The sequence below is a fragment of the Xenopus laevis genome, chromosome 2S, assembly GCF_017654675.1.
Source record: "Xenopus laevis strain J_2021 chromosome 2S, Xenopus_laevis_v10.1, whole genome shotgun sequence".
In the NCBI taxonomy this organism is placed as follows: domain Eukaryota; kingdom Metazoa; phylum Chordata; class Amphibia; order Anura; family Pipidae; genus Xenopus; species Xenopus laevis.
In genome coordinates this window covers 106,463,432-106,594,178 of record NC_054374.1, presented here as the reverse complement: position 1 = coordinate 106,594,178, position 130,747 = coordinate 106,463,432, and the positions used below count along the sequence as shown (strand labels likewise).

At 37.1% G+C, this 130,747-nt stretch overlaps 4 protein-coding genes across 5 annotated transcripts; 3 read left to right on the top strand and 1 right to left on the bottom strand.

Annotated features, from left to right (window-relative positions):
- Positions 1-18,876: 18,876 nt before the first annotated feature.
- Positions 18,877-64,548, top strand: tfdp1.S (transcription factor Dp-1 S homeolog; the record flags this gene model as incomplete). Its single annotated transcript, NM_001094113.1, is given in 11 exon segments — positions 18,877-18,953; positions 23,271-23,337; positions 25,618-25,724; positions 32,940-33,061; positions 33,470-33,635; positions 34,053-34,199; positions 34,826-34,894; positions 41,120-41,271; positions 42,386-42,552; positions 43,523-43,604; positions 63,939-64,548. Coding segments are annotated over 11 exon segments (1,239 nt in total). The 3' UTR covers positions 64,087-64,548.
- Positions 64,549-69,309: 4,761 nt separating this feature from the next.
- On the bottom strand, positions 69,310-80,454 carry atp4b.S (ATPase H+/K+ transporting subunit beta S homeolog). 2 transcript variants are annotated; one of them, NM_001086300.1, is given in 8 exon segments: positions 69,310-69,621; positions 72,001-72,197; positions 72,292-72,387; positions 73,099-73,155; positions 75,809-76,002; positions 76,284-76,397; positions 79,382-79,510; positions 80,291-80,454. In NM_001086300.1, coding segments are annotated over 7 exon segments (888 nt in total). In that variant the 5' UTR covers positions 80,403-80,454; the 3' UTR covers positions 69,310-69,621; positions 72,001-72,011.
- A 4,292-nt stretch (positions 80,455-84,746) lies between these two features.
- Positions 84,747-101,230, top strand: grk1.S (G protein-coupled receptor kinase 1 S homeolog). The gene is made up of 7 exons (XM_018249831.2): positions 84,747-85,790; positions 90,165-90,292; positions 91,673-91,830; positions 93,358-93,441; positions 94,954-95,078; positions 99,202-99,403; positions 100,333-101,230. Exons 1-7 carry the CDS (start codon positions 85,092-85,094, stop codon positions 100,608-100,610), a joined length of 1,674 nt encoding a protein of 557 aa, XP_018105320.1. The 5' UTR covers positions 84,747-85,091; the 3' UTR covers positions 100,611-101,230.
- A 14,612-nt stretch (positions 101,231-115,842) lies between these two features.
- On the top strand, positions 115,843-124,252 carry LOC121400356 (cytokine receptor-like factor 2). The gene is made up of 6 exons (XM_041583270.1): positions 115,843-115,941; positions 116,972-117,129; positions 118,609-118,798; positions 118,893-118,998; positions 121,735-121,819; positions 123,343-124,252. Exons 1-6 carry the CDS (start codon positions 115,884-115,886, stop codon positions 123,619-123,621), a joined length of 876 nt encoding a protein of 291 aa, XP_041439204.1. The 5' UTR covers positions 115,843-115,883; the 3' UTR covers positions 123,622-124,252.
- The last annotated feature ends 6,495 nt before the right edge of the window (positions 124,253-130,747 follow it).

Below are 130,747 nucleotides of genomic sequence, written 5' to 3'. Positions count from 1 at the left end.
AATACACGGCTGATTAGTTGTTAATTCAGATTCTCATTCATGGCAGCTCAGATTCCAATGCAATTAGCATTTAATAATCAGCCCGGTAGCATCACTGTGTATGACATGTAAAACTGCTTTAGGATCTGCTTATGACACTATGTTAAGCTTCTCACCTGCCCAGAGAACACAACACTGAGCATGTGCGTGCCACTGACAGTTCTAACAAAATCCAAAATGATTCTCTGTATCTAGAGAATAGAATAGCAAGGATGGAGAAACCAAGCGCCGCAGAATGGATGGTCGCCAAGTTGCCTTTTTTTGAAGAGGACCGGAAGTGGAGTTTCTGTAAGTTATTTCTTAATAAAGACTTTGCTATTTTAAATTTTTATTTGTCTTGCTGGTGTTTTTTTTTCCGATCTATACTAACAAATTTTTTAATTTTTTTTTTTTTGATGTTACTGTTCCTTTAACTGTTGTAACAAAGTTAGGTTTATGAATTTTTTATATAGAGGTACACGTGCAATGCTGCTTCTGTTGTAGTTGGCCACCAGCCAATACTGGAGACTTGACTACCAGACTATACTGTAGCACAGTACCCACAGCCTAGAGTCCTGCTGCAAGGGTCAGGTACCAATGGGTAACCTGCAAGTTGTGGGTAGGACTTTTGGATGCGTGTATAGGTGAGAGTTAACAGGTCTTATCTATATCAAGTTTTACTCATTTACACCTGTTTTTGCCCCCTTCCTCTGCTCGTGATACTTCCAGTTACTCTTCCAGTTCCTCTTTAATGGTGGTCAGTGGGTCACAGATCAGGTTGCGGATAAGGCAGTTGCTGGTCCTGGTTTCAAAAATTGGATCTGTGCAGGACTTTACCACAGCCTCCCCATGGCAAAGTAACACCAGCTGTACTGCATTGTCTCCCACCCCTTCCAGCCCACAGAAACATGATGAACCCAATTTGAAGTGGCACAATGAAGACAACAGTCAACTCTTACTGTCACAGTGACCCACCTCCACTGGGCCAAACTGGTGTGGTGACTGCAGTCCTATCTGTGAAACGCAGCCAAAACAGTGTATCCAATGAGTTTATAGCAGTATTGAATCTTGACTGGGAAATCACATATGACAAGTTGGACCTATCCCATAGGAATTGTGCTTGCTGACTTTTACTATAGCTGCAAGCCTGCATATAAGTATTATCCGTGAGATTTATCTGACCTGATTATATCAAAATTACAGAGGAAAATCACATTCCTTAGTCCATGCATAAAAAGACTAAACCTAAATTTATTTACATAGTTAAATCAGGTTTAAAAAAGACAAAGGCCATCAAGTTCAACCCCTCCAAATGAAACCCAGCATCCATACACACACCCCTCCATATCCTCACATAAATTATATATATATTTATATATATATATATATATATATATATATATATATGTCTCCAAAGATGACGGCACTCCATAATCAGCCAAACAGGACAACTAGGTAGATAATTCAAAGGTTTTCAAAGGCATTGAATTATCTACCTAGTTGTCCTGTTTGGCTGATTATGGAGTGCCGTCATCATTGGAGACATTTATAGAAAATTTTGCAGACTGGCACCCAGCATTCGGATCACACTTTTGGTTGTGCGCTCCTAATTCATCCGGATTATATATATATATATATATATATATATATATATATATATATATATATATATATATATATATATATATATATATATATATATATATATATATATAAAACCAAAGGAATGGTGCACTCCGTAGACAAAATTAATACCTGGGTGCCAGCATGGGAAATAAGCAGTGAAAAAGGATTGCGGCACTCACAGGGTTTTAGTGAAAAAACAAAAAATGTTTTATTATTAAGCCTCAACGTTTCGATCCCCCACAGGGATCTTCGTCAGGAGAAAAAACAAACAAACATCCCTAACTAAAACCCTGTGAGTGCCGCAATCCTTTTTCACTCCTTTTTCACTATATATATATATATATATATATATATATATATATATATATATATATCTATATATATATATCTATATCTATATATATATATCTATATATATATCTATATATATATATATCTATATATATATATATATATCTATATATATATATCTATATCCATATCTATATCCATATCTATATCTATACTAACTGTAGAATTTAGTATCACAATAGCCTTTAATATAATGTCTGTCCAAGAAATCATCCAAACAAGGCATTTGGAGGCGCACTCAGAAGTCGCTGGTTCAATGGTAGGGTAGATATGCACAATTGTGTAGGTTAAAATCCACGTTTATTAATGCAGTTTAAAAGCATATAGCAATTCAAAAATGGATGAATAAGACAGGGGAGTGCATGTCTCTGTGTTTCGTGACTATACTGGTGACTTCATCAGAACAGTTACAATTCAGAACTGCTCCTGGATCGCTGAGCTGCCAGACTGAGACACCAGATACACGAACATTAAAATTTAAATCTACATTTTAGAAAAATATAAATAAAACATTGAAAGCAATTGAAACAACCTGAAAACAATGAACTGAAAAAAGTGTTTGGAAGGTGAATAACCCCTTTAAGTAATGGATGCAAACTAATATAAACAGTATTTTAAAGTCATTAATTGCTGTATAGTATCAGTGGCTAGTTGTTAAACAAGTTGGTGTAATGAACTTTAATATGGAAAGTCTTCCAGGCATTTGGTTGCTGTCCTGATTTCAAAGTTATTTTTTTTTTTAACTGCGATTGGTTACATTCCTCCGAGTGGAAGAGAATGATGTTAAAAGAAATACGTCTCAACGACAAGTAGAGGATGATTTGGGTCTTAGTATGTTAATCGACAAGCAAAATAACCAATATATTCTGACAAAACCAAGATATTCTACCATCCCCGTGCAGACCACCACTTTATAAAGGTAAGTGTGTGTGTGTGTGCTGCATCTTTACACAAAGTAAATTTTCAAGCTCTCTAATCTCCTATTTATTGTTCTGCTGAAAATACTGAGGCTGAGACTGTTGCCATCAGTCTAAAGCTGACTATACACTTAGGGTGGTGGCACACGTGAAGATTCAGGGGAGATTTATTGCCCAGCGTCAAATCTCCCCAAATGCCTTCCGGACATTAAAGATGGCATACGTTTCTGAAGTTGCCGCACGAGGAAACTTTGGGAGACTTCGGAAATCCAAAGCGGTTTGTATGCCATCCCGCCAGCGATTGGTATTCATGCTGGGGGGAAGGCTTTTCGTGGAGATTGGTTGCCTGAAGAAGAGATTTGTCGCTGGGCACCTAACCTCCCCCGAATCTTCACGTGTGCCACCACCCTTAAAGATCCTTCCCTGGTATGCCCACATTGAGCTGGGTGATAGGCTAAGTCAATCAGATCACAGTGAAAGTAATTCAGGCCAACAAGACAAGGGTGTCAGGCCTGCCGCTAGACCCCATATATGGGCCAATAAGCTGCTGATTTATTGGGCTAAGTATGGGCCTTATATGAGCCAATAATAAGGACCTAGCTTTTTATGGCCCGTCCATCAATATTAACCCATATTTTTTTACTACTAACATTTTATGCATAAATATTCTTTACCTAATTTTTTTCAAATATGCATCCATTTTCATACACTTGTTTTAATCTAAGTTGGTACCGAAGTACTTCCAGATTCACCATCAGAAACAGAACAGAGGATCGATCCATTGCTTCTAGAAACATGGACCCAAATCACTCCGGAACAGCTTGCAAAGGTGGTGCATACTTACCCCAAAAGATTTTACCAAAGGATGGCTCTACAAAATCATAGTATATATCTAGCCCCGTGTCAGATTTCAAAATTAGATATAAAAAATATGTTTGCCCTTTTGAGAGATGGATTTAATAGTGCTGGAGCATATTAAGTGATGCATTTTGAAAAAAACAAGTCAATATAGGAATGCAGCTTTGTTGAATATCCTATAATATAATATAATATATATTATTATAATATCCATATAATTGTTGATTCTACTTATGCAGGTGACATTGACTACAGTAGTATGTTACTTTGCATTCTAGTCATGCAGAATGTCCATCTTAGCTTATTCATTGCTGTTATGCCAATGCTAATTCAAGCCAGTGGGAGCCCTTATTCGAGGTAATAATTTTGAAATGTTTTTTCCAAAATGAAATATATTGTATTTTATGATAGTTTTGGATATTCAGTTAAATTTCAGCAATTTATCTGTATTAAGCTCGGACAATTAGTAGACTGGAGACAGGCCCAGCAGCATTCCTTCCATCACTGAACACCTGACTGCCATGCTTGGTAGAGCATGTTACTGTATGCCTTTCTATAATGTTAGCAATGGAATCTCCGCAAACTTCCATTCCACAGTCATTCTCACCTATCAGAGCCATGTTGCCCTAGTCCAGTACAGCCTGATTCCAGTCAACTTATCAGTTTTTGTGGTGTGAGCATTAACTTGCAGATCAGTTCCAAGTGACATTCCTGTGAAGTTTGGAATAACATCTTATTTGGCTCAGTCAGTAAACCCTTGTGAGGGGCAAAAGAGCTACATTTTTATGTATGTATACATACCTTTATTTATAAGGCACTACAAAGACATACAGCACTATTGTGCTGATATTACAACATACACAAGTACTAACCAGGAAGACAAGTATTATAATATACAGTATACAATTATGAATACCCATAGATAAAGTGCAGTGTATTATGAGACACGGTAGGTAGGAGGTCGTTGCTCTGAAAGAGCTTACAGTTTGTCAATGATCCCCAACCAGTAGCTCGTGAGCAACATATTGCTTAACCAACCACTTGGATGTTGCTCCCAGTGGCCTCAAAGCAGATGCTTCTTTTTGAATCCTAGGCTTGGAGACAACTGAAGTGCACATAGAAAGATTCATCAGTAAAGTGAATTCTTGAATTAAACCTAGCGATCTGGGAAAGGAAGGGGTGAAAACTTATATACAGAGTTCTTGAAAAGATGTTACCTTCTCCTTTCTGCATTTGTTAAAATTTAATGTTTGTCCAAATGTTATTCCCTTGAATTACTAGACATTCGTTAAAATTGTTAACGGTAACTTTTAAACTTCTGTGACATCACGGTATTTCATATAGAAGATTATCCTGAAAGGGTTTTGATATTTTGTTGACTATTCCATTTATTAAAACACACAAATGTCTCCAAAAATGCGGTAGCATTAAACAAAAAAGTCTGAGTTTTTCTTTAAAACGTTTGTCAGTGGTTTAACTGGCCACATTGTGCAGAACTGTGGGCACATTGTAAAAATCTTAGTGAATATTTTTGCATGTAGAGAACTAAAGTTATTTCCATAGATCAGTTTGTAGCAAATATGCAGAGCTTTGCATAATTCAAAGCTTGTGCTGAATAAATTACAGTGAACAGTTTTGTTTTTGTCTCCCATAGCACTGCTGCTCAGTGCTGCCACTATCATGAATTCCTTCGTCATTTTGTTCATGTCTTTTTGTCCCCCGCATAAAATATGGAACAAATGAATACAAAAACGGAAGTAAACCACAATAGTTTTCTAACAAAAGCTTAATCTGCCATCTTCAGTTGTAGTTACTAACAACTGCTTAGAAATAGTTTTGGGTATTTTTAAGGGAAATATACCCTATTGACATGAGCTTATTCAGCTGGGTTTATATAAAAATGTTGCATCCATACTATTAACTTCCAAAAATAAATAAATTTATTCATTTTTTCATTTTATATAGCTTTACCTGATTCCACAGATAGAAAGTACATCATTATAGTCTGTGTACTTGCTGGGACCGGGTTCCCACCGCACTTAGGCTCATAGTGTAACGCAGCTCCTCTCTCCCTTTGTCCCAGTGTGAAGTGATACGTAGACTATCGTGGTTTCTTTTCAATCTGTGGTATCAGGTATTTTTTATAGGAAAAAAAAAAATAATAATAATAATAATTCATATTTATTTTGGTAGTTCAGAAAAGATCATAAAATGAGGTCTGTCTTATTTGCCTTTAATTGATTTACATATCCATTGTGACAGAACCTAGCATTATATCTGCATAGTGCTTTAACGTATATGTATTCTTCCATTTTACCAGCATTGCGTAAACTTTGCAGAAATGAAAGGCATTAAATATATTGATTTTAGCCATGTATTTCCATTTAAATAACAATGAGACCCATATGTAGTGCGCATATACCAACATGACAAGCAATATTTTGCTAACTGTGTTTTTCCCAACAGATTAGTTACTGGATGTGTCAATGGAATTGGGGTGCTTCTTAGCTGGAGCTCTCATCTCTTCTCAAGGGCATATAATAACTGAAAAAATTATGTCCTGCATTGAACCTATTTGTGATTTTCTAGCTATAATTTTCTTTGCATCTATAAGTAATAAACAATACATATACAAAGAATCTGTATGATTAGATAAGAGGGTTAAGGGTAAGGGCACACTGGGTGATTCAGGGAGATTTAGTCGACTGGCGACTAATCGCCACGATTTTGCGGCAACCAATCTCCCCGAACGCAATTCATTTTCCGAAGTCGCCCAGCTTTTTTTTTGATAGCTTTTCTCGGCCGTGTATGACCACCTTTATTTGTATTCACTGGTACATTTTTAGCCAAATCCATAACTTGTGAACATTCATTTATTCAGATTATGCTTTCTTCAGAGCACATCCTCTTCTAATATCCTTGACTATGGCATTGAAGCAGAGGCTTTAAACCACAATGAAACATACCCTCTTAGTATTTCTATCTCACCCTTCTATTTAAGCAACAATTACCATTGACGTTGGTGGCGTGGCTGAAAAAATGCTAAGAGTTGCATCCCTTTGTCGACCGTAAATGCAACTGTCAGCATTTCTGAGGACCAACTGTCTGTTGTTGCTTTTAAACTATTACAGGTGATTTGGTCTTGAATCCAATGAGAGTGATTCCTTCTGTGTATATCTTCTGTATACTGAGCTATAAGTAAAATAATTTTTTGTATGTATATACATTTTTGGTATTGTTAAATGAAGAACAAAACTTAGAACACCTAACTAGTAATAGTACCCCTTTATGTAATGCTCTAAAGGACGCAATATAGACATTGTTTGAAAGAAGACCGAAATCTGAAAGTTTTCTCTTGCACAAATATTGCTAATTATGCTGCTGCTGTTTAACCCATACGGTTTTCCATTATATTCAGATGGATTAAAAGACATTTCTGGACTTGTGTGAAAACGTTGTTAAAAACCTTCACACCATTGAAAAAAAGGAGCTGTTAAAAAAAGAGGACCAAAGCTGGCTAAAACTTTCCTGAGGTAATGCTCTGCATATGATTTCTTATTCAGGACTCATTGCACTAGACTCATCTTTGCTGTAAATTTATTTGCACATAATATGGTATCACCCAATTTGTCCTGTGCCAGATGTCAGCAGCACACTGTAGATTTGAAGAAGTGTGAAGTTTATTGGATCAAAAACATTCAAAACAGGGCAACGTTTCGGGCCACCTGAGCCCTTTATCAAGGCTTGATCAAGGGCCCAGGTGGCCTGAAACGTTGCCCTGTTTTGAATGTTTTTGATACAATAAACTTCACACTTCTTCAAATCTACAGTGTGCTACTGACATCTGTCTTCATTGGATTGTCTGACCCTGGAAACAGGTGTGGGTCCTTCAGCATAGCACTCGATACCGCAAAAGGTATTTATTCAGGGGTTTAAGCTCTCTACCTTTGATATTGCAGATGTATAATTAGTGGACATGAAGAACTCTGCTGCTAAGCTTGTTTTAAGAAAAGCAGTTACGAGACCAACAATAAAACTGATATTCGGCTATTTTTGAGATTTTAGAAATGTGTTTTGTTTTTACACTACTGTTTTCTTTACACAAGGGGTGTTGATCTTTAAAATTATTTCCATATGGTAGCAAAGTCACTTTATTTGCAATTATTTTTTTTTTCAGCTTTGGTTAAAGGAAAACTATAGCCCCAAAATGAATATTTAAGCAACAGAGAGTTTATATCAAATTAAGTGGCATATTAAAAAATGTTGCCAAACTGGTTTATATATTTAAGTAAAAATTGCCCTTTTACATCTCTTGCCTTGAATCACCATTTTGTGATGGTCTGCGAGATGCCTCAGAAATCACCTGACCAGAAATACTACAACTGTAACAAGAAGAAGTGTGGAAGCAAAAGACACAACTCTGTTAATGGGCTTATGTGACCTAACATGTATGGTTTGTTTGTGTGCACCGTGAATCCTACGATCCCAGGGGGCAGCCCTTATTTTTTAAAATGGCAATTTTCTATTTATGATTACCCAATGGCACATACTATTAAAAAGTATATCATTATAAAAAATGGTTTATTTACTTGAAGCAGGGTTTTACATATGAGCTGTTTTATTCAATATATTTTTATAGAGACCTACATTGTTTGGGGTTGTTTGGGGGTTATATGTTTCCTCTAAATGATTTAAAGGATTGAATTTGTATTTGTTCTGTAGTTTCCATTAAAGTGATACTGACACTAAAAAATGATTATTCAAAATATTAATGTATATCACAAGTTACCAATAGCTCATGTTTTTCACTGATAGGGCTTCTTTTGTAAGTAATTGTTATTTGAAGTATGACCGTTTTGCCAACCTGACTGTCCCTTCTCAACTTGTCAGTTAGTTTCTAATGCTAACAGATTACTGAAGCTCAAATATGGCAGCCCCTCATAGGGAACATGGGGGATCAGGTGGGTAATGTAAAAGAATCTGCAAATAATTTTATGGCAAAATTATAAATATCATGCATAGACAATGTTATGATAGATGTAATAAATGTTTAATTTCTGGTGTCCGTATCTCTTTAAGACAGTTTGACATTTAAGCTACTAAATGGTTGCTAGAGTTTAAATTACGTAATGCAAGGTACAAAGTTTCCTACAGTTATTAGGAACTATGCCAGCCAATCAGCATTCAATGTCTATTTCTAAATCAATAGAAATATAACATCGATAATGTGCATCTATCCTCATACACAAACCACACCATCCCTCTAACCTAGCAACCAGATATTAAGCAAGTAAGTGATTTACCGTAATCTGTTGTGCGCTTAACAACAATGTCCCCCTGTGCATTTCAATGTGCTTTTAAGGGATCTTTTGGATGCTAAAGTTGATATGATGTAATAGAAAATCTGGTAAACGTAATCTATGCTTAAATTATATTATTCTTAATATATGTGAAGCAAATGTATTTTGATGGTTCGTAAAATTTAACTTTCTTCAAATCAGGGAATCTGTAAAACACATATTGGAAAATCAATGATGTAGTAAAATATGTAAAACTTTTAAAATAAAGGCTTTTATATAAAAAAAAAAAACAAGTTTAACTATTTATTAGTACAGATGGTAATGACCTACTACTGATCTGATGGTATGCTATTCCTGATTACTGTGCTGTGCTTGTGTGATCATGTAATAATGGCATTTAAGGAGCCTGAAGTTCGTTGCATGACTGCTTTTTAGTGAAATAAAGATATGGGAGTAATATAATAAAAGGAACAAAGTGTTCACCAGATGTCGCACCTTTTAACCAGTTAGTAGGTAGCACACTGACGAGGCATTTAAAAATACAATACAGACCAGACTTCTTTCTGGAGACTGAAATGATTATTGTACATTTTTTCCTGTAATTTCATATTTTACCAACTGGGTCAAGTAAATATCCTTTGTTTTCAAGAATGTCAGAGTGCACTCCTGTTTACCTTACAGGTTAAGGTCTCAATCACATTCACACACAAGAAAATCAGGTTTTTTCTAATACAGAACCAATTAACCTGTCTGTACGCCTTTGGAGTGTGGGAGGAAACCTGATTATATGGAGGGGATCATGAGGGGAAATGGATTTCACAACAACAGCCTGGTGTGGAGAACCAAGTCTAGTATTCTGATCATTCTAAGACTATTATATATTGTATATACTTTTTGTTTCATAAAGAGAATGTTTAACTCTTCAAATTAGGAAGAATCAGAGCAGGAACAAGTGCTTTTGAAGATGTGATCTTACTGGCAGAAAGCAAGTTGTTCGACACATGTTCTTCCAGGCTTTTCAGCATTCAGCAGTCAAAACTGCAATTACAAAAAGTCATATGTTGTAAATTTCATCTGTGGGTTTTGTTTGTGCAAACCCTTTCTATTCTGCTGTTGTGGCCTTATAGTTATTGTGTCCTGCATATTGTACAGTCCAAACTGGCCATGGTTTGGTTATTTAAGGCTAATGACCCCCCTGCATCTGTCCGCGAAGAAAATGACATCCGTGTCCCATTAGTCTGAAGTAATGTGCCTTAAAGAGTACCTGGGTTCAATGGTAACAATCCATATAACTCGAAAGCGATTTCCCCATATATTGTAGCTAATCTGATAGAAAAAAATCTGATCGAAGAACACCTTGGCTTTCACTTGGGATCATTTTTAAACACTTGGAAAACTTGTACATGGGCAATAACACATGGCAACCAATAAGATAGTTGCTTTCACTTTTTTACATGCAGCTGTCTTTTAAAATGTTGAACAATGATTGGTTCCTATAAGTTACTGGAAAGATAGAAATTTGCCACCATTTCCCACAGTGTCTTCATGTGGCAAGTGGCACACAAGCTGATCTCCTGTTTGCCTGTGGCATGAAGATGCTTAATTTAGAGTTTCCATGCCAACTTCCATCCCATAAATGCCCTGATGGGCTGATGCTGTACCTGTCAGTGTACACACAACAGAAATGCCGTTGAAGAAAAGGCTGACATGATCCTGTCTGTCTATGACATGAAAATGCTTAGTTTGAAGATTCCATGCTTATATCATCCCCATGAATGCCCTGATGGGCGGTATACAGAAGAGGTGAGAGCCTCGTATTTTTAAATTATCTTTTCTAGTTCTTCTCATAGTCGTATACTTTAAGCAAAATGTAATGTGATTTCTCAAGCTGAGACCCATGGGCTACAGTTTGAATCTCTAGTGAGCTATTACTTCTGGCCACTTTTTTTCTTGCTACAATCTAAACCATGCTTATTGTCAGAGAAGCATTGCCATTACCAATGCTGGAGTCCATTTCTAGATGATGTGAAAGAGGTGACTCAAAGTTTAAATGTGATGTTTACAGATGAGAAAAAAAAATCTTATAAATATATTAGAATATCCAAAAAAAAATGTTATATTTATTTTAGGTGTTGTTCAAAGGAGTCACTGAGACATTTAAACTTTGCAGACAGATGTAATTTCTATGCAGGGGATTGTTTCCACATATTTGTGAATTAAACCAGCAATTCCAGTTTCAAGACCACAATAGATTGTACATAGGATTAACCATCCACACACAGCTGCCATTCCATTTCTTTACACCAATTAACTGCACTATCCCTTTCCTTCTTTGTATTTATGTATGAGAAAAAAGAAATCATCACAGTATTGGAACCTATGAAGAATTTTATGTATAAAAAGTAAACCTGTAGAACAGTTCATATTCATTTATAAATTATAACTCAACGGACTCCTGTTTGTGAGAAACTATAAATCTCTCTTCCCCATCACTCGTTGATATTCCTAGTACTCTAGCTAGGAATGTGGCCAATGAATGCACCCTGCAAATGCCCTGAACACTAAGGGTGATGGCACACGGGTCCTGTCAGACTGTTGCCCAGAGTCTGATGCGCTCTTTTTTTTTTTTTTGGACCAATTGCCCTAAAGGTAGAACTCTCGATTTTACCTGTGATACCTTCAGTTCCGACGCAATGAGACTAATCGCAGGCGTCACGTCAAATGCACTAAATCAAATGTAAGTAATACAAATGTCGCACGTAGAAGCTGATTGCATCTGTCATGACATGACTGTCGGATGTGAACGATGCATGTTGCGTCTTCATCCGGCAGTCCTGTCGTATACAAACAGCTTCTACATGCAACATTAGATTCGGCGCATCTGACATGACTCCTGCGATTAGTTTCATCACGTCGGTGGAGTTCTACCTTTAAACACCTCCAAACCACAATCCGTTAACATTGCTGCTTGTAAAACATATGCATTTTCTAACTACACAGAGTTGCTTTGAAAACAACCTGTGTGATTAAGCAATGAATGTTTTACCCAACTAATTATCTAAAATGAGCCATTTGGACTCATTTTTAGTGGGAGTACAGGGACTGGTTTAGCAAGTTAACACTAAATGGCTACAGCCCACTTGTCCTGTGTTTTAAGCATTTTTAAAGTAAATACAGACATAAAAATAACTGTTATTAAAATAACTGTCATACTTCTTATTTGATAACTAATGTATGATGGGATTTATAAGCAGGATAAATTGAAAATAGCATTCATTTCATACAAAATTACAAACCTATGGTATTCAGATGTGATATTGCTATTGTGTTCTAGAGACATTTTAGCTGCATTAGAGCATTCATGCATGTGGACTTGAGACTTATATTCAGGATAATAGTTTTTAAAAAAACAAAAAAAATGACAACATGAAATTGACTCCTGTTTTTTCACTGACTGAATGACCTCACTAACTGAACTCCACACTGCTATTATTTGGAATAAGATGTTATTTTGAACAAGCCTCAATTAACGATTCAGTTACACAGAATCAGCAGCATGTCATGACTGTTGGGTCTGTTCGTTTTCTATAACTCTACACCTACTAGTAAATTATTTGCCATGCAGAAATATAATTTCTACCAAAAACAGGGACTGATCAGGTTAGTGATGTTAGACTGCTATTATTCTGAACACAACTGTAGGTGCAGCAGCTCAGAACCACAAACTCTGCTACATGAACACAGATCCCATTGAAGCTTGTTGTGATTATTCATCGCTGCTAATAAGTTTTCCTTAAATATAAATGAATTGATTAAAATCATCACAAGTAAACCTGAAAAGAACGTCCCCTTTGTACCTCCTCTCTTTCAATAAGCAAATACAGGCCTCGATCTAACTTGGAATGTTACAATGTATATTTTTAGGTGTGGACAGATGCATGTGTGCCCAACTTAGACCAAAAACAACCAAAGTAGAGGAACACATTTTTCCATCTGAAAGGAGTTGTTAACTTTCCAACACTTTCTTCAGTTCAGTTGTGTTTAGCAGTAGTGATGGGAGAATCTCGGTAACCGTTTCACCAAAAATTCCCGAAACGGCAAAAAACCGGCAAACGTATTAAAGACATTTTTTTTTTTACTTTACTTACTTTGCAACAATTTTTTTTCAGCCATTGACATCTATGGGCATCTTTTTTGCAGCGAAATTTCGCTCATCACTATTCACCAGATATAAAGACTTTGTACCTAGACAGAGAACTGGCTAAAAGACAGACTACAAAGAGTGGTGGTAAATGGAACATTTTCTAATTGGACCAGTGTTGTTAGTGGAGTCCCGCAGGGCTCTGTACTTTGTCCTTTGCTTTTCAACTTGTTTATTAAAGGGGGGAAAAAGACAGTAGAAAAGATTTGACGAGCACTCCATTCACCCGTTCGATTAAAAGAAGTAAATGTTTATTTCAGCATATTAAAAACATCCATTCCCTGACGCGTTTCGTATCATCCAATACGTAGTCATAGGTGTTTATTAAAGGGGAACGCACACAAAAACATTATTTAAGCTTTTTGAAAAGTAAACATAATTTCAAGCAACTTTGCAATATACATAATTTAAAAAATATGCAGACTTTTCATGATTTGTAATGATTTCTGACAGTTACCTAAGCCTAGCCCCCTGCTCCCCTGCTGAACTTTCTGACTACTTTGCTCAACTGGCTGACTACTGTAACTTTGTCTTTAGACTCCATCCTCCACACCCCACAATTCCAAGCAAAGGAACATCACAGTGCATTTTGGTTTATGTAGTTCCTCCAAGTAGTTGTTACAATTTGTAACATCAGTGCTTTAGTCCCTCCTTCCCTGTCAGGATTTGAAATGATGCAGAAAGAGAAGAACCGTTAAAGGAAAACTATACCCCCCCAACAATGTAGGTGCTATAAAAATATATTGCATAAAACAGCTCATATGTGAAACCCTGCTTCATGTACATAAACCATTTTCATAATAATAATATACTTTTTTAGACACAAACAAACAAACCAACATGTTAGGTCACATGAGCCAATTAGACAGTTCTGTATTTTGCTTCAACACTTCTCCCTGTTACAGTTAGAGTTGTAGTATTTCTGGTCAGATGATTTCTAGGCAGCACGCAGACCATCATGAAATGGTGTCTCAAGGCAAGAGATGTAAGAGCAACATTTACTTAAATATATATACCAGTTTGATATAAACTATCCGTTGCTTAAGTATAGGGTATAGTTTTCCATTAAACTTTAGCCTTCACTTTTGGAAAAACTGTAAAAAAAAAAAAGGAAAGCAATTCCATTGTTGTTTTCAGTATGTTCACCAACTGTTTTCTGGTGAACAATCTGAAAACAACTGAACTGTAAAAATGTTTGGAAGGAGAACAACCCCTTTAAGAATGTGTTTCACTTTGAGTGAATACATGTACACTCCTTTTGGGCTAAATACAGAATGAAAGTCTGCAAAGACTTTCCATAACTTGACATCTGTGTTGCTCAAAGTTTTCAAAAAAAAAAAAAATTTTATGTACGGGTTGTAACAAAGTTAACATAAAAACTGAAAAGTGGTAGGTACTTTCCATCAAACTAAAGTCATAACGGAAAACGGGCAGGTGGCAGGACCGGTGATGTCAGGGGTGGGGCCCGTGACTTTGTGGATTGGACTGAAGATGTCGCGATCAGCAATTGGTTTGCCATGTCATTATTTTCAATTGTTTTCTTATTTGGATTCGGACAGTAAGATTTCACCCAGACAGCCCTTCCAAATACCGGGCTGTCGGGGTCAAATCCGGACAGGTGGCAACCCTACATAAACACCATAAAAAGCTATAAATGCTGTTTTCACTCACTTCCTTGTCAAATTCAGACCAACTTATAAGCAGAACTGCAACTTTTTCGGTTTGATCTTTTTTTCCTCCAAAAACCTGAAAAAGTTGTGGGGAAAAAAGTGCAACTTTTTCTGGTGTTTAATATGTGATTTACATAGTTCAGTATGATTTGTGGAAATAGTTATATGACGAATTGCTCAGCTAATGAAAATACTAGCATAGATTAAAGGAGAAGGAAAGGCTTTGTACACTTGGGGGTGCCAAATGTTAGGCACACCTAAGTGAATATATTGACTTACCTGAAACCCCAGGCCGATGCTCCTATCAGCAGAACCGGCCTGGTGAGCACCACGGATCGATTATCCTCGTCTTCTTCTTTCCTTCGCGCAGCTGCGCATGCGCAGTAGAACTAAAAGCCGAACTTTAACTAAAACTATTTCATTCAACTGCGCATGCGTTTGCCCCGGGAAATTTGAAGAAAGAAGACGCCGGAAGAGGATCGCTCATCGGTATAACCCCGGACCGGTGCCATTTTCTGCTGATAGGAGCACTGGCCCAGAGTTTCAGATAAGTCAATATATTCACTTGGGTGTGCCTAACATTTGGCAACCCGAAGGGGGTTATTTATCAAGGTTTGAATTTATCTCAGTATTTCTAATATCATACTTTGAGCAACTCCGAATTCCCAAATGGGCCTTATTTATGAAGAAAAAAGCCAGAAAAAATAGGTCAGGCAAACTTTGGAGCTTTCCCAAAAACTACGCTTTTTTCATTGTTTTTTGCACCGAAACCCTGAAATCATCGGATATTGGTACGGACATCAGCACAGACACTGGGACCTTTCCCATTGACTTATACAGGACCTCGAGAGCTTTTAGATTCTGAGTTTTTAGACCACCGGACTTAAATAAATCTCGAAAAATTCATAGTTTTTTTGCTCCGAAAACTACAAATTATTCTATGTTAGAATATTCGGAACTTGATAAATAACCCCCCCCCAAGTGTACGAAGCCTTTCCTTCCCCTTAAAAGGTGTATATACAAGCTCTATATTGTGTTATGAATAGATTAAAAGTGTTTATATTCTGATTTAATTTGTTTTTGGTTAAACCAAAGCATTGAGGTAAATGACTTCTGAGGAAATAATTGTGAGCTGAGGTGGCAGAAGGCATGACAACCAACCAACCAAAACGAAAGAAGTGTCTTTTTTTTCCCTCCTTCTTTTATTGGCTCGCTAACAGAAGTAGGAGGTGCGAGCAGAAAAAAAACAAATTCGACTTACTCGTCACTCCCACGAGGCGGCTACGTAATGCGTCCGTGCGGTTCCATGTAGTCTTGACGCCAGTCTCGCGCGAGCAGACATGCGGCGGTGGGATTTTCTATAAGATAGAAGGCTAGGCGCCTGCAGTTAACAGCTTATTATTCGGGAGGTGTAAGTAGCGATCCGGGTCTGCGGGTTGTGTTAGGAAACCAAGGAGTATTGGGTAGTATGTGTTTAGTTGGATGATCAGGCCCCCTGCTGTCAGTGAGCTGCACACTTCGGAAGGGAGGGCGGGAGCTAGGGTTCAGTTTGAACTTCCCCCCAGACTATCCAATCCCCATCGGCTTTACCGGGACTTAAACTTCTGTGCCAAAACGAGAATACAGAAAACAGTGTAGGGAGAGAAACTGCACATTGCCTTCTTCCCACCTGCCTTGTTCCGAACTGTGCAGCTCACTGACAGCAGGGAGCCCTATAATTCCAGTAAGTGCTCCCATTAACACCCAAAACCCCACCGGGCCCGGGTCGACTGTGTCTCCTGATGGCGTCTCTGGCTGGGGATGACAAGCTGGGTCTGTTGTATCAATGGGAGCGGCATTAATGTCTCTCAGGGCCTATATTGTGTGAGGGCGCCCTTGTTTCTTGATATCCTGTTGTCATTTAGCCCTCCTCTTCCGTGCATGCTAATCTAGGCTTAAATTGCGGAGGGATCCGCCGCCTGCACAGTGTCCTATCTGTGTGGCCTTCTCATTTTCTTCCAAACCTGCTGACATATGGCGGAATAACACATTTGCCTTGAGCTTTTAAGGGCTTCCCCCTCCTCTTGTGTCCTTGGCTGTGCTGCATATGTGCCTTGTGTTCTTCCATTAGTCTTAATTCTCCCACCCTCTCCTGTCTGCCCATGTCATTTAACTATTGTTATAATGGGGCAGTGGGATGAGGGTAAGGTGGCTAGTGACCTGATGTGCCCCCCACTGCTACATGAATAGTCAACAAGAAACAAGGGATACATAGTGTACAAGCTTGTCCCATTCTTTCCATGGCTAACAAATATATTCCTGACTGAGGACAGGCCAATCTTGTTTGTTGCAATGGGATTTAAATCTAGGGGTATAAAAAGGAAACCACACCCTAAGCCCTTGAGAGGGCCCCCAGTGCCTAGTTGCGATATGTGCGTTAAAAAGGTAATTTGCTTCATGTTTTGGGTTTTTCCTATGGTTCCCAGTAAGTCTTTGAATGTAGTGTCATTTTAAACAGTTCTGGTTATCCCTGGTATGCAAGTGTACCCCAGATTTCAACATATTACAATTTATAGGTAGGACTATGCCCTGTTTATTAATGTCTTGACTTTTCAATTTGCAGTGCTAATATTGGGACATAGATCTAGTTTTCAATGTGGTTCCCCCAGTTGCAATTGAACCGAGCCCAAGCATCAAACTAAAGCCAGCGAATAACTTCGAGAGAGCTGCTGCAAAGACATTGTTTTTGGCCAAACATTTGACTACAGCTTGATTTGGGATTTGCCTGAGTTTTAATTCCTTATTATAATAGTATGCACAAAATACAGGCATAGATTTGTATCCGTAATTGAAACATTGGGAGTTCACATGAATGTGAACTCACAATGTGCTAAGATCTTTTACATGAAGTAAAAATAGAAAATAAACCTTATTCTAGATTTTTAATACTTTATTTTGTAGTATTTTATATAATACAATAACTTGCAAACAGTTTCCGACCCATTTGTTGTATTGGTTACAAATAGTAACGTTAAAATAGACATGACAGAACAAAATAGTGTACAATAACAGTCTTGGCATACAATAAAGGTATGGACCACTATACCTACACAATGTAGTCCATGGGCATACAATAAAGATATGCCGGACCACTATACCTACACAATGTAGTCCATGGGCATACAATAAAGTTATGCCGGACCACTGTACCTACACAATGTAGTCCAACAGGTATTGGGTTGCGTATAAGGTAGGGCATTCTTAATTGCTTAGGGGGTTGCATCATCATTAAGAGGGTAAATAACTAACAAAATGGACTGTATTTTCTCAAATTTAGCCTGGCAGCCCCTAGCTTTGTATATATGTCTGATAGAGGAGATTTATTCACTAGATGCCCAGTATGCAACTGAAGCCACTGTAGGTCCCATCCAGTTTCTAACATAGTACAAGAGGTTCCTGACGAGATCTGGGTTTTATTCAGTGAAAATAAATCTTCCACCAAGCTCAGTAAACATACTTGTAAAGAGTGGGGAACACTAGAATATCCTCCATGTATTGGACTAATAACTTACAGTAAGCTTCCAATAGTAGACATTCCCTTGCCAAGTGAAGGAAGGAGGCATTCTGATTTTGGCATTTAGGGCAGTTGACTGCTGGACAACCACCCACCCGTTGTAAGTTTAAAGGGGTTATATAGATCTTTTGAAGGAACTTAAAGTGACTCCTTCTATAATTTGCTGATCTTAAAACATTAAACATGTAATAAGACACCCAAGTTTGCCCAGGAGCAGTAACCCATAGCAACCAATCAGAGGGAAGCATTTACTGGTCACCTGTCTAAAAGCAAACATCTTATTGTTTACTGCTCCTGCGCAAACTTAGTGCCTTATTACATATGGCGGTATGTCTATTTGTGATTGATACATCCCAAATTACTGTTTAATTTTTTATTTTAGGTCGTATTTGTCTTGTGCATTTGGTGACTTGAAAACTGTCATCCTGATATCTAGCATCCGGTAACATGGCAAAAGATGTAAGTCATTCCAAAGATATTTTTCACCAAGTTTTTGTTTTCTTCAGTAATTTAACAATCTTATTTGTTTATCTCTGCTTCTCTCTGACATAACTTTTAAACTTCGTTCTCTAAGGCTTCCAACGTGGCTTCCTTTCCTTCAGCTGACTTTGCCTGCATATCCATTCGCACCTGGCCTATGTTTTTGCCCTATCATTTATGTAGGAATTTTTGAGTTTGCTGCACAACTTGGTGGTGTAGTGTAGCTACTCACAGTTCTCCCTTTGTGGGAAGCAGCAGTTTACTGTCAGGTCTACTGAGCAATTTAGTGCATGGCCCCAACATGGTTCCAGTTAAGCCTGCTCTAATGAATTGTATGCAAGTGTAAAGTACAGTTCTGATGCAATGAAGCCCTTTTATTACCATCTGTTTAATGAGCCTGTAACCACAAATTTAGTGAGTTGCAGGTTAACAAACACTGTTAACACAGGTATTGGTTATTTTCACATAAACTTGATAAGGAAAACTTGTGCTGCAACATGTGAGCAACTTGCCAAAGAGCGTGCTTATTTTCATGGATGTTTGAAAACTGTATACATGTTGCGGTACTTACTTTCTGTAATGCTAAAATTCTGGGGAAAACTGCATTGTGGGTTTAACCAACTGTGTTCTCCTTAAAATCTTTAAGTGACAGAATATTTTCTTATGTCTATTACTAGCACTTTATTCAAAGCAGCACAAAATGGTTAATTTATATGCATTTTTTCTTATTTTAATTTTAAATACTTGTTTTTGAAATTACAGAAATTCTTCACCAACAATTAGGCCCCAGAAAATAGTGTTGTACTAAATAGTGCAGATGGTAACTGTCTGTTAACAATTGGTTAATGTAAAGATGAACTACCCCTTTAAGTATGATGTAGACTGTTATATTTTGAGCATTGATTTTTAGGGGTGGCGTGGCTGTTTGATTTATTGAGTTTTTTCTTAACCAGGCAAAGTTTTGAATTAGACTGAAAGATGAGTGAGTGGGCTTGAATAGACAAATAAGTAATTAAAAGTAGCTATATCAATAAAATTGTAACCTCACAGAGGAATAGGTCAGGGGTTGCTAACCCTCGTTTGAAAACTGAAAAGCAGCAGAAGAAGGCTTATCGTTTTAAAACTATAGAAAATTAAGACCAATTGAATCCTTGTTTAGAATTGGCCATTATATTGTATAGCAAAAGTTTATTCAAAGGTGAACAACCCCTAGAATGTTTTTTTTTTTTTTTTGTATATATTTCCTCTACAAATGCATAGAAACATTTCTTGATTTTGGCCGAATCCTCCAAAAAGCCATTGTCTGGTTACTATAAATTGAGTCTGTGGACATCGGAATTGTTTAACTGGTAACTAAATCTGGCCATGTATTGAACAATCCCTTGTTTGTGGATATAGCCCATCCTGGGGTGGATGATATCAGGCTCATCTGATTTTTTGGCCAAGCAATCGGATCATAACATAAACGGGATACAGGTTATAAGTCACTAGGAGATGCCAAAATTTGTCACCTCCCAATGATCAAAATCACTTACCTGCTACCCTGGCCATTGCTTCTGTTGGCAGAAAATTAAACGGGCCTGGACTATTTCTGTAGAAGCTTTGCGGCATATCTTCTTTCTCTTCTGTCTTCTTTTCTTCTGATGTGGTAAAATGCATGCTCAGTAGAGTGAAAAAGTTGACTTTTGTGTTCTGCTTTCACTTTACTGTGCATGCTCCTGCCTGTACCCCAAATGGCAACTAGAACTTCTTCTGAAATACCCCTGGCTGATGTAATTTTTAACAAACAGAAGCGGAGCCCCAGGTATCAGGTAAGGGATTATAATAACTGGGGGTGCACCCATCAGTGTGTTAATTCAATTCAAATTCATTAGAGTAAAAAAATTCACATAAATTCAAAACTCGACCTTTGATGAAACTGCCCATTATAGTTCTGTTCAGGAGATTTTTTACATCAGTCTTGCAGGTCTAAGATGATAAATATGACCTTTCTTGTCATTGCCTTCAAAGAAGTCTGAAGAACTTGCTATGCCTATTTGCTAAATATAGATCAGTCCTTTTGTTATCCAGAATGCTCGGGACCTGGGGTTTTCCAGATAAAGGATCTTTCAGGAATTTGCTTCCAATAAGGATTAATTATATCTTAGTTTGGATCAAGTACAAGTTACTATTTTATTATTACAGAAAAAAAGGAAATCAACTACCATTTTATTTGTGTATCTATATTGGCCATGACAAAAATGACATTTTGTCTGAAAACATTCATCTGCATCTTTTACATTTTTTTTAAAAAAAACATATCTGCTTCTGTAATGGAAATATATTAAGACATTGAATGTAAAGTAAAATATATATTCTCAACTCTTTAACTTCTTTTTACCTGTTCCATTGTCACATATTATACTGAAAAACATTTGCTCCAGACCTATTTACTATTCTTATAAATAGGAAACAGTGCAGATCACCTGGTTCCCAATAATAGCACTTTAAATACATACTAACATTACTAAGTGAATGTGTGGCCTATCCATTTCTATGATTACCTGACACAGATCAGTTAATTGAACAGCCCACTCAACTTTGAATTGGTCAATCTACGATTGCACTAGTTTTTCAAGGGCCGCACATTTGCAGACAATTTCGATTAGGGATGCAAGAAATCCAAGATTAAGTTCGGGAGTCGGCCAGGATTCGGCCTTTTTCAGCAGGATTCGGCTGAATCCTTCTGCCTGGCTGAACCGAATCCTAATTTGCATATGCAAATTAGGAGCAGGGAGGGAAATCGCATGACTTTGTCACAAAACAAGGAAATAAAAAATGTTTTCCCCTTCCCGGTTCGGTATTCGGCCGAATCTTTCGTAAAGGATTCGGGGGTTCCATCGAATCCAAAATAGTGGATTTGGTGCATCCCTAATTTAGATCAGTTAGAAATCCATTACAGTACATGGAAGATAATTTGGCTAGTAAAAATGTTTTTCCTTTCCTTGTGCTCCTGTACACACCCATAAGCTAAGGTTCATCCCACTTGATTTTTGCAACAATGTTTTTTTAGCGGAGAAACGCACAATATACTCTGTGTCTTTCATTACTTGTGGCATTTAATTCCCAAAAGTGTGCTCAGGTTTTTTTCAGCAAGAAAAATTGAAGGGGAAGGGACAGGGGGTTTATTTTCTGAATAAACGGTGGAGCTGGGTAATCGGCTGGCTCTCTGATGGAAACATATTTCATGTGACAAATTTAACCATTGCTTTTTGTCTGCATTCTTATTTGTATTTTTTTTACACAATGGGTGACTGAAAAATTGTATGAGATACTATTGGATAATCTTCTGCATGGATGATTTGTTAGGCAGGAAGTTCCTCATTGTTTAATTGTGTATTCATGTAATTGATTCTGTTTACTCTGCAACCAATGGATGTATACTTTTTCAGATGATAGTTATTGCTAATTTCATTCAAGGAATCTTTTGACAGTTTGCAAACTCTTAAATCTTATTGCTGAACTCCACTGGAGATTGAGATATTTTCTTTGTCTGACTCCAGATCATGTTATGCATGCAGCAGCATGATAGCTTGTGGGATGCTACAAAATCATTCTCCATGCTGTAATGCAAAGTCTTATCTGTTTTTTTTAATGTCTACATTCGATAATTGATGCTAGAATTCATCCAAATACTAGGTGTTCTTCCTAACCAATGCCAGGCTTTTAATCTGGACAATTGAATGCAGGAATGTTATGTTAAAAAATTTATGCAATATCAGAGGATTTTGTTTTTGCCCAAATCCAAAACTGTACATCTTTAGTTTTGATGTGTGTTAAGGCTATTTGGGATAATGTGGCTTCTACTATGAGCAACATGTGTAACACTAGGAAGGCTTGCAAATATCTCTGTCACAGTCACTTGTCAAGGCTTCTTTTAGACCTTAACATTGCAAGAAATATATTTGAGCTATCTTAGATTTACATTCTCTAAAGCAGTTATATAATGAAAGACTGTTTGAGTTACTGCTTCTGGGCCAGTCAGCAGGAATCCTTTACTGCTCGCCTCTTATTGGGTTGCTATTGGGTTACTGCTCCTGGGCTTAACAGCCTTATTACATATGTGGGTAAGTATGTCTGACAATCCTGTTCTTAGCAACTTGTCAGTTGGTTTTGTGAGGTTACATAATTTCATGTTTTGTGGTTCGTTTTAAAATGTGTATTTTACACTGCTCACATTTCCTATTCATCTGAACTTTTTCTTTATTGCCTATTGTTAACCAGGCATTTCATTACCCTTTGGCTTTATTTTAACAGGCTGGTCTTATAGAAGCAAATGGAGAACTCAAGGTTTTTGTAGATCAGAATCTTAGCCCTGGGAAAGGTAAGAGGATTTTTGGTTCGCAGCTTGCTACTGGGAATTGACTGAATTTTAGTAACAGTAACAGTAGTAACATTGCAATTATCTTGTACACCAACCTACACATTGTACTTTTGTAAAAATAGAACATATTGTACTATTTATCAGTTGCTTAAAAGGGGCTTCCATGTGCTCAGCATCCTGTGTAGCAAAATTATTTGCATTGATATGCACCATAAACCCGCACTGGATCCTCACCCTGGGAGCAGTAGTACAAGTAGACTTCACTAAATAGGGAATTGTTGCATACTGCTGTGGAAAGGTTGGTAACTGTGCATAGTTATATGTGAACTGAACATAAAGATCTTTTAATCTTTGGTAAATCAAACTGAAAACATGTTTTTTAAGGGTACCTAACGTAAAAAATGAAAAAACTAAAATTTTCCTAGAGCTTTCAATCAATCTCTGGGCTCAAACTGTCTCTCCTATGGGAAGGCAAAAGCTCCGTTACGTTAAAGGTATCTTCTGAGCGGAAATATATCTTCCAGGATGCTCGAGGTTTAGCCATGCTATATGAGACAGTGTTATTTTTAAATAGATAAGTGATTGTCTTTGCCTAATTTACTTCTCTGTGCAGTGCATGTTATGCAGCTTGACTTGGATATTTGATGGGGTATCTTTGGAGGCCCTGAAATGCACTGTGAGCTGGCACTTGGCCAATTGAATGACATTGTGTGTGTTGAATGCATTATGCATTTTGGGCAAAAATATACAAAAAGGTTAGTTGAGTCCATGATTAACAAAGAATGCAATATGCAGCTATGGTAATAAATATAATTTCTGTTGTCCCTTTTGTTTATTTTTTTTCTTAACTTGGGTAAAAGTCTATTGTGTTAATCCCAAAAATATAAATTTTTAAAATCATTTTTAACTATCTACGTAGTTTAGTCTAGTTCTTAGTTGGTTGATAAACAGACTAAACAAGTAGTGAAAGGAACCTATACTCCTAACTTGAAGAAAGATTAAAGCAACTCCATGTTTGGTTCTTGGTGAGGTAGAGAATTTAACTTTTTGCCCCATTTAGCTCAAGAAAAACATGTTTTTGTGGATTAAAAAAATATGAAAAAAATATTTCACAAGCCTTATTTATTGAATTAATGCCAAACAAAGGGCGTACTAGAGTCCTGCATCAGGTCTGGTACACGAGGAATACCCACAAAGCATGTTCCAGGCAGAAAATCCCCGATTCCATGGGGGCAGTCCATGGGTAACCTGACTGGGTACCCAGCTAAGGTGCAGGACTCATCCCCTCCCCTGTGGTGTAGGCAGTTTTCTGTCCCTGTCTTGCAGAATCTGCCTCGGTGTGACATCACTTTCAATTTCTGGGGGTTCGCAGTAAGTTAATTCCATAGGTTGGGTAGCGGTTCTGGGTAGGGGTTATGTTGAATGGCAGGTCCGGGTTAGGCATGGATCCTTCCGATTAGACCCGTGTATAGGGTATACTACCACTGCAAAATTGTAGTGATTTAGGATGCTTTGCCTTGGACTATGTTCCCCCCCTCCCACCCATCAAGATCACTATGTAACTCGTGTATCCACCCCCCCCCCCCCACAGGCAATAGGATAGTAAAATTGTAAAACAAGAATTTGCCACTAGGTGTCACACTAATAACAGACCTCTATAGATATGGTCATTGGGACTGTGATCAGCATGTTGCTATTTCAAAGTGACTGCATTCATAAGGAAAAAATGTTATATAAAAATAGTTTGGAAATACTTACTGTGGTCTTATATTTAATAAGTGTAAAATTATATTTCAAATACATGTAATAATAGGACTATGCAATGCTTGGTTTTAGCAGACCAAGGTATTTTTGAAGATTTAAAAGAATTCTGTCTCTTTACAAACGCATCAGTTAACAGCGCTCCTAAAGCAGAATCTTACATGGGGATTAGTCTTTTAAAAGAACAAAGTTTCTTTTTTCTTATTTTTTTGTTTCATTTTTAATTTTGAACTTGTTTTTAGTTTCCCCTCAGACATGTAACTGCTAAAGTTCAGTCACTTTACTGCTGCACTGCAAGTGGGAGTGATATTACCAGCTAGGTAATGCTGGTCCCGAGTCTTATTCAAATCTTGCTGGTCCAGATTGCTGCTGATAGTGCTGTGGGTTCTGTTCGTCTCGTTATAATGGAAAAGTGAATTAGGGACCACTGCATTCTTAAATATTCTGATTTGCTTTCATGGATCAATGTTTTATGAGTTAAATGTGTTGATGGTAGAATTTTAATTTTTTTATTTCTAGGTGTAGTGTCATTATTGACTGTCCATCCATCATCAATCAGTTCCCTTGGAAAACAGCTGCTGCCGAAAACGTTTGGACAGTCCACAGTAAACATTTCCCAGCAAGTGGTAAGCAGATAGTCACGTGTTTGCACTAATCTGTGGAATTCTGGGACTTTTGTTCAGTTAAAAAGAAAGTGTGTGTGTATATTCATGTATATAAAATATTTTATAAATGGCAACTCAAAGCTCATTATTTTTGTGACTTAGTGATCATGGTTTCTCCCACTTTCTTCTGTAACAGACTGCTTTTCACGTTACACAAATCATAACTCCGTGTGCACTGAAGGCAATGCAGCAGCTCACTTAGTGACCTTGCTTTCATTGAAGAAAGGAGGAGTTTGAGGTGTATTGGTGTGCCATGTGACTGTTACATCTGATAAAGTACCTTTATAAAATTGCAGTTGAGGAAGGAAGCTTTAGGAGACATCTGCTGGGAATCAACAATTTGACTGATCCTAATGGTAACCACCCCTAGTATAGAAGTGATATATTTTTTTTAACACTATCACATGAAGTGGTACATTGGCAGGGATAAAGGTATATGTTATCTAAGCCGGCTGAAGATCTGCTGAAAGAGCTCTGGATGCAAGGAGTTTTTCATCAAATTCAAGCTCTCCGACTGAAAACACTTGTACATACACAAAGACATTAAAGAACTAACACACTATTTTTGTATACTAGAAGATTATGTTCTTATCTGGAAAACCTAAGATGGTTTATTTTCAGATTTATATTCAGAAAACTTCTATCCACATAACAATCTAAGAAAGCATACTGTGGAAACTTTGCCGAAGTTTCTGTGGTCTAACCCTTGTAGTATATTGAAATCTCACACAAGTTACATAGTTACATAGTTAACTATGTAACTTGTGTGAGATTTCAACAAGTGCAACACATACATGCTTTTTGTGATTTGAGCAGCTGTTGAGAAGCTCGGCTTAGGGGTCATTGCAAATCATCAAGCAGAAAATGAGGGTTGCCTGCCATTACATTCTGATACAAATTGTATTGGTTTGTGAGCTGCCATGTACCAATATTAGTTACTAATGTGATATAATATAGTGAATAAAGTACCCCTTTTGTAAATTATGAGGATATAAGTTACCAAGGAGGTATATGGCTATATAGAAACATGAGGCCGAACAGGTCATGGAACTCCAAGGTGACTTCTAATATCCTTATAATTTACAAAAGCGGGTACTTTTGATCACAAACAAAAATAAAGCTCACTTGTAATTAATGTTCACTCAATTGTATTACCTACCCAATTTCAGGCTGTGTAGAGGTACAGTATATAAACCAGAATAGGGATACTAAAAACAAGAAAAAGCAGTAAAACCCCACACTGCCTTACTGAAATTAATTGAGCTCTAATTATATAAGTGCTTAGTGATATTATAATCATATGATTAGTTCTCAATCAATTTAGCACCAACATACAATTAATGGTATTTCAATCGATTGTGTTATATACAAATTATTATGATTAAAGTGCTTAAGTGCTATAAATTCAATAAAATGTATCTACACACAAATGATGAATAATCTAAACGTTCATGGTTCTTATATGGTTTAAATAAGGTGCTAGTGCTGTAGTTATAATTTTAAAGTGAGTTCATGGTATCAAACTGGCTGCGTTGTTCTAAGCCCTGGGACACCACACGTGGGAGAAAGGCAGAACACTGAGGACTGGTCTCGATACTATGTTTAACTGTCTTGTAAGGAGAGCTAACTTTTGCTATAAAACCAACAAATCCTCAGTGCCTTCTGGATAAAAGAGAATAGAAAGTATGAATTCTGTGATAGTAGCGCTCCAATTCCAAATTCCAATTCCAAATTTCTCTGGATCCAAGATTCAATTTAAGTTTAAAAAAAGGTAAGATTTCAATAATCCTTTTTTTTTTTTAAAAAAGTGTAAAGGATCGCCGACGCACGTTTCGGATACGCTTTATCAAGGCAAAGACCTTTTGATAATAATTGACTCATTAGCACTGTAACAATGTGGCATAAGCTACCGTTTAACAGACCCAGAGAGTACAGGTTTCTTTTTTTGTTACTAAAGTCCTAACCAGAAAACAATTGCTTTCATTCTATTATCATAGAAATTCTACTTCATTTACCAAAGAAGTTTTTATGATGATTCTTGCAAAATAACCGCTTCAGAGATTGCTAGTCGGGGAATAGCCCTTGCTATCCATTGCATATGGGTAATATAGATTTAATTGAAAGGCTTTAATAACGGCAACCTGCAAATATATACTTACATTTTACCATACATACATACAGTATATATTAAAAAGGAAATAGTAGTTTTACATAACAGCTATCTTAGACGTCTTGAATGTTTTGTCAAGCTGGTTTTAGTTTTTAACATTGAACGAGGTCACCTGGGCTTAAAGAAGATAATAAAAAAAAAAAAAAATCCTCTCAGAATCTAATAGGGTGATGGTAAGTATGTTTATCCAGTTAAGGAGGAGAACAAAAGGGTAGCTTAAAATAACCTGTGCTATTATCTTCTCTGGACCTGCACCATACTTCTAACCTTGGGTCTGTGTTTCTGTATGTGCTCTGAAGTTAAATGGCAAGAAATTTATTAAAGTGGTGGTCCAACTTCCTGTTAACTTTAAGTATGTTATGGAATGGCCAGTTCTTAGCAACTTTTCAACTTGTCTTTGTTATTTATTTTCTATAGTTTTTAAATTATTTGCCTCCTTTTTCTAACTTTCCAGCTTTCAAATGAGGGTCACTGACCCCTTTAAAAAACAATGCTTTGTAAGGCTACAAATGTATTGTTGCGATTTTTTTATTACTCATCTTTCTATTGAGTTCCTCTCCAATTCATATCCCAGTCTCTTATTCAAAGCAATGCATGGTTGCTAGGGTAGTTTGGACCCTACCAACCAGATTGCTGTAATTGCAAACTGGAGAGCTGTTGAATAAAAAACTAAATAACTCCAAAATCACAAGGTTATGTAAAGGGGTGGTTTAATAATGTTAGAATAAAACATTTTGCCACGATTTGATTTTTTTTTTTTTTTTTTTTTTTGCACAAAAACTAACAAATTCAAATGAGTTTCAAAAACTCGAATGTTTGGTATTTGTTAAACACAGAAAACTGGAATGTAAAAATTCGGCATTTTAAAGATTGTGAGTTCATGTAGAAGTCAATGGGAGCTGTCCTAGGCAAAATTCTATTTTACTTTTTTTTCCCAATATTTTTCATGGGTTTTTTTTTTTTTTTTTGAGCTTGTAAAATTTTTATATTCTGATTTTTTTTAATAAATAAACGTGAGTTTTTTTTTTTTCTTAAATTCGAGTTTAGTCTAAGTAAAAAAATAAATAAATAAAACCCCACTAATCTTAATTTTGATACATAAGCCCTATTTAGCTTTGTATTTAGTCAAGGGGTGACTGGTGATCTAATATTGAGTGATTTAATTACTGCAATAATTTTCAAGTACATTCAGTGTGACAGCCAGTGTAGAGGGTTGTAGAGAAGGCAGCTCTTTTACATGGGAAGCAGTGTTCATAATGGACTTTACGGAGATCAGTATAGATGGAGAATCCACAGAGCAGTGTATTCTGTATTTGATACATTTACTACTTGTTTGTGTCCTGTGAGGGAGGGCAAGAGGGTTTTGTGGCCACTTGGGAGACATTGTTTTTTTTAAAAAGCAGAATGTAGTGTCCATTTTTTTTTTAGTAATATTCAACATTTTTCTACAGATCTTTTTTTAGGCGTCTGTCTGTATCACTTTGAAGTTTGATCGCCTTCCAAACAAATATTCAGTTGTCAGATTGTTCACCAGAAATAGTTTTTAAAGTTTAATGTTCCTGTCTCTGCTGTTTCAGTCTGGCAGCTCAGTGATCCAGGTGCTGACTCGGTTTCAAACTCTGTTTGAACAATTTGCTATATTAGTTGATACAGTTCTCAATTAATTTGCTATCACATATAATTGCCGCACTGTCTTATGACACTTAGGGGCAGATTTACATAGGGTTGAATATCAAGGGTTAATTAACCAGTAGGTTTTAGGTGGCGAAGTAGGGGGTCGAAGTTTTTTTTTTTTAAAGAGACAGTACTTCGATTATCGAATGGTTGAATATTCGAACGATTTTTAGTTCGAATCATTCGATTTGAAGTCATGGTCGAAGTAGCCAAAAAAAACATTCGAAATTCAAAGTTTTTTTTTATTCAATTCCTTCACTCGAGCAAAGGAAATGGGGCCGTTATTGTTACCACATTGATGTCACTGTTCAGAACAGTAAAATAAGGTCTTGCAATTTATTTAATTTCTGCAGAATTAATATTTTATAAAAGGTTTAAAAATGTGTTTTTCTAATGCATATATATCTATTTGAACTGAGGGACAATTATTTTTTTTTTTTCTTCCTTTTGGTTGCTTGGGCTTTAGCTGCTTTTTGCATGTCAGAAACTACTGAGGAAACCGGTCACAAAGCACCACAGTGCAGTAAAGTGGTTGCAGTAACCTGAAAATACCATGTAATGGTTAACTGCAAGCTGGAGAGATGTTTACCTTAAGATGCAGGTTGCACTACTTGAAAGCTGACGACCTGAATAAGTGTTCATGTACTCCTTATGATTGCATTTACTTACAAATATTTTTTTAGGATGGTGTCCAATCGACGGAAAACATCCTACAAGTCCGATGCAGTTGCAAGAATCAATATAAGGGGACTGATGCTAAAATGTGATGTGTGATCTACATGGATAATGGCTGTTAGTAGGCAATGCTGAGGCTTCATAAGATAAAATCTGATGGTGTCTGACATTCTTTTTTATCATTGAAATACTTTGGATGTACAGTGGTGTGAAAAACTATTTGCCCCCTTCCTGATTTCTTATTCTTTTGCATGTTTGTCACACTTAAATGTTTCTTCTCATCAAAAACCGTTAACTATTAGTCAAAGATAACATAATTGAACACAAAATGCAGTTTTTAAATGAAGGTTTACGTTATTAAGGGAGAAAAAAAACTCCAAATCTACATGGGCCTGTGTGAAAAAGTGATTGCCCCCCTTGTTAAAAATAACTTAACTGTGGTTTATCACACCTGAGTTCAATTTCAAAGGTTATAAAGCCATTTCTAAAGCTTAGGGACTCCAGCGAACCACAGTGAGAGCCATTATCCACAAATGGCAAAAACATGGAACAGTGGTGAACCTTCCCAGGAGTGGCCGGCCGACCAAAATTACCCCAAGAGCGCAGAGACAACTCATCCGAGAGGCCACAAAGGACCCCAGGACAACATCTAAAGAACTTCAGGCCTCACTTGCCTCAATTAAGGTCAGTGTTCACGACTCCACCATAAGAAAGAGACTGGGCAAAAATGGCCTGCATGGCAGATTTCCAAGGCGCAAACCACTTTTAAGCAAAAAGAACATTAAGGCTCGTCTCAATTTTGCTAAAAAACATCTCAATGATTGCCAAGACTTTTGGGAAAATACCTTGTGGACCGACGAGACAAAAGTTGAACTTTTTGGAAGGTGCGCGTCCCGTTACATCTGGCGTAAAAGTAACACAGCATTTCAGAAAAAGAACATCATACCAACAGTAAAATATGGTGGTGGTAGTGTGATGGTCTGGGGTTGTTTTGCTGCTTCAGGACCTGGAAGACTTGCTGTGATAGATGGAACCATGAATTCTACTGTCTACCAAAAAATCGTGAAGGAGAATGTCCGGCCATCTGTTCGTCAACTCAAGCTGAAGCGATCTTGGGTGCTGCAGCAGGACAATGACCCAAAACACACCAGCAAATCCACCTCTGAATGGCTGAAGAAAAACAAAATGAAGACTTTGGAGTGGCCTAGTCAAAGTCCTGACCTGAATCCTATTGAGATGTTGTGGCATGACCTTAAAAAGGCGGTTCATGCTAGAAAACCCTCAAATAAAGCTGAATTACAACAATTCTGCAAAGTTGAGTGGGCCAAAATTCCTCCAGAGCGCTGTAAAAGACTCGTTGCAAGTTATCGCAAACGCTTGATTGCAGTTATTGCTGCTAAGGGTGGCCCAACCAGTTATTAGGTTCAGGGGGCAATTACTTTTTCACACAGGTTTGGATTTCTTTTCTCCCTAAATAATAAAAACCCTCATTTAAAAACTGCATTTTGTGTTTACTTGTGTTATCTTTGACTAATAGTTAAATGTGTTTGATGATCAGAAACATTTTGTGTGACAAACATGCAAAAGAATAAGAAATCAGGAAGGGGGCAAATAGTTTTTCACACCACTGTAGATGGGTGAACAAAACACACCAACTGACTTTATCTGATCGAACTTAACGTTACAGCTATGGGGATCAGATTTTGTAGGATCCTACAGAATCTCATGATGTTGCATGGCTAGTTTTTTTTTTGGTCAGATATAATCTAACCCACCAAATTTGATCAAAATCTCCCATGTAGTTTAGCTCTAAGATTTGGTGAGACTGTCGATGGACTGTCGAATGTTCTGAATTACTGAAAGGCCATCTTTCATAGACTCAGTTTTATCCACATTTTAAAAAGTTATTATCTGTAATAATTAAACAGTGCTGTGTTCATGAACAGATTTAGGCGTGCTCATGCACAGGGATGGGCGAATTTGACCCGTTTCGTTTCGCCAAAAATTCGCCGCCGGCGAAATGTCGCAGACGCCCATTAAAGTCTATGGGCGTCAAAAACATTTTGTCGCGCGTCTTTTTTTTGTCGCACGTCTCCATACAAGTCTATGGGTGTCATTTTTTCGGCGAAACGAGGCGAAAAAATTCGCCCATCCCTACTCATGCACAGTAGAGTAATGTTTCCAGACATGACTAGGAACACCTGGAAACAATTAAAATTGAGTGGGTAACCTGCATATTGGTTACTTTATTTTTAATCTATATCTTTTACTTTTGTAATAGGATACCTTAACGGGTGTAATATTGTTCTAGAAACCCATAGCAACAGTCAGCAGGTCGTATTTAATAATCTGTTTGAAAGCTAACCTCAAACTCATAGGTTACAAGAACTGGAGTAAATTTAGCAACTCCCTTGAAATCTCAACTACTTAATGTGTAATTAAAATGTTCTTTTCAGCTTGGAGCAGTAAATGGGGCTCTATGGATCAACATAACTGTATCCATTTAGGCCAATGCCACATTGTTGGCCCTATGTGAAGTAACATATAATCTGTTTTGCACATTTCAACTGACCGTTTATTATGCTTCCATAACTATTGGTAGTTTTTCTGGCTACAACACTTGAATTTGTCTAAAATTGCATGTAATTTAATTGCAGGTTCTTGGAACCCCACAAAGACAATCTGCACCAAATACTATCCTTATAGGAAGTCCTCATACACCTAATACACATTTTGTATCGCAGAACCAAGCTACAGACTCTTCACCGTGGTCTGCTGGGTAAGAGAAAATATTTCATGTAATGCTTTGAATAAATATCAGACATCAGTAGGTAGCTCAAATGTTTATAATGTATGTTTTGTGCATATCCTATGCCTGTCAATTCTTAATGGATATTGCACTTTTTTTTCTTTTTTTTTCTTTTTTTATTACACTGGCTCTTGGAGAACCTATTAAGCAGAATTGTGCTTATTAAAGGTGCTGACATTGATTAATGGTACCTGTTTTTATAAGAAAACTCAGGGACTATTCCCTGCTACTAAAGTTCCATTTATGGTTATAGTTACTTGTTTAGCTACAAATTACATTGTCACATGCTATTTTGAGAGTAATAACTTATTGGGTCATCCCAGAATATCAATTGTGGCTTAGCCTTTTCGGACAAATTAAGGTTTTTGTTTTTTGAAGGAAGAGGAATAAGAAAGGTGAAAAGAATGGCAAAGGCTTACGTCATTTCTCCATGAAGGTTTGTGAGAAGGTGCAGAAGAAAGGCACAACGTCCTACAATGAAGTGGCTGATGAACTGGTTGCAGAATTTAGTTCAGCAGATAATCATATATCGCCAAATGAATCTGTAAGTATAGGAATAGTAAACAATTTATTTTTTCTTTTCTGCATTTGCTTGTGTTTTTAAGATTTTTCAAAAGTGGATAATTTTAAAGAAAATTACATCACTAAGCATCAATTATAATTGAAAACATTACGAAGCACCATTTATAAGGATTACTTTACAAGCTATTCATGTTTCTTGTGTATTGTACATTTAGGGGCAGATTTATTAAGGATCGAATAGTAAATTTGAATTTTGTGTCAAATTCACACATTCAAAATTTTAATCCTCCAATTTGACCTTTGATAAAACTGCCCATTACTCTTATTTGTAAACATTTGAAGTAAAGCTTGTTCAACTTTAAATATTGTGTATTCTTTTCAATAAAAGGTTTTTTTTTTTTAACCATAAAATCCTTTCCCCCCCCCCCCCTACTTTTAGCAAGCATATGATCAGAAGAATATTAGACGACGAGTCTATGATGCCTTAAATGTGCTTATGGCTATGAATATTATTTCTAAAGAGAAAAAAGAAATAAAGTGGATTGGTTTACCTACAAACTCTGCTCAGGAATGTCAAAATTTGGAGGTAAGCATGTTGCTAATTGAAGGTAGTGACATTTCTAAATATTTTCAAGGTTATTGATGGTGTTTAAGATACATTTTTTGCAAATATATTTTATCTTCCGTCACATATTTTTTCATCTGAGCTGCCTTCTGTTTAATTCTTTGTACTATTATCTCTGTGAGGGATATATGTTAAACCATACAATTGATTTCCCTAATTTTCGGTTTCATGTAACATGGAGAAAAAAATAAAAAAAAACAACTTGTGCCTTATATGTTGCTTCTATGTTGGTTTTGTCATCTGGAGAATTTGATTGGGGGGGTATATCACATCACTTGGAAACCATACCCCTTATTTTCAGTAGTTATCTTCTGTACTTGTGGTAAGGCAATTGCCTTTTGGAAAATGTTTCCTAGCCATTATTACCTGACACGCAAGTCCAGACTCTTTCCATTAAAGCGGTTGGAGATCAGGTGTTTTATCGTCTGCTAGAAATCACTCTTGCAGCAAAATGCCTGACCTGAGACCATCTTGTCATTGCAAGTTATAGTTTATGGTGAAGCATGATTTACCCGCACTTCAAGAACATATGTGATGTTTTTTGCTTTGCTCTCCACTGCTTAAATATTATGTAAATATGTATGTAGGTTGAAAGACAAAGAAGACTTGAACGAATAAAGCAAAAGCAGTCTCAGCTACAAGAACTTATACTACAGGTAAATAATAAAAAAAGTCTGAAAAATATATAAAATTACCTATTGTCATGTAGTATTCATGTCCCAACAATACAGATTCCTTTTAACATTTTCTAGGAGGTGTCTCACCTTTTGTCTGAAGCTAAAACTGTTCGATGCCAAGTACTTTTTACTACCATGTTCCATATTTTTCATTTTATTTTGGATAATTTCTAACCTCACTACGCTTTATGTAGGATCAACTTGGCTTTTTACTGAAAAACTCAGGCATACCCTACAAGGTGTGATTCCATGATGTTCCAATAAGGCTTGGCATTGCTTTTTAAATATTGTTCAGCATCTCTACAGTAGTAATAATCCATGCCTTTAAAGTTGTAACAGGAGTCTTGGATTTTGTTAGAAGTGTCTGTGACACTTCTCGCTTATCATCAAGCAGAAAATTAGGCTGGCTTGTTTATAAGCTGATGATAGAGGCCTGATTATTCTACTATTATACTGTTGCTAATTGCATTGTTTTCAGCACTGCCATGTACCTAAATCTCAATTATTTATTAATCTGCCTTCTATTGTGACATTTATATTCTATATATGCAGTATATTGTGACTCCATCTCTAAGCTCAGGTAACTGACAGCAGCATGAGCATGTTCAGTGAATTTGCAGAAAGAAAGAGGGCTAGCTGCATGGGCATCTTTAGCGGCACAGATCTTAACTGCTAATAAGTTAGTTACCTTGGGCTGGTATAGAAGCCCTAAACATAATGTGCACTATTTCTTTAGGGTTTAATTCTCCTTTAAACTGTAAATGGTTTCCTGTAATGCATAAGTTTCCTGGCTGGCCGCTCATATTGCCAAACTGCTTTTTTGGGTATTCTGCCAAAAATGAGTAGCATTAACAGATCATGATCAACAGTATCTAGTCAATATAAGGCTAATGCAACTGTAATTATGCAACTGTAATGTACTGAGTATTCTTGAAAATATTGCTTTAGACTTATGCCCACTAGATACTATATATTTTGACCTAGAGGAATGAAAACCATTATAGACCGATAGCAAATTAATTCAAAATCTGTAAATATGTATTTCACTCTATGCAAAATGCAAAACCCCATTGATGGTTTTTATCACTTTTCTGAATGTTTCTTTAGAGCCTGTATTTTACAGCACTTTATCTGCCATGTCAAAAAATAATGCATAAAACAAGCAGACAAGAAATACAAATAAAAGCAAATGAAAAAAAATTGGCCCGTGAATCTAATGAAACGTGGGTTTTTACCCAGGCTCTCACAGTAAACAGACGAAAAAAAACAACAAAAAAACGTTTTGGGCAGTGTGGCTTTATAGTCTACTAAACCGACACATGCGAGCAGAGCTCCCATCTCCAAGCTATAAATCTAGAATTATGTATAGCCTGTAATTTTTTTATTTTTTTTTGTATAATGGGTAGAAATGGGAAGAGGAGGCATCACCATTCACCACTGACTCACTCCCAAACAGCAAGGACTCCCTCAGTATCATGATTTTTCGGTAAACCAAGAGCTATAAGGCCCCTCCCAATGAGGCAAAATGGTTGCTTCACCCAAATGCAGCCCTAGCCCTTCAGACTCCCGACAGCTCCTCTGCTACCAGCACCCTACCACCTAAAGCGGACCTACAAGAAATGTCCACAACAATTCAGCAAACCCAGAAAGATAAAATAACCAAAATTAAGGAATTATTTTACGGAATAGCCATAGAACTCTGTGAAAATAGAAGCACAAGCCATCACTATAACTCCTAGTCTATCAACAAAGTTATCTCATGCAATGAAGAACATCCAAAATATATCACTTACTATATGGAAGACCTTGATAACCAAGGTCGCACAACAGTATATACGCATCCGGGGCCCTGGTGGAGAAAAACGCAAGATATTTGTGGGGGGGGGGCAAACGTGCCCAATGACTCCTTATTGATATCTGTACCTGCTTCTCGCAAGTGGACAGAGAGCAGAGGGAGCTGTGTGGCTTACCTGGGCCACACTGGGCTTGGGAACGAGCAATCCTTTCATAGGCTAATTACAAATAAAAACCCTGCTCCAGCTTATATAAGGAACTCGCCATCCCCAGCCCAGCGTGATTGACAAGCTGTAGAAGATCGTTTTGCTGTGTTGTTCAGGTTAGTATTGCTGGGATAAGTGTGGCTTTGGGGAAATTTTGGCTTTCTAGAATTTCATGGCACAGCTGCTTAGTGATTCTGACACGTTCCTGGATTTTTATTGGAATGTCTTCTGTTCTGCCCATTGTCACTATACACACTCTTCCCACTACTGCACTGTACTACTCCAATACAATTCTTCCTCTTTTGCATCCGTGTCTTAACTCTTACACTACAAACACCCTACTCTTTACCCTCTGACCAAATAATGACTCAATCATTACACAATAATCATTGCTACTTTTGTCCAGAGAGGACCAGGAAGAAGCAATCACACGCCTAAACTTAATATTAAAGGATTCAGGAAGATATACAGTAATAAACCATAACTGACCATAGTCAGAGGCACTGCTATCCTCATCTCAGACTCTGTTAACTGGTTCTACTTAGACAACATTTCTGACAAATTAACCACCTCAAAGCTACAAAAGGCATGATCACACAAAATCTATACCGTTGCATCTGTGTACCTCTCCAGCACAGGACAACTGTGGATTATTAAACATCCTCCACCTTGGGTTTCAAATATGGCACCAGAATCATAGGCAGAGATCTGAGCCTAGCTCTGGTACTAGCAATAGAGAGAACACGCATCACTCACACACCTCCCATCAGGTAAAAATATAATTTGCCCACACAAGATCATAGACGGATCAAGAACACTTAATCCTAAAGCTACTTCCCCAATGATCAGACTTCACTTTCTCATCCATTATTTCCTGACCACAAAGGATTCACCTGCCGCTCTTCACAAAAGCTAAAAGCGAGATCATTAACCTGGTCAGATCACATCCCATTTCTATGTTTACTAGAAAAGAAGGAAAAAAACACAATACCTTACACACCCAATGAAGTGTTTGGCAATGATATTATTAGACGACCCCATCAGATGAGACACTCCAACAAATTACATCCTTCAGTATACTATAAATACTACGATCATGACAAAAAATGCATGCGTCTTTGAGTCCTTGAGACGTAAGCAGAGAAGAAATTACATAGCCATAGTTTCGGACCCTCGAGATGTGGTAACTAGCTCAGATTTAATTACAGTTGCCTTCCAAGACTAATGTCAAAACCTATGCAACCTCAAAGCCCGGGCCAGGCTGGGAATCACAGAAATGCACTGATAACTTAATTTTTGTTGGCTCTGATAAAGTAGTTTAAGATCTCCGAAGAATGTCAACCCAGGTATTACTCATGGCTTCACATGCTCATTCTACAAATATTTTGCCACTTCTCTGATATCCTATTGTACATAAGCACTTTATAAGATACAGGTTGAAGATAACCTACCTCAGGATGCTACAATGGCACATATCACTCTCCTACATAAGAAAGGAAAGGACCCACTACACAAAACTTTACCAAAGTCCTAGCACACTACCTCAAACCATTTATAGTGCAAAATATCCATACAGACCATGTTGGCTTTGTATCAGAAAGAGATGCTTAAGTAGACCAAAAAGTACTGTTGTCAACAGATGCCAAAAAGAGTTAGTGTACTGGAACCTAAAGTTCCACAGCCTTTATTTGATAAAAATCTGCCCAAAATTAATTCAATATGTCCAGAGGCTATACACCAACCCACAAGCTTGTCCTGGGGTCAACAGCACTCCCTCAGCCCCATTTGAGATCAGGAATGGCACCAGACAGGACTGCCTGCTCTCACCACTTTATTTATATTTACCCTGGAACTGTTCTTCCAAAATATCAGAAACAACCCAGATGTATCAGGAACTATGATGCAGAATTATCAACACACAGTGGCATATGCCGACTATATACTTTTTTTTTTTTTTTTTTTTTTTTTTTGCAACAAATCAAGATAAAATCATACTCAACATTTCATTATTGGGAGGCTCAATTTTCCCAGAAAGACATTCATTCCCCTTTACACTGGAAAGGCAATAATTCACATATCTGGGAATTACACACTTGAGAGGTTCAAAAAGACCTACAAAATTAGGACAAACCAGGATTTTCATGGTTTGGTATAGCCAATATAATAAAAATGGATCTCTCTTATGTTTACTGTACCCATTCCAGACTCTTGTGTATAGTATTCTTGCGACATTTTTCCATAACTTAGCAGTCAATACTATTAGTGTTTGTGTGGGGCAACAAACAAGCATGGCAAAAGTATCCCACTTAGCCCTAAGCCACCTCCTGATTTTGGGTTACCAGATCTCGACGCATACTAAGTGGTGTCAGTGCTTCAAAAAATGCTGAACATTTCTGTCCAGTGTCCTCCCCAGGGGTAGGGGAGAAGAAGTGGTTTGGGAAAAAACAAAAACGTTCTTCTTTCCTCCGCTCCAGCCAACACAAAAGTGCTCTTATGGAACCTGATAGGATTGTGCATATCGGCAAATAGTGTGCTGTCCTACCAGCTTCTGTAATTATTCCATTCAGTTTAGTTCTGTGCAGGCCAGGGGGGAGAAGTGTGGCCAAGACTATTGGCAGGTGGTGTGCATGGCAAAAACCACTAGGGAAGAATATTGTCTTCGTCTTTAAACTTAAACTGTGGGTTCCCATTGGGCAGCCTACTAATTCTGCTACAATTGCTCGTATGGCTGCCAACCACAATCCCCTGCTACAATTGCTCATATGGCTGCCAACCACATTCTCCCACACAAGATTGAAATGGTCCCAGTTACCTCAAGATTCATTAAAACGTGAGACACAAACAAAATCAGAAAACACCTGACTAACCCTCACACCCCAAAGTAAAGGATCTTGCTTGTCCTACATAACCCAGAATTCCTACCAGCTTATTAACTTTAGAAATTGGACTACCTTAGAATCCATTATGGCCCATTGCCTCATAAAGGGCAGAAAACGTAAAACAACATGACATTTTTTCACCAGAAATAACCTCATCCATGGATAAAGTGCAGATGTTAAAATTCAGCACTTTCTACAATCGATGGAAGTAACAGACTCGAACGCCCACCCCCAAAGTAAATATACTTTGGAGCCCTTTTCAGGATTTCAGTTTGGGCTTTGAAGGTCATGTGGGGTTCCAGACAACAAGTTAGACTCACTTTAAGGTCGACTACAGGTCTGTCTATGTTCTATAAGCCACAAGATGAATATAAGCTTAACATTTTCTTGTATGTGACCAACCTACAATATGTATATTGAAGGGTCACCATTTCATTTTTCTGTTTTCTTGGGTTAAGTTTTGGATGTAAATCTGAATATTTTTTTTTTGCAGGATACATGGTTATTACTGTCTCAACTTGCAGTATAAGGCTAAGGGCACATGTAGTGATTTTCTCCACCATAGTGAACACTGGTAGGAACAGCATCTGCCTGTTGGTGTGCACACAAGGCAGGTTTCAGCCCAAAAAATGCACAGACAGGTAGATATCCTTAGTCAGTTCTCACTACCACAGTGCGGTCTGGTGTGGATAGTTTTGGCTATTCTCGTGTCTATTATTTTTTATAATCCCATTTATAGGCGTCATAATGGTATTCCATCAGTCGATGTTAATAACATTAAGTCATTGGTTGTATGCCCTGCCAAGTATACAGTAATTGTAAATAGCACACTCTGTAGCAGGGAACACTTTGTCTGTTGTATTATAGCCTATAGAGAAATACTCTGCCAGCGTAGGTAATCTATGCTACAGCACAGAGTTCTTTGGTACATTTTGAAGGTAAAGCGGCCCTTTACATACTACAGCATAAGATTGTGTTGAGTTCCAGTATTTGTTATTAAACCGGACGACCAGTAAATGTTTAATGCTTCAAGTGTGTGCAACTCTGAGTAGTACTTAATCTGTTTACATACAGTGTTATTGCCACATTTATAAAGCCCCAACATATGCCAGCACTGTTCAATAAATTGGTGTATACATTGAACTTTAAACACAAAACAACCAACTAATGCAAGAGGTGAAGTGGACCCTGAATAATCAAACTTTAAAACTATTGACAAAATTTAGACTTTATCATGGTCTAGTGAGCTTTATATAAATTTAGTTTCACACATTGAAAATGTTGCTTGCATTTCTTTTCAAACAGCACTTTTCTTTCCATTTCAGCAAATTGCCTTCAAAAACCTAGTTCAGAGAAATCGTCTTACAGAACAAAAAGCAAACAGACCACCCCCACCAAATTCAGTCATACATTTACCCTTCATCATTGTGAACACCAGCAAGAAGACAGTGATTGACTGTAGCATTTCTAATGACAAGTAGGTTAAAGGCTGTCCTATCACAATATTTTGTTGGTTCAGGCCATGGCTTCATGATTAAATTCTTTGCATTGATTAGATGACTTTGCACAGTCTGTTTTGCATGTGTTTTTACCCCCTTGCCCGCAAGGTCACTTTCTTCAGCAATGTTTAACAAGAAAGTAAAGTGGTTTGTCTTTTTTCAAGGCACAAATTTGGTCATGAATGTGCTTTTAAATGTCAAAAAACTCAAACTTGTGTTGTACATTTTCTAAATGGGCTGTTTGCTTTGTTTTATTTTCTTCTGAAGTTTTAGTATTGTTCATAGTATTTGATCATTTGTAAAAGTTGTCATAAACCGTTTCAAGGCTCAATTTGCATCGCAAGCTAGCAGTTTTGATCACACTATTACAAGTTGGAAAAAAATGCAACCTATGAAAGGTTGTTACTGGTAGCTGTGCTGGTGTTTGTAAATGTCACTAAATCAGCACCACAATATTTTAGTTCATCTATATCTTTAGCAATATACAGTTGGTAGTCGGTGCAAACATTCTAATAGTTGATAAACACGATTACAACATAGACTACTGCTTCTCCCCTTTGAAATTTTGCATATTATGTAATTGTGTATACATTTTTAAAAAGTTCAGGATTATTTAAAGGTTACATGTAGACACTAACTACAGTTGATCTTTAGTATTTAAATTGGCCTTCCATTCTACCTCTGTAGCATAAAAAATAAAACACTGTATGATAGGTGGGGGTCACTGATGGCAGGTTCATTCTTATTTTATTTAAAATTATTTAATAAGTGGGACCCTTGGCATCAATCTTCAAACTGGAGGGCAGCAAAATAAACTTAATCACAAATTTAAAAAAACAAGTTGTTCTTCCATGCAAAAGTGTGCTGTTACCCTTTAGGTGTTCTGTAAGTGTGATAATAGTGTTGTAAATAATTCTATTGGAAATAACAGTTTTTGGAAATGATCTGTTGAAATTCAACAGTTAAATTGTATTATGATGCTTCTAAAAAATCATATTTAAACATGCCTGTGTGATGTTACATCTGCACATTCAGTGTTGGTTTTATTTGTATACTCAGCTGGTCCTGAAAGGCACTTTCTGTCTGTTCTAGGTTCGAATACCTATTTAATTTTGACAACACATTTGAAATACATGATGATATAGAAGTACTGAAGCGAATGGGAATGGCTTGTGGTCTAGAATCAGGAAACTGTTCAGCTGAGGATCTTAAGACTGCGAAAAGCTTGGTGCCAAAAGCTCTAGAACCATATGTGACAGGTCAGTGGCTTGCAGGGATAATTTTTAAATTTATATATATCGGGCAGAACTCGATGTATATGAAAAACTACATTCCAGTTCTTTTTTGTTTTAACTTCTGTGGGCATATGAGTAATTGATCTTCACTCAAGCACAATTTAAAGAGAACGGTCATGTTATCAAACAAAAAGTAACGTTTTCATTTGCCATCATTAGTTTAACAAAAAAACTTATATCTGATACAAGTGGGCCTGCTACTATCCAAATAATCGGTAAGGGATAGATGGTGCAAATCCTCTTTACTTGTTATCCTTTAAACCCCATCAGCTATGGATAGTTAGGTCTTTATAGCAAGCGTGCTTGTAGTACTATGCATAATTGCTCATTTTGAATATTTTTTTTAAAAATGGAGTTTGGAGCTTTATTACATACATAAACCCAAAGTATAAATGAAAACTGCCTCTGAATCAGGAACTGTTTTCCAACCTCAAGTAGCTGGACATTTAAATCAACTACTCCCTAACCTTGTTGAAGTTATGGCTTGAAGTCTTGAGGGCTTAAAAGAACTCTAGCTAAATAGAGTTCAAGCCACAGAATCCATCACTTCAACATGAAACAAGGAGTGGAATGGAATTCCTAAATGCTTCATCTATCACCCATAGAGTAGCGGATTGACTTACCCAAGGTTTTCTTGCATTTTGTGGTCACACATTCATAGCCCCATATAATTTCAAATTGTTTATACATATATACGGGGTATTTTTTTTTTTTTCCCATCTAATATTTAGCTGGATTCGTCTTGTAGCCTTATTTTCTGTTGGGATATTCCATAGAAGACAACAGCAACACAATGGTGTCTATGAAAATACAGTTGGTAAATAAATGCAGCTGTTATTTCATTAATATTCGGTGCTGCCATGATTTACAATTGTTTATATGTGGTATGTCAATTAATAAGTGGATAATTTTTTTTTTTTTTTTGACTTCACAGAAATGGCTCAGGGATCAATTAGCAGTGTGTATATCTCATTTTCATCAGGTTCAGTGTCTAATGGCAGAAGGTTTTCATCAAGGTAAGGACTTTCCTGTGCATACTGTTTAAAGGGGATCTAAATGCCAAAAGTGACTTGCTGAGCACTATTGCATAATCTTGTAGTTTGAGATATTTGGTGCTCAAACCAGGCCCAACATTTGTTTTTAAAAGATAGTGTCTGTGATTCTAGGGTTAACAAACTATGCAGGCAGTGCATTGTCAGTGCTAATGACACTGACCTGCTGATACCCTTAGCTAGTACATCTGTCCCTTAACTTACAGTTCACCTCTCTTAGCACAGCACATATTTTTTTCACAGATGCACCCATGGCACTTATGCAATAACCCTAGTAAGACAAGCTTGAGATTTTTTTGCAGAATTTTGCTATTTGTCATTCTAGACATTGGTTTTACTAACTTTGTAAATACAGAGGAACTTTACAAGTATCATATTTGCTCTGCGGGATTCTTTCTGCCTTTTGTCATTCCAGCATTCTGTAGTAAGCATATGCTTATCTCATGCCATTCGAAAAATGTGTAATTGCAAAGCAGTAGTGCAGTGATTGTGTGAATATAGGTGTGACAGAGTTATGTCACTTAAATAAATTTTTCTTTTTTTTGTTGTTGAGATATGTGTGGAGGACAGTACTTTCTTTCTTCTCTGTCTTTTCTACCTCTGCTGGCCAGCGCAAACTCTCTTTCTTAATCTGTCTTTCATTACTTCTTGTGTCTGTCCTACACCATTCTCAGCCTTGAAACATATTTTTTCTCCTGTGTTCAACATGGCAACAACAGGGTTAAAAAAGCCATGTGAAAGCAGTCTGTTTTGCAGCTCTATAAAGTTACAACACTTAAACATTAGTTTTTCCTCTTAGAAAGGCAACTTGCCACTAAAATATACCCTTTATATATGAGTTTAAACTTTAACATTTAAAGTTTAAAATACTTACCTGAGTTTCCCAAGTTGATCAGTCTGCACAGGGTTTGGTGAAACACATGGGTGTAGCCTGATTGTTGTCAGCTGTGCACAGACATTTCACAGCTTGGAATTCAAACTTCGTTTAACTGTGAGTTTCTTTTTACCTTTTTTATGTTGTAATCTATGAAGGCTAATATGTAAATGTATATGTGGAAATTGCAATTATTGTTAAAATTTAACATTTGTTTAATGTGACATGTATGATGTCACAGAACCACAAAGCATTCTGGGAGACTTGGGTATAAAAGGCCGCTCCCAGTCAGCAAGAGTCTCTCTGTCTGATGTTGGCTCTCTTCAAGGAAAGACCTAGAGAAACTGCTCTGCTGTTCTGATGCCATGCTGAAATTGAGCTGTGTAATACTTTTCTTGCTGCTTTAAAGAAATAAAGCTACCTTTTTCATTGCCAAGCAAGCTTCAGCAACCTCTGTTAAAGGGCCCACACCACACTTGGTGTCAGAAGTGGGATGCCATTTCATTGCTGAAACTAAGCATGAACAGAGATTAATGCTGAAGTATGTTGAGAAGGCGTGCTCCTAAAGCTGGTGCAAAGAAAATAACCAGAGTACAATCGCCTGGCAGTATAGCTATTCGAAGGCAAGAACAGCTAGAAATAAAGAGAGGTCTTTCAAAGAAAAGAGCTATGACTTCTGAGATTGATCGTCAGGAAGAGGTTGCAATTGCATCATCTGAACCTGTTCCACTGATGGAAGAAACATCTGCAACAGGTTATGCCCAACCTTTATTCCCAGATGTAAAGCCTAAAGTCACTCCAACTATCCACCCACAGACTGAGACTTTGCCTACTCAACCTCCAGAGGATCTCGTAAATTCCTTTTATCCAAAGATAGCTGTCCCAAGGCTTTCTTTTCCATAAAAAATTCCTTTATTTAAATTAGCATTAAAAATTCAAGTACAAACAGACCCCACCAGGCCCACCTTACGCGTTTCGCACCCTCCGGCGCTTAGTCATAGGTGTATCTGTAGACAGCATAGCCTCTGCGGGATTTATACCCTGTCGGTCCCTCCCATTTTCCTTAAAACCAATCAAATTCTTTGAGGGATTAACCCTATTTTGTTAATTGCTTTTCAAACATGCCTATATGGGGTATTTGCATTCCTTTCCATATGTCACTGTTTATAAATTCAATTGTTATTTATGTATAATAATTTATATCACAACAAAACAGTGTAATAACCAAAAATCAATTGCACTCACTTCTTTTGCATTTGTTATTCATAAACGATCAATAGCTCCCATCTTAAACCCCTGAACAATGTTAACCCTTTCACGTATAGCAGGTGACGTCAAATTCATGATTAAGTCCTAAGGGCAAACGTGTGCCCAGATGGAATATCCAAAATACTTCTCTTCTCTCTAAAAGGCTCAACTGATCTCCTCCTCTTTCTCCCAATCTAACTCTCTCTATCCCCTGAATACTGAAAAATTCCTGGCCTCTCTTTTTAAAGTTACTAGGTGATAGCATATCTTTCAGAGTGTGGGCTCGCTTAGGAATCACATTAATCCCTGGATTCAACACTCTGAAAAAGTGCTCATCTCCATAGAGGATAGGCAAAAAATTTTTAACAATCCTAGATATTTCAAAAAATTGTTTACTATATCTGGTAGTAAGTACTACTTTATCTGACCAGTTAGGGTTCTTGTTCTGTTTCGTTTTAGTCCTTAACAAGTCCTCTCTAACACTCCCTTTTGCCCTCCGTAAAGCTTTCTGTATAGTTTTATGTTTGTAACCTCTCTCCACAAATCTCCGCTGCATGTCCTGTGCCTGGTTCCCAAAGTCCTTACTTGTGGAGCAGTTTCTTCGAAGCCTCAGAAACTGTCCCACCGGTATTCCTTCTATTAGTTTTTTTGGGTGACAGGAAGAGGCGTGCAAAAGAGTGTTGCCACTACAAGGTTTACCAAAAATACTCGTGTTTATTGCCTGATCCTCTGCTGTTAACATCACATCTAAAAATTCTATTTGATTTGGGCTAATTGACTAGTAAAACCCAGGTTTAAGTCATTTCTATTGATATCCTTCACAAAATTGCCGAATTCTTCCTCAGTCCCTTGCCATATACACAGAAGATCGTCTATATAGCGCATGTACATGTACAACTTTAGATGTTCCTTCTGTTTCACAGTAATATGGGTTTCCTCCCACCACCCCTTATATAGATTGGCAAATGAGGGAGCGAATTTCGCTCCCATCGCTGTCCCTCTCTTTTGTAGGTAGAAACTCGCGTCAAAGGTAAAATAATTATGTTTCAAAAGGAACCCAACAGCCTCTAACAGAAACTGTATAAGTTCATCTGAATAATCACTGTATTAAAGTGATACCGGATCGCTTGAATGCCTTTATCGTGTGGTATCGAGGAATATAAGGAAACTACATCCAGTGTTCCCCATGCATTATTCTCTGCCCAACCGGTATCTCTTAAACGTTGCAATACATGTGTAGTATCCCTGGTATAACTCTCAAGTCGAACTACCATTGGTTGAAGATACGCATCCACCCACTCTGAGAGATGTTCATTTAGGGAGCCAATACCAGAAATTATTGGTCTCCCCAAAGGTGGTCTCTCCTTCTTATGTACCTTAGGGAGGTGATAGAAAGTGGGAATAGTTATTGATTGTGGGACCAAATAATCCCGCAATACCATATCAATTACTTTCCTTTCTACACCCTTTTGTACAAGTCCTTCCAATATTGCCTGAAAATGTCGTCGGATTACCTTTTAGTCTGACATATGCATCCTGATCACTGAGTTGCCTAAGTGCCTCCGCTTTATACACTATAGTATCCTGTATTACCACCATGCCTCCTTTATCTGCATTTTTGATAATTATGTTTTAGAGAGGAGAGAAGTATTTTGGATATTCCATCTGGGCACACGTTTGCCCTTAGGACTTAATCATGAATTTGACGTCACCTGCTATACGTGAAAGGGTTAACATTGTTCAGGGGTTTAAGATGGGGTTATCTAGATTAAAGAGGGAGCTATTGACGGTTTATGAATAACAAATGCAAAAGAAGTGAGTGCAATTGATTTTTGGTTATTACACTGTTTTGTTGTGATATAAATTATTATACATAAATAACAATTGAATTTATAAACAGTGACATATGGAAAGGAATGCAAATACCCCATATAGGCATGTATGAAAAGCAATTAACAAAATAGGGTTAATCCCTCAAAGAATTTGATTGGTTTTAAGGAAAATGGGAGGGACCGACAGGGTACAAAATCCCGCAGAGGCTATGCTGTCTACAGATACACCTATGACTAAGCGCCGGAGGGTGCGAAACGCGTAAGGTGGGCCTGGTGGGGTCTGTTTGTACTTGAATTTTTAATGCTAATTTAAATAAAGGAATTTTTTATGGAAAAGAAAGCCTTGGGACAGCTATCTTTGGATAAAAGGAATTTACTATATGTTTATCTCCTGTGAACTGGGGCGAGTCCCTTGGGCTTAACTAAGTTTAAATCAGAGGTGGACTCCCAATTTTTGTATACACTCCAGAGGATCTCGCTAGCCTTCTAAAATGGATGGTCTTGCAGCAGCTAGACGCAGAGTCCAAAAGAAGGGAAGCTGAGGAGAAACTTAAAAAGGAGGAACAGCAGCGCTTTGCTGAAGAGAGACATCTCAGAGCTGAGCAAGAGAGAAGGTGGGAGGAGTACTTGAGAAGGCACCAGGCTGAGATAACTATGTTCCAGAAACAGCATGCCCAGCAAATCGCAGAAATTCTAAAGATAATGAGCAAGTCCCAAGCCGAGCCTACAGAAGAGCTAGTGGTGAAGGGTCTCAAAATTCCCAAGCTTACTGCAGATGATGATATTGAGGCATATTTCCCAAGTCACCCATGGCAGACAATTCACCAACATGGGTTAATCCCGCCTATCAGGTCACTGGACAGGAAAGTGTTAACGATCGGTTTAAATACCTTGCTCCTCCCAGCAATACTCGTCTTTTTTCCTGTCCAGGTCACGACAGGCTGCTACAAGCTGTTACAGGCTGTTACAGATTGCTAAAGGCTGCTAAAAGCTTACCATACCAGAGTGGGTCTCTCTCTCTCTCTCTCCCCTCTGATGCCTCCAAGTGCACCCTATATGGGTTGTGGTGAGAAGAACCCGTTGGGCAGGGTTGTGTGCTGGAGCTGCTGTAGGAATTCCCTCCTAGGGTGGAGAGGAGGATGAAGCAGTCCAGAGGATCGGCCGTTTCATGTGGATTTGAGGCTGTGTAAATTGTTTGTTCCATGTGGAGAGCACACGCGCCAATACTGACGCGGACGCGCGTCGAGTGCGGACGCGGAAGCGCGTGGAAGACGCGCGCCTGAATTGACGAACGGAGTGACGTGCGCCGGAAGTGACGCACGCGGAAGACGCGCGCCAAAAGGAGACGCGCATCCGGAAGTGGACGCGCGCCGGGATTGGCGCACGCGAAGGACGCGCGATCGGTCTGACGCGCGGGAAAACGGCGTCAGGAAGTGACGCAATAAGAAGACGCTGGCAGTATGTGCAAGGCTGGCGTTTTGGCTGGATATGATAGTACACTTCGCTGGAAGTTGGGGAGCGTTTGTTCACTCTGCTACAGATTGTTACTATGGATCAGCCTGGCTCTGGAAAAGGGTCTCAGCCCAAAGGTCCTAGGTAAGCTGGCTGTGGTTATATGGATGTTATGAGAGAGAACGATAATTAGTGGCTGATGGTTGTCTTTTCCATTTCAGCCTACATGTGTCAACTGAATTGCAGAAAGGGGAGCCTACTCTTTCAAGGAAAGCGGCTTCAGCTACGGACCCAGTAGCGTCTGCAGACCCTTAGCCTTCAGGAACCCCACAATTGGATGCTCTGGTCTCCATCATCAAGCAAGCTGTGGTACAAGGCATGCAAGAGGCTTCTGCTTCTACCTCTGGGGTACAGAGGAAAGCTAAGAGGGTCAGAGATTTGCCATATGAGTCTCTATCGGATGTGTCAGATGAGGAATTGTATTCTCCTGGGGAGGCACATTCTGAACTCTCAGAGGAAGGAGAAGTGTTTTCTGAGGAAGAAATTACATTTGACCCTACAGCGATAGAGAATCTGGTAAAGGCAGTAAGGAAGACGCTGTGTCTTTCGGAAGAGCTACCTAAGTCTAGTTCAGCAGATAAGTTCTTCCCATCGGTCAGGAAAAGACAGGTGACTTTCCCGGTACATGATTCAATTAAGGAAATCATCAGCTCTGAGTGGAAGAGAACAGAGAAAAAGTTTGTTGTCCAGGGGAAGTTTGCAAAAAAGTATCCGGTTGAGGAGTCTTTCTCTAAGTTGTGGGACAATCCGCCTAAAGTCGATGCTGCAGTGGTAAGGTTGGCAAGAAAGACGACGCTGCCAGTGGATGATGCAGCAGCTTTCCGTGATCCAATGGAGAAACGTATCGAAACGAATATCAAGAAGACGTTTATAGCGGCAGGAGCAACTTGTAGACCGGCAGTAGCTATGACCTCCACATCAAGAGCTATGAAGGTGTGGTTAAATAACCTGGAAGATGCCATTTCGTCTAATGTCAAAAGATCAGGGTTACGTGAAATGTTGTCCGAATTGAAGCTAGCGGTGGATTTCATGACAGATACCTCTCTAGATCTGGTACATCTAGCTTCAAGAACTATGGCACTTTCGGTGTCCTCAAGAAGGGCTTTGTGGCTGAAGCCGTGGCTGGCGGATTCAGCCTCTAAGGTGAACTTATGTCAGTTGCCATTTGAGGGGGAGATGCTCTTCGGTGAGAAACTCGATTCCATCATTAAGAAGGCTTCCGGGGGCAAGAGTGTATTTTTGCCGCAGGAAAAGAGATTCAGACGTGAAGGGGGTAGGCCTAGTTCCCCCATTAACAGGTCCTTTCGAGGTTCAAGACAGCCTAGATATGGAAGGACTGCCGGAAGACAGACTAATTGGAAGCCCACAAGGGGGGAAAGTAGGCCTCCCAATAGGAGAAGTTCTACTTTCAGCTCAAGCCATACAGAGAAGAAGCAATGAGATCAGGCCGGCTCAGACCAGCAGAGTGGGGGCACGTCTAACTTCCTTTTATGCGGTCTGGGCCTCAAAAATCAGAGACCAATGGGTCCTGAGGGTGATTCAGGAAGGATATCGGTTGGAATTCCACAGTTTGCCGTCTCGCAATGTGTTCAAGATGTCTTCAGTTCCGCAGATACCAGGTTCGGACCAAGTGTTACAGGAGTATGTAGATCAACTCCTGAACTCGGGGGCAGTGGAATGGGTTCCGAAGTCCCAACAGGGCTTAGGTTTCTATTCGAAGTTCTTTCTAGTCCGGAAAGCCTCGGGGGCATTCAGACCGGTACTGGATTTACGCCCTCTGAATCAATTTGTCAACTGCAGGCGCTTCAAAATGGAGTCACTGACGTCCATCTTACAAGCAGTTCCGCCACAGTCATGGCTAATAAATCTGGACTTGAAGGACGCATATTTCCATGTACCAGTGCACAAGACACATCGGAAGTATCTTCGGTTTGCCTTCAGAGGTCAACATGTCCAGTTTACCTGCCTTCCCTTTGGCCTCTCAACGTCCCCAAGAACATTCACGAAGGTCCTGGTCACGGTCGTGGCTTTTCTAAGAGTAGAAGGTGTGCCTATATTTCATTACCTAGACGACATTCTGTTGGTGGCTTCATCAAGAGAAGAAGCTCTGAAATTCAGGGACAGAACAATCCTGGTACTCCAACAGTTCGGTTGGATAATAAATTGGGAGAAGAGCAACCTACTTCCATCACAAAGGATGGTCTTCTTGGGTGCACGTGAAAAGAAAAGTAGGTAGCACCTTCCGTTGATTGAGATTAGTAACATACAGTGGTGTGCAGGGTCATAAGATATATATAGCTAAACAAAAAGAAAAAAGAACGACCCATAGTGTTGCACCAACCCACTTTTTTGATCTGAGGTCCCAAAAGATATAAATAAAACTTAACTTTTATTAATTAACCACATAAAATTGATATGAAACAAAAGAGTGTATAATAAATATTAAAAACGAGGTTAGGTACATGAGCTGAATCGACACTGAGTCAGCAGCTCAGGAACGGTAACTGTAGACTGAGAAAGTCTAGTGAATTAGTGTTATCAATCACACTTATTATCTTCCTATATTCTCACATACAGCAGGGTACTGGTTAACCATTGTATAAGCGGCCCTGGCGGACCGAATGAAAGTATGGGTCACTATATGTCCTATATGGATATTTAGGCCAGAATGTGGCAACACACGCTTATATCCTAAGCTATTTGTGCGTTAATATATGGCCACATATATTTAGCCATATGACGGCGCAAGTGGGGTTAATGCGGACAATTATTGGAGACCTCAAAATTAAGTGCCTTCTTGGGTCCCGCTCCCCTCTCCTTAAAGTTAGAGCAAGAGCGCCGTATATATAAGCAGCCGACTGATGCGACACTGTTGTCAGTGCCGAAAGGAGAATCAATCAGACGGTGCTGTTCACGCTGCCCCTGTTCCTCCCACACCTCCCCTTCTTAGCGTTGAACAGAGGAACTTGAAACAGTGTATCCGACTAGCGACAGTGTATCCTGCTAGCGGAATACATTGGGCTAGATTCTAAAGGACGCGGTTTCCCAAACCTCCCTTCCACCCTTCCGCCCTTTCACCAGTACCCATTCATTCCCGTTTGACCTAACGATTTTAAAATAAATTAAGAAGCGCCTGACGCGCGTTTCGCTCGCCAACCTGCGAGCTTTATCAAAGGCAATTTTTGGCGCTCAGAAAGGTGCAGGTTTAAATAGAGAGGTAAACGCCTCTCAGGATTTGAACTGTCCAATCATGGAATTAAGGGCGGAGCAATGTTTCATGCAGTGTAACAGCCCTATGTTCATTCAGAACAGTATACTGAGTAAGCAAAATTATTTTGCAACAAAGTAAGACACAAAATTCTAATGACAACAAAGTATCAAACTGAGGAATTTCACTATTAGATCTGCCATATTTGAAATAATGGCTATTGTTGTATTGTGTAAAGTAACCTATTAAATAGCATAAACCCATAAATTTATTAAATAATATGAAATTAAGGATATAATAGTCACAAATTAAGTTAAATAAAAATATTCATGATGATACTCTCGTTGAGACCATGCGGGCTTAAAGTATTCATTAGGAAAATTAATTCGCTTTCTTTGGACAGGAGTGACGTTTCCAAGTCACCACCCCTAATCCCCAAATTAATATTAAATAGACCAGCGGCATGCAGTCCTTTGCTTGAGCTATTGTGATTTTCCATAAAATGCCTACTTACTGGAGGGAGTTTTTTATTCGCCTTTATCCAGTCTAGAGCATTATCTATACTTGATACATGCTCAAGAATTCTCTTCTTGAAGGCACGATTGGTCTTTCCAATGTACATTTTGTTGCATGGGCAAGTTAACATGTATATTACGTTGGTCGTGTTACAGGAAAAATAATGTGTGACCTTATGTGATTTGCCAAATCTGTCCACGACTGACGATTTGTTGCGTATATACTTGCACGCTTTGCAATTCCCACATGGAAATGAGCCTGATCTTATGGGTTTAGTCTTCTGTCTTGAAAAATGACTTTTCACTAAGCGATCTCGTAAGTTGGGAGCTCTGCGGCTACATAGTTGTGGGCGAGAGCTTATCAATGTGGCTAAAATAGGGTCAGTAAGTAATATATGCCAATGTTTACTCAAAACAGAATTGATGTGTGGCCACTGTCTGCAATATGTACTGATAAATCTTGTCGGTTGTTCCGACCCATTGCCAGTGTCCTTTATTTTGTTCAATAGATTGTTTCTTGGTGTCTTAATCGCCCTATGATAGGCTTTCTGAATAATCGTATGGGAGTAACCCCTTGCCTTGAGCCTCTCTGTAAGTTCATTTGCTCGAAGTTTAAAGGTGGCCAAATCTGAACAATTCCGGCGTAATCTGAGAAATTCACCAACCGGAATTCCCCTTTTCGTTGAAATAGGGTGATGACTCTGAAAATGAAGTATGGAGTTGGTAGCGGTAGATTTTCTGTATAAATCTGTGGATATTGTACCATCACTATTCAGAATTAATGTGACATCTAGAAAGTCCAGCTTATGATCACTGATTATGTGTGTTAATCTAATGTTTAGATCATTATTATTCAATTCCAGCAGGAATTCATCTAGACATTCTCGGCTACCGGTCCATAGAAAAACCAGGTCATCAATATAGCGAAACCAGGTAGCTATATGTTTGGTAAATTTGGACAACAAATCACCAAACACCCAGGAGGCTTCCCACCAACCCATGAATAGGTTAGCATAGGTGGGCGCGAATGCAGCTCCCATAGCCACCCCTCTCATCTGCAAATAGAACTTATCATTAAATACAAAAAAATTATGATTTAGACAGAACTGGGTTAATTCGGTTACAAAATCAATATACTGGCCATCCCAGTTACTTTCCGTCTCCATGAAGAATCGAACAGCCTGTAAGCCATGTTTGTGAGAAATTGACGAATATAAGGATTCTACATCGCAGCCAACCAGAAAGGTTCCTTCCTCAGTTTTAATATCTTGCAATTTTGAAAGCAGATCCCCTGTATCCCGAATATATGACGGGAGATTAGTTACAAAGTTCCTTAATTTAGTATCTATGTATTGGCTAGCTCTTTCACATAAGTTGCCATTACCTGATACAATCGGACGTCCAGGTGGTTTTGTTATGTTTTTATGTACCTTTGGTAACATATAAAAAGTCGGGGTGGTAGAGGAAGTGTTTAGTAAAGCTTTATGTTCACTTTTAGTGATAAGTCCTGTTTGAAAGCCATCCTCAATCAGAGTGTTGTATGTTGTTCTAAATCTCTCAGTGGGATCGCAATGTAGTCTATGGTAGCAGGAATAATCGTTGAGTTGTTTAAGGGCTTCTGTCATATACATTATACGTGGCCAGATCACAACATTGCCACCCTTATCAGAGGGTTTAATAACAACATCTTCCCATTCCGAGATTTGTTGAATAGCCAATCGTTCATCTTTTGTGAGATTATCCTGGCCAAGCCTAGGTAAAGTGAGAAAATCACTCATAACTAACTCACAGAATACATTGACTGCTGAACTTGTGTGTCTAGGTGGCATAAAGCGACTTTTCGGTTTCATAATGCCCATTGGTGTAATCTGTTCTGTCATTAGATCATTGAGATCCGAGATGGCCTGATCAAATAGATCTTGATCACATAAATGTGATTCCCCCAGATCATGTGGATTTAATGGATTTGGTGTCCGTAATAGGGGATTGATTGTGGATTGTGCAGCTACATCCCACATCTTTGTTAAAATGTTTTTTTAAAAGGAGTTTCCTACAAAAGAGGAAAAGATCTTTATACAGGGAGAAGGGGCTAATGTCAAAACTGGGTGAGAAGGACAGTCCTTTAGTTAGTACTTGATTTTGAGTATCGGTAAGGACATGATCACTCAAATTGATTACTGTTAATTTCTCTGTGTCCTTTTCTTTCGGTATTGTCCCCTCTCCCAGTAATTCTGACGTGGATATGCCCATCTGTCCCGATTTCTTAACTCCCTTACCCCCTCTCCTAACCCTCTTCTTTCTTCTGTCCCTAAAAAAGAGAAGAAGGGCCGGGGGCATCTGAACCCCTATTACTACCATTGTGCTGTGAGGAGTCATCCTCAGATTTCTCTGACAGAGAGAGATCACTTTGTGAAGTCTGTCTTCTACTTGTGACTTTGCGTCCCCATTGAAAGATAGTGCCAACTGAGTAATCATTCATATCTCGAACAAATTTCTGTCTTTTTTTATCTATTGTATCCTGCACCATTCTATCAATTTCAGTGTTAACTCTAGACATGCGTAGAGTAAATTGTTCATTTTGGGTAAACTCAGACATTTGTTTTTCAATCTCATTTATTTTGTTTGTTAGGTTCTTGACTGTTTGGTTCTCATATTCACATGCTAGGGTCAGGAGTTGCATGGAACATTTATGTAAAGTATCTTCCCATCTTTTCCTAAAGCTATCATCATGTACCTCGAAGGTGGGAAGAATTTTAATGCGAAGGCCTCGTGGTATGATGTTATTCTCAATGTATTTATTATAGGTGGAAACAGTCCACCAAGACTTAGAGAGTTTGATTTGTTGTTGTTGATAGCTCCTAAGGATGGCCCTCCAATTGCTTTCCTCTGTCGGGTTACCCCTCTCTGTGTTCGTAGTGACTGAGAACACATCGGTAAGTTGTGTTGACCACTTGTCAAAGCGAGATTGTAAGCTCGGTATTGCGGTAGCCATAACTAATTACAGTCAAAATTTTACATAAATATGAACCTAACAGATACAACAACGTGTGCTGTTCCTAGAAATCCCCCAAAAAGTAGGAAAAGGTCAAACACGTGAAAAGAAAAGTAGGTAGCACCTTCCGTTGATTGAGATTAGTAACATACAGTGGTGTGCAGGGTCATAAGATATATATAGCTAAACAAAAAGAAAAAAGAACGACCCATAGTGTTGCACCAACCCACTTTTTTGATCTGAGGTCCCAAAAGATATAAATAAAACTTAACTTTTATTAATTAACCACATAAAATTGATATGAAACAAAAGAGTGTATAATAAATATTAAAAACGAGGTTAGGTACATGAGCTGAATCGACACTGAGTCAGCAGCTCAGGAACGGTAACTGTAGACTGAGAAAGTCTAGTGAATTAGTGTTATCAATCACACTTATTATCTTCCTATATAAGATAATAAGTGTGATTGATAACACTAATTCACTAGACTTTCTCAGTCTACAGTTACCGTTCCTGAGCTGCTGACTCAGTGTCGATTCAGCTCATGTACCTAACCTCGTTTTTAATATTTATTATACACTCTTTTGTTTCATATCAATTTTATGTGGTTAATTAATAAAAGTTAAGTTTTATTTATATCTTTTGGGACCTCAGATCAAAAAAGTGGGTTGGTGCAACACTATGGGTCGTTCTTTTTTCTTTTTGTTTAGCTTCTTGGGTGCACACCTGGATATGCAGGAAGGAATAGTTTCACTTCCTCAAGAAAAGATACAGCATATATTGAGACAAATAAGACAGTTCAAGGAACAACAAAGAGTCTCAGTAAGGTCATGCATGTCGGTCCTAGGTCTCATGGCATCTACGATCCAGATGGTGAAGTGGCACATGAGGCCTCTCCAACAATTCTTCCTGAGGGAAAATGCTTCAAGACAGTTGAAACTAAATTCACGGATTGTAGTTTCAGAGAACGCCAAAGACAGTTTAAGTTGGTGGCTGGTTGTAGGAAACTTGTCTCAGGGGATGGTCCTTGCAAACCCCCCGTATATGGTGATCACGACAGACGCTTCAGAGAGAGGCTGGGGTGCAGTACTGGAAGGCCGCAGTGTTCAAGGTCATTGGAACCTGCAGGGTGTCTCCTCAAACATTCTGGAGCTACGGGCCGTGAAAGAGGCGTTGCGGGCCTTTTCAGGAAAAATTTTACATGCCTGGGTAAAGATTCAGTCAGACAATGTTACAACGGTGTCTTATGTGCAGAAGCAAGGCGGCACCAGAAGCGCCCGACTGCTAAAAGAACTAGCCCCAATAATGACGTGGGCAGAGGAAAATCTAGAAGGGCTGACAGCCTTACATATTCCAGGCAGTCAGAATACGGAGGCAGACTTTCTCAGTCGCAACACCTTGCAACCAGGAGAATGGAGTTTATGTCTGCTAACCTTTCAAGGCGTAGTACAAAGGTTCGGAAGGCCAGAAATCGATCTTATGGCCACAGACAAAAATCACAAGTGCAGCAGGTTCTTTTCCAGGGCACCATGTCCTCTGGCAGAAGCAGTGGATGCACTCCTCCAGGATTGGAGCAGGATATTTGGTTATGTCTTTCCGCCCTTTCCAATGATTTGGAGGGTGTTGAAAAAGGTGGATGCCGAAAAAGCCTTAGTCATAGCCATAATTCCGTATTGGCCGAGACGCCCTTGGTTTCCGCTCCTGCAGAGTTTGGCAGTAGAGCCACCTCTGAGACTGCCTCTTCAGCCGGATTTGTTATCCCAGGGCCCAGTGGTCTACGAGGGAGTGGATTCCCTGTCACTGACGGCATGGAAATTGAAAGGCAGAGGCTAGCAGAATATGGTTTCCAGGACGATCTGGTGAATTTCTTGTTGAAGGCTCTGAGGGCTTCTACCTCGGCTCAATATTACAGGGTCTGGAAGTGCTTCGCAGAATTTGCAGTACAACACAAGTTGGACCCAAAAGATCCTACTGTCCAACAGGTGGTTCAGTTCCTGTTTGTGGGTTTCCAGAGGAAACTTAGCACAAGCACTCTGCAAGGTCAAGTTTCCGCATTATCTGCGTTGTGTGGCCATTCCTGGGTGGAGGAGCCTCTGGTTAACCGGTTCTTCAACGCAATGAGAAGAGTGTGCCCTTTCAAGAAATCCAGAGTTCCACCTTGGGACCTTACGATCGTCTTACGAGCCTTAATGTCTTCACCTTTTGAGCCTTTGCGGGAGGCCTCGGACTGGCATGCGACGTTGAAAGTCCTGTTCCTGGTCGCTATTACCTCAGCTTGCAGGGTTGGAGAGATTTCTGCTTTGTCAGCAAAAGAGCCAGACACAGTTGTCTATCCGGACAAAGTGATTATGAGACCATCTTTCGAGTTTCTTCCAAAAGTAATCTCCCAATTTCATGCCGATTTGGAGGTTACACTACCTTCCTTCTGCCCTTCTCCAAAGTCTGACAAGGAGCGAGAATGGCATACTTTGGACCTGGTGAGGGCCGTTTCACATTATCTGACGCGAACGAAGGATTGGCGAAAATCTGACAGGTTATTCCTGATTCCGAGGGGCCCTAGAAAGGGTTTGGCGCCAGCTAAGTCTACGATTGGCCGCTGGATTGTCTCCTGCATTGCTCTAGCTTATCGGTTGACAGGCAATGAGATTCCTAAGGACCTAAGGGCTCATTCTACAAGAGCCATGGCTACTTCCTGGGCGGCGGAAGCCAAGGCCCCGCCAGACCTCATCTGTAAGGCTGCTAGGTGGACGTCTTCCTGTACCTTCATTCGTCATTATAGACTGAATGTGATGTTGTCTCAAGATGCAAAGTTTGGAAGAAAGATTTTGCAATCTGTTGTTCATTCTAAATAAAAGTTTTTTTGTTGATCAATAGTGGTCCCTCCCTTCGTAAAGCTTGGGGAAATCCCATGTTGGTGAATTGTCTGCCATGGGTGACTTGGGAAATATAGAAATTTTTTCATACTCACCGTAATTTCTATTTCCAAGTCACTTTCATGGCAGCATTCACCAACTTCCCTCCCTTCTTCTGGAGCTTGTTACTAGACGAGTATTGCTGGGAGGAGCAAGGTATTTAAACCGATCGTTAACACTTTCCTGTCCAGTGACCTGATAGGCGGGATTAACCCATGTTGGTGAATGCTGCCATGGAAGTGACTTGGAAATAGAAATTACGGTGAGTATGAAAACATTTCTATATTTCACCATGTTTGAGCGTGTGGCTAAAGCCAGTCGATGGCCACCAGAGCAATGGGTAATACGTCTTGCTCCAAATCTGACTGTGAAAGCACAAAAGGCTTACAGCTCACTGAGCCTAGCAAATGCTGCAAACTATGATGCTGTAAAAGAGGCCATACTTCGAAGGTATGACATCAACTGTGAGACATTTAGAAGGCGATTCAGAGAATACCGTTACCGGAATGCAGATGGACCTAATGAAGCCTACGCCCAACTGGAAGAGCTGCTCCTGAAGTGGATCAAACCAACAGGAAAAAGTAAGGAGGAGATCCTGGATGTGATCGTCTTAGAACAATTCCTTAACATCCTGCCAGATGGTGTGCGCATCTGGATCCAAAAGCATCGTCCAGAGTCAGGATCCAAGGCAGTAGCCCTGGCTGAGGATTATTTCCAGGCTAGGAAGAGAACTGTTCAGCAGCCTGTGGTAAGATTACCCCATGTGACTACCCCTCCACATAGTAGTGATGCAGGAGCAAAAGCTCTTACTGCACCGCAGGTCTGTTTTAAATGTTGGGAAAAGGGGCATATTGCTCGCTTCTGTAAAAAAGCTAAAAACCCAAGTCCAGTATCAGTAGTGGGTGGGAAAGGGCTCTTGAAAATGGTTAAAGTTAATGGAAAACCAGTTGAGGCCCTGATTGACACTGGAAGCCCACAGACCTTACTGAGAAAAAATGTCTTGAGGCATTTACCCAGAAAGGGCAAGACTTTTATCAAATGTGTCCATGGTGATACAAAGTCTTATTTAACAACTCAAGTGACTGTTGATCTTGGACATGAGTTACAGATCATTACTGTTGGAGTAATTGATAATTTGCCCTACTCTATGATTTTGGGTAGAGACTTTCCAGGGTTTTTTCAAATATTGAGTGAAGCTTCTACGCCTGTTATAGCTGTGAACACACGATCTCAAGCAAAAGAGGCAAAAGATGAAAACAAGCTTTTGCATGAGATTTTTCCATTTGAAGGTGACATTTTCCAAGGTGAAGGGAAACCCCGTAAGTCTAAAAAAGAAAGAAGAAAGCTTAAAAAAAGGGAGACCTGAACACCTTGTGAAAATGTCACCTCATATTAATTGGGATGCTGATATTGCAGATGAGCAATATAAAGATGAAACTCTTAAAGAATATTATAAAAATGTGGTTGCAAATATACCAATGTATGTATTGAAAAACAGAATTCTGATGAGTGTGTCAACACCCCAAACTTGGCTACAAAGTTGAGCAGTTAATGATACCAGTAAAATATCGCAGAGAAATCCTTAGACTGGCTCATGAAATTCCTATGGCAGGTCACTTGGGTAGAGACAAGACTCTCAAACGAATTCTGTACAGATTTTTCTGGCCTGGTGTGCATAAAGATGTAGCCTCATTTTGTGATACCTGTTCCACTTGTCAAATGACAGCACCATTAAGGCAAAAAGACAAAGCTCCGCTGATACCTATTCCCTTGGTTGATAATGCTTTTGAAAAGGTGGCTATGGACATAATGGGTCCCTTAGAGAGAAGTAGTAAGGGGAATAAGTATATTTTGGTTGTATGTGACTATTGTACAAGATATCCAGAAGCAATTCCTCTTAGCAACATTACTGCAAAGAGAGTTGCAGAAGAAGTTGTAAAAATCTTTAGCAGAGTAGGAATTCCTAAAGTTGTATTAACTGATCAAGGTACTAATTTTACCTCTGCATTCTTAAAAGAATTAAATAACCTGCTAGGGGTAAAAACCGTTCGTACGAGTCCATATCATCCTCAAACGGATGGCTTGGTCGAACGAATGAATCAGACACTGAAGCGCATGCTTCAGAAGTTTGTTGAGGAGGACCCAAAACATTGGGACAAATGGCTTCCATACTTAATGTTTGCCTATAGGGAGGTTCCACAAATGTCCACTGGATTTTCTCCTTTTGAAATGCTTTATGGGAGACAACCCAGGGGAATTCTTGATGTGATAAAAGAAAACTGGGTTGAGGATACTGCAGAGCCTCAAAACTTGGTAACTCACATTATTAACATGCGAGAAAAATTAACCAAAATATGTGAATTAGCTCAGGAGAATATAAAAGAAGCCCAACATAAACAAAAAAATTGGTATGAACATAAGTCAAGATACCGCACATTTCAATCAGGTGAGAAGGTCTTATTACTGTTGCCAAATAAGGAGAACAAGCTACTAGCAAAGTGGCAGGGTCCTTTTCTAATCACCCGCAAAGTAGGCCCTGTTGATTATGAGATTGAAATGCCAGGTAAACGTAAGAAAACAATTTACCATGTTAACTTGCTAAGAAAATGGAAAGAGAGGGATGAGAAAGCATCAATGGTGGTATTAAAGGAATGTACTCCTGATATGGCAGAGCAAGCGTATCAAAGGTTATCTTCCTCATGTGAACCTTTAAGGGATATTGATATTGGTCCCCTTGGTGATAAAATGCATTATGATCTTTTAATTTTATTAAATCAACATAGAGATACGCTAGTAAAAACCCCTGGACGTACTTCTTTAATTGAACATACCATTTACACTGATGATGCCAAGCCCATTCGGCAGAGACAATACAGAATGCCTGAGAAATATGTCAGTGGTAGACCAAGAAGTTAAAAAAATGTTGCAACTTGGAGTTATAGAACCCTCAAAAAGTGAGTGGTGCTCACCTATTGTCTTGGTACCAAAAAAGAATGGTGAAATAAGATTCTGTATTGATTTTCGTAAGCTAAACAGTGTATCTAAGTTTGACTCATTTCCACTACCCAGAATTGATGACTTAATTGATCAGTTAGGGGGGGCCAAATATATATCCACCCTAGATCTGACAAAAGGGTATTGGCAAATACCTCTGGACTATGAATCCAGGGAAAAGACTGCTTTCAGTACCAGGAAAGGTCTTTCCATTTTGTAACTATGCCATTTGGCCTACATGGAGCCCCAGCAACTTTTCAGCGCCTCATGAATTCTCTCTTAGAGGGTCATAGTGAATACTCAGCAGCATATCTTGATGATGTATGGTGGTGTTCAGTTCTACATGGGAAAAACATTTAGAGCACCTAAGTAAAATCTTGTCTGTTATAAAATCAGCTGGTCTCACCATTAATCCATCAAAATGTGCCTTTGCCTTTGGAGAGACACGGTATTTAGGCTACATTTTGGGTAATGGTGAAATTAAGCCAGAAATTGTGAAAACCAAGGCTATCAAAGATGCAAAGGAACCTACAACTAAAAAAGAAGTTTGTTCTTTTTTAGGACTAGCTGGCTACTATAGGAGATTTATTCCTCAATTTTCCTCTATTGCAGCACCTCTTACAGAGCTAACCAAAAAGGCTAAAAACAATAAAGTTGAATGGAACAGTAAGTGCGACAAAGCTTTCTCCAGAATTAAAGAAATTCTTTGTGATGGTCCTGTGCTTAAAAGTCCAGACTTCTCCAAATCATTTATTGTTCAAACAGATGCATCTGAAAATGGTCTTGGAGCGGTTCTAATTCAAAAGCATGATGGAGAAGAGCATCCTGTGCTGTATATTAGCCGTAAATTGTTTCCAAGAGAAACCCGATATGCAGCCTTAGAGAAGGAATGCCTAGCCATAAAATGGGCACTAGAATCCTTAAAGTGCTATTTGTTGGGTCAGGAATTCCAGCTGATAACTGACCACCGTCCTCTCATGTGGCTAAATTCCATGAGAGACAAAAATGCTAGAGTGACAAGGTGGTATTTGGCACTGCAGCCCTTTCGTTTTTCAATTTCTCACAAAGCAAGCAAGGAAAATAAAAATGCTGATTTGTCTAGATATGGAGCAGTCATAGACGAAACAGTAATGTAAATTTTTTTTTTCCTTGCTTGAGAAAATGTCCTTTCTCTTAAGGAGGGGGATATGTGACAGAGTTATGTCACTTAAATAAATTTTTCTTTTTTTTTGTTGTTGAGATATGTGTGGAGGACAGTACTTTCTTTCTTCTCTGTCTTTTCTACCTCTGCTGGCCAGCGCAAACTCTTTCTTAATCTGTCTTTCATTACTTCTTGTGTCTGTCCTACACCATTCTCAGCCTTGAAACATATTTTTTCTCCTGTGTTCAACATGGCAACAACAGGGTTAAAAAAAGCCATGTGAAAGCAGTCTGTTTTGCAGCTCTATAAAGTTACAACACTTAAACATTAGTTTTTCCTCTTAGAAAAGCAACTTGCCACTAAAATATACCCTTTATATATGAGTTCAAACTTTAACATTTAAAGTTTAAAATACTTACCTGAGTTTCCCAAGTTGATCAGTCTGCACAGGGTTTGGTGAAACACATGGGTGTAGCCTGATTGTTGTCAGCTGTGCACAGACATTTCACAGCTTGGAATTCAAACTTCGTTTAACTGTGAGTTTCTTTTTACCTTTTTTTATGTTGTAATCTATGATGGCTAATATGTAAATGTATATGTGGAAATTGCAATTATTGTTAAAATTTAACATTTGTTTAATGTGACATGTATGATGTCACAGAACCACAAAGCATTCTGGGAGCCTTGGGTATAAAAGGCCGCTCCCAGTCAGCAAGAGTCTCTCTGTCTGATGTTGGCTCTCTTCAAGGAAAGACCTAGAGAAACTGCTCTGCTGTTCTGATGCCATGCTGAAATTGAGCTGTGTAATACTTTTCTTGCTGCTTTAAAGAAATAAAGCTACCTTTTTCATTGCCAAGCAAGCTTCAGCAACCTCTGTTAAAGGGCCCATACCACAATAGGGAAATAAATAGATTCTCTGCATTGACCCTATGTTTAGCTGGGTTGTACAAATAGAGTTTTGAAATGCTTTCACCTTTAAACAACAAAGTATTTTGTGCCTATCCCGAGATCGTTTGCGTGTACTATCTCTCAACTGCTGCCCTTCACACAATAACCATCTTTTGTTACAGTGACTTGACTGGCTGCACAGATGGCATATTAGCTACAAGTTCAAATGGATCCCAGTACAGTAGTTCCCGAGTTGAGACTCCCGTGTCGTATGCTGGAGAGGAAGAGGACGATGATGAGGATGGTTCTAATGATGAAGAGGATGACTGATGTGTAGCACGTTTTTTGTGTTGAGATACAGCATCAGGAAAAAAAAATTGTTTTTTTTTTTTTTATCTTTCCCCTGTTCCAAGGAAATATTGATACAGTACTTGGTTCTTACAACCAAGAAGGATCATTCGAGTTTATATTTTATTTTTCTTTGTGTGTGCTGTGAAAATTGACAGTATTTTGCTCAAATCTATTTACTTTCCCATTTATAGTTATGTTTGCCCCTTAGAATTTTGCTTGATGGTGAATTTCATCTGCATTAATGGGGGAAAAAGAAACTATCCTTTGTTAAAAAAAAAAAAAAAAGTAATAATTGCAGTACCATTTTTGGGAAGTGTTACAATAATGCCTAGAATTTAGGTATAAACAACTTTTTTTTTTTTTTTTTTTTGTCATGCAAAGTCCAAATAAAGTAAGATGCATTTTTCTAAATTCGTTGATAGTTTAAAAATGTCAAAAAAACTGTTAATACCCGTTTTGTATATTTTTTTATTGTATATTTTGGGAGAACTAAATACATTGTATGGCAAAGGTTTTACTATGATGCTGGTGCAGCTATTTATAATCTTGAAGGTTCTATATATTGCTTATATAATTTGCCTGAATTCTTGCAGGTAAACTTTTATTTTATACCTTGTTTACATAGCTATCACTAAAAGAAACAAATGTTTTGTATTTGTTTCATAAACCTATACTTGCAATCTATTATAATGTTAAAATGATTGTTGGCATTTTTTGTTTTTTCTTCAGATTTGTGAATCCTTTTTAACAGTTAACATTTTATAACTGAGAAATTTCAGGGCAGATTACTAGTTTCAGATTAAAAAAGAAAAAATCACAACTGCACAGATATTGTCTGCTGCCTATGTAAAGATCATATTCTTTTTATTCAAACATTAATACAAATATGTAATTTTATTAACGTTGCAGAAGATTATAATGATTTAACTTGACACTGTTAGTCATTAATAAAATGCATGGGCATTTTAAGTAAGCTGTGTTTTTTTAATATAAAAAATAATGTACATTAACTTTCTTTTGTATGCATAGATTTTTTTTTCTTCAAGCCTTTAAACAATATCATAGTATTATAATTATAGCAGTTAATATAAGATTTCTAGTTATGTCCCCCCACATATGGTTATGATGGACTTTAGGAGTAATTTAGAAATTATTCCTTTATGTATCAAATTATTTAATGGATTGAGTTCAAGTTTAAGTCTGCAGATTTTCAAGATCAGTTATTTACAGTACGTTGGGTTAACTTTTTTATTTTAGAAATGTTCACATTTAAAACCAAATAAAACTGGCATTTAAATGATCTGCAACTCTTAATATAGAAAACTTCCAAAGAGAACATCAGTATATATTAAAAACAGCTGATTCCTTATGTTGTTGATGAGTAAACATGCTTAGGCTTGTATATAAGATTCCAGTATTGGACTAGTGGCACATATATACTATGGCTAAGGGAAGAGATTTAAAAGGATTTTGTCACAGGAAAAATCGTTTTTACGAAATTTGGAATTTGTTTGAAGGCTAGACATTTTTCTTTCTTTCCCAAGGGCCCTGAGCCATGGGATCTGATAATTTTCAGTAACCATTTACTCTTCACGCAAGTTGCGTGAGCAATGGGCAGGTAACAATTTAAGTCCCTGACACCTCTCCTCACTAAATCACCTGTCTGGATTTATAGCACCCCTCCTGTGCTTCTGTCATTGCTCTAATTTGTGCTGGTAGAGAAACTGTCCTATGCAAAAAGAGCATAACTTCCAATATTGCCTCCCCTTCACTTTAGAATAAAGGCACATGAGGCAATTTGATGCCCACAGGAAATCTGTGCTACCCCCTAGCAACAAATCTGTTAAATTCTTTTTCCATTGGTGTCACTTGGAGAACACTCCCGCACGCACGTACACAAATAATGGGACAGTGAATTCAGATTTACAGAATTACACCGTTAAAAGGAGCAGGAAGAGGCGTGCTCTCTGAGAAGAACCGCACCAGTGGAGTTCTCTGCTAACGAGCTCTGGCCTGTGGTATCAGGTAAGTGAGGCAACATTTAACGGGCCGTAGTGAAGAATACATATATATCACCTTTAAAATACAGTAATAAGCAAAAGTAAGGTGCGCAAAAGGCAAGTGGAATATATTTAAAATGCTACTTAACAAATATACTTGTCCAGTATAATCTCCTTATAACCAAGGAAAGAGCAGATGTATTGTGGGTTAAAAATTGGTATGGAGATTGGTTTGAAAAAAAATGCACATTGAAGACTTTCAAATTAGCTAGGTCAGTGTAAACTACGGGTATTGGATCCGTTATCCGGAAACCCGTTATCCAGAAACCTCTGGATTACAGAAAAGCGGTCTTCCATAGACTCCATTTTATCCAAGTAATCCAAATTTTAAAAATTATTTCCTTTTTCCCTGTTATAATTAAACCGTACCTTGTACTTAAAGGGATACTGTCATGGGGAAAAACTTTTCAAAATGAATCCGTTAATAGTGCTGCTCCAGCAGAATTCTGCACTGAAATCCATTTCTCAAAAGAGCAAACCGATTTTTTTATATTCAATTTTGAAATCTGACATGGCACTAGCCATTTTATTTCCCAGCTGCCCCTGGTCATGTGTCAGGGACTTAAATGGTTACCTGCCCATTGCTTTAAATCAACTTGTGTGAAGAATAAATGGTTACTGAAAATTATCAGATTTTTTTCCCGTGACAGTATCCCTTTAAGCCAAACTAAAATATAATCAATCCTTATTTTAGGCAAAACCAGACTATATTGTTTTAATTTTTACATGATTTTCTAGTAGTCTTAAGGTACAAAGATCCAAATTATGGAAAGATCCATTATCTGGAAAGCCCCAGGTCCCAAGCATTCTGGATAATAGGTCCCATACCTGTACTGTATAATTGGGTACAAGGAGGGCAATACAGCCTGCAAAAAAAGGAACCCTACACACTAAAATAGATAATGGGCATATTGCATAGAGTAAAATGGACCCTAAATTATAATTTTTTATATAAATAGAAAAATACGTAATAGGGGGAGGGAGATAATATTCGAGGGGTACAGAGGTAAAAGTTCCCCAGCTTGCTTGTTATGCACATATGCATGTGATGTTGGATCTGGGGGGGAGCAGACCATTTTGCATCACACCATGATAAACTGTTTTTAGGTGACTGGTACTATTGTGTTAGTTAGAATGGAAAACCAACAAATGGCTTTAATATAAATAGCACTGCAGGGTTAATTTACTGCTCACTTCAAATTAAGATGCAGACTTATGTGCCCCATGATGCTCATTTATACCACCTTCCCCTACTTCATATCTTTATGTCCCCCACCTGTGGCAGCAATTTCCATATCCTTGACGTGTGCTTTTCTGCGCACATGCCCATCATTGGTGGGTGCATGCAAGAGGAGGGGGTGGTGTAGTAGGCCAGGTTGCCTAGAGTGCCTGATAACTTGGCCTAGCCCTGTTCCTTCCCCCCTCCCCCAATTACTCATGTTATTGCTTATATGTAAACACATATTCTGTCACTCAGAAAGAAGAGCCTTTCTTTTGCCAAAACAAGGTAGGATGTATATTATAGCACCACCTTGTTAAACATAACCTATATCAGTAAATGCTCTAAACAAACTAAAATATAAATATCCTATCCTTGTTAAGTATCCTGAAAAGGAATTGTCTATTAGAAGAAAGAAAGCACTAGGGTTAGAGTGCCTTTAATAATTATAATTGTGTTTTAGAAGTGACTTGAATAACCATTGGTTAAAGGAGAAGGAAAGGTAAAAACTAAGTAAGCCTTATCAGAAAGGTCCATCTAAATATACCAGTAAACCCCCAAAGTAGTGCTTCTCTGAGTCCCCTGTCAAAAGAAATACTGCATTTCTTTCCTTCTATTGTGTACACATGGGCTTCTGTATCAGACTTCCTGCCTTCAGCTTAAACCTCATTGCCCTGGGCAAGAGCATGCTCAGTTTGTTCCTCTTTCCCCCCCCCCTCCCTTCTCTACTGTAATCTGAGCCCAGAACAGGGAGAGACTCAGGCAGGAAGTGATGTCACACCATGTTAATACTGCAGCTCCTATCCTAAACAGAGTTTCTAGAGCTTTTTACTCAGGTATGGTAAAACATTCTACAGAATAAATATAGCATTCTAGCTTGCACTATTGCAGCTAATCTATTGGCAATAAAATGCCTCTGTAGCTTTCCTTCTCCTTTAATACTGAATTGGGGATATTGTCTTCATCTGACATTACATATAGACATCACACGTATAACAACACCAGTTTTAAAACTGTTTATTTTACATGCACAGTAAATTGCATGTTCATATACAGTCAGTTCGGTTTTTGCCTTTTAGACTTGTTTCTGATTCAAAATGTAGACAATAACATGTCTCTCTAGATATAAAGATATTCTTTATCATTCAAATACACCATTGATTTTTTGATCATTTTATTAATGTGAAGCTCTGTCACATCTACACTTTCATGGATACAAAGGGTATGTGTTTATTTAACAAGTGTAATTTCCTCATGGTAAATGTTAATTGATGGGTCTGCCATTTTCATAGCTAATTGTACTTAGAAGTCAATAGAATATTATCAATACCAATTTACCAGTTCCAGAAACTGTCCATTTTCCCCAACAGAAAAGTTCTAAAGACGTGCTGAAAAAGCTCTACAACCTATAAGTTTACATAAAAAGTTGATGCAGCCACTTTAAAAACAAAACTAGCATAATGGTGATGACGCAAACACTTGTACATTTAAAGTGTTTGATTATGAATGTGAAATTACAGGAAAAATTCACTATTGAGGAATCTATTCAATAATTAGAAATCAGCAATTATTTCTGATTGGTCAAATGCATATAAGGCAAATTGAAATACAAATCTGGTTGTCCTAGGTTATCAGAAAAAAAACATTTACACTTGTTTAGAGAGTTTACCCCTCGGCATATATTAAATCAATTCCTAAAGGAAGTATTAGTATAATAATAAAAGTTTTTAAGGTAATATGAAAAGAGAGAACTTTTTAATTAGCTTTTCATGCATAAAGAAACTTATGAAATATCAACATATCATTGTTCTCTCTGTCCTGTCTTTGTTACTATTAATTTTAAGTGGGCTTGTGTCAAATGCTGTTGCCATTTTTAATCTACTTCTATACAAAGACCTGCAACTGAATCTTTTTAACTTTTTAGAATGTACATTGGTTTAGAACTTTTGAATGACAGAATAGCCCATCAGGAGAAGCAGCGTAAAACCGGAGTATTGCATTTATTTATATATTTTAATATGACATTACTTTACCTTTATTTGTATTTGAGATCTGATATTCATATGTCAAAATCATAATATATATGCTTGCAAGTAAATTCATATACTGGTTGCCCCCTCCTGAGACTATTAACATGGTAAATTATGTGATATGATGGGTCCATGGTTTTCTTCAAGTTAGTAGGACTGAAGCACTGCTTGTTTTTTCATAGGATATTGCGAATCCCAGGTAGTTCTGTTGAGCAAGGGGGGAAAGAATTGATTACCATTAAGAGGTTGGCTTTTAAAGTGTGTTCCTATATAATTTATGCAGGGTTTTATCTTAAAATCATCTCCCCTATTTTGTCATCTGTAGTAATCAAGGTAATGGACAAGCCCTCATAATATGCAGGTAGACCAAGCTTGTGCATGTTCTTACTGGTGGGTGGAAGGAGGTCATAAGGGCAGTGTGCCACAAATGTAAGCACCAGCAATGATAAGAATGGACTTCAGGGATACTGCAATGATGTGTGTGTGTGTGTATGTATATATATATATATATATATCTATCTATATATATATATATATATTTATATTCGCAAAACTGGAGCACTCATATGAGCCAAAACAGCTGCCTGGGTGCGGTGTTCAAAAAATTATGTAGACCACATATTGTACAAAAAACCGCACACTCAGGTCTTCTCTGTCGTGATAAAGTTGTTGTTTTTTTTCACCTCTGAGAAGACCTGAGTGTGCGGTTTTTTGTACAATATGTGGTGTATGTATGTGTATATATATATATATATATATATATATATATAAGTCCCACAGTGCCTGCACTTGATCCAAAGGATGAAGCCAGAGGTGCACAATCCAAATATATCTTTTCATATATATATATATATCTATCTATATCTATATATATATATCTATCTCTATATATAGAGATAGAGATAGAGATAGAGATAGAGATAGATAGATAGATATAGATATAGATATAGATATAGATATAGATATAGATAGATATAGATAGATATATATATATCTATCTGTTTGTAAGACCATGTAACACTAGTAAAATTGCATGTTCAAGTGCCAGAAAGAAATCAAAAGCTAGTATACATTGTCACTCTGCATTGGGTGAAATAAAAGAAAACAAATTGTAATTAATTCTTGCAAATGCTTGCTAAATTATACAGAATTATATACACAGTAGCATAAGTATACGAAACTGCCACCCCAGCAAATTAATTTTAAGCCCTTCCTAAACTTTCGTAAGTTGACCTATTTTACCATTGTATATGAAAACTGCTTATTAATTAAGGTCCAACTGCAACCACATATAGTTACACCACTGCATGTACTGATATTTATTTTTATCATAGCAAGCTAAATGGTATTACTTAGAGGACTTGGACTTTAAAAGGGGAAAAACTTTTTTTTTCTCGTGATTTTGGTTTTAAAAGTCCAGTGAATAAAGTGCTCCAAGTCAGACCTGCCAAGAACATGTAAAAGTCAATGGCAGATGTCCCGTTAACAATTGGAAGGTTTTCTGAGTTGCGATGGGTTTCCAGAAACAAAAACGTAGCTTTTGGGTGATTTTACGAAAAATTCATAGGATTCAGGATTTTTTAAACAATTTTATCTGGACTTTTTCCACACAAGATAAATTTGTGAAAATGTATTAATAAATAGGAGTGAAAAGTTTGTGCAGATATGGTCGGAGTAGTTCTACTTAAAATAGTGAGAAATTTTCGGATTTCCATAACCCCTAAATGTATTCATTTGATAATCAGTCTTGTAGCATTAGCTTATAGTACAGACAAACCTCATTTTCTGCAAGTAAATTTGTGACCACCCCTAAGCTTAGCTTCTCAACAGCTGCTCAGCGCTTACTGAGCACGTGAGTGTTGCAGACACTTTTCAATATGGTGACCCCCTGTGACAAGTTTGAAGTCCTGGATCATTGTTGCTATTGAGATGCTGAAACTTTAGGGGGTGCAATAAGTTCAATATATAAAATATGGTATTTTTAATCTTTATAAAATTTTACGGTTTAGTTCTCCTTTAAAGTACAATAACTATATAATGCGAATCTTGCTCTCATTTCAGTCTTCAACTAGCCTGTCTGGTAAATTAAAGTACACAAGGTAAAAATGGCTTTCCATAAATATATTTATCAGCTCTTTTAGTTAGCCCTGAGTAGCTGATCTCTAGTATCTGATTATGAGTAGGTATTTTTCCTATGTGTGACGTGGTTTAGATAGAAACCCATGCAGTCTAGCTCAAGCAGTCAGTGGGAGGAATGTGGGCATTCCTTCTTGCCAGATAAATATCAAGGTACTTTTTGGCATGTAGAGAAAATGTCATATTAATTTCCCTGAGCAAATCTAAAATTCATAATTTTTTGTCAATGTATGATATATTGGTTTCCTTTTTATGTGATTTGTTTCATTGTGAATTATTTGCAATGATCCATGTGTTGCTATAAGGTCCAGTGTGTACAGTAGAACATTAAGAATTTTGCAGGGTTTATTTTAAATCCAATGCAAAAAAAAATAACATACAAACGCATTCCTGCCATCATTGTTTAAACTTGTGTTTGAAAGGCATTACTGCCTACCAATTAACCCACCTTACAATGGCTTAATTTGCACTAGATGAAAGAGGTTTATTTTCTATCTTAAGTTTGAATGATACTTTTCCTTCATAGGGATCATGTGGGTTGTCCGAGGTGATGCCATGTCCAGAAACTTTACAGACTACACTCAGTTCTTTGTTCAGTGTCGGATTAAGTAATTTCACCGCTACCAAAGGATTGGTGTAATTTGGCTGGGAAACAAAATGTTTCAGTTAGAAAGGTGTTACAAAGGAAATCAGAATAATTAGGATGTTTTAATAAGTAGAAACATATAACAGAAATTACCTGCATTTTCTTTCCACAATATGGGAAGTACTGAAGACCAATAGTCCCATATGTGTCATTGCCTGGATAATACTGTACATCGCCAAGTTCTCCATTCTGTACATAAAGTGTGAAAAAAAATAAGAATTCTTTTAACAATTTACATGTATATTCTTCCATAATTTATATTGCAACTGAAAGAATATGTAGTTCATGTTATTTCTGTATAATGATTTTATAGTCTTAACGTGCATGCAAAGGTTAAAAATAACAATTCTACTTTTTTGGGGAGAATTTAAAGGTGAGATCTACACTCTTAGTCCCCTACTGATGCAATTTCACAAGTTCTTATTTTCTCTTTTTTTTTTTTTTTTTTTTGTGTATCTTTATTCTCTAAATTGGAATTTGTAAATTCTAAAGTTTTTCAAATTCATATAAATCGGCTAAATGTTTAGTACAGTTTAGGGATGCACCGAATCCAGGATTCGGTTCAGGATTCTGCCTTTTTCAGCAGGATTCGGCCGAATACTTCTGCCCGGCCGAACCGAATCCTAATTTGCATATGCAAATTAGGGGTGGGGAGGGAATTCAAGTGACTTTTCATCACAAAACAAGGAAGTAAAAAAAATGTCCCCTTCCCACCCCTAATTTGCATATGCGAATTAGGGCTTGGATCAGTTCAGTATTCGGCCGAATCATTCACAAAGGATTCGGGGGTTCGGCCGAATCCAAAATAGTGGATTCAGTGCATCCCTGGTACAGTTAACTATAAATGATAGGTTATATTTTATTATAAATGATGGGTTATATTTTGCAACTTGAACAAACCTCAGCTGAACAGTTCACAAGAGGAGCAGTCTTGTTGCCTGGAACAAAATTTATTATCTGAAATGAAAGAAGCACATGTTTAACCAGACCCCCCTCTGTAAAGTGTTAAAGGCAAAATAAATTAAGAAATTAGACAATAAGATAAAAAAAAAGGTTAAATGTCCAGTGATGTGTTTTTCTTTTCCTTGCCAAGCTATATTATCCCACCCAGTCTATTTAATTCTGTTAAGGACTCAAATTCTGCAGTAATCTTAACAAAAGGTTTCAGATATCGCCTAATAAATACACTGTTATAAATATATGTACAGCAGTGTGAGGATAAGTTTGATCCATCTTAATTCTAAATATGTATAACGTTGCGTTTAATTAAGCATCAGTTAAGGTTTGGATCTGAAGTGTTTGATGTTTAAAGGGGAACTATCACAAAAATAAAAAATTAATATAAGCTTCATCATACTGAAATAAGAAACTTTCTAAGTACATTCAATTAAACAGTCATCATCGCTTCTGAAATAATCAAGTTTATCTTCACTATTCCTCTCTCGGTATCTGTTTCTCTTCATTCTCTCATCAAGAGTTGGGTGTCAGATAGTCATTGACAGTTAGATCCAATATATCTTATAGGGGGCTAATTTTGCCTAGACGATGTATTCAAGCTCACTCTATTAAAATCACCAGAGATCATGTCTCTTAACATGCAGAATTTGTGCAAAAGGCATTTATTTTGTTAGATGCTTTTTGTGCTGGAATCAGTTATTTGAGTGAGCTCTAATACATATTTTAGACAAAAGGACCCCCTAAAAGATATATTGGATCTATCAATAAATATCTGACACCCAACAGCTGCATGAAGAGAGAATGAAGAAAAACAGATCCTGAGAGAGGGATAGTAAAGATAAACTTGATTATTTCAGAAACGATTCAGAATTTTTTTATTGATTATATTTAGAAAGTTTCTTATTTCAGTATGATGCTTATATTATTTTCCCAATAGTTCCCCTTTAATTGAATGGCAGGATACAGGCCTAATTGTTAACATTATAGCTGTGAACTTATTTTGTATGAAACAGCCGTTTGGTATGCATCATCGTTGAAATTAGATGCTTATCTTGGCTACCCCATCTCAGGAGGCCCCCAAAATGTTACTGGTAAAATGATCATTTGAGAACATATAACCTGAATGATTCCAGAGAATGCGTTGCAGAACATTACGACTAAAGTTACAAGAACACTGAAAAGTGATTGGTTAACACAGAGACTACTGGAAACCCCCTTCTGGTGGAGGGGGTATAAAAGGATGTCAAGGAGAGGGGGGTATTTTGGAATGCTTATGTACAATTTGTGTTGTACATGAATGATCCCCACATGCGAATAAACCTGTCTGATTTCTTTATCCTATGAGCCTAAGTGGCATCTCCTCATTGCTAATAGAATTGGTTGCCTGACAGCAGCAAAGAGCCACAAGAGCTATGACTAAGCTTCCTCGCCTACCTTTGCAACATGCACTGATTAAAAGAGAACTAAAGTCTGAAGTAGGCCAGAAATGTTGTACATTATGTTTTGCTGATTCACTGCACATGCACTATGCTGCTGTCAGTTACTGAATTTAGGGACCGGCTCACAATATACAGTACACATATAATAGAAATGTCACAATAACAGGCTGATTAGTAATTAATTACTACATGGCAGCACAGAAACCAGTGCAATTAGCATCAGAATTTAATAATCAGGACTGTTGCATAGATTATATTACAGGCCAACCTAATTTTCTGCTTGATAATTTGCAACAACCCCTAATCTTATCTTCTCAACAGCTGAGCCCATTGATCATGTGAGTGTCGCAGACACTTTCCAAGATGGTAAACCCCTTGTGAAAAGTTTGAAGTCCTGGATCATTGCTGCTATTGAGAAGCTGAAACTTTAGGCTGGTGCAATAAGTTCAGTATATAAAATATGGCATTTTTAGCCATATTCAATTTTAGAGTTTAGTTATCCTTTAACTTTAATGTTACACTGCAGAACCTGTCCACTCACAAACCAAACAATATTGGTTAATGTATGGTTATACGAACTACGTAAAGATCCCTTATCTGGAAAGCCCTGGTAAGCATTCCGGATAATACATCCCATACCCGTACATATACAGCCTGGAGAAAATTAAATGAGGAAGGAATTTCTTGTTAAATTAATGGCTCAAAAGTGAAGAGAGAGGATTTTTTTCTGGACCCAAGGATAAGGTGCACTGAAATACGTCTCTTTTTAGCATTTTAACTACTAGAAACAAAATGATGAAGTGCCACAATCCTTATTTGTATCACAATTAATTTTAATGAATGCTTGATCCCATAATCACAGTCTCCTTTTTTACTACTTTATGTGCAGAACCTTTAAATGAACCATTCTTACTATAGCTTGCCTCATTGTACATCAGTATTTTAATATATATTTGGTTTAAAGAAAGGCTGTAAGGGGTTCCGAGACTGTTGATTTCAATCCTTACTAACTGGACTGTAGTGGTCACATCATATAGAGTTTCCAGTGGTGAAGCCACTATATTCTTAGAGGATGAGTAGGGTAGTGGGAAACTGACTAATAAGAACACACTATTGACAGAGTATTGATGGCAAGCATGTATTTTGTAATGAATATAATACCAGGCATTATAATTGAAAACAGGTCTACTTACAAAATGAGTAACAAAGCTTACCCTGTTCATCTTTATAAAAAGACAAGGTTTTCCAGATTTGTAGCCAAATGTGTGATCATGTTCCCAAGAGCAATTTCCCAGCATATCTGTAGTAAACTGGCAGGACTTCGTATTCTCATTCTGATGAGCACAAGAGATTCTTGTATGGTCAGAGCAGTTTGCGTTCATCTTTTCTTGAACTGATTTGTTGTACACTATATCATTAAAAAAGAGTTGAATGAAAATGATTTTCTTTTCATGAAATTACATTTTTTCCGTACAAAACAAACTATTAATTTCTGGGAAAAACTGTAATTCTTCATATGGGAAACCCATTTCTACCCATTGCTTTGCAAAAACTAGGCTTGCATACACTCAAATTCATTGCATTGAAATAGGTTTTTGGTGGATTTTGCAGATTTTCACCTATTTTTGTCATTTCAATGGCTATCAAAAACACAATATATTTATATTAATATGGTAATTAAGTACTTACCCGGGAGAAACTCACACAGACTGGTTACAAGTGGGAGGTATGTTTTGTTGTCAGCCATGTTGTAAAAGAGTTCAATTACTTCATCTCCATATGGATCTGGTCTCAATGTCACACCTGTCAAGTCATATAAAATTGTAGTTAGTATTACGTTTGTTTTTAAAGTGCTAATATATACTGCAGCTCTGTACATAAGGGTCCTGAACAGCAATCAACAGACAGACATTGAGGTCATTGTCGACATGGGAATATCATTTATATAATTTTTTTATTTGTCTTCTACTACTGCTGGCCATTTATCTAACTGTTAAATAATATCTAACTGTTTAATAATATTTCACACTCAAGCAACTGCTTTATATTTAGTCCCAGCTCTGTTCAACTTCATGCATTTAGCGGAATAATGGTTTATCATACTACATGTTTGATGGAACGTTGTATATTAAAAAAGTTGTATATTAAAATAATACAAACATTCAAACCAAGAAAATCTATTGAGTGCTTGAGCAGGCTGGAGGCCACATTTGGTAGGGTTAAAGTTACTAAACTTTTTCACGTGCACACAAAATCAAAGCAACATTATTCTTGCATTGTTTTACTATAAAATCAAAGGAGCCATTTTATATGTATAACTCTCCTACTGGTGTAATGCGTAGACCCAGGGAGTTTTCCTTGCTATGGGGTATTCCATTTCAGTCCCTGCTGTCTTCTTATAAGTGGATGGTAACATAACAGCAGGGTTAAGAACATACCGAACACTTTATCTACAGCTAATGGCACAATCAAAACTTCCCTTCCTTATGGAAAATGCCTAAAACCACTGATACATATGGTTCATGCACCAAAAAATGAGCATTAGCCCATAACTAAACATGCTAGCAGTGTGATGTGATTTCCATGAAATTAAATATGAAGAGGCAAGGGTGTTTTTGGTGTTTCCCTTGCTAAAAGATTAAAGTCAACATGGCTTGTGTTAGTATGCCTTGTTCAGTTTACTAAAAATAAGTCATTTTATTTCCGTACCTATCGTTCTACCTGCAGAAATTTTTCACAAAATTTAGGGGGTTATTTATCAAAATCCATTTTTTGATTTTTTAAGTAAAAAAAAGTAATTGAAAAAACTCAATAAAATCGGTTCGGAAAAAACTCGGGTTTTTGCAAAAAAAATTTTGGGTTTTATTGCCTAAACGCTTGAATTTTTCATGAAATTTCTCGAAACCCCCGAATTTTTCAGATTTCTGCCAGAAACTCAGTGCAGACCATTATACAGTATCTTTAAATTTCAAATGGGACCCCTGCCATTATACAGGACCCCAGCAGTTTGGAGCTGGAATATTTTTCTGATTCTGACTTTTAGCAGCTTTAGGGTTTAATAAATCATGAAAAATTTGAGCTTTCTTTCCTCCAAAAATTCAGATTTTATAGTAAAAAAAACCCCTCAAATTGTTCGAGGTTTTGGCATTCGGACTTTAATGAATAACCCCTTTGTGTCCAAGGTTGCAATTTTCTATTTGAGGTGACATGCTGTAATGCTACCAAAGTAGCTTTGTTTTCTTGGCACTAAATTTTTTTTTTTTTTTTTTGCACTGACCTTGAACATATTTGTAGATTGCGAACATATCTTCTTAAAGTCACATTGCTAAAGTAAATATGCACCATCTGACTCACTTTCCTCCTAACATAATCCATTGAATGTTTATTTACAGTGGTACTCTGAACTCTATTTAGTTTCAACAGAGCTAAAAAGTTTTTTTTTGCAGCCCCCTCCCCACCAGCAAAAACAACTTCTGCTACACAAGATGTATACTCAACTCAAAGTTATATAATATACTCAAAATATATATATAGAAAAAAGGTAGGAAAATCACAAAGCAGTATTAACTGCTAGATCCTTTTATTGGGCAGTGTAAATAACACGAATGTAAATACAATTTCCATCTAACCCATGTATTTTCCCCTGAGGTCACAATACAGACTTCAGGGATGATTAATGATCGGTATTTCCAAGCTAACGTTTGTTACTGCCGTGAATCTGCTTAGGCCAGATTTACCAATTGTTCCAACCCATTATATTATAAATCTAAGACATTTTTTCTGAAAATTAAGAAAATGTTCTAGATAAATCAAATGTCAAATGAGATTCAATGTTGATAAATGTAAAGTCATGCACCTGGGATGTAAAAATAACCAAGCCACTTATACCCTTAATGGGACTGCACTAGGCAAATCCATTATGGAAAAGGACCTTGGAGTCCTTGTAGATGATAAACTTGGCTGTAGCAAGCAATGCCCGTCAGCAGCATCAAGGGCAAATAAGGTCTTGAGCTGTATTAAAAGGGGCATAGAGTCAAGGGAGGAGGGGATCATTCTTCCACTGTATAGAGCACTTGTAAGGCCCCATCTAGAATATGCCGTACAGTTTTGGTCCCCATCACTCAAACAGGACATTATTGTATTAGAGAGTGTACAGAGAAGGGCAACTAAGCTGGTAAAAGGTATGGAAAATCTTAGCTATGAGGAAAGACTGGCCAAATTGGGGATGTTCACGCTGGAGAAGAGGCGCTTAAGGGGAGATGTGATAACTATGTATAAATACATAAGGGGATTATATAATAATTTCTCTTAATGCTTTATTTACCAGTAGGTCTTTCCAGCTGACACAAGGTCACCCATTCCGATTAGAAGAAAAGAGGTTCCACCTAAATATTCGGAAGGGGTTTTTTACAGTGAGAGCTGTGAAGATGTGGAATTCTCTCCCTGAATCAGTTGTACAGGCTGATACATTAGATAGCTTTAAGAAGGGGTTGGATGGCTTTTTATCAAGTGAGGGAATACAGGGTTATGGGAAATAGCTCATAGTACAAGTTGATCCAGGGACTAGTGCGATTGCTATTTTAGAGTCATGAAGAAATTTTTTTCCCCCTCTGAGGCAAATTCAAGAGCCTTCAGATGGTTTTTTTTTTTGCCTTCCTCTGGATCAACTAGCAATTAGGCAGATTAAAAAAAAAAAACTAAAAGGTTGAACTTGATGGACGTGTGTCTTTTTTCAACTTTCCTTACTATGTTTCTATGTCTGCCCTTAAGCAGAAAGGACTGTTTACCTGGCGATTTCAGTTCATCCTGATAATCTGGAACATACGGGCTCAGAGTTTGCATCAGGGAATATATAGACAGTGCAAAGATTCCAACCATAATAACGTAGAATGCGGCATAGTAAAGACTGATGTACACTATAAAAAAAAACAACAGCCATTCATTGTGCAACCAAATCTGAGCATATTATTCATTATAAATGTGTCTACTGTACATAGCTAATTTAGACCTATTTAAGTAATATTTTTTTAGTCTAAAGAATGGTTTATGAATGTTCCTGAAGCGCAATATAGCCACAAGATCACTGGAACCATTAGTGTACAATGTCATACATTTATAATGAAACACAAGCATAAAAAAAAACAGTTTGTTTTAAATTATACTTTAGTTAAGATACTGGTATTAACGTAAGTTGCACAAATTAATAATGAGCCCATCAAATGTTGATTTATAAATATTATGCATGCAAAACACAGGCATCCTATACAATCTGCACCTACTATGCTGAGATACTTTACAACTTGAAAAGTTGGCTTCATCACACCCAAAAGGGGAACATTACATAAAATATTGGGAATAACTGTAGTCATAATTATTTATTCCTGCTTGAGCCACTGCCGCATTTTAAAACAACGATCTATTTAAGCAAACAATTTAAAACAAAGTTCTATTTAAGCAAACAATTTGTATAGGTTATAATGTATAGATGTTTCTCATAGCCTAGATGTATATTGATCCAGATTAGGGAATTACCCCTAATCCTGAAAACCCAAGACCCCATGTAATTGATCTTACGCAACAACTAATTAACAAACAGAAAAGGTTTATCTCAGCTTTTTCACATATAACTATACTGGTTATATTTTTGAGTTCCAAACAATAATATTAAATTCCAAAATGCTACACTGAAACCCTACCCCACTTGGCAAATGTTCTTCCCATAAACTCCGAAGTATCTGGATTCCACACAAAACGTCCAAAGTTTTCCATGCGTTGGCTGCAAGTCTTTTTTTCATTGAAAGTTGCCATTTCTCTCCAGCAACTTAGAACCCCTTTTACAGAATGAAACAATCCAAGCAGCCTCGAATGAAATCTGTACTCTCTTATATACAGTTTCTGAAGGTTGTTTTGATGACATTGAATTCTACCATCAAATCAGAACAAATACTTCTACTTTATTAGCACAGCACCCCCTCCTCCCCCATGTACTTTAAAACATTTCAGATAGCATATAGCAAAGAATTTGTGGATATCACATGCTCATAAGTCCCCATTAAGTAGCCTTACGCATATTCTACGTGTATGAAGCAGCTTCTATGTACGCCATGATTATTATATTTACTTTGATAAGGATGTACCTGAACAGGTATTAACCCATTGCCACTGTAATTGTAAGTCTATGCTTCAGCCCTGTTAATTTGCACCGATAGTCAGTTATTTATACAATTTAGCTAAAATATCAGAACCATTGGCAGAAAAAATTAAAGTGGAAACTTAAGCTCTAAGGAATAAAATACAGTAGACCCATAATTTTATACATTTCACAGTTATATTTTCATTCATTTAAACCTTTGTATTTTAACTACGAGGTGGACAGGATCAAGGCTATGACTGAGACCACTGAGAAGTCAGGAGACACTTTGCACATGCAACCATGCAGGGAGGTGCCAACCTGTGAAAAGTATGACAATGGTGTTTATCTTGAAGTGCTATGGTTACTTGCCAATTTTATGATCATAACTTTACCCCTGTTCTTGAATATTTCACAAATACTAAATACTAATCATACAGGGGACCAGTGAAGGTACATTGGTCAATTCCCCCTCTTTTGTAATTTTTGTAGTTAATTAGACCAGATCAGTTGCACTTATATTATACTTGTATAGTTTACTTAGATATAGCGTGCTGCAGGAAGAATGGCTAAACTTCAATGTGGTTGCAGCACCCTTCCCTTTCATGGTGGCCCTATGCCTTCAAAAATTGGTGTTTGTCTGGGAGAGCCAAGTGAGGGGGAGGATCAAGTCTGTGGGACCAGTGCCCTGGTCAAGAGACACTTTCCCCAAGAAATGCAGGGAGGTGCCAAACTCTAACAATTATAACCAGAAGTAAATATTTATGAGCAGTGTATGAAGTTTACTTTGGTATTGGGACTTGAAAATTTTATGATCATAACTTTTTTACTAAAAACCCTGTTTTTGAAGATATATGCACTTGCACAGATATTAAATTACTGGGAATTTGCATTGATCAATCTCCCCTCTTTTCATGGCTGTATAAAGCATATTAAACTTAACCTGTATGCAGTAACCTATCAGTAATTACACCTCTGGATATCTGACAGACACCAGTTTTGGCAAAGACCTAGTGAGGAAGTTGGCTTAAATAGGGGAATTGACCAAAAGATTTTCAAAGCATACACATACACAAAGGTTTGCATACTTTGTGCACATTGTCCAGGTGGCAGCAGCCATAGAGACCCTGTTGTAGGTTTACATGGATGTGCAAACTAGATTACACAGTAGTTTTTAGAAATGCTTATGTTGCACCACGCTTGCTGTCTGGCAGTAGTTCTGATCACTCCTCAACACATACACATCTTAAGCATCAGTAAAGGAAATGTCCTTCTGGCCAAATTTCTAGGCCTGCAGCCATCCAGAACTTCTTCATCCTTAAACTCTTGGTGACCATCAAACAGAACTGAAACAGCAGGTTAATGTACTTGACCAACAACTAAACAGAGTCATCATAGGTTGGAGGAGGGAAATGATGGTAGTTACTACATGTATGGGATTCGTTATCCAGAAACCCGGCCAAAACACAAATGTACAACTCCACAGAAAAACAAACAGCAGCCCATCAACCCTCTCAGCATGTAGCTCAGTCTCACTCTGGGCCATCTTCTTTGGCAGCTAGAAGATCTAGCATGCTAATTTTTCCCCTGGTGAGACTCACTCTTTCCCACTGTACATATGGGAGTAAGAGATGAATCTAGGGGAAATATATCTCCCTTCAAACTGTTCTCCAGTTTCCAGTTCACAAGATGCAGGGATTATTAAGAGGAAAAGTGTGACTTTTTTGCAGTATCAATCAACCACAATATGAATGTATGGGAAGATCTGGCAAAAATCCACGTCAATCAGTCAGTTGACCATCAGGATTGGTAAGAGGCTGAAATCAAACGAGGAGCAAAAATTGCGCAGGCAGCAATAGTCAGTAAACTCCCACAAACAGGGAAACCACCAACATTAACAGGTATTTTGGAACTTAGAATTTCTGCATAATTGCGCTGTACTCTGAGTTGCCTCTACTGCAATTGCATCTGGTGGGTCAAAACATGCAGTTAGGCTTGCATTTTGACTCACAGTAGGTGCAATCTGTCTAGTATCTTCAAACTGGGGGTTGTGTCACTTCTGGAGCATGTATTGAGAACTACAGTATTTGCATTGGACTCACTGAGTTTAGTTTCATTTGTCAATTTGAAGCAACCTGCTGTGGAAACTCAGGATCTACTGCCAGTTTCAGAGTGGCAGTAGATCTAATGTTCTTAAGTGTTTATTGGCACAATTCAGATACTGAATTTACCCCTGACATGCCCGTAAGATCAATGCTGAAAAAGTATTTAGAGCAATTATTTAACCTACGGCATGCCAGTAAGTGCAGAAAATGGGTTTAAGGCATTGTATGCTTCTATGTGCTGCAGAAGGTGTGTTGCACTTTACCACAGGCCTAATCTCCCCTCTCCTGACTCCCAAACAAAACGCCATCAATGAGCAGAGAAGCCTGCTATAGCACGCAAATTTAAACCAGCATAGGCCATTCTTGAAAAAACAGCATGCTGAAATCTGTTCTTCAGCCTGCCATGGTACGGGGTAAATGTGGGTGCAGGGTAGATGTGGCAGATTGTACCACTTGGTGAAATGGCCCTCCTCTGAAACTATGGGCCTTTTGTCTGCATGCTTTCTGCAAGAAGGTTAACAACATAACTGTAACTTGGACCCTACATTTCTGCATTTTATTAAGGTCTACAGGAAAAGACGGTTGCTAGCCAATAGCTTGTTCCCATGGCTGCCACAAGCATGGTTGGGATTGGGTTAAGTAGAAACACTTTCACTTTCAACAATGATCTACAGAAGTGGTTTTGCAAATAATGAATGAAAGGTTGGATCAATGCTCAGATTCATTGCCAACCCATTTCTTTAAGGCAGTGACCTAGACCCTTCTCCCAAGCATTCACATATAGTCGTTTACCTGTAGTATATGCATCAACATCAACATCTAGAAACGATACCTTTGGAATATGGGTATGATACATACTTTTCCATGACAATTAAATAATAGGAAACATTTTATCATCTGTCTATAATCATTATTTATATGTTTAATTATATTTTTAAAAAATATTTGAATGTTTGTTTACATGTGAAATGACTCTACAGTAAAATTGATACAAAAATACCAATGGCCTCTATGTTATTTTTTCTTTAAATCACAGCAGGGAAATTATATAGTGAATAAAGTACCCCTATTGTAAAATATAAGGATATCACAAGTTACCGAGGAGTTCCATGACCATATAAAAGTGGCATGCTTTTATACAGGTCTTGGAACTCCAAGATTACTTTTAATATCCACAAATTTTCCTTCGGCCTCGTGTTTTTATATGGTCATGAAACTCCTCGGTAACTTATAATATCCGTATAATTTACAAGAGGGGGTACTTTATTCACTATATATTAGAAGTATAAAAATACATGCTATTGCATGTTAACAAAATATGTTTTGCAAGTAAACAATGTATTATTGGGTAGCACTTCTGCCTTGCAGTGCTATGGTCCTGAGTTCAATTCCAGTTTTGGCACTGCTTCTGCAAGGAGTTTGTATGTACTCCTTGTATGGATTTCTTCAGGGTACTTTGGATTCCTCCCACACTTCAAAAACATGCAGGCAGGTTAATTGGTACATGATAAAATTGACCCTACTGTGTGTATATATGACAGGAACCTTGAACTGTAAACTCCACTAGAGCAGGGTCTGATGTGAATGGTAAAAATATCTGTTAAAGGGCTGCAGAAATAATGTTGTCAGCAATCCTCATTTTCTCTAAGAATATGAAACAGTAGTATACAGCTAAATATTATGTCACTGTTTAAACATTTGTGTATTAAGCATTTTTATTTCTTTAAAAGCAGCATCAGTGTTATAGTGTTATACACCTGAGGGTTTAAAATAGGACTGGTGTATTTGGAAAGGATAATGATGCAGAGAGGTGGAGAGAAAGAATGGAATTATCTGCTTAACTGGATAAAGAGTTTACCAAGGTGTTGACTCAGGAGTATTATTCCTTCACCTGTCATTAACTATCTTTTGTAATAAATGTTCCTGTATTATATCTCAGATGTGGATTACAATTTTATGACTCAGATGATTCATCCTGAATTTCTTGGACTTTTTGTGTTTTATTTGAGCATTTATTTGAGGATCATGTATGCATGTAGTTTTTACAGTATTTTTGTTTTCTATTATTTTAAATAGTGCCTGGTGAACATGGAAAGGCCATACCCATTTGCAGGCCTTAGACTATAATTCTAGCTTGAGCAAAGGGATTTCACTAAGCCTGTGAAACTCTGCACACTGTGAACATAACATCCATTCAGTCAAGCAGTGCAGCTGCTAGCTGCCCAATTGTTCATGTTGGGTTCAGTAGACTAACAATCAAAGATGGATTTTGGAGCACTGGAAACAGTGGTAGCCAATTCTGCATATATTACAGCACGGGGTAGTTTTGATGGAGGCTTTAATCCACAAATTACAAGGAACAAGAAATATCGAGCAAGGCTCAAGCTACCACCCCTCTCCGAGTGCGAACACTTGAAGGAAAAACTTGATCTACAGTTTGAAAATATTTGTGTCAAGCAACCTATTGGGAAAAAAATATTTCAAGAATTTTTGGAAACAACTGAGTTTGCTCATATAGTGGAGATTTGGAATGATATTGAAGACTATGATGTTGCTGAGGATGAGGATCGTTTGCGGAAAGCTAGGGCTATCATTAACAAATATCTTGATTCTGACTCAAAGCAATTTTGTCACTATTTAGATGAGAAAGCAATCATAAAAGTAGTACAGGACTGTAATAAAGTCTCAGACATGCTCTTTAAACAGCTACTTAAATCCACAACTGATTATTTGAAAGAAAATACATTTTCACTATACAAGGAAAGTAAATATTTTTCCAAGTTTCTACAATGGAAACAGCTTGAAGCTCAACCCATTGGAGATGACTGGTTTATGGACTTTAGGATCCTTGGAAAAGGGGGATTTGGAGAAGTATCTGCTACGCAAATGAGGGCAACAGGTAAAATGTATGCTTGCAAGAAACTCAGCAAGAAACGATTAAAGAAAAGGAAGGGATTTGAAGTAAGTTTTTTATTTTACTGTATTTCAATTGTCCAAAAGCCATGCAGTTGGATTTTCCTAAATTGCTGGTGTAGTACAGTAGCACAGTACAATCCAGTAGAATATTTATAAGACTTCATTATAGTTCTTATGCTGCACTTTATTAGTGTATATTTAAAGACATTGCATTTACTTTTTTATTATCAGGATACCACCTAAAAATATGCCAAAATTTTATACCATTGTCAACCTGGTAAAATCATTTAGGCACAAAGAATTTTTGGCGTGAATGTGGTGTCGAACACTGGTTGATGTTGGCACTAACATCTCTTTTTACTTCACTATTATATAAAACATATCTACAAAATTAAACAATTTACTGGGAATTTTATTGTGAATTTTATCTTACAAAAATCCAATGACAATTTCAATTTTCATTAGAAGCTTGAGACAAAATGTGTGCTTGAGACAAAGAGTGTTTTTGTTGATTAATAAACCAAGGTGCATCTTGTTTGAAAAATAAGCATGATTAATTAGATGTATACAATTCCATTGTTAAAACTGTCAGGTAGCAATGTATAGGTATGGGACCAGTTATTCAGAATGCTTGGGACTTGGGTTTTTTTGGATAAGGGGTATTTCTGTAATTGGATCTCTATACCATAAATCTGTATTTAAAAAAATAAATTAAACCCAATAGAATTCTTTTGCCTCCAATAAGGATTCACTATAGCTTAGTTGGGATCAAGTACAATGTACTGTTTTATTATTATTATAAGAAAAATTAAACATTTAAAAAAATGTAATTATTTGATGTAAATAGAGTCTATGGGAGATAGCTTTCCTATAAGTCTGAGCTTTCTGGATAACAGGTTTCCAGAAAATGGATCCCATACCTGTAGGTGATTTACATTGAAAGAGTTCATATTTGCTTTTCCACATCCATTAACATATTACAGCAAATAATCTGCATGGATAGATTTTGGTCACTGCCCTCACTGTACACTTCTGCTTATATATGCTTAAAACTGCATATGTAAACTTAACAAAAGCAGATAAGGGTTGGTCTAACACAGGGGTTCCCAAACTCTTTTACCCGTGAGCCACATTCAAATGAGAAAAAGAGTTGGGGAGCAACACAAGCATCCAAAACGTTCCTGGGTGAGCCAAATAAGTGCTTTGATTGGGTATTTGGTAGTCCCTATGTGGAATGGCAGCCTACAAGAGACTCTGTTTGGCAGTACAGCTGTTTTTATGCAACTAAAACTTGCCTCAAAGCCAGTAATTCAAAAATAAGCACCTGCTTTTAGGCCACTGGGAGCAACATCCAAGGTGTTGGTGAGCAACTGGTTGGTGATCACTGGTCTAACACATCTTTCCCCAAGCAGATTAATTTAATTAAGAAATGCTAAGAGTATAGTTATATGAATATAAAGCTGATGAATTGCCCACAACAATGCTGTCCCAATCCATAGATATGACATTAGCTAATATTATTACATTTCTCACTATTGTTTATAATGGGGATTAACAACAAGTACGTCTTAGTCTGATGTAATGCACCGAATAAACTATGAAAGTTTCAGTTGTGCCTCCATTTATAAAATGCTCCGTCAATATTATTCTATTTACCAACAGCATGTTTGAAATGCAAAGGACATTATCAAATGAATTTGAAAAAAAAAAACAAAAGATACAGAGCAAAGCCCATTCAAACCACTTAGTAACAGGGTAGCCATTTTAGTAATTTCAAAATATTTCTATTATTCAATTTAAAATTCTCCTTTCCTCCTCTCAGTTTGTGTTATCAGCTCAATGACCTAGAACTTTGTTTGGATTGGAGAGTTTTCTCAGTTCGGTGTTTGGATGTAGTTGATATGGAATAATGATGAGTGACCTGTATTTAAAAAATACTATTAAGAATTGTGTGTATATTTATATTACTTAACTGCTCAAAGGACTGTTTTTGCTAATAAGGTATCCCTTCTGCTGATGTCATGGGACTATTTACTAACATACAGAACAATTTTTGTGCAAATTCAAGTTTTCCTTTGAAGGTGTATATATTTTCAATTTATGAAAAGTCAAGGTTGGACCCAAACTTTCTCTTGCTTATTCATGAATGTTTGTGAATATGCTATCATTATGATCTATGGCAACCTTTTAACAAGTTTTTTAGCTCATTATAATCATGTAATACTGGATACTTTAGTCTCAATATCATTAACCACAATTTGACAGCTATTGAACTCTCATGCTAATTGCATAGTTTTACACCCTCAGATTACAGGTCCTATTTAAAAATAAGAAAAAATAAATAAATAAATAAAATAAGAAAAATACACCCTGGTATAGGATATATTTTCTGGATAACAGATCCTATACCTGTTTAGATTTTACTTCTATGAAATCTCAGAAATCTCAGAATTTCAGCCGTGTCCTATTAAAAAAAAACATTTTTTTGACAAGTTTTTTTTTTCAAAAAACAAAGTTTGGAACGATTACATTTGTTTTACCTTTTGGTTTGAAATAGAGGTTTATTGATTAAATTGTTGGCTTGTGTTCTTTCCTTATAAAGTTAAAAGCACAGTATACAGTATTTAACTGTAGCATAACAAAGTACTTTATTTTCTCAAGGACATGACAGATTAAGGTTGTCCTCCCTTATGTGCAGGAGCTTTACTTTCAATATTTTCCCATATTGCATTTTTGATTCTTTCTTGTGTAAATTTGTATTTTGTGTGCTAACATAAAAAGGTGTGTCTGTGTACCTGTTATCCAGGAAGTTCCAAACTATGGGAAAGCCATCTCCCATAGACTGAATTTTAATCAAATAATGCAGATATCTTAAAAATCCTTTTTCTGCAATAATAACACAGTATTACATCATCATTGAAACATTTTAGCATTGCTAATATTTGTAGTGATTAAAAATTGACACACAACGCAAATATATATGGAATGACAGCTTCGAAGCAATAACACTGAAGTGGGTAACTAAAACTTTCTCAATGGATAATATCTGACATGTGAACATAGGATCCGTAGGCAACAGTCTTAGAAAATACTTATGACAGTAATTCTAATAATTCCAATGGTAAGAGGGAAAATTGTCATTATAGGTCAACTACTTAGGACATATTTAGGTTATGCATGCGCATACTGAGTGGTTGTCCTGGGCTCTGGACTTGTTCAGTCTATGTCCCAGCATGACCCACACCTGCAGAGGGTGTAATACTTGCACTTAAATACAGAAGTAGTTTTGTATTTATTTATATTATATTTATATTATTTTATAGTATTCATCCCAGTATCTTTCAATGTTCAGAGCTGTATATACAGGTATAGGATCCGTTATCCGGAAACCCATTATACAGAAAGCTACGAATTACGGAAAGGCTGTCTCCCATAGACTCCATTATAATTAAATATTCTAAATTTTTAAAAATTGATTTCCTTTTTGTCTGTAATAATAAAACAGTACATTCTACTTGGTTCAAACTAAGTTATATAATTTATTCTTATTAGAAGCAACAACCATCTATTGGGTTTATTAAATATTTGTATGATTTTCTAGTAGACAAGGTATGAAGATTCAAATTATGGAAAGATCCATTATCCGGAAAACCCCAGGTCCCGAGCATTCTGGATCCCATACCTGTATAAGTTGCGACATGTAAAGAATAAAATATACAGTATAAACAGTACATTCCATGTCATCATACGACATCTTCCTCAACACTGCCCCAGACATGGGGGACAATAATCTCCAGGTGAATACCTTTTGAAGCTTTCGGAGCACCAAGGCCACCAATATAAACTACGTAGCTTAGTTAGGATCAATTACAAGGTACTGTTTTATTATTGAAGAGAAAAAAATATAGTTATTATTTGCTTAAAATGGAGTCCATGAGAGATGACCTTCTTCCAATTCCAGTTTTCTGGATAACGTGTTTCCTGGATCATGGATCCCAAACCTGTATGAAAACAAATAGCAAAATTGGACTCTTACCCCCATATGTAATAAAAGGCAAAACGTTTGCCCAGGAGTAGTAACCCATAGCAGCCAATAAGAATTTACCAGGTGATCAGTAAATTTTACCTGCTGATTGGTTACTGCTCCTGGGCAAATTTAGTACCTTTAATTACATAACGCTTAATGCATATTCACTAGGCAAATAAAAATCTGAATGACAAGTAAGTTAGGGGGCGGGATGTGCTTCCCCCAGTCGGCACCTATATGTGTACATCATATTGCATCCTTTCTTGAACTCTGTGAATGTCCCCTCTTAAAGTATTTACATCACCACTAATGTACCTCTTTATGAAATTCAAAGCTGTACATTCAGAAGAAATTAGAAACAAAGAACTCAACAAAACATTTTGTGTTTGCAGGGGGCTATGGTGGAAAAAAGAATTCTTGCTAAGGTCCACAGCAGATTTATTGTCTCACTGGCATATGCATTCCAGACCAAGACTGACGTTTGCTTAGTTATGACGTTAATGAATGGTGGTGACCTACGGTAAGCTGATAATATTTCAGACTATGACATTTGACAAAAAAATAAAACACATCAGACACAGTGCTCCTCTATTTTGTTCTTTTTACAGATATGCATTGTTTCCTACTAAACAGACAATATTTTGATTTGTGTTTTCATGTAAATATGAGCAGAAGATAAATATATTTTTTTATAACTAATAAGGAGTTCTAAGGCCACTATATCTTTCCTTTATCTCTTCCTTTATATTAAAAATCACTGTATAATTTTCTTCTTTTGTTTTTTTCTACCTTGCTTCAATTTTCGACCTTCACTGTAGTCATTTTCTCATGTTTTCTGACCACGGCATTCCATGTCACAGAAATATTACACATAAAATAATGAAATCTATTTTCTAGTCTATTTTCTAAACTAAAAGAGTCATCAGCTCGAATGGGTGGAGGTACATGACAAAAGCTTAATATCTGGTGTAATGGTTTATGCATCATTTTATCACAAATGTTTCATTCTTACTGTCATAATTTAATTCACTTGAATAACTTTTAATGATATATACAGTTGCAATTTAACACTAGCTTTAGGGAGAACAAATTCCAATCCCCCAATCCCAGGCCCCCACTCCCCATACCACCCATGTAGCATTCTTAACTGCAAGTCATCACAATGCATGAAAAAATACACACAGATTTCAGTTTCAGTAAGGGACTTTCTGTAGACACTTCTGAACAGTGGTCTGATCATGTCACTGCAGTCCCAGTCACATTTGTGTGATTTCTCAGCCATTGATTAGCACCTGAAAAATGCCTGCAACAATTACCCTCGAAGATATCATAACCATTACTTAAAGTTCTTCTTACCTGGTTACTTGGGAGTACAGAATGGAAACACTATATTATTGTTTTAGGGTAAAATAAATTAGAATAGGAACTCCACCTGACAAAAGATCAGTACAGCCTTGGGTTAACCTGGGTCTTGTAAGGGGTAAATAAATGTCTATCCTGCTGCCTATGGGTTAACTCAGTGACGAAGGGAGGTTGTACCCCCCGAAACGTTGATATTGGTGGTGAATAAAAATTAAAGAAAACTGCAGAAAATTGGTGTGTGCGGATCCATAATTGAAATTGCTACTATTGGAGGGCCTCGTCAGGCCGGAGGATAACCAGCACCACTAAAGCAGAAAAAGTGAGTAAAGTTCCAGGTGTGCGGTGTAACCATTCCAATACAATTAACTCAGTGAAGAACTTTGTCCTTGTAATTTTCAAAATAGGGAAATCATAGATAAAATCAATCTGCAATTAACTGGAAAGCTTTCTATAATCGCTGAGACAATTTTGAGCTGTCAAAACTCTAATGAATAGGCTTATACTGTTTTAAAAACTTCTAACACTTTCTCCCTTTTAGGTTCCATATTTACAATTTGGATGAAGAAAATCCCGGACTTGATGAACACAGAGCTTGCTTTTACACTGCTCAGATCATATCTGGGTTGGAACATTTGCATCAAAACAGGATCATCTACCGAGACCTCAAACCTGAAAATGTGCTATTAGACAATGATGGTATGAGCATTTGTGCTGCATGATATTCATTTTGTTTAATAACCAGGTCCAAATTTAGAGAAGAGGGTTTCCTAGTACAAAAAGAAAAATGATGGTCTCATGCTATACTCCCTGAAGCTGTCTCAAATTTGCAACAGAGGGGTAAAGAAACTTCAAAAGCACCTGCATCAACTGTATTAAAAAATAATTTCAGTAGCCCTGTATTTTCTGAATTGCTAGAACGCCCAATTTGTTTGACACCGTCTACCTTTTATAAATCCATGTTGATGACTACATATAATACCATGCTCTGGAACATAATCTTGAATGTAATCCCTTCAAATAACATGCTTTTTTAAATATTGGAATAATATTGACCATGCAAAAATGTAGCTAAGCTCAAAGTTATTTTCCTTCAGGCCCCAGTGCCCTACTTAAATTAATTAACGATATTTAAGTACCTTATTCTGTTTCGGCTTCTGACATTTACTTAGCCGGAGTATAGGAATAGAATAAAAAATACATCAGATTTCGAAGTATTTTTTTGGCTACTTCGACCATCGAATTGGCTACTTCGACCTTCGACTACCATCGACCATTCAATAGTCGAAGTACTGTCTCTTTAAAAAAAATCTGACCCCCTACTTCTCCACCTAAAACCTACCGAGCATCAATGTTATCCTATGGGAAAGGTCCCCATAGGCTTTATAGCCAATTTCTGATCAAAGGAAAATCGTTCGATCAATGGATTAAAATCCTTCCAATCGTTCAATTCTAAGGATTTAATTGTTCGATCGAACGATCAAACGATTATTTCTTCGATCAATTGATCGAACAAATAGCGCTAAATCCTTCGACTTCGATATTCGAAGTCGAAGGATTTTACCGTCGAATATCAAGGGTTAATTAACCCTCGATATTCGACCCTAAGTAAATGTGCCCCTATGTGTTCGAACTGAGCAATTTGTACTGCTACTGTAACTCAGGATATATACATATATCCATATAGATTAATCTGTGCCTGTTTCCTCTAATTTGGAGAAAAGTATTAGTGTATGGTGTTTAGTTTAAAAAAAACTTAATACATGATGCATAGAGGTGCAGCTTAAGTTGACAAAATGTGTAAAGGCATGTAAAGCATTTTCATTTTTTAAGTGTTACAAGCCCTTTCTAACTAGAAAAAACAGATTTATTTTAGGCTTTAATAATTTGTAAATGCAGTGTCACGTTGTAATTGAAGAGTGAAATAATCAGTGTTTATTAGCCCATTTTCAAAACAAAAAATATACTGTGTATCTGAGGGCTACTGAATACAACATACAAATAAACAGTGCCATACTCTCTTAGATCTTTTGAAAAGTCTTCTCTATGTATGGCATTTTGTCAATGTATAGGCACTCAATAGAAAAAGTACCTTGCTTCTTTCTTGTTCATGCATACTTCTATACTTGGTGAATAATCTTAATGCTTATATCAACTGTATGTGCAGCTGAAATAAAAGAACTGTATATCTTGTGCAGTGGAACAAAGCCAATGTTTACCTTCCAGGAAATGTCCGCATATCTGACCTTGGACTTGCTGTAGAACTTAAGGAAAAGAAATCAAAAACTAAGGGTTATGCAGGAACACCAGGTAAGACAATCTACAGAGAATACAAGAGGCTCTAGGGCTTCTTAACTTATTGCACTGCAATTCACCTCAATCCCATTTTCCCACTAGGTACTTGCATAAACTAGCGCCTTAAACCATTTAGCTGAACTCAACTCTACCTCCTGTTCTGAATTTAGTACAACTGCGCCCATTGATAAAGACCCTGGTGAAAACCCTTAAAGCTATAGCCGCTTCCTATCCAGGAGATATCTCCAAAAATTGGCTGCACACGTCCCTCTAACAATGAATGGCAAAAATGTCTCCAATTCATGTCAATGTGCAAGTGCAATTGCAGAAATGTTGATGCATTAGTTGCAATTGTGTCACTCAACTACCCCAAGTTACTGCAGCGATGTGGGAGATGCATTGTAGGTATGCATAATATGGCACTTTGTGTCTGAAATTGTAGTTTGCATAATGTGGCACAGAAAGTAAATGACCCCTTATACCCTGTAGCTGAGAATACTCATACATAATAAATATAGATCAACTTTACTGAAGGGGCTTTTCTTAAAACAGTACAATTCTTTGAATCTTCAGTAATAGGGTTCCTACCTTTTCTGGATGAAAAATACCATCTTTCCTACATTTTTATCTTTTTTCCTTATAAATAACATTGGTATCAGGCACAATTTTTACTCTCTAAATACTAGCCAAATAGCAACCCCATTCCGTAAAAATGGACATCTAAACAGGCTACAAACCTTCAAGGGCAATTTGGCCTCAAAATGTTGCTAATGTTGTTAATTGTGACTAGTAAAGGGCAATTTGTGTATATTTTCTAAGCCAACAGGCAATGAGAAAACATACACATACTAGGGCTCATTTATCAACACTGGGCAAATTTGCCCATGGGCAGTTACCTATAGCAACCAATCAGTGATTAACTTTCTGAAACCAGCTGCAAGTAGAACAATGAATGCAGCAATCTGATTGGTTGCCATGGGTTACTGCCCATGGGCAAATTTGCCCAGTGTTGATAAATGAACCCCACTGTATCTCTCCAACTTTCTTGGATTACATTGTGCTATTCCTGGTCCTTTCATTCTTGGCCACATTGCCCATATGTTAAGATGGTTCCCCTTGCCTGTTAGGCCATGCCTCGCGTCTACCCTTTTATGAGAGAAAAATCAAACATTACTTTAGTGCTTTTGGGTAACAGTAATTCATATTTGCATAATTTATATCAATATATATAATAAACAAGAAAATTACTACCAGTCTAATTATAGAAAATAAATTATTGTACAGTAACGAGCAACTTATAGATAATTTAATGAATTCACACATTAAGGTGAAATCAAGTTAACAGATACAAAACCTTGCAATAATTTATTATAGGCAGCATTATTCTCCAACATATACTGAAATACTTTGATTTATTCAGTTCTGTGTGTACTTTTGATTCAACCTGTCTGTTTTTCTAAACTTGTTAGGCTTAGTTTGCGTTCCTTTTTCTGCATAATTACTACCATTATCATTTCTCTTTTACAGGATTTATGGCACCTGAATTATTGCAAGGTGAAGAATATGATTATTCTGTAGATTATTTCTCACTGGGTGTCACACTGTATGAAATGATAGCCGCACGTGGCCCCTTTCGATGCAGAGGAGAAAAGGTAATTACATTAAACTGTGGGGATCTTGGACTGTGAGCTCTACTGAGATAAGGACTGATGTGAATGAGTACTGTATCTTTCTCTGTAAAGAGCTGCACAGCATGTTGGAGCTATTTAAAGGAAAATATTATGACATATTCCAATAATGACCTGGGAATTATACTCTGTTTTGCAACCCACTATGGATTCAAATGTTGCCTATTATAGGATAACTAATAAAATTACATGGCTTTATAGTATCACTCAGCCTGTGTGGCACTGGCGTTATAGGTGTTTACATTTTTTTCTCCAGCAGACCTTCATGTACAGTATAAGGTCTATCATATGCTTACACAAATCTTTGTGTAAGCAGATGGCTGTCAGCTATCATCTAATTATATAATTATACTGTCTAACCCAAATTTTGGATCCCCTATCTAACTTCTTTAAAAGTCAGATTCAGTTTCCGTGATTCCACCTTATTATTTGGCTGCAATACCAATATCAGCATCCTGTATCTTATGGGTGAACTGATCATGTTTATGAGCTGTATATACAGTATACACTGCATTGACAATAAGCTTCTAAACTAAACATACCAGCTACATGTCATAGTCATGTAGTCCTTAATGATTTGTGTTTTACACTGATAGTTTTGTTTTTTAGCCTGGTCATTATAACAATTGTTTTGGTGGCATATTAAATATATATGTTACACCCCTATACAATATTTCTGTGCAACTTCCACATTACAAAATACAATACAATTTTTTTTTTACTTCAAGCAGATAATATTATATTATTTTCTATAAATGTATAGTCTAATTTACAAAACACATTTAACAGAATTTGTAAAATGTAAACGTGTATTCCTTTGTTTACAAAATCTGTTCATTGTCCTGCATTTTTCCTTACTCTCCCTTTACTGTAAGTCATTACAGTAAGGTTTTTCTGTGAGGTGTTTACAGAAATGACAACAAGAATTCACCGACACACAGGTAATGCAAGCAGGTTATACCTTGCTAAGTGTTTATTGCAGCATGCAACGTTTCAGGGTTGCCCCCTTTATCAAGCATAAAAATACAGACTGCACAAAACAATTTATAGGTTAAACACATCACATGATCAGATGAGTGGGCGTGTGCAAAAGTGGAAATAGTTAACACCAATCGTAAGAAACACAAAAGAAAAAGTATATATTTATATTTGTACTTGTGCAGAAGCCGATACCAGCAGAAAAAGTTAATCCTTAGTGCAAAACAGTTTTTGTAGAAAAGTGTCCATTAGTAGCTACTCCTTCCTGAAAAAAATGAAACAATTCGACACAGTACTTAATGTTAAAAGTGTATCAAAAAGAGTATCAAAAGGTATCAAAAAGGTAAAAAAAAGTATCAAAAAGTATCAAAAGAGTAAAAAGTTTCAAAATTGTCCCAATACAATATGTCAAGAAAAAAGAAACACAATAACAGAAAAACAGATAAAACATTGTAGAAAACTGTAAAAAGGCTGTTATGGATCAAAGGCAGTATCAAAAGGAGTGTTTACAGAAATGTAACTAGTGCTGCTATATAGTCATGCATACCTGCATTCTGACTATTTTTTAGAAAAATTGTTTATAAATTACAAATAAGTTATTTGAAAATTGAATCTGACTTTTGACGTTTTGGTGAGAGTATACTACCCTCTTGTGGCAGTAGTTAATATTTAAAGAAATCAGAAAATGCCACTATTATGATGATGATTAAATGGGGCAAATTTACTTACCTTCGAAGTTGTGCCAATGTTGCCGCACTTCGCCAGGCGTTGATTCGCCAGGGCTGTGCAAATTCACGAAGATGCAAGTTGCGCACAAGTTACCGATCATTTGCGAAGTTGCACTAGCGATGTTACGATCAGCGGTTCGAAGTTACGCTAGCGAAGGTAAATTTGCATACGGTGTGCAGTTAAAGTACAATGGCCCTATATGCAGCAGAAACACATTACACTACACAAGGCCAGGGAACCTTAATAAATGTATTCTAATGCCCTACACATGTGGCCACAGTATAGTTTAGGTGCCATATTTTATCAAATGTAGGGGGGAAGGAGGGTACCCTAAAAAAAAAAATTCGCTCTTTTTCAGACTATCACCCTATCAAAAGTAAATGACGCCAGCGTTTTTTTGGACTTAGAAAAAAATTTCAACTTTTTTTGAACCATCCCTATCTACTCTGTTGCACTTCGCCTGGTCTGAGGTGGCGAAGTAAAGTCTGGCGCAAGAGGTAACGTTCACGAAAATCCTCAAGTTAGTGAATTAGCGTAGTTACGTCCCTTCACCATAGCGCAACTTCGCCTGGCATAAGGGTGCGAAGTAGCGTTAGAGTAGGTCCACTTCGCTAGTGAATTTACGCCAGCACCCGTTAGTAAATCGGCAAAGTGGCAAAATGACGTCACGCTGGCGAATTTTTGCTAGCGTAAGCCACTTCGTGCTTTAGTAAATTTGCTCCTATGTTTGCTAAGAAGGGCATTTGAAAAGCATGGCTTACATTCACTTTATTTTGTTATTAATGCTCAGTAGAAGATTTTTGTATAGGTTTATCAGCCTTGTTCAGCTAGTTTCTCCCTAGACCAATCATTTACATTTTGACCATAGAGTCCAGAAGCTTCACGTCATGTTGGTGATACTTTTTGCATTTTCTCTACATGATTCCTATTTAAACTTTTCTAAAAAGTAAATAGAATTACAAAGCGTATGTTTCTATTCATTTCAGTCTGCTCCTGTGCAACAAATTATTCTCCCTCTTTTTGTTTGAAAGTTATTTAGATCTTTATGACAAGTTGAATGTATAACTCTTAAAGGAAAACTATAACCCCCTGAACAATGTAGATCTGTATAAAAATATATTGCTTAAAACTAGGAATGCACCGAATCCACTATTCCGAATGCGTGAATCTTTCGAAAGATTCGGAACGAATACCGAACGGAATCCAAATCCTAATTTGCATATTTGCAAATTAGGGGCAAAAAGTAAACAGTGGGGAAAAAATGTTTTTACTGACTTGTTTTGTGATGAAAAGTCATCTGATTTCCCTTCCAGTCCCTAATTTGCATATCCAAATTCAGATTTCTGGATTCGGTGCATCCCTACAGCTCATATGTACAACCCTGCTTCACGTTAATAAATAATTTTTATAATAATATACTTTTTTAGTAGTATGTGCCATTGGGTAATCATAAATAGAAAATTGCCATTTTAAAATATATGGGCCGGCCCCTGGGATCCTAGGATTCACAGTGCACACAAACAAACCAAATAAACCATACATGTTAGGTCACATGAGCCAATTAAAAGACAGAGTTCCATGACTGACAGCCTTATTCACTGCAGCCAATAATCATTAACCCTTCTGTTATTGACAGTTTACTACTTTTCACTGGATTATGACACATTCCTCTTGACTTGCATTTATCCTTATTCTTCTGCTGCTTACCCGCCATACACATCTTTTTTCTACTCACCAAGACTGACATCAGACAAACTGAGTGCCAGTCTTAATATTTTAGAATTGTTCTGCCATGACTTATTTGCTATGTGTCTGTAGGTACAGCTTTGGGAAGCTTGATACTTTATGTTGGATACAATTTCCAAATAGGTGTGTGGATGTGTGTAACCTTAGATTGTAAACTCCACTGGGGCAGGGCCTGATGTGAAAAATGTGGAAAGCACGGCAAAATATGCTGGTGTTATATAAATAAAAAATAATAATAACAGTTAAAAGGCAGTTATAATATAGTGAATAAAGTACCCCCTCTTGTAAAATATAAGGATATTATAAGTTACCGAGGAGTTTCATGACCATATAAAAACACGAGGCCGAAGGCCGAGTGTTTTTATACAGGTCATGGAACTCCAAGGTAACTTATAATATCCTCATATTTTACAACTGGGGGTACTTTATTAATTATAATACACAAATTTTAGTGAGTCATGTGACAGAAATTACATCACTACTCACCGTTTATAACTGATGACATCACTACTCACCGTTTATAAGGATATAATTTACAAGATATTCATGGCTTTTGTGTATTATATAGAATTTCTTACCTACAGAGTTTCTCTTGGAAGAATGTTGTTAAATAACAATGTGCCAATTTTGTTAGGTTGAAAACAAGGAGCTAAAGAATAGAATTCTGAATGACTCAGTGACCTACACAGTAAAGTTCAGCCTCGACTGCAAGTCCATCTGTGAAGCCTTACTAGACAAAGATCCCAAAAAAAGGATGGGGTTTAAAGATGGAAATTGCAATCAAATACGAGCACACTTGTTTTTCAGAGGAATAAACTGGAGGAAACTTGAAGCTGGTACGTGAACTGCATGAACAGATCCATAGAAACACACCAAATGACCATAAAAACCCGCTGCCCAACATAGCACCCTCTTTTATGGTTTGCCAGGCTCTGGCAGTAAGAGTTTAGGGAAGAATTTCAATGAAGCGAGGAGGGGGGATAACTGCACAGGGGCCTAAGAGGCTCTAGCTACTCCCAGATTTTTAAGTTTTTCTCAAACTGCTTCTCTAAAAAAAAAAACACAGCAGTCCAAATGCTCCAAAATGTCACTTTTCTCATACATTAAAGTCTTGGATCGAACTCCATGTATATGTTTTATATGTCATAGATGAATCATAAGTGATAACTGACTGTGTGGGCAGATGTCTCTTTCCAAGAGGGAAACTAGATCGAGAGTAAATTTTGAGCATGTTATTACTCTCTCATTATATCTCTGTATAATGAGCTGCTTATTAGGACATAGCCTGTAAACAAAGAATGCACAGTAGCTGGGAGAAGAGAAAGGGGTTTGTTTATGCAGAGAGCTTTGCAGATTGTTCTTGTAGAAACCAGAAGTACAATGTGACTTTACTTTCAATTCAGAATAATAAAAATCATACCTTTTTCCTAATTAAAACAACAGGCAAATAGAATGTTCAACACAAGCCCTATTCATTATTGAAAAGGGGATATACTTCCCTTTATAGATTCCTTTACTTAAAAGGTTGTAAGCTTTCCCAAGCCCTGTCACCATTAGCAACCAATCTTAGTTTTAATCAGTTAATCAGGCCTTAGTTTTAATCAGTTACAAGTTATAAAACCAAATGGAAGATCTGAACTATTTCTATGGTTGCCTGCACTGATGCAGTATAGCGCCTGTTAGTTAAACCCCCCCCCCCCGCCATGTCAAAAATCATAATTTTAACATTTTACCTTGTCTTTATTCTTTTGCTTTACTTAAACAGGTATCCTGCCGGCACCTTTTGCCCCAGACTCCAGAATGGTCTATGCAAAGGATATTCAAGATGTTGGAGCGTTTTCAACAGTTAAAGGAGTCACCCTTGAAGAATCTGACAACAAGTTGTTTGATGAGTTTGCTTCAGGCAACATCCCTTTATCCTGGCAGGAAGAAATGATTGAAACTGGAATTTTTGAGGAAATTAATTCAGACATAAATGATGTTAGAAGGGAATCTATTGTGAATGACAATTCTGCCAAGTCAGGAGTATGTCGAATTGCCTAGAGGATGCAGCAGTGTTTTCAGTCCAAGATGCTCCTGTTGAATATTCTTGAGTATGCTTTGTTGACTGCTATGTTTTTTTTCTTTTTAAAATATCCCATCAAAAAAGATGCTTTACTATACAATAGGTCTCTGCAGTTGATGCTGCTCATTTTACATCTGTACATATCTGAACTGCAATGAGAACATTGGTCACTGGCAATGTTTTTATGTCTGCAAGAAATGCATGGAAGACATTAAATATATATTAGAATAGGCAATCATTTTTTAACTGATAATCTGTGATCCTCTGCAGATGAAAGAGATACGTCTGCATCAGTATAATTCAGTCAACAGATTTTATTCTAGAGATTGTTGCAATTTTTTAGTGCTGCTTAGTCAATAACTTTCATAGGTAGTTCAAGTTGGCTAGATTTTAATCACCTTTCTTATCAAAGAGATGGATTAATGCTCCATAGTAAGAACTTATTCATCAGTGGTGATTTTGGTGTTGTAATTATGACGCAATATATTATTGTTATATTTTAATACTAAATCGAATTGTTTTCTAATTGTATTCACCCCTGTGTTCTGGGACAGAACATTGCATGACATCCACAATATAAATTCTAAGTTTGTTTCAACATATTGATAGAGCTTCATTGAAAAATTCATGTTTCGTATCAGATTAAAGGAAGCAGCAACACTATTGCCTATTTAAAGCTTGCCATTTGGCAGAAACCCAAGTGTCAGTGTAAGGGAAATTGGGCTGATTGCCAGTTGTTAGCAAACATACAGGAAGCTGAACTCTATTATCATACACAACACTTATCGCAGTGCACAACCTCTGAAAGGAGTTTCCAGTTAAGTGTCTCAAAAAGCAACATCTTAGAGCCCCCGCATCCACACACGGTTTACTGAGAAAAAATAGGCTCTCGAGGTTAATGAAAAATATAACCTGAATTAAAGTCCCTGACATTTCTTGAAAACTTTAATGTATAGGTTGCAAGTTATTATGGTAATAAACCTTCACCAATGAATCATATGTCACTGTGAACACAAGTGACTCGTGTTTACAGCTGAACTTTGGATATGCCATTAAATATAATTAAAAGCACAGGTATGGGATCCGTTATTTGGAATCCCATTATCCAGAAAGCTCAGAATTATGCAAAGGCTGTCTCTAATAGACTCCATTTTATCCAAATAATCCAATGCGGTTTCCTTTTTCTCTATATTTTTTTATAATAAAACTGTACCTTGTACTTGATCCAATCTAAGATATAATTAATCTTTATTGGAAGCAAAACCTGCCTATTGGGTTTATTTGATGTTTTAATGATTCTCTAATAGATTAAGGGGCACATTTACTTAGCTCCAGTGAAGGATTAGAATGAAAAAAACTTAAAATTTCGAAGTTTTATTTTGGCTACTTCGACCATCGAATTGGCTACTTCGACTACGACTTCGAATCAAACGATTCGAACTAAAAATCGTTCGACTTTTCGACCATTCGATAGTCGAAGTACTGTTTCTTTAAAAAAAACTTTGACTACCTACTTCGCCACCTAAAAGGAAAATCCTTTGACCGAAGGATTTAATCGTTTGATCGAACGATTTTTCCTTCGATCATTTGATCGAAGCATTTGCGGTAAATCCTTCGACTTCGATATTCGAAGTCGAAGGATTTTACTTCAGGGGTCGAATATCGAGGTTTAATTAACCCTCGATATTCGACCAATAGTAAATGTGCCCCTTAAGGTATGAATATCCAAATTACAGAAAGATCCATTATCCGGAAAACCTCAGGTCCCAAGCATTCAGGATAATGGGTCTCATCCCTGTACAAGAATGGAAAACTTGCAGTCAGTAGCTGGGCTCACATACGCGGTATTCCACAAAGGAACTGTGTAGAGGTTTGATTCACCTATGTAATATTCCCTAATATAAATTCTTGATACAAGAGAGCATATTTCTCTTTATATATGGTAGGATGCATGAGTATATGAAGCACTTTACTTAGGTAGGGTATTTTTCTTAGTCCCTATCCTCAGAACAGGCACTTAGCAAAAATGAGCTACTTTTACACAGTGAGGTTGAAAATCTCTGATTTGCAGGTTGCTTTTTTTATTGTTGTTTATAGTCTTTTTATTCTGCCAGTTACAGGTGTATTGCAAATGAGATGCATACATTGTATCATTATATTGAAAAACTGCTTTCCTCACTGCTTATTACTGTCTATAAATAAAGGAGGCACCTTAAGGATATTACGTTACTTGTCTGTGACCAGGTACTGGAATTATCTCCCATTAGATTTAAGTCTAATATACACATGGCCAGTTTATAATTATCGGTAATTTCAATTGTGTAATATGTACTGTAATGTATCATATTGGATAAACGTACAAATAAAAATATTTAAAAAAAAAAAAAGGAGGCACCTTACTCTAATACCATATAATTCCTCAGGGCACTAAATTATTTTCTAGAGTTTCCACGGTATTTTAACTTAAGTGGAGTGCAAATATTACAGTAAAAATTATTTTCACAGAAATTTAACATTCTGTTGTATGTCACCTTTCAACGGAGCCTTGATTCTCAGAAATATTTTATTATGCCCCTAAACCCACCACCCCTACAACTGATGCTAGAAATAACAAAGAAGGAAATTCTACTATAGATCAATAACGATTATTTAAAACGTCTCGCTTAAAGGATAAGTAAACCCTTAAAATAAGTGATAGAAAAATTGATGAGAGTGCTATTCTAAGCACTTTTGTAATTTACATTCATTATTCTTTTTTTTTCTATTTGAAGATATTAAGGGACATGTGTATGGTTATTATGAACAAATTATGTTACAACAACACCACCTGCTGGTCAGGTTTCTGACCAGTCTGACCACCAAGTAGTTGAGGAAGTTGTCAGAATAAAGAAAGAGGGCTGATCTGGAAAAAAATTAGAAACCTTTCTCAAATCTTTCCTAAGCAGAAGAACTTCAGAGCAGCCTGACAACTTCCTTGACTACTTGGTGCTCAGAAACTGACCAGCAGGTGGTGCTGCTGTAATATAATTTGTTCATAGTAACAGTACACCTGTCCCATAATATATTGAATTAAATAAATAAATAATAAATGTAAATGACCAAAGTGCTTAGACTAACACTCTCATCAATTTTGCATTCATGTATTTTAAAGGTTAACTTATCCTTTGAACACCTAGAGATATGGGTCCAGTAAAACGATAATAGTAATAATATAATAATAAAAATGCCTGTTCAAAATGCCTGACGTTGTTATTGTTGATTTGCCCATAAAAACATCATCCTGAGTGCTCTGCACCTACATAACGATGTCTAGAAGTTCAAAGGGAGACTTCCAAACAGTTTTTATAGCTGATTTATAACATTTATTGAAGCACAAACTCATGGGGCCAGATTCAATTCAGTGAGAAGCAGTTATTTCATGGTTTACCACATGAAAACTCACTGACGAGATTCAAAAACTTTCCCCCCATAGACTTCAATAGAGTTTTCACATGATGAACCATGAAATAACTTTTCCTGAATTGAATCTCAAATTCAATTTCGTCCATGACTTTTCACGTGATAAACCTTTTTCTTACTGAATTGAATCTGGCCCAGGACATGATACTTGACATTTAGTTCTTTTCAGAATGTCAGGAAACTTTTTGCTCTTTCATGTTTTTACATGAAAGGTTTCAGTACCAGTGAAACGCTGACATTTGTCAAACTTGCTGAGTTGTGTTGCTTATCTCTAAAGTTACATCACAGATAACAATATCATTACTCACTGACACACGCAAACACTCAGTATTTGCCTATCTGTTGGATCTTCCAAATGTGCTCTCTTAACACATCCCCTCGGCTGCTGTGAGTTCTTTGGTATCTGTGAGCAGATGAGCTGTCAATCAGACCTCTAATTCTGAGAGTCTCGGCTGTCACTGCTTACTGCTTAAATTATCCTCTGCAGAGTTGCACAGCATAGTTGAAAAGAGACATTATAAAAGTGTGAAGTAATGGCAGTAAAGATAAGTAGGCTTTTTGGTCATGTCCTCTAAAATGTGCTGTTGGGAAAGAAAGGTACAGTTTAAATTAAAGCCTCTGGCAAGCAATGATTAAAAAAACATTTTCATCTTACACAAAGCCACTGACATTTATATTGTTTACATATTATTTCAACAGTAGAATTCCACAGAGTTCATCTTAACTACAAAGTCTTGAGATTTTTAACATTTAGTAAGGGCTGTACGCCACCAAGGACATCAGTGACTAGGGAATTCCTGCTTATACGTTTCAACTTTTTTTTGTTTTTTTAGGGAGACAATAAAGTATGTTTTAACCAGGATAAATATTTGACTTCCCTTGTATGCCATTACCCAAATTTGTATATCATGGAATTTGAGCACATATTGTGTAGTCTTTTTAAGGTGTAGAGTGTAAACATGTAAAGTTTGAGTTTGAAAATATACAACATGTCATCACTTGGATATATCATTTTGTTAATATTATTGTTATATGTGTAGTTCTTTAGAACTCAAAGATTGTATGACAAAATTCAAGATAGCTGTTAGCTACCTAACATCAATATGTACATTAAAAATAAAAGTGAGAAAAATTTGAATTTTTCTTAAACATTGCGCCTAGTGTTTTTATTTTGTAGCTTTTTCTAAAGCACACAAAGGGGCAGATTTATCAAGGGTCGGATTGAAAATTTAATGTTTAAATTTGATTTCGAGTTTATTTTAGTGTAATCTGACTAGGGAATAGTCCAAATTCGATTTGAGTTTATGGGGGACCTCATATAATCAATTTGGAGTTGTTTGGTGGACTTTTGCAACAAAAAAAATTAAAAGTATGAAAAAACTTGAATCAAATTATTCGATTTGAGTTTGCAGCTCCATCCTATTTAACCATTTTTAAAAAAATTTGTTTTTTAAAATAAATTTCGATTGGTCTTTTTTTCTAGAATTTCGAGTTTATGGGAGTTGATGGGAGTATTTAGAAACTCCCATAAACTCGAAAATCGACCCTTGATAAAGCTGCCCCAAATATCCAAGAATTTATGTATAATAAAGAATTGCTTTGAAATATATAAATATACATTTAAGTTGTATGTAAATATTGCATTTGAATACTTTGTGAGCTTGTGTAAAGAGGCTCACATTGTTAAAAAAAGAGTTGTTCACCTTTGAGTTAACTTTAAGGGGCCGATTCACCAAGGGTCGAATATCGAGGGTTAATTAACCCTCGATATTCGACTGGGAACTAAAATCCTTCGACTTCGAATGTCGAAGTCGAAGGATTTTAGCAGAAATAGTTCAAGCGAAGGAATAATCCTTCGATCGAACGATTAAATCCTTCGAATCGAATGATTAAATCCTTTGAATCAAACGATTCGAAGGATTTTAATCCAACGATCGAAGGATTATCCTTCAACCAAAAAAACTTAGGCAAGCCTATGGGGACCTTCCCCATAGGCTAACATTGAGTTCAGTAGGTTTTAGATGGCGAACTAGGGGGTCGAAGTTTTTTCTTAAAGAGACAGTACTTCAACTATCGAATAGTCGAATAGTTGAATGATTTTTAGTTCGAATCCTTCGATTCGAAGTCATAGTCAAAGTCGAAGGTCGAACTAGCCCATTCGATGGTCAAAGTAGCCCAAAAAACACTTCGAAATTCAAAGTTTTTTTACTTCGAATCCTTCACTCGAAGTTAGTGAATCGGCCCCTAAGTAGAAAGTGATATTCTGAGACAATTTGCAGTTGGTTTTCATTTTTTATTTTTTGTGGGTTTTGAGTTATTTGCTTTTTGTTGTTTAGTAGCTCTCCAGTTTGCAATTTCAATAATCTGGTTGCTAGGGTACAAATTACCCTAGCATCCTTGCAGTTATTTGAGTAAGAGACTGGAACATGAATATGAGGGGCCTGAATAGAAAGAGGAGTAGCAGTAACAATATATTTGTAACCATACAGAACAGTTGTTTTTTTAGATGGGGTCATTGACACCCATATGAAAACTGAAAAGAGTCAGAAGTAAAAGGCAAATAATTTAAAGGGATACTGTCATGGGAAAAAATGTTTTTTTCAAAATGAATCAGTTAATAGTGCTTCTCCAGCAGAATTCTGCACTGAAATCCATTTCTCAAAAGAGCAAACAGATTTTTTTATATTCAATTTTGAAATCTGACATGGGGCTAGACATATTGTCAATTTCCCAGCTGCCCCAAGTCATTTTTTTCCCATGACAGTATCCCTTTTTTAAAAACTATATAAAATAAATAATGAAGACCAATTGAAAAGTTGCTTAGATTTGGTCATTCTATAACATACTAAAAGTTATAGGCAAACAACCCCTTTAAGTTTCAGCATAATATAGAGAGTGATATTCTAAGGCAATTTGCATAGGACAATTTTTTGCTTTTATTATATTTTAATTATTCACCTATTACAATTCTTCAGTTTGGAGCAGGGCACACAGAGAGATTAATGGCTGAGGATGCAGAGGAGAAGCTCTGGATGTAAAGATTTACACTGATCTGCTTTCCTGTTGTAGGAGTCAGTAAATCTTCAAATACAATTTAAACAAGCAGAACACCAAGTAAAGCAGGATTGCCCGAAAACTATGTTAAATGCCCCAACAATCTTTCTCAATCGTACACAGTGTCGGACTGGCCCGCAGGGATACCAGGAAAACTCCCGGTGGGCCCAGATGTCAGTGGGCCTTCCTGCTTCTAAACATTTGGTCTATTTCATGGCCATTCCCATTCCTATGAGAACAAAGAGACGAAATAGACAGAATAATAGATTATATCATGTAAAGAAAAGAGACTAGGAGAAAATAGGCTGAGTGAGGAGAGGAATTATAATAGTACTGAGTGTGGGCCCCTGATCTAAGGTATTTTGGTGGGCCCCTCGTCTAAGGTTTTTGGGTGGGCCCCTGGTGTTCCAGTCCGACAGCAATCGTATAGCAGCTTTCCACCTCATTGCATTGTACAAGGCCCTAAGTATTGGGATATAAATGCATATTCACCTAGCATCAGTCCATTATGTAAGGATTGGTGCAAAGCTTATGATATCAGTCAGGACATGAACTCAGGTCATTGTGTCTCGATGTTATTACCCGAATATATTGCAAGAAGATAAACTCCTCCGCAGACATCCTGCGAATTTCCCCACGCATATACTTTTCAAATATCATAGAAGCAGTTAGAAAATTCTTTTAAAACTTTCCTTGAAAGTTGTCTGAGGTTTTTCTAAAGAACTGTATTGCTTAAAATCCTTGTAAGAAAGGATTACTCTTGAATGAACGCTAGCTAGAATGTTATGTTAACATTTTTTCATCGGAATAAATATCAAATAATGAATTATTAATTAATTAATTAATTAATTAATTACTGCTGTGGTGTAACTAGAATTTAAAGGGCTAATGTCTTATCAGGTCCCTTTTTGAAAAATGGTCCCTCAAGTGCATTTTCTCCACTCCACTGTTTTGCGTAAAGCTACTTTCATTAAAAATACTTGTGTCAAAATGTGCTCATTGCACTTCTGTATAGTAGCACATTTTACCCAGTCCTTCCTCCCTTCCATTCTACAATCAGCACTATTCTGCGACTATTGGCACAGGGGCACCCTGGATCTACGACCACCTTTGACCTGGCACTAGCTCCAGGTTTCCCATAGAGCCTTAGTGCATCAATAGCTGCAGTACAATTGCAATGAACACCAGAAATTAAACCAGACAGACTTGGTGCAACTATGCAGAAAGTGCATGTGCAGTTGCCCACATTTTGCGAAATTGGATACTATTGTTGTAGGTGTAGTGCAATAGTGCCAAGAGAACCACCCCTTTCTGACTGCAAGGATGCTGATTGTGGGGGAAAAATCTTGACATTGCACTTTGCTCAATGCACTTATCAATCACACACAATAAATCATTTAAAGGAAAACTGTACCCCCAAAATTAATTTTTGAGCAACATGTAAGGTTTGTTTATGTGCACCGTGAATCATACAATCCCAGGGGGTGGCCCTTATATTTTAAAATGGCAGTTTTCTATTTATGATTACCCAATGGCACATACTACTAAGAAAGTATATTATTATAAAAATGGTTTATTTACATTAAGCAGGGTTTTACATATGAGCTGTTTTATGCAATATTTTTTTTTCTTTTATAGAGACCTACATTGTTTGAGGGGCATAGTTTTCCTATAAGTAGCTCTCTTTATTATCTTTTACTATCTCCTTTAACATGTTTGTTCTCCAGCTGCCACAGATCAGGTGAGATGAGTTGGCATTATGGGCGGATGTTCTTTCACTGAGGATAAGGCATAAATAAGCACCTAAGGGAAGGTGTGCATATAACACACTGCATTTCTTGCTGTCTAGAGATGGCGATATTCTTCTTCTACTATAAACATGCAAACAATATGTCATTAATAAGGCCCAATGTGCCATTAACTCAATGTTTAGTTTGCTGCATGATTTGGATTAAATTGTAGAGTGAATGATATAAAAAACCAAATAAAGCAGCTCCACAATGGTGTAATTCTTATAAAAGAATTCCCAGAGCACTCAAACTGGGGTGAGTGAGGTGGGATTGCTGACGGACAAAAATACGCTTTTTTTTTTTTTCGGCATTTTTGTAGAAAATAAAAAAAACTAAAATTCAGCAGAAAGAGCTTAGATTGTAAATAGCAACAGGCCCATGGGTTACTTTTTGTTATCCAGTTGCCAGAAGCACAAAAAGGGGAAGTACGAAGGAAGTGTGAGAAAATTATTTTATCATTAATCATATTAACCATTACATATACTCCTTACTCCTTAAACAACTGAGTGTGATAATTGCTTACTGGTTATTGTACAAAGCATTTGAAATACTCCATAAAATAAATACATGTGTGCCTATAAATCTCTCCTCTCTGCCCCAAATATGAACCAGGAGTAGAATTGTCTTGAAATTCCTTTAAAATGATTTAAAGTTGAGTTCTTGCTCCCTGGCACTTTCGCTGCTCCTGAGCTCACCCACTCATATCCCTGTCTGGTGCTTGATCACTGAAGGGTGCTAATCCCAGCTACTCTCCTTGGTGGAGCTAGAAAGATGTTTACTAAATTACCCTGCCACTATCTTTTGCTCCTAGAGTGACTATTACATAACTTCTGCAACTAAATAAACTCCTTAACTTGGGCCTGATACTGTCCAGACCCACTCTTGTACCCACCTACCAGCAAGGTGGAATCCAGGAATAGAAACCTGAGCACATGTTTGTTCTCCATTTTAAACAAAATTGCCACCTACTGGGCAAACCTTGACAAACCTTACAATTGACCCAGTAAGAGAGTCATAGCTTATTGAGTGAGCTAAAGGACCACTTAGGTGTCCAAATACAGGGTAAACTGTCTGAATAAAATATTTAACCCTAAGGGTCTCTACACATAGATTGTAAATGCTTGCAAACAGGGACCTCCATCTATTGTCTCCTAACAATATACAATGGTAACTATGCATCTTTTCTAGTGAAATGTTTGTCTACATAAGTAACCGTTATTTCTTGTGTTTGTTCCCCCTTAATTTGCAAAGCGCAAAGTGGGAGATGATGGTGTTATATAAATAATAGTAATCATTATAAAGGGGTTTTTGGCACCCGAGACAGAAATTTTGGAACAGATTTCTTAAAAGTTATGTTTATATTTGTAAGCTTTTTACACTTTTTCTGTCAGGGGAAAATAACTCTTTCTACTTTTTAACGTGGGGGATAATTTTATTTTTATAGGACATTTGCCAACATATCTTGGGCAGGAGCATAAAAGGAATAATTTCTTGCTGAGTGGTTTCATAGGTGTCCCTTCTGAGATATGATCAAGAGCAAAGTAAGATTTTTTTCATGTGTTTGCTCAAGGATAAGGCAAGTAATATTACAAAATAATCCGGCTACATGACTGATACTCGATGGGGTGGAAATAATTATTTAAAAATTACAAACTACTTTTGCAAAGCTAACTAAAATGGAAAATGGGGGTGAATACTAATATCATCACCGTAATAATAAACCAGTGGCATAATGATGTGGCATAAAAGTATGTATCTCTGATAATGATAATAGACACAGCTCATTTAGCTGCAGAATATGCAAAAATAATGGACACATCAGTATTATACACATTTACACTATTGTTGTTTTGCATGATTCAGATCATGCCAGCACATGCAAATAAATCTGTATGAGTGTGTGTGGCTGCACAAATGATGATATTTGGTAGGTAAACTGGCCATGTTGAATGGCAAGTCTAAAGCCTTGTTTAAAAGTAGGTTTAATGACATAACATAAACATAATTGTTTGAAATCATTTATTTTGCCTTAGTACGTAAAGTAAATATATGGCTAACTTTCCTTTATGAAACTGCGATTGACTCGAAATATTAACTGTACAATGCAAACCATTTAGCTATCAGATCGCTATCTCTCTAATTCTCATATCACAGTCTGCTGATGTCAGATAATTTTGTCCGTGTGCTATGGTTGCGAGAAACAGATGATCTTTTGAACTCGCAGAATGAGAATAAAAGCAAAACAGCTGATTTAGACTAGGTTTTAAACTTGAGATATTATTACTGTAATCCTTATGGTACATTTGGATAGTTTAGAACACACAGTTAGGCTCATTGATAAACATAGCACAGTGCTGAATAATTGATAATGAATTTATATGCACTGTGTGTATTTATATTTAAACAGCTGGACAAGACTGGTGTATTTATTGATCAAATATAATTGTGTATTTGTATTAGCAAGGCAAGTGTCCTTAAAAGCATTTTAAAGGGACAGCAACACCAAAAAAATCAAGTGTTTTTTAAATAAATGACAATATAATGTACTGTTGCCCTGCACTGGTAAAACTGGTGGGTTTGCTTCAGAAACACAACTATAGTTTATAAAAACAAGCTGCCGTGTAGCCATAGGGGCAGACATTCAAACACTGGAGACACAGTTGATAACAGACAAGTTCTGAGGAATCACATTGTATACTTCAGAACTTATCTGTTATGTACTGTGCAACCTGTGCCTTTTCTCCTTTTTCCAGCTTGAATGGCTGCCCCCATACACAGCAGCTTGTTTATATACTGTAAGCTATAGTAATGTTTCTGAAGCAAACACACCAGTTTTACCAGGGCAGGGCATCAGTACATGATATTATCATTCATGGTGTTACCATTCCTTTAATATGGAATTGCAGAAAAAGATCCATAATCACAAATTGCATTGAGTTATGGCACAGCTTTGGTGGCACAGAAAAATACTACTGAACAGCTTGCACAAACCTCGCTTTTAAAAACACTATATTCACAGACAATGACAATGCACAGTGGTCACGCTCGCACTAAAAAGCACCTTATTTGCATCTCATTTGTAAATGTTTTTGTACAACGTGCAGCAGAGAGATGCAATATGTATGCATTTATGGGAAAATGTGCAGAACAACCATATGCAAATAAATGTGCCCTGTGATACATCTAAAAATGAGTCCCTGTATGATTGTCCTTCTGATGTAAAATCTATAATAATGAAATGCATGCAACATTTTACTTGAGGAGCATGACCAATAATACCACTAAAAATATTATTTCAATGAAACTGAATATATGGGCTCATTTATGAATGCAAACGCAATGTGTAAAGTGCAATTTCTGGTTTTAACCACAATGCAATATCTGATGCTTTAAAATGTGTGCATTTGTGCACTTTGATTTAAAAAGGGTGCTACAAAGGGTGCTACTTCCAGTGCCAGCACCTGATTTGTTAGGTACATGACCTTCGGCCTCGTGTTTTTATATGGTCATGAAACTCCTCGGTAACTTATAATATCCTTATATTTTACAAGAGGGGGTACTTTATTCACTATATACACAGTAGAACCCCCATTTTATGTTTTTCAGGGGACCAGAAAAAAATGGTGTAAAATCAGGGAAATATATTATGCATAATCTATAGGTGGGACCACAAAACAACAATGTAAAATGAGGGAAAACTTAAAATCAGGAGATATATATATATAATCATTTATATATATGTGTGTGTGTATGCATAGAGCCTCACCCTAAGTTGTCACTGACTTCCAGTGGTCTAACTACTCGCCAGTGGGCCCTATATATACACATATACACCTAGGTATAACCTTGGGGTAACTAATAATAATAGTTAATTAATAACTGTAATATTTTACATAGATTATTATTATTATTAACATGTATTTATATAGCGCCAACATATTGCGTAGCACTGTAAAGTAAATGTGATTATACAACTAAATCACATGAATTATATACATAGAACATATGGAGTTACGTACAACACAATCAATACGTACAAATCAATACGTACAAAAGCGAGAAAGGCAGCTCTTTATGCATTTTTGCAGTTTTATGCCAATATATGTGTGGATGAGTCTAAAACCATCGCGTGTTTACATGTGGGCTGCTTCGATTTTTTTGCCATGGCTGCTTTTTACTCCCAGTCCGGCTCAGGATCTACCACCAGCTCTAGCTACAGGGTTCCCCTCAGTAGATGTGCTTGCACTTAATTTGAAATAGGAGAAGGGATGGAGGCAGCAATGCTGAGCAAAGCCAAAATGTAGTGACTTTAAACAAAAGTATCTTTTGTGGCAAACTTTGCTCAACAGCAACTAGGGTAACACTTTGTAAATAACTCCTATCGCATTAGCTGTTCCAACAACATATGTATTTTATTTACTGATCCGGTACCAAATTCAAATGTCATATCATGTTATTACTCTTAAAGGGATCCTGTCATCAGGATCAAAACGCATCAGTTAATAGTGCTACTCCAGCAGAATTCTGCACTGAAATCCATTTCTCAAAAGAGAAAACAGATTTTTTTATATTCGATTTTAAAATCTGACATGGGGCTAGACATTTTGCCAATTTCCCAGCTGCCCCTGGTCATGTGACTTGTGCCTGCACTTTAGGAGAGAAATGCTTTCTGGCAGGCTGCAGTTTTTCCTTCTCAATGTAACTGAATGTGTCTCAGTGGGACATGGATTTTTACTATTGAGTGTTGTTCTTAGATCTACCAAGCAGCTGTTATCCTGTGTTAGGGAGCTGTTATCTGGTTACCTTCCAATTGTTCTTTTGTTTGGCCGCTGGGAGGGAAAAGGGAGGGGGTGATATCACTCCAACTTGCAGTACAGCAGTAAAGAGTGATTGAAGTTTATCAGAGCATAAGTCACATGACTTGGGGCAGCTGGGAAATTGATAATATGTCTAGCCCCATGTCAGATTTCAAAATTGAATTTAAAAAAATCTGTTTGATCTTTTGAGAAATGGATTTCAGTGCAGAATTGATTCATTTAAAAAAAAAAAAAATTCCCATGACAGTATCCCTTTAAAGATGCTGATCTTGGCATTATTATACTCTAAAAAAAGATTTTTCTACCATTGCTTCTAGTATAAAAAGTATGTAATTTGTTTTATACATATGTATTGAACTGCTGTGCATATTTAAGCAAAAATGACATTCGCTTGCCCACACAGGAGTTAAGCATGCTTATGTGTGTGAGGGGGGGTATTGTGACTATATACCTATTACATTAGTGACCAATAAAACGTATCTGTTTTTGTGCCTTATGTACGTTACTTCCAGGTTATAAAGGATTATTATTTTCAGTTTCCTTTAAAAGCCTTATGTTATGCAGCACATATTGTCTCAGGCTATTTCTTCTTAATGCTGCATTCTGACTTTTTTTGGTGAGGTCCAATTTATCATCATGCACAAACATCCACAGACCCCAATTTAATTGTCATGCAAAATGATAAATGCATACTCTGAGGATCATACTGTATATGAACAATATATCTTAAGATCGGTTGGTAAAGTTTAATCATTAGGCTTACATAAGATGTACACACACAACCATGCAGAACAAAGACTTGCACAAACCGGACCCCAGTCAAAAATACAGCATAAAGAGTGTTTGATAACAACAAAGTCGTGTTTTTACATCCTGATGCATGTCGTGCCTCTCCTGGGCACTTAATCATAGGCTCATCACACATTTTCTTAAAATTGAAGGGAAGTTTTGTGCTTTCAGATTCTTAAAAGAGCAGGAAGTGGAATAGTGATCATCTGTGAGTTTCTTAACATTCAACTCAAAAGAAACCCTACTCCTGATCAGGGGATCTGCACCAATGAGGTGATTAGGCGTCAGTGCCCCCCCCATTGCCAGGGGCAGCAAAAATGCAGATTCTGGTAACTTTAAGAGCCAAATTTCCAGTATTCAACCTCATTTGCACCCTCTGCACTAGAAAAAAATTGTGTGGAAAAAAATGGAACCAAAGCAATGATCTATCTCTTCTCTTGGACTGAAATATCCATTGTGTGCTTTCACATTACTTCAACTAGATCTGGCAGATTTTTCATGAATATAAGGTCCTCAACCATCAACCTCATATATATTATGTAACTATTACTATGATCCTGTAGTGTGTTCTTCATGGATGGTGTAGTTTCAGAATTATTTGTATCAAACAAAAATTGACATAACTTGAAGTGCATTTTGGATTTGCATTTTCTAAACTCTCACAGATGTCAAGTATTAAGTAATTAAATGTGACAATATCCTGTAAAGGAATTACTAATTTACAGTGACTTATTCTGAAGCTATATATATTTAAGTAAGACTCTTAGAGGAAATGGGAATAAAATCGCAAGCGTTACTTAAAAAGGTATTTTTGCAAATGTTTAGTGCTGCTCGCAATGTAAAATAATTCGCTGGCAAATATTACATTGTTTATTGTCGCTAAGCAAAGGTTAGTGTTAACATCTGCGCTGGAGTTTCATTAAATATTTTGTCACAAAAAACCCTATGTATTTGGGAAGTTTTATTACATACACTGCAAATGTTTGCAACAGTCATTTGGCTGCAACCTTTGCGAGGTTTGTAATCGGTCAAAAAGGACACAAACATGGTTGCTAACCATCACAAAGGTGTCTGCGAACGTTTTTTGTGCTAACGACACATATTTTGTGCTCCTGGGATGCATTGGATCATGTGGTCTGGTAGAGGAATGCCATTGTTCTCACTTTCAGCTTGCCTTAGTCTGCACAGACGGATTTTCTCATGTCTCAGTCCTTCCTGTTGTCATATCCTTAAACTTTATTCTTCAGTATAAATCAGTTGATCTCTGTTTCAGTGACTCATCATTCTCAAGATCCCACAGCTTTGCTTTCATCTGCATTAAAACACATGCTTGGTGTCGGCAATGATGTTCTTCATATGTATAGTAACAGTCATTCAGTTTCCCTTTGGGCAGCTTGCCGGTAGGTAAACCATGGTTACTTATGATTCTTTGTGAACTGAAATTTTAACATGAGATTTTAGTACATCAATTAATCTAATTTAAGACTTAGGTTTATTGAAATTTAAACTAAGGATCCTAAATTATTCCCTTCGATTAGTATGTTAACATAACATTTCAAGAATTCAGGATCTGGAAGATACAGCGCTGTGAAATATGTTGGTGCTATATAAAAACATGTTAATAATAATAATAATAATATTAATAATAATAACTCTTATCCAAATTCCAGCATGGAAAAGAACCTGTTAAATTGAACAAGACTGGTGTTTTTTGTAGTAAAAATTATCAATAGATCATAAATCTACCTCCATCTTTCCTATTTATTCAGTGTTTAATAGTAACTAGCTAGCAATTTGCAGGATCTTTTTCTTTGTTTGGTAGGCAGAAAGCCTAATATCTTTGCCTACAGGGATCCATACATACAATTATTTGGTTGGGCAATGAGGCTGATTTTGACTTTAAGACCTGATTGTCATGTGTAGGCATCTCTGGGGGCAGTTGGCCAGACGACCCTTTGATACTGAAAATTCATTGTGCTTTTTTTTCTCTGACTGTGTATGAGTCATGAAATAGGGGCTACATCTCCCTCCACTCCACAAATGGATTGGCACTATGGTGCTATCCGTTTAAATGACCAAATTGGACACTGCCCAGCCATTTGGTATGGGTTCTGATTTTTTTTTTGTAATCACTTTCTGTTCAGATTTAAACCACTGCCTAGTTTTAAGCAAATGGGTCAAGCAAAAATTTTAACAGGCTAAATTCTAAAATAGAGAATTGCAGAACTGAAAGTAAAATAATTAAAATATACAAAGCATAAAAAAATAAAGATTCATTGTAGAAAGTCAAGAATAACATAGTTGACATAATATGAAAAGTTAATTTCAAGGTGAAATGTAAATAAGGTGACAGATTGAATGTCTGATCCCTTGCTGCCTTTTTGTGTTTAATTTGATTACAAGAATGGATTCTTATTTTTGTATCTGCAGTCCTTTATCCTCCAGAGAATGTGACTTTTGAATGGAAAGATCAGACACTTTATATTTCTACAAGTTATCCAAAATTAAATAATACAAATCAGTTACTCAGTCATCTTTGCTTTCAACTTCAAATGCAGATCAAAAGCAGCACTGCGATCAACTGGGAGGTAAGTCTCAAATCAGCAACAACCTGTAACATTTTACATATCAGTGTTTCCTCTTCCTGTTCCAATGTTCATTTTCAGGGGTACATACCATGGCCAGACACTTCAACCAAATATACAAGAGATCTAAGTCTTAGGCCAAAATGTTGTTCCTAGTGCTGTAAAAGAAAGAAAAATGGAACTGAAGTGACCCCCTGTACTAATTTTTTGTTATGAAATAGTTGCAGTTCTTAGGTTTCACATTTAGAAAAGCTGACATGGAGATGTTCTGCTTTCTATAAGGCCTCTGAGAAGCATATCTTCAAGAGATTCATAGAGATTATTCATTGTAGATATTGATTTTAAATAGGACCTTCAGGTTTGGATTGGAGCAGTTGTTTGAGCTTGCTAGTGCTGCAGCAGGTTATATCTGGCTATAATGATGGATAGTCTATGAAAATGCCCATTAATTGCTTGAGGCCCGTATGATAAATTATTATCTTCTAACAGTGTCACTGCAGATTCAGTTTTATATTATCTCATAACTCCTACAGATGTTTTTTTTGTTGTTCATTATGGAACCAGCTATTGCTAAGAAGGTAGATTCCTAAACAAAAAAAATCCAACACAGGAATTAGAAACGTTCGGGTTATGTAACCAGACCAAGTATACCCCCTTTAGAAGTGATCACCTGTGCTTCCAAAGATGCCCCTAGTACATCCACAACTTCTTTTCTGTTGAATCATAGATCATGTTTAATGCTCTGGGCTGTTATAAGAAGTGACCCTCAATATACAGCACTAAGGAGAAAGTGACGTATAATTTGTCACATATGCCTTTTAATTCAGTTAAGGAAAAGGGCACCCCATTATTACACTGCAGACCATTTATTTGGAATTAAACATGTACAATACTTTATGCACTGATAAACGTTGTGGAATTCCCTGCTTTCTCTACAGTAATACAATGAACTAATGCCTAATAAGCCCTACTTGTTGAATTACCTATGCTGTGCCCCATATAGCATATATAAAAGTAATGGATGGTTCATCAGTTCCAATGTATAAAAAAGACTAGACTGGGGTGTGCAAAAATGTGCCGCAGAAAATGTGTATACATTCGACTCACTAGATATAATTTAGTACATGTTCTGTCATCTTTGTTCTATAAATTGATATTGTAATTCCTAGTATAAAATTGCAGTGACCCATACCGTTAAATAGGTATCGGTATGGTTCTGCTATTCAGCATATTCTAATGTTAAAATAAAATTCAAGAACTGGAGAGCATTATTTTTATTGTTCAACATATTCCACAGTGCTTTACAGAGATTATACATCCTTCACATCAGTCCCTATTTCAGTGGGAAATTACTGTTAAAAAATAGTCACTTATGCTGAGTCGTTGCTCCTAATATCAGAGTTTGTAACCGTATCCCTAATTTTGGGTTTTTAGTCTGCAGCTGTGAACAGTATTAGATGTATTAACTTGTCCTTTGTTTAGGAGCCAATACTGCTATCAGACTGTGAGGAGTCAACATTATTTTATTGTTCCATTCAAAACCCAAGCGTTGACCCTGAAAAATGCTACCTAATAAGAGTCAGATTGGAAGTTTTATACATGTGTTTCCATGGGCATGATCGGCAAAGTGACTGGGGACAACTGATATTCTCAAAGAATGGTACTATGTTAGGTAGGTCATTCTTTTGGTTTTTCAGAATGTTCCAAAACAATGAAAATTGTGTTTTTGCTTATTGAAATGAAAAAAATTGTCTTTCTTCTGCCAGACTCCTGCCATGTGGAACATCTATCAAACAGACTTAATGTTCTACTTGCCACTATTCTGCCCCTGTTAATCTGTGTCCTAGCTTTACTGCCATGTATAACTAAAAGGTAAGATTTCTGACATTGTTGGCTAGAACAAGCACATCATTCATTTAAACACATGTGAAATGCAACAATCCTCTTGATACAACTTTGCCACCAGTTGTATTGAGCACAATCGTAAAAGTGCTTCATGCAATTATTTATAGGCTTAAAGGACGAGGAAAGGCAAAAAAATAAAATTCCATTTTTACTTTCTTTAATGAAAAAGAAACCTATCTCCAATATACTTTAATTAAAAAACGTGTACCGTTTTTATAAGAAACCTGACTGGATGCAGTGAAATTCTCCCTACATTTACTGCTGTGGAGAGGAATTGTCAGATGGTCCCTAACTGCTGAGCAGGGAAACCATGCAGAATTCAAGCAGCTTTGTTTATGACGATCCCTAAGCAGCCCAGACCACACTGAGCATGTGCAGTGTCAGGGTCAGGCAAAGATGTTTAACAAAGTTACAAGATGACATCCCCCTGTGGCCAACTTTGAAAGCATAAATCATTTGTTTGATTAGGCTTTGTGGTGCAGTAAGTTCATGCTTATGTTTAGTATACAAAATACAGCATTTCTAGCCTTATTCTATTTTAGACTTTCCTTGTCCTTTAACATTTATAGACTTTCCTAACCAAGTACTTATCTAGGAAGGTAAAAGCTAAGAAGCTGAGCCTCCAGATCCAGTATTAGCCATCTCATATACAACCCCACAAATCCTACACCTGAAAATTGCACTTTTATAGAGTTCTTTCATAGACCACCACATATCTTTATGGGGGCAACAGAATACAAACTGGTTGAATAAAGTTTGACAAGGGGTAAACTGTAGTTCTCATGTAATATTTAAGTTTGGTCACTAGGTGTCACCAACCCCTAAGGTTGGACCCAGCTAGGTTCCTCTGGAAAGACCTGGAGCAAAAAGAAAAACAAAACCTCAAGGGTTGGCACCTTCCTCTGGCAGGGTCCACATGTGTACTGGCTATTGTATGGGATAGCTACTGACAAATTGGACTTAACAAGCTCCACATTTGTACAGGCTGGCAGTTGTTTGAGACAGCTATTGACAAGTTAGAGCTGTTTTAGATGTGATTGTAACAACAAGGGGGCACTGTGGTGTCTCAGGGACCCCTGATTGTAGTGTTTGGAGCAGGGACCAAGGAGGAAGCAAAAGTGAGCAAGAACTGATACTTGCATACTTTACATTTGATACCGCAATAAGATTTACTGCAGCAAATGTGCATATCACAATGTAATATTGTTCATTAGGCTTTTATTGCATTGTGAATCTTATTTGCACATTGCAAACCTTTAACACCTGCTTGAAGGTGGTGTAAACTTTTGGAGGGACAAAGTGTTCACAAAAAATTGTTCATTTAGTGAACATCTATTCGCACTGTGAGTGAATTGCAAATGATTTTTGTGTTAGCGACCAATATTGCATTCCTCTATTAGAGTTCAAAGTCCAGGAAAGGTTAACATGCAAGCTATAGGGGAAATTGCTGAACAGGTGGAGGGATCACCACAGGCCAGGGAGAAGCAGGAAAGTAAACCTCCAAGCAGCATGATCGTCCTGAAGGGAACCCACTGGGAGGATTTATTGCTTGGGTGTGAATAACTAACCAGGTAGGCCACCAGCATGGGTTAGTGGGTTGAATATAGCAGGGGGTCAGACTGGGGTATTAAGGCAAGAATCAGAATGGCAAAAATGTTTATATCCAAAAAAGATATATGTCCCAAGGCCTCTTAGAGTAAAACAAATAATTTATAAGTAATCACATTAAAAAAGTATTCGGTTCATACTAACCCCACAAATCCCAACTTACGCTTTTCGCACCCTCCAGCGCTTAGTCATAGGTGTGTAGTTTAATTGCCTTTGGAACTGGGGCTGGTCCCTTTCCGTTATTTGGATCTTCATACCTCAATTCTGCTAGAAGATTGTGTAAACGTTAATTAAACCCAATAGGCTGGCTTTGCTTCCAATAAGGATTAATTATATCTTAGTTTGGATCAAGTAAAAGGTACTGTTTTATTATTACAGAGAAAAAGGAAATCAATTTTAAAATTTTGAATTATTTGGATAAAATGGAATGTATGGGAGACAGATTTTCCATTATACAGAGAGCTTTCTGGATAACAGGCTTTCGGATAATGGATCCTGTACATGTATAAATAAATAAATAATGAATGTAAATTACAAAAGTGCTGAGAAAAGCACTCTTATCAATTCTTCATTCACTTGTTTAAAGGTTTACTAATCCTTTAAGGATTTGTATGTAAACCTACCGATCACAAGGGAAAACGTAAATTCGGGACCTTGATTGACTGTTCAGAGAGCATGACAGACTTAATAAATGTTGACTCATAGAATATGGAAGAAAATAACGTTACTCCTGGTACACAAAGTATGGGATGTGGTTGGTCAAAAACCAGCACTTTGTCACTTTCACAATTCACCTCTAGTTCTGGCTCAAACATGTAACATGCAGTAAACATGCATGTAAACATGCAGTAGTACGGCTCAGTTGTGTCACATTGCAGAATCAGAAGCAATTGCAGTAGACGCTGTGTAGACCCGTTTACGTCCAAGTGAAGCCAAAATTCTAGGAAAATGGGGCATTGTGGGAAAAATCAGTGATTGAGCTTGAAATTGGACTTTGCTCACTGCTCCTTTGTAAGTGAATGTGGCTTATTATGTTAATGGCTTGCCCTATCACATTTATAGCAGTAATTTCATGAAATTTAATTTTCATTACAGGATAAAGAAGAGGGTGTTTCCTATAGTACCTGATCCAAAACATAAATTCACTGGACTCTTCGAAGACCACAGTGGGAATTTCCAGGTAGCAACAGCTTTTTAATACTGTTACTCTCTTTTGGGAGGGGGTTGTCACTTGAGGCCTCCCAAACCCATGGGGAGCTCAAGGGACCTGGTCTATTGTACCATTCTGCCTATCCCTGCACCTATCCATGTTAAGAAGGGATACACAAGAGAGCAGCACAAAGACAGCCCAGGATCATTAGAAAGTGAGATACACATGGCCAGCCAGGCCAATGCTCAAAAACAGAATGTCAGAAGGGACAAAACAGACCTGGGTTTCATTTAGAGGGGTTGAATTTGATGGGCTTTGGCCCTTTTTCAACCCACCTTAACTATTTAACTATGTAAACAAACTGGGAGCTCTAGTGCAACTGTAAAATGTATATGGAGCCGCACATACTATATTTATGCAGTTGGGGAGCTTACCCCATTTATTAATTCACCAACAAAATCAATGTTTCAGGGGGGGTACACCCTTCCCTCTTTAGGACAAAGGTACACCCTGCCTTCTGTGATATCAGTTATTTAGACTGCTCTTTCTTTTATATATTAGTAATGGGAAAAGTATTTATACAGTGGAACCTCAAGTTTACATCCCCTGATTTTAAGTTTCCCCTCATTTTAGATTGTTATTTTCTGGTCGCACCTATATATTATGCATAATACATTTCCACAATTTTACATTTTCCTGGTTTTATACAATTTTTTTCTGGTCCCCTGGAAAACATAAAATGGGGGTTCTACTGTATATTTATGTATATCATGTTTCTCTATGGGATACAAAGCACTTTACAGCAATAAAGGCAGCCATTGTAGACGCTCTCAGATTAAGTTACTTGTTCAGGATCACAAGGAGTTGCCAAAGGTAATCAAATAACATGAGATACCACATCCCAAAGGGGGTGTTCACCTTTAAATTAGTATGATGTAGAGATTGATATTTTTAGACAATTGACAACTGTTTTATGTTTAGCAATCTGGTTGCTAGGATTCAAATTACCCTAGCAACCATGCATTTCAAGTGGAGTATGAATAGGAGAGGGCCTCAGTACAACGATGAGTACTAAAAAGTAGTAATAACATTAAATGTGTACATTATCGAGCATTTGTTTTTAGATGGGGTCAGTGACACCCATTTGAAAGCTGGAAAGAGTCGGAAGAAGAAAGCAAATAATTCAAGCTGTATCTAATAGATGATGAAGACCAATGGAAAAGTTACTTAGAATTGGCCATTCTATAATATACTAAAAGTTAACTACCCCCTTAAACCCTAGTACAGGTAGATTTGATTTGTTCTCTAATAATTAGACAGCACATACTACTAAAAAAGTGTATATTATTATGAAAATTGTTTATTTACATGAACATAGTTCATGGTGTATAGTTTTCTTATAAAGCTCACAAGAAATCATGCCCAATAAGGGAAGTTGATGATACTTATAAATGATGCCAAGACATTGAGCTCTTTATATAATAAAAATGAGATAACATCAATAAAATATGCTTTTATCAATGTTTAAAGGAAATATATTTTCTTGTTTGTAGCAATGGGTGATAAAGGGAAATGATGACCTTCTAGCTATACATACTGATGCCTTAGAAGAAGAAGAAAAAGAAGAAGTAAAAGAGCTAATTGTGGAAAAATGGGAGACTGAAGATGATGTTCAACTGAAAGAAAATGAAACTTGGCAAGAAAATCCCTATCCTGATGAAGAACAAACTGAAAACATTAGTCATTCTCAAACTCAAATGGAGAATATCCCTGATATTTTCTTGGCAAATTTAACATTTCCTATGAATGATAGCATGTATATAATGCTTTGACTTGCATTATGAAAATGTTTTGATATTTTTTTACAGAGAAAAAGTGCATTGTTATAGATGTTGCCTTTTTGTGGTAAACAGGGAGGATAAACAAGTTTCTATACCAAGCCAAATGAAGCAGCTTTATATTCACAGATGACCTATCTTGTCTGGGTTTCAGGCAAGCAAAAGATGGAGCTGTCTACTTTAATCTGTTACAAAGTGCATGTGATAACAAGGATGAACTGTAAATGCCATTCACTTTGTCTACTCTTCATCTGGGAAACTGGGAAAGACTCCCATCAATACAAAATATAATGTAGTAAGACACTGTTCCAGCCGTTAGTGCTGACTTGTGGGCAGTAGGGCAAAAGAGTTATGAAAATGACAACATCAGCAGCATAAAATATGTTTAAACAAATACGGGGAATGTGATAAAAGTCACAAAGAGCAAGACAATTCGCACCAATAAGAATAAAAATCCACATCTCGCAATGTAATATTGTTCCTTAAACTGTTATTGCTTGCAAATTTTAATTACACACTCTTAAGAGGTGCTTGAAAGTGTTGTAATCATTTGGAGCAAACATAACGACTTTTTCAGTAAGAAGTTTTTTTTTACATTTACTGTGCATTGGCACAAACTATAAAATTCGCAAAAGGTCTTCCTCCGTCGGAAGTGGTCGCTAAACAGTTTCCAGGTTCGCAAAAGCTATATTTAATAGTTTTTCCGTTACCGACTTTTATTCCATTCCCCCGGTAATGTCTTTATATTACCTATTTGGGCATAATTTAAAGGGATACTGTCATGGGAAAACATTTTTTTTTCCAAAACACATCAGTTAATCATTAGTACTGCTCCAGCAGAATTCTGCACTGAAATTCGTTTCTTAAAAGAGCAAACAGATGTTTTTACACTTAATTCTGAAATCTGACATGGGGCCAGACATATTGTCAGTTTCCCAGCTGCCCCTAGTCATGTGACTTGTGCTCTGATAAACTTCAGTCACTCTTTACGGCTGTACTGCAAGTTGGAGTGATATCACCCCCTCCCTTTACCCCCCAGCAGCCTAACAACAGAATAATGGGAAGGTAACCAGATAACAGCTCCCTGATACAAAATAACAGCTCCCTGGTAGATCTAAGAACAACACTCAGTAGTAAAAATCCAGGTCCCACTGCGACACATTCAGTTACATTGAGTTGGAGAAACAACAGCCTGCCAGAAAGCAGCTCCGTCCTAAAGTACTGGCTCTTTCTGAAAGCACATGACCAGGTAAAATGACCTGAGATGGCCTACACACCATTATTATAAATTTAAAAAAATACACTTAGGAATGAAAATTTACATGGTAGAGTGAAATATTTGCAGTGTAAACAATGTAATTTAGAAATAAAAACTACACCATAAAAATCCCTTTACGTAAAGGCTGTTCCCAGAATGCTAAGACATTTCTAAAATGTGTGTCCCTCTATGTAAAAATTGTACTTTTTGTTTTGGATGGTAAATGTGTGTGAGTTTGAAAGGTGGTTTTATAGAGAGGATTGTTTCATAATATACAAACCCAAATGTACTTATGGGTCTATTTGTCAGGTAAATCCAAGCACATCTAGAACAGTGTAAAGGCGGTGGTGTAAAATAAACAGCAAATTTATAAAAGGTGTGTATTTTGTTTTTTTCACTGTTTAATGTTATTTTATGACACTGTTTCTGTGGTGTAACTAATTCAAGTCAAAGGAAAAAAATTTAGGTAGCAAGTAAAATCCGACGGTAAAAAATGGCATAAAGTATGCAGATGGATGACATTTTTTTACACAGCACGGGCCCAGGGTATTTAGGTAAAGACATAGATATATTATTCCACCCCGCTACCATAGCTTATCTTGATATACTGACTACTAGACAGTAAAACCACCAGCAGGTCTCATTTGCTGACACACAGAAGTGGAGTTGCCAATAACAGCAAATTAGTCTGTGCTTTCATTTTCTACCTTGCAGTAGAATGTTCAAAATTAATTGATGGATTGGTAGGTGCTACAAGTAGGAACAACAGAAGGCTTTTATCTTTTGATAAAGTCTTATAGGGTGACCTTCTGATCAGCATTGAGGTGTTGAACATGCAGGTGCCAAGTAAACATGTGATTGGACTGTCACGTAGCTTCCCATGTTCCTGTGCATTTGAGTTTCTGGGGGCGGGTTTGTGTGTAGAACATAGTCCCTACATAGCAATGGCTGCCTACATGATGGTAGATCTCTTACATTCTATAAAGTTTACATTTATTTTCTTTTTGTTACAAAGTACCAACAGATGCCACAGCTCAAAATGATTAGCCACCACAAAGTGGTGTCATTTTCTGATGCCAAGTTGAAAAGGTGGCATTGCAAAGGAAAACAAAAAGTAAAACAGGTGAGTAAGATTAGGGGTTTCAATGGTTAACTTTACCGGAGTTTTGACTGCTTCATACTACTCTCAAATGGTTCTATAGTATATATCACATCTGAACTCAAACTATATCTCCTCTAGTAAAACAATCAACTAGACGAATCCCTTTCTCTCCTTGCATTATATGTACTACAGAAGAAACTGACTCATTTTCAGTGCTTTTAAGAAAATAATGAGAAATGTTCAGATTTTAGTAAATAACCCCCCAAATTTTAGTTTTTTAAAATGTTAATGTTTTAGCCTATGGGGACCTTCCCCATTACTTTTCTAAGGTTTTTTTGATCGAAGGAAAATCCTTCGATCGATGGATTAAAATCCTTCGAATCGATTTCATTTTTCCAAACCATAACATATGTTAAACAATAATGCAGGTATAAATGGTTCTCATGGACCCTCATGAAGTTGGAACCTGCAGCTCCCATGATACTTCATTTCATGTGATATTAACATGTGTTCTATCTATATTTTTGTATCAGTATCACTTTCAGTCTAATTGCACAGTTTTTAAGGTAGAGGCAGATTTCTGGATACTGCTTTCAACATTTTGTGCTCTTTCACTTTAAGTTGATTCATATGAGCAACTTTTAATTTTCTTAGGTGTGCAATTCCTCTTCTGGGGTGCATTTATTACTGCATGTTTATAACAGGCCATGGTAAATCTGCCTTTGTCATTTATATACTGCTATGCACTTAATTTACCTGATAATGAAAAAAGAATTCTTAAATAAAAGGTTAGTGGTGCAACTTAAGTTTTAAAACAATACTTCACTGACATATTGTTCTGAAATAATTGTGGTATTTCCTTTCAAATAGCTATTAAAAGAATCGATTAAAGAGAATTTTCTGTTTTCATGTTTCTTTGACCTTTATTTTGTCTGTCATATAAAACTAGGTCACGCAATCTCTTCTTTTACATATGTATAGACTAAGCATGAAACAGACAATAGAAATTGCTTATCACAGAACAAATCATAACGTGCTAATTCTTGCACAAATACAGACTGAAATCAGCAGAAACAGACTTCCTTTTTTGTTTGGTTGATCAAGGTAATGCGACCATGAGAAAAGATAAGCACATTATCTACATGCGATGTACCTGAATAGAATGAGATGCTAGATCATTTCTACATTGCCTTTCAACCCTTGATCAGTTTCACATTTGAATTAGACATTTGGAAACAAATGCAGAAACAATGTTTAGTAAGATCACTAGTCATTAAATAAAAGACTTAAGGGAAGTGACTGACGGGATATTTTTCGCCCGTGATAAAAATACACAACTTCCAAAAAACTAATTTCCATTGGAAAGAACTGAAATTCTTGGCAGTAAAACCAACGCATCGCTTTGTTCTTCCGAAGTCGCCCGAAGTTGCTTCAAGAAGACTTTGCGATATGTAGGTTTTACCACTGGCGATTTTAGTTATATCAAATGGAGATACATTTTCGGAGCAGCCCTTGTGTGCCTAGTCATGGTTTAGTCATGGTTTCAAAAACCTTAAAAACCACTAAAATTCAGCCTTTAATAAATAAGCTTCCATGCGTAGAGAGGGAGGAGGAGTGTCTAGGACTGTTTATAATGCTTCCCTCCCATCAACTGCAACAGCCTGTGTCCCTACATATACCAATAAGGAAGATCTGAAAATACTGGAGATCAAAGGAGCATTCAACCATTTAACCAATAAAACCCTACCCCCCCACCCATGTAGCCCCCCCTCCCCCAGGCTAGCTGTCCCCGGGCAAATGCCCCTAACTTTATATTAACCCCTCGGTGCAGATTCAGGCATTGGACTTAACCACAGCCATCTTCTTTGGTAAGCTGAGTGGGAGACCAGAAAAGCGGCGTATGTTTAGTTGGAGCAATTTACCGGTTTGCGACAACTGTGTATGCGCTGAAATGAACGGAAATTGCTGAAGAGCCGGAAGAAGACACGAAGACCCGGAAGATGGCTGCGGTGAAGTCCGATGCCTGAATCTGCACAGAGGGGTAAGTATAAAGTTGGGGGGGGGGCAGCTAGCCTGGTGGGAGGAGGGAGGGGGGGTCTATGGGGGGTGGGGGGTAGGGTTTTTTTAGCTAAATGGTTGAATTCTTCTTTAATTGGTGGACTAGTGATTTTTTTTCCTTGGCTCTTAAGAACCAGGAAATTTGAAAAGGAAAGTACCTTCAATTTCACAATTCCCCCTGTTGAGGGCAATAAATAACAAACACAATACCAGGTATGTCTTAATTTGTACAATAAGCAAAATGTACAAATTAAGACATACCTGGTATGTCTTAATTTGTACAATAAGCAAAATGTATTCTCAGTCCAATTCCTATTCATGCAACTCATGTAGAACGCAACAGATGAGTTAGATGTGCTAACTCCACTGCTTCTTAAAATGCTGAAATGCCTAAAAGTATAAGCCAGTTGCAGTACTACAAGCAGTTCCAATCAGTTGCTGTACCTGCATAATTTAGCCTTATAACATTACATTTTTACTTTCATCACAAATGCTGGCCAGCAGAATTTTACCAGATGGGCAACCTCACTTTCAAAGAAAGGGAAATTAAAGTACCACATGTGTAACTGCATATCAGAGAAGAAATACAATGTGCAAACTTAGTTAGAGAACATAATAGTCTTTTTTGCTTTTAAAGGGAAACAGGGCTTCCTATTAAGAGGCCTGCAAAGGATTTAACAATTATTCAAAATGGCTTTCTCAAAAATGTATGCATTTTATATTACCCTCATGAAACTGATCTAACCAAATAATATATTTAAATATATTTACCCACCTTAACTGTATACTTACAGGACCATATTTATCTTTAGCTTGTGTTCTCAATTTCATCTAAAATATTGGCAATGAGTATTCTGTATTTTAACTTTTTCATTATATGAACGAAACAAAACAAAACAAAGTAATGTACTCACACTTTAAAAAACTAATAAGATAGGAAATCTTGTTCTGATATGGTTTTTTATAGGCTGCTAGCTGTTTGTGGTTATACAAATCATAACTAATTCTGTCTTTTCAATTGAGACGTTTCCCATACATGCTTTGTAATAAAAATACACAAGACAGTCTTGGTTAACCTTAGTGTGCAAACACAAAGGGAGTTGTTCTAATAGCTTAAAAAAAACAACAGTTTTATGTTGCGTCTACCTTTTAAACATATTTTATCAGATTTATGAATTCCATTAACTGGGGAACATAATTATGTACTATATTTCTTGCATGTTTTGCAAATGTTGTGTTCATTAGTTTCCTTCTAGTATAGATTAGTAAAACATTTAATCTGAGCTGGACCGTTTGTACACATAAGACTTTGTAGCAATTATTACAGGTACATTTTCCTCTGCACAGATGGGTGATGAAATGATATTAATTATAAAAGAAACAGGTCTTTATATTTTTAAGTTCAGTGTTTTATTTAGCAATCAGATACAAAGCTAGAGATTGAGAATGAATGATATTAGACAGTATTAATTTTTTTTTTTGAAATTACAGGATAGATGGTTCTGAAGTTGCTCCAAGTTCCAATTGCTCTACTAATTTGCCCCTCCCCAAGCAAAACCCACAATGCATGTGGATGCTGGCCTGCATACATAGCAAAGAAATGAGCTGCACAGGGGACTGGGCAGGTAGGAGAAACAACAACTCATGATCCCCATGAGAACATCATAGAACTAGGTAAGCAAATGTCTGTATATAGTATTGGGCCAGTGGCATACTGATAAATACCTGGGCCCCGGTACAACATTTTCCCTCTAATTAAGCCGCTGGCTAGCAGACCTGCAACCTATCAATATGAAAATGCACTCTCATGCCACAGGGAGTGCAGTAAAACAGATATGAGCAAAAAAAAATTCAGCAAATTAACAGGGATACTGTCACAGGAATTTTTTTTTTCAAAATACATCAGTTAATTGTGCTGCTTCATCAGACTTCTGCACTAAAATCAGTTTTTCAAAAGAGCAAACTGATTTTTTTATATTTAGTTTTGAAAGCTGACATGGGGCTAGACATATTGTCAGTTTCCCAGGTGCCCCAGTCATGCGACTTGTGCTGTGATAAACTTCAGTCATTCTTTACTGCTGCAATGCAAGTTGCAGTGATATCACCCCCCAGCATTCCATCAGCAGAAGAATGGAAAGGTAACCATTTAAAAGTGGTAGACATAAGAACAGCACTCATTAGTAAAAATCCATGTGCCACTACGATTCCTTCTGTTACATTGAGTAGGAGAAACAATAGCCTGTCAGAAAGCAGTTCCATAGTGCAACATTGGCTCTATCTGAAAACACATGACCAGGCAAAATGACCTGAGATGGCGACTACACACCAATATTACAACTAAAAAAAATACACTTGTTGGGTTAGGAATGACAATTTACATGGTAGAGTGAATTATTTGCAGTATAAACACTATAATTTAGAAATAAAAACTACACCATAAAAATCATGACAGAATCCCTTTAAACTCCATTAGTGTTGTATAGTGATGGGCGAATCCGACCCGTTTCGCAAAAAAATAGGAAAAAATGCTGTAAAACAGGATCAAAGTCAGGGTAAATGGCCTCTGTACCATTTGCCTTTATAATATTTTATATGATTTTGAACTGACATCCAAATAATTAATAAGATGGAGAAACATACAGAAACAAAGGGGACTGAGATGAAAAAGTTACTCCCTTGAGCTGCTTTGCTGGCAATTGCTA

Excerpts from the sequence above, each read along its gene's own strand:
- atp4b.S (XM_041582976.1), bottom strand. The coding sequence starts at position 80,402 with ATGGCAACTTTCAATGAAAAAAAGACTTGCAGCCAACGCATGGAAAAC. Across the intron at positions 76,003-76,283 it reads TCTGTGTGAGTTTCTCCCGG|TGTACAACAAATCAGTTCAA; the intron begins GTAAGTACTTAA and ends TTAATGATATAG. Across the intron at positions 73,156-75,808 it reads TTTTTATAAAGATGAACAGG|ATAATAAATTTTGTTCCAGG; the intron begins GTAAGCTTTGTT and ends CTTTCATTTCAG.
- grk1.S (XM_018249831.2), top strand. The coding sequence starts at position 85,092 with ATGGATTTTGGAGCACTGGAAACAGTGGTAGCCAATTCTGCATATATT. Across the intron at positions 90,293-91,672 it reads ATGAATGGTGGTGACCTACG|GTTCCATATTTACAATTTGG; the intron begins GTAAGCTGATAA and ends TCTCCCTTTTAG. Across the intron at positions 93,442-94,953 it reads GGGTTATGCAGGAACACCAG|GATTTATGGCACCTGAATTA; the intron begins GTAAGACAATCT and ends TCTCTTTTACAG.
- LOC121400356 (XM_041583270.1), top strand. The coding sequence starts at position 115,884 with ATGATGTTCTTCATATGTATAGTAACAGTCATTCAGTTTCCCTTTGGG. Across the intron at positions 115,942-116,971 it reads TCCCTTTGGGCAGCTTGCCG|TCCTTTATCCTCCAGAGAAT; the intron begins GTAGGTAAACCA and ends TTGTATCTGCAG. Across the intron at positions 121,820-123,342 it reads ACCACAGTGGGAATTTCCAG|CAATGGGTGATAAAGGGAAA; the intron begins GTAGCAACAGCT and ends TCTTGTTTGTAG.